The 143,398-nt window shown below is 41.0% G+C and overlaps 6 protein-coding genes across 13 annotated transcripts; 2 read left to right on the top strand and 4 right to left on the bottom strand.

The window, feature by feature from the left end:
* The first annotated feature begins 27,273 nt into the window (after window positions 1-27,273).
* dzip1 (DAZ interacting zinc finger protein 1) lies at window positions 27,274-40,371 on the top strand. 8 transcript variants are annotated; one of them, XM_036127987.1, is made up of 19 exons: window positions 27,274-27,394; window positions 27,897-28,048; window positions 28,216-28,803; window positions 34,099-34,183; window positions 34,373-34,488; window positions 34,604-34,762; window positions 34,875-35,012; window positions 35,091-35,153; window positions 35,255-35,383; window positions 36,224-36,272; window positions 37,385-37,435; window positions 37,514-37,654; window positions 37,963-38,135; window positions 38,222-38,426; window positions 38,537-38,711; window positions 38,816-39,162; window positions 39,265-39,383; window positions 39,459-39,624; window positions 39,751-40,371. In XM_036127987.1, exons 2-19 carry the CDS (start codon window positions 28,046-28,048, stop codon window positions 39,840-39,842), a joined length of 2,799 nt encoding a protein of 932 aa, XP_035983880.1. In that variant the 5' UTR covers window positions 27,274-27,394; window positions 27,897-28,045; the 3' UTR covers window positions 39,843-40,371. The 8 variants fall into 8 exon arrangements, 7 of the variants coding, with proteins under 7 accessions (XP_035983880.1, XP_035983879.1, XP_035983885.1 ...); XM_036127986.1 differs by having other exon boundaries at window positions 27,851-28,048; XM_036127988.1 differs by lacking the exon at window positions 27,274-27,394 and adding an exon at window positions 27,422-27,780.
* A 2,053-nt stretch (window positions 40,372-42,424) lies between these two features.
* Window positions 42,425-44,682, bottom strand: si:ch211-181l5.2 (claudin-10). The gene is made up of 5 exons (XM_012875871.3): window positions 44,422-44,682; window positions 43,231-43,392; window positions 43,054-43,135; window positions 42,842-42,949; window positions 42,425-42,754 (listed from the first exon to the last, which is right to left on the bottom strand). Exons 1-5 carry the CDS (start codon window positions 44,651-44,653, stop codon window positions 42,568-42,570), a joined length of 771 nt encoding a protein of 256 aa, XP_012731325.2. The 5' UTR covers window positions 44,654-44,682; the 3' UTR covers window positions 42,425-42,567.
* A 5,157-nt stretch (window positions 44,683-49,839) lies between these two features.
* On the bottom strand, window positions 49,840-54,793 carry si:busm1-52i16.2 (claudin-10). Its single transcript, XM_021323244.2, has 6 exons — window positions 54,252-54,793; window positions 53,981-54,142; window positions 52,924-53,005; window positions 52,664-52,780; window positions 51,038-51,283; window positions 49,840-50,947 (listed from the first exon to the last, which is right to left on the bottom strand). Exons 1-6 carry the CDS (start codon window positions 54,481-54,483, stop codon window positions 50,800-50,802), a joined length of 987 nt encoding a protein of 328 aa, XP_021178919.2. The 5' UTR covers window positions 54,484-54,793; the 3' UTR covers window positions 49,840-50,799.
* A 3,399-nt stretch (window positions 54,794-58,192) lies between these two features.
* LOC105935446 (claudin-10-like) lies at window positions 58,193-61,739 on the bottom strand. The gene is given in 5 exon segments (XM_012875828.2): window positions 58,193-58,301; window positions 58,403-58,448; window positions 58,450-58,484; window positions 58,564-58,725; window positions 61,520-61,739. Coding segments are annotated over 5 exon segments (522 nt in total). The 3' UTR covers window positions 58,193-58,242.
* Window positions 61,740-76,288: 14,549 nt separating this feature from the next.
* Window positions 76,289-103,863, top strand: abcc4 (ATP-binding cassette, sub-family C (CFTR/MRP), member 4). The gene is made up of 31 exons (XM_012875858.3): window positions 76,289-76,554; window positions 78,080-78,190; window positions 79,816-79,936; window positions 80,389-80,613; window positions 80,776-80,865; window positions 82,106-82,269; window positions 83,222-83,347; window positions 84,154-84,403; window positions 85,746-85,856; window positions 85,946-86,035; window positions 88,630-88,821; window positions 91,340-91,434; window positions 92,815-92,901; window positions 93,364-93,460; window positions 95,152-95,352; window positions 96,049-96,186; window positions 96,264-96,301; window positions 96,412-96,518; window positions 96,612-96,758; window positions 96,874-96,953; window positions 98,586-98,736; window positions 98,815-98,934; window positions 99,021-99,131; window positions 99,263-99,363; window positions 100,067-100,258; window positions 100,330-100,485; window positions 101,425-101,514; window positions 101,958-102,130; window positions 102,383-102,488; window positions 103,162-103,296; window positions 103,368-103,863. The coding sequence occupies exons 1-31, from the start codon at window positions 76,481-76,483 to the stop codon at window positions 103,455-103,457; spliced, it is 3,969 nt and encodes a 1,322-aa protein (XP_012731312.2). The 5' UTR covers window positions 76,289-76,480; the 3' UTR covers window positions 103,458-103,863.
* Window positions 103,864-104,109: 246 nt separating this feature from the next.
* Window positions 104,110-142,752, bottom strand: LOC105935473 (multidrug resistance-associated protein 4). The gene is made up of 31 exons (XM_012875865.3): window positions 142,427-142,752; window positions 140,950-141,060; window positions 136,899-137,019; window positions 132,189-132,413; window positions 131,980-132,069; window positions 131,740-131,903; window positions 131,404-131,529; window positions 124,331-124,580; window positions 120,786-120,893; window positions 120,580-120,669; window positions 120,322-120,513; window positions 118,266-118,360; window positions 117,867-117,953; window positions 117,195-117,291; window positions 116,854-117,063; window positions 116,540-116,677; window positions 114,929-114,966; window positions 114,714-114,829; window positions 114,481-114,627; window positions 114,317-114,396; window positions 111,518-111,668; window positions 110,405-110,524; window positions 110,202-110,312; window positions 110,002-110,102; window positions 107,034-107,225; window positions 106,758-106,913; window positions 106,209-106,298; window positions 105,946-106,118; window positions 105,763-105,868; window positions 105,549-105,683; window positions 104,110-105,468 (listed from the first exon to the last, which is right to left on the bottom strand). The coding sequence occupies exons 1-31, from the start codon at window positions 142,498-142,500 to the stop codon at window positions 105,442-105,444; spliced, it is 3,921 nt and encodes a 1,306-aa protein (XP_012731319.2). The 5' UTR covers window positions 142,501-142,752; the 3' UTR covers window positions 104,110-105,441.
* Window positions 142,753-143,398: the final 646 nt, after the last annotated feature.

The following is a 143,398-nucleotide window of genomic DNA, read 5'->3' as shown; positions in this document are numbered from 1 at the left end:
TTAAGAATCTTCTGTTGTATATAGTTCCATCTGCTCTTTAAAATGTGAATTTACAGAAAATAAAATGTCATAAATGCAAACTCACGACGAATAATTTACAGGCCTGCGATTCTTCAATTTAGTTTTAAATGCTTCTGTTTAAGTAAGAAATACCATCTAGTTGGGCATCCATTGCCCCCCGTAGCCCCTGGATTTCATTGTTATTTTATTTTGAAGAGCCACTTGTAGCGTTCCTGGTTTGGATTTGGCTGGCTTGCCTTAACATCTGCGCTAGTCATCTGTCCCGGCTGCCGAGCCCATGACGCAAGGGCTCCTCTAATCACACACAAATGCACTGGGTGAAGTGTCTGGGGGAAAAAAAATGCTGGGAAGATTGGGAGATTTTCTTTAATCCACGACTTGTTTGGGATGCAAAAGCAGGCTTCTGTAAATGATATGCACTTCAATGGAACTTTTATTCACGTGCACATCACTGTAAATTCAGAATTAAGTAAAAACCTTTCAGTGGCGTTTTTAATGCCCTTTGTTTTTAGCATCATTTTAATTCCGTTTGTTGCACATCCGCGGGAAATTAACGTCTTAGATTTAAATGAGAACAAGTGAGGATATTATAAGTAGGTCTCCAGAGAGATCTCTTCGTCATTTAGTTTCCCATGCAATCCTACTCCGAAGCCTCAGGGTGAGGGCCAGTCAATTCATTTCAGCACCATGGACAGATCCCAACATGTCACGTCAATAATTGGCACAGTGTGTGAGGGAAATGTGTAAGCCCGCGCTCCGTCGCCATCCCTCACAGGTTTTCCTTTACAGCTGATACAGATTGACTAAAGCCTCTAATGGAGATCGAGTGAAATTTACAGTAGGCCTATTCTGAGACCAGCATTGGCCAGAACTAAAGGCCTTTCATTCATCTGTGATGGCTTTTCTTTAAGCCTGCGCTGATCAAAAGCTTTTGTTATTTTGCCTAAGATGCCCTCCATCAAGGGATTTGGCCAGACGGCACTCTGGTGTGCATTGTATTCAATCCTCTTTTATCACTGAGTGCACTTTGCCCCCTCTTGCTGACATTGACTTAATCTGTATGGGAGTCTAGTCTGTGCCTTAATTTGTTTGTGTTATCCTCTCGCATCCTGAGAGAAGCTGGGGTTGGCATGAGAGGAATCGGTTATGAAAACCGTCACAACAAGAGACATTTTCAAAAGGTCAAGTTGAAACAAACCGTTGGACTTTGCCGAGGTGACGATAACATCCCGTGTCACCGTGCTCTTTACCTGTAAGACCTCATTCAACAATGATGCAGAGCTCACTTTGCAAAAAAAAGAACCCCTTTTTTTCTGCAAATGGCATGCCTATTAAAGTCAGAGCCCTGATGTGAAAGCGCCTCCATTAATGTTTCGAGCAGCGAGGCGAGACTTGTGTTGTTCTGGCTGTGCAATAGGGGTATTTACAAGGTCCCCGATGCTCGCTGCATACCCGCGCCCTCTATGAGAAATAACCCTCGGGAAGTGCTGACTCCGCTGGCTGCAGCAGTGCGCGGCGCTCCGAGAAATGAGACTGGAAATTTCGCAGAAAATGATGATTGGATTGGTTTGGAGTTTCTGTTAATGCGTTTCAGTCCTTTTCCAATTTCAGCAGCAGAGCATGGCTGATTCAACAGCAGATATGTATGTATTTTATATTAACTGGAATTGGTATTGATCTGAAAACAGTGTCTGCAAGCCTCGAGAAAGTTTTTGGCAGAGCAAGCTCTGATAGGCTGTTTGATTAACAACATGGGAAAGCTCAGGCTCTGTTGTTCAGGAAGGCTAAAATAAATACAACAATCACTATTGTGCAAAACATATACAATACTCAAGATAATGTACTGAACAGAACAACTTAGATTGGACCTTTTTGGTCTCGTCTAACTGCTTTTGTCCAATCAAAATATCCTTGCTGGACTTTTTGATTTAGCCACAAGCTTTTGTCCTACGGGTTGTTTCCTATAGTATCTTCTAAATATCAACATGAAAAATAAGAGGGTTGTTTGATCTTAAGGGGGTTTCTGTCAAAATTGGTCTTCTGATTTTGACCCAAATGTTTCAGATCATCAATCGAATTAAAATATTTGGCAAAGATAATCCGTGTTAATACAAGAAACTACTTCCAAATATTGGTTGCATTTATTCTGGGGTAAAAGCTATCTGAACCAACATCATCCTTCATTAAAAAAGTGAGCGTCCCCTAATCATACTAACCGGTGGAGTCATCCTTAGTGGCAACAACTGCTACAAGAAAGAATTGTTTTAATTCAGCTATATTAAAGGGTTTTTAAGCATTAACTGCCCGTTTATGCCGTAAGATTACAATGGGATGTAACACTATATATTTTTATTTTGTTAGAGACTAGAGTTCATTGATTCTCCAAGGAAGTTGTTCAGGTCCTAAAGCAATAGAGTAGTCCAACTACCCTGTTTGACTAGTGGTGTGAGATTTTTTTTTTTTTTTTTCTGAAATGTTTCTTCAGTATGGTAAGCTTTCCTTTCCATACTGAAGAAAAGTATGCCCACAGCATGACGCTTCCATTACCAATTTACGATGTTGGGATGGTGGATTTTTCCTTTCACCTCACATTAATGGACTGCTTTGTGTTGGTATCTCACATAAAATCTCAAATTAACACCTCTAAATTAATTTTACATTTGGTTATAAATAGATTTAATATAATAATATATGTTTAAATATCACTGCTAAGGGAGCCGTTGCTCTGTTGAAAAACTGCACTGTTTAGAACCATGTTTAATTTCCCGCATGGTCCTAAACTTTTCATGTGAATCTATTATCCTAAATTGACCTCACAAAAAGGTGTGTGTGAACACACATGTTTTAGTGTTGAACCAGTGAGAAACAGGCACACTTAACAGTACTGTGCCATTACCCTGACCAGCAGTCCTATACAGGACTAAAAAAGAGACAGTTAATGACTAGTTAAACAATCAAGTACTTACAAATCTTGATGTGGAGTTGAAGCAGGAGGATAAAAGTTGTCAGAATGATGCACAGTGGTTGGGATAGGCTTGAGCAGCCTTTTTTAATAATTAGATTAACCTGAACACAGTCATGGACAAAGTTGTTGGCACTCCTCTGTTAAAGAAAATCCTAAAATAGTCACTGAAATAACTTGAAACCAACAAAAGTAATAATACAAATTTACAGAATATTAAACAATGAAAATCAGGCATTGCCTTTGAATTGTGGTTCAACAGAAACATTTAAACAAACACAACTGGTGAAACAGAACTGGACAAAAATGACGGTACCCCTTGAAAAGATTGAAAATAATTTCATAAACTGAGATGCATCCTCTTATTAGCATTATAGATGTCTTCAAGGTTGTAAGCAGTTAGTCTGTCTATTTAAAGGGTTACAGGTAGTCACTGTGCTGTTTGGTGACATGCTGTTTACCCCACTGAACATGGATCACAGGAAGCAACGGAGAGAGTTGTCTCAGAAGAAGAAAACTTATAGACAAGCAGGTTAAAGGTAAAGGCTACAGATCATCTCCAAGCAGCTTCATATTCCTGTGACTACAGCACAAGACAATTGTTCAGAAGTTTAAGGTCTACAGGACTGTAGCCAACCTCCCTGGATTTGGCCACAGGAGGAAAATTTAGGACAAATTAAAAGCAAAGATAATGCAAATAATTCAATTCAATATACTTATTTATAAAGCACAATTCACAACACATGTCATCTCAAGGCACTTTACAAAGTCAAATTCAATCAAACCAGACAGACAGTAGTAACCTAAGAGCCCAGAACAAACTCCAAATAAATGAAAGGCCATCTCCAAGGTCAAGGTACATCAGTGTCAGATGGCAACATCCATCATTGTTTAAGCCAAAGTGGACTTCATGGGAGACACCACAGTTGAAAGCAAATCATAAAAAAATACCACAAAGCTTCTGGGAGAATGTCTTTTGGACAGACGAGACAAACCCAGAGCTTTATGGCCAGGTACATCAGTTCTATGTCCACTGATAAAGCAAAAATAAAGCAGACCCAGAACAGAACACAGTTCCTACTGTGGAACATGGATGGAGGCTCAGTTACGTTCTGGGGATGCTTTGCTGCATCTGACCCTTGGTGTCTCAGAAATCACAAGACCATGAAGGCCTTCTGGAGTGAAATGTCCTGCCTAGTTTCAGAACGCACGGTCTTAGTTGTAGGTCATAGTTCTTCCAACAGCATAAATACCCGAAACAAACAGCTAGAACCACCCAAAACAACTTTACGACTATTCTGAAGTGGCTTCCTTCAGAATAGTCAGTCCTATTGAACATCTATAGAAGGACCTGAAACACGATACCCAGAGAAGGCAGCCTTCAAACCTGTGACAACTGGAGCAGTTTGATCACGGGGAGTGGGCCAGAATACCTGTCGACAGGTGCAGACGCCTCACTGACAGTTCCAGAAACTGTTTGACTGCAGTGATCGCCTCAAAAGCTCCCACAACAAAACATGAAGTCACAGGGGCCGTCATTTTTGTTCAGGCCTGTTTCATTTGTTTATTTTTTAAATGATTCTGTTGAACCACAATTCAAAAACAATGTCTGATTTTTATTAGTTAATTTCAGTAATTTTATATTATTGCTTATTAGTTTTAAATTACTTAAGTGACTATTTTCTGAGATTAACACAGGGGTACTAACAATTTTGTCAGTGACTGCATGTGTGCTTTCTAAGCGTTCACCATCCCATAAGGTGGTAAAAAATGATATCACTATAGTATAAGAATTTATTAGATTTAATGTTTTAGTTAAGAACACAGTACAGGAATACCTATCCCTTCCTATAATGGAAGTATAAATTCTAATAAAAATTGTGCAGGTCCCCATTTTGTCTCCAAATGCTCTCTGACTAGATCTCTGATGGGTTCTGATGGTATCAGTCAGTGGTACTGGAAGCTGCGAGGTGTCAATGTTTAGGTTGGTGGTACATCTCAAAGTAGAACATCACACTGCCTCCACAAGCCCATCTGCAGCTCCACAGACCCATATGCTACAAGCTGCCATGTACCGTGTGTTCAGGCACCTTTCCATCATGGCAAGCACAAAGATCTTCGGTAATGTAGGTCTTTAATGTCGCCGCTGACTTGTGGAAACAGCGCATTACTGCCCCCTTTTCTTTTGCTTTATGGTTATCCATCATTCTGCTCACACATGCACACTCACTTAAGCGATGTGTGTGTAGCAGCGACAAACAAATCAATCTGAATCCTCATTTCTTCCAGCCTGCTTCCGTTTGGTACCTACAGATGTAACCAGATATTTACATATGATGAGTAAGAAGCCCAGTGCCATTTTTATACTCTCTGTTGGGAAATCAGACTTTACCTATCCTGCTTTAGGTTTATGGAGGGCCAAGTCTTCCATATTTAAAAATAAATACATAAATAAATAAATGTTCAATAAATGAATATGCATACAATTAATTGCCACCAAAAATACAATAAACAAATAAATGTAGGTAGAAATGAAATTATACAGTGAGACATAAATGTATATATCTCTTTTAATTAGCTACTTTATTTATTCATTACTTACTTTTTAAAGTGCTTATTTATGTGCGTGTTGTAATATTTTTGTCTGTTTTATTCTTTCTTTGTATGTTTTTGCCCTATTTATTTCTCCGATGCTATTTATTTCTGTCTGTCCTTTTTTCATTTCTGTCTGTCCTTTTTACATTTCTGTCTCTCGTTTTTACATTTCTGTATGCATTTCTGCCTCATTATGCAAATGAGGAGGGGCTGGGTCTTAAGGGGTCAACTTCTGCCCATTGGTTGGTTAGCATTTTACTGCATCCGTCAAATTTACATGGCACCGGTGGTATGCCGAAAAGTACACGCCTGCCGAGATATGCATCCCCTGTCGCGGTATACTGCATATCGACAAGGAAAACGGATTCAAATATGACCAACGGAGCTACTTGTTCTTATATTAAGGATATAAAAATGTTTAAATATACCTCTCATGGGGAAAGAAAACTGTGGTTATTTGGCAGATTCATTCACAAAAGTACGGGTGTTATGAACAACATTAAATCCAAAAATTTTGTCCGAGGTATGGCTGATTTATTTGTTGTGGTCTCTTCTCATTGGTAAATGAATCTGCCAACTTGAGTTAATTTATACAATATGTACGGTATAAATGTGTCTGTCTAGTAGAATATTATATTAATCACTCTCTGGCTCTGCACAATTGATTAGAATATATTCCCGGCGTTGAATCTGAATCACAAACCATGTTATGAGCTGCCTTTCAACACGTTAGGTTTCGCTGGATCAACAAATGGGGCCATTTGCTTCGGCTGCATGTGGCACAAGAAGCCCAAGATGCACGAGCACTCCACCAGCGGGCCCACAGACCTGCAGTGCAGCGACGGCACCACGCCAGCCATTTCCAGGCTTCCAGCGCAAGTACATCCAAAACGTTTAATCAAAACGGACACTCTCTCCGCTTGGTACCGCATGAAAAGGGAGCTGCTGGCCCACGCTGTGCACTTTGGCCGCCTGACAAGGAATTGCCGGCACCAGGCAACTATCCACTCCACTGTGAGGATATTAGAGAGGAGAGCCATGAAATGATCAGCATGTTCTCGTAGGTGATTGAGGCCTTGGTGAAGTAGCAGATAGTAACGTGTCCTGCTGCGGGCTAATCGTCCCTTCTGTCCTTAACGTATGCACTGATGGATGCTTATCGCCTCCTCGAACAGCGCCCATGCCACTTTAAGCACGGGAGTTGATCAGAGCTGCTGAGTGGATGTCAGAGGGGAAATGCGGTAATTTCACACATCAGAATTTTTTTTTTTTTTTTTTTTGCACCCGAACATTCAGGTCACCTTCTACTGGTATATTTGTCCCGTCACATTCGACCATGGAATTTCAGTGTCAGGCGCACCGTGTGTATGGCCCGAAATCAGTTTTACGTTTACGAGATACAGCGCTTGTCCTCCTGCTGCAACAACTCTGCCATCAGCTCAAAGCGATAAAAGAAATGATGGGGGAAAAAAAAATGGAACGGCATTTTTGAAAACACATAGACCATTGTAATGGAGTATATGAAGTATAGTTATTGAAAAAGAGAGACGGGTGTTGCTTCAAAGCTCCTGGAGCAAACCGTTGACGTTAGGAGAACAGTGCTTAGAAGATACATGACAAACTGGAATGACCTTAGTTTTGCTTACCTGTATTTCTGTAAATATTCATTGGGTAGCATTTATTACTTTTGGTGTTGGGTTTGTCTGAATTTTATTTCTTTACCCTTCCTTTTCACTATAACATGGTTTCTTGCAGTGAATGCCTCAGAATAGGCTACGTGTAAAAAGGAGCTAGCCACTCTGTGTGATGTGCTGGTGTACACATCACCTGCAGATCAACCTTTATTAACCTGGAGTGCGCATCCGTACCTTGTTGTAAGAAGGTTGTTGTTGTTTTTTTACTCTTTTAATCTTCCTTTACGGGCCCCGTCACTAAGCAGAGCTATGTTGTATCAAATCATGATGGTGCTAACCTTGGTTTGTAATATTTTGAGTCAAGCGGCTGTTGTGAGGAGTTGCTGGAGGTGAATCCAGCTGTTTAGAGATGAACCTCGCTGTAATTACTGCTCCTTCCCGGACTGAACTCAGAGGGAGGCGGGGAGGACCTGACAGCTGACAAAGTCAGCTTTTACGGGTTTCATCACTGATATGTAATGTTTTAAATTTGACTTCTTTTTTTCGTTTTGTTTGTGGCACCTTGAGATTCTGATTCAGATGATAACAACTACCCTCTGGTGATGTGTGTGTGTTTTTGAGTGGCAAATTGTATAAATGCCTTTTGGACATGGCATTTCATCCATGTTTACCAGTTATTCAGTATACTGTATGCAGTACTGATAAGGTTCCATCTATACATTTCACAATATTGTACTTTTGCCGATACAAAGTCTTTGTGAGTACAAAATGCATCATCAATCTGTAATTTAAGAGAAATAGATAAAAAGGCTGCTCAGAGGACTACCCTCTGAACTCCTTTATGCAACAGTGTGCAATCCACTCAGTGCAGTTGAGCGGTGTTGATCACTGGGCAGCTGGCATTCCCTTGTCATGGGTAGGAACCAAAGGAGCACCTTGGCCAGGGCCTCCTTCATGCTGGATTTACCGCTGTTTGGAAGGCTTACATCAGACATCCTGAATGCTCTCGTCAGGAAAAGGAACAGTTCAAATCTGTTGTTAAAACGGCAGATTCATTTTATATTCATTTTGAAGAGATGACGTTATGTAAACATTTGACTGCGTATTTGTTTGCAGGCACAAAAAGTGCTCCATTTTATCCAAGCTGATTATGGGCGTGTCTGGGGACCGTCTGGGCCACAAGCCCAATCACAGTTCGCTCTTTTACAGCCACTTCACGGCAGCATTTCTTCAGCCCGCTTATAGCCTCACTGCTCAAGTCCCACATTTGTTGGAATGTGTCGGTTGTGAAACAATAGCTACTAATAAGTTTCAAAGGCTATTAACAAAATAACTTATTACTATTATCAAATTAACAAGTGAGGCTGCCTCCTGATTATCAGAACAGCTCTCAGTCTCTATCAGTCATGGTTTGATGAAAACCTGTCTGGTGAGGTGTGACGTTATAGAACAATAGATGCTGTACTAAATCAGACTGAGTTAAAAGCCACATCAGACGTTTACAGGCACCCAGGGACTGCCTCTCACAGCAGGGGGCTCACTGTCTATTGGGGAGAACGCTCATCTTCCTCTGCGGCACGGAGGATCCGACTGGAGTTCGGAGAACCGCGGGCTGGATCGAAGCAAAGTCTGCAGCCTATCTTCTGCTTAACTAGACGCTGGACTAAAGAATCCATCTATACCAAAACCAGCCATGTGATTTTTCTCAGCTGTTGCAGGAAAGCTGAGTAGGGTCCAGAATCCAGAGAACGAACAGAGGCACACCAGGACAGGCCATGGGGAGGTTTGACGCTGGAAAAGCCGGGCTCTGAAGGCCCATTTTTACCCTGATTTAATATTTGACAATAAATGAGGACTCATTGTAATATGCATTTTTAATTCATTAGGAATTCCTAATGGAGACAAAAAGTTTACATTACCATTTTGTTGTATTCATTACAAGCTGACATCCTGACGATGCAAAAGATTTCTGTCTGACTTTCCCTAGTCTGAATACATCTTTTAAAGGCTGCGTCCCTCCCATGCTTGGGAGGAGGGTGATCTGTTCTTAAAACAAAGAGGCTGTTCTTCTCTGCCATGGGTCAAACCAAATGACCTACCCCCCTGCCATAAAACCCATGTATGTTATCTTACCCTCAAAGAGAGGAGACAGTCAACAACCTTACATTCCTGAGTTCTTCCATATGAATACAACTAAGATATTTATTTTCCTCAACAGAAATAAACAGGGAAAGTTTAGAATGGTTTGCTTAATTAGTTTTCACTGTGTTTTTTTAAAAACACCTGGAGCTAACAGGCATAGCTCCCGCTAGCTTCTTTGAAACCGAGCTTTTCTGATGTGGTTTGAGCATCTTTTTACGGTTATAACGAGCTTTATTTCTATAAGGGTTTTATACACTGATGGCATATTAATGTCCGGTCCTATCATTACCACAAACTATGGCTTAAAAGTCTTTTAAAATTAGCCGCAAATGTCCGCTACCATAGCGCTATTAGGTTCGCAGATAACTTTAGTGCTACCACCGAGTCAACGCAACTAAGGTTAGTTTTAAACATGTTTGTTTTCGTTTAGCTCCACCATCATTGGGTAGAGCTATGAGCGTTAGTACATCATTAATAGGAAATATTAATGTCGAGTTAATGCCGTTTTGTATAATTTTAGGATTAACCATAGAAGCGACCGATCGCTACAGCGCCTCCCAGCTTCCCGGACGAATAATTGCATTAATAAAAGTGTCCTAAAGGCATTGATTCTACCGAGCAAATCGTTCTTTAACATGTTATTTTCTCAAATGTTTTGTTTAGCTCAGGATTTGCATTGAAACACATACCAATTGTTGTCGTAAACGAGTTAACCTAAGTTGATCTCATTCCACATTCTTTAAGAACCAAGTTTAACTGCAGTGGACCAGGATTCATGAATCGTTCTGACAACAGTTTTGAACTATCTTATTTTTGTCCTCTTTGTTTCTTTTGTGTACATAGTTCCTTAGCTTTTGCTTAGTAGTTTAGTTAAGTTTCACTAGCCTATTATAGAGGATTCATTGATTAAATTATAGTGTTAATTCAGATAAACAGCATTCTATAGTGATGTTCTCTGCATGTTTTATTTCTGTTAATAAATTCTTGAACTTGAAGAGAAGTTGTCACTCCTTTTATGTGTGCAGAGTTTGCTGTTAAAAGAACATCAGCGCTCGAATAATTCTTTTCAACTATTGTCCTCATATCAGCTGTGTGGGCTGATATTCACCAGACTATACCTAACAGACTGAGAGTTATTTATTAAATAGAACCGTGCAGAAGAAATGCTGCTGTGCTCCAAGTTTTTTTTAGCTTTATGAGGTCACAGGGATTCCAGTCGTGACTCCTCCTTCCTCGGTGCTGTCAAAAATCATATAATACTGGGCCTTTTTGATTCAAAGATTTCACCAGTCTCTTTTGTTCTCTATGCGGTTGAGTATTTGTTTCATCCCCTAGCTGGGTCAAGTAGTATCCATATGCTTTTTGGTGTTTCTTCTAGATCACATTTATGCCATCCATTGTGACTAGGGATGCACCAAAATGAAAATGTGGGACCGAAAACTATGCTAACCGAATTTGTGAATATGGGTTATTTTTAAGCTGCATGCCGATATACAACATTTATTTACATATGTTTTTTTTCTTTTCATCAAGTAATTATAAAAAAGCATCTCTGAATCAAAGTTTTATCCCAAAACGTCTCACAGGCAAAAAAAATTTAAACAAACAGCTGTAGATAAATATGGGAAACAGCAGAAAAATAACCTACTGGAACACATTTAACTATAATTACAATGCAATATAGACCAAGTCTCCATAAATGATATGGATCCCTGTTATCTCTCAATTTTAAAATCCCGATATGTTTTAAATCTCTATACATTAACACAGCCCTACTGTGGGTGTTTGTGCAAATAGTGTTATGATTAAATACAAGTCATCACATTTGCAGGTAGTCCTTTAGTAAGGGGAAATTAAAGTAAAAAAAAAAAATATTCATGTTGCTTTCTCGGGGTGAGGTACAATTTGAAACAAGTCATTATCTACAGAAAACACCTTTCCGAGACGCAGGAGGAGACCCTTTAAAAGGATACTTTGTCACAATCCAGACACATTTAGGGGAGAGACGTATAAAGAGAATCTCTGGGAGGCCGGTCATGGCAGCCTGCTTAGGTAACGGTATTAGACATCCAAACATCAAAGCCTTAAAAGTTCACAGAGCCCAGAGATGGCACGAAGTAAACAAATGGATTATTTCTCCTTGAGTAAACACAGTCCGAGACGAAGCACCTGCTAAAACGAGGAGGAAAAAGTCGTCTTCGGGGGGGAGCGTTTGGAAAACTCCAACAATTTCAAGACGACAGAAAATGATGATAGCAATAAAAAAAAAAAAGCAACCCGTCTCCAAGTCATCACAGCAGATGCACATAAATCAGACACTTTTCTCTGTGGTTTTCACCAATAAATCAATTCGGCTTCCCACAATATCCTGTTGTCACCGCTGACAGTATTATTGTGCCGCCGCCGTTGTGTTTGGTGGCCTCGCCGTGCAAACTGTTCAACAGGGGCGACTGAAAGAGAGAACCCCGGCGCCTACAGGAACGAGTCAAAAATATCAGAGACGAATGGACTGAAATGAGTCTGTGGAAGTCCTGTGGATCCATGGGGTGTGATGCCTTGTGATGAATAGCTAACCTTGTTTCCTCGATTCTGCTCCGGCGCAGCAGATTCATCACTATGCAGCTCTATCTTCATATATCTAACTCCCAGCCTGATATATTGGAGGGCAAGGCACAGTCTCCAGACCTTGCACCAGAACACTCAGATACTTGGCACAAAAGTTCAAATGCTAACACGTGCTGCAATTGCATAGATTTGGCATGAAGGATGAATTGGGCAAATCTGTTTTCTTTTGGAAAGGTTTGACAATGCCTTGCAAAAATATTCAAATTATTTTTGACTGGAAACAGCCCAAACCTATATTCAGATTAATTGGGGAGATTTTCAAGCTTTGCCACACATTCTCAGTTGGATTTGGCTTTGGACCATCGTAACGTTGATCAGCTTTTATCTGAACCATTCCCAGCTGTGTGTTTAAGGAGCGTTACCTCAGCTCTATTGTAGCCTTTTATCAGGTTTTCTTCTTTGGTGAGCCATGCGGAACAAACGCAACCCCGCAGCATGATGCCGCCACTATTGTGGATGATTACAGGAACGATACATTCAAGGAGATGTAATGTCAGCTTTCCCCCGGTCGTATAATTTTGCATGTAAAGGAGCAGTGGCGGCTGGTGAAAAAAATCTTGATAGATTTCCCTACCTAACCCAGTACATGCATTTAAATTAAAAATTGGAAAATTACTACGATTTCACAATAAGCATTTAATTAATAAAAAAAAACATTGTTCACAAAGGATTATTTTGGTGTTTTTGTCTTATTAATCCTTTTCACAGACTCATACCAGAGGGTTTGCATACATTGTACATGTACGTATATTATTACGAAACGAACGTCTACGTCTTGACTTAAATATATATCCTAATTTTTTATTTATATAATGATTTAAGTAGAACAATGACTAGTGCAAAATTAAGTTGTATTTACTGGAGATGAAGTGTAGACTGCAAATTCTGTCGTGGTATAATGGCTCCCACAGTCGATTGAGATTGTCTGCCTGCATCCTTTTCACTGAAATTATCCATTTCTTTCTTCTTTCTTCGTCCTTCGGTAAACGACAGAAACGTACATCCGACGATTTGGAATGCCTCTGTGTGCAACCGGGAGCCCAACAAGTTGTAGGCATTGTTTAGATTCCAAAAATAAACTAAAAGTATGCTCTAATTCATCGGTTTTGTCACGGTGGTAAGCGAAAACAGTACTGTGTTTGTGTACCACCGTGACCCGGATGTAGCACGGATGTAGCTCGTGACGTCACGCGTGAAGTGCACCTATCACTGTGCAGCTAGGGCTACTACTCCAGGAGCCCCAAAGCCATTCATTTTGGTGATGCTGATTGGCCAAATATTTATAAATTTTCCCTAGCAACAGTATACGATTGGTTATTTCGCTACACTTGTGGGGCGCCTTGAGTCACAGCCCCACAAGTGTAGAAGAGAAATTATACGTTCTGTTGGTGGAAATGCACTGTTAAACGAGAGTCAATTGATAGAGTCAATTAGTAGAAGTGTTTTAATAATTCTCATTACACGTAGCCACATACCATTAAGTAAAAACTGACATTGATAATACTTTTAAAATCTCTATATATTTTGACTTTTCCCCTCCACATCTAGGGAGGGCCGCGCCCGAGCGCCCCCTATGGGCCAGCCGCCACTGCAAAGGAGAGCAAAACATAAAATGATGGCTCCATTTAATCAGAACACCTTCCATGCGTTTGCTTCTTCCCCTACGTCAAAGGTCTTTCACCCTGCGTGGGTTAAAACCAGACCCCTGCGACGCTTGATGACATGCTGAGGAGGTGATGCAATCATCTGAGTCAGCTGTGGAGATCCGACACACCTGAAACATCAAAGGACGGTGGGCCTTGAAACCACTGCCTTAGACTACTTGTGGTGAACTGTTAAATTCTCTTTAACTTTTTCAAGGACTATCAGTTGAAACTTTAAAGGGTTCTCCCACTTTAGAACTTAAAATCATTTAAATTTAAGATTGTATTCTGACGTTTGTTTTTTTCCGAGTATTCCATCTAGGAAGCAAAGAGCGCCTTACGACTGGCCACATTTAAATTGGAGGAGGTTTCACGCAGAAATGATGATTGATTAGTCTGGTCTCTGAAGCCACGCCAGAGGACTGACCTTTCATCGCCTGTTAAATATTCATGCTGTCTTTACGTGGACGTCCCTTTGGGATAAACCTAGATCAGTGCGAGGTATTTAGTGTAGCATAAGCGAAAAGCAGATTATGCCATTATGCCAAGGAAGCAGTCTTTAAAAAAAAAATGACTGTGATCTTCTGTTGGGATGTGTATTACTGCCATCTGGCTAAGATTTCCAGTCGCCTACTCACCGAGCTAACCGTTCTATTCTAAGGCTCACTGTTTAAAATGCCCAACGCACGTGCGTATTTCTTGTAAGGATAACAGCAGCGCTAATGTACAATCTAAGAAGATTGTCCATAAGCCTTAAAAGATCATATGTGATAGAAAAGAGATGAAGCCATTTCAGAGAAAGCTTAACGTGAGGCTCGAAAGCGGTGCAAAAGGTGCACGACCAGAGGCCGGGTTGTTCTCTTGGCTTTGTGGCCAAAGCTCTTTGGCAAAGCACCCCTCCTGGCATTTAAAACATGTGGTTCCTGATAACATCGTTGGCTCTTTTCTCCCTCCCTTTAGCCTCAGGAGAGAATCCCTGAGTATCTCTAAATGTCACATTAAGTGCTTCTCTTGTCCCGCGCTTACACGAAAATGAGACGCTCTCGGAATACAAAGGCGTTTTATATTGAAGTGCTGCCAGAGCTCGGAGAGAACGGCAGCACTCTTTCCTGCTTACTCTCATTTATTCAAGCTGTCAAAAGTAACATTTAGTCCCTAATAGGACTGCCCAAAAGTAAAAAACAAGACAAAAGACTTCCACTCCTGGCCGGGCCGTATCTAACATTCAGAGCAAAGACACTTTCGTAAAACAGAACCCATTGTTGCATGGAAAGGTGTCCGGTCGTCCTAATCAATAAGGCTGAAACTGAATATCTCTACTCTGCAAAGGTTGGGAATCTAACTGCAGTAGGTGCACAAAACTGTCCCCTAATTGCTCAAACAACTCAACACTGAGTGGAAAATAGCGTTAGACTCAAGAAAGAGAGGCTATTGAAACAACTGGCCTTTTTAAACCACAGTCTACGGCATGACTGCTGTTAAGAGTAATGGGAGATTTCCTATATTTGGGACTGGTTTTGGCTGAGAAAAAATGTTCGGTTTAGCTGTCCTCTGTCTGGTGCTCAAATGTCCTGCAGCAGCAAATGCACCACAGGCAAAAGGTGCAGAGTGCCTTGATTAAGCTGAGGGTTTTTTTTCCCATGAGTGTGCCAAGCCAAACAAGGACCGAATTGAGGAACAATTGCCCCCTGACCTCAGTTCAAGAATGATACCAACATGGCCTGACCGCACTGGTGCTCGAAGCAGATGGTTACTTTTTAAAACCCAAATTTTTACTGCAAATTGAAATTTACAATTTTAGTTTCGTTAAAAGTATTTTTGTTGTTTGCTGTCATTTTGATTTAATGATAAAATGACCCAAAACATTTGGTGAGATTTACCCAAAAGCAAGCTCAGACACGCCTGTTCATTAAACTTGGTTAAATTCAACATACATTTTTGAAGAAACAGTGACCCAAATTCTATTGTTCTTGCTGAGCCGCAACATTTTATTTATTTATTTTATTTTTTATTTGCAAAAAGTAGAAAACAATAAACCCCAAACAAAAGTATTAAACAATAAGCTTTTCTTTTTTGCTGCAGCAAAGGTGCGACACACTTTATTTTTCGGATCGATACGATCTAGAGATCTCATTGCTAAAAACTTGCTATAAATTACATCAGCATCAGTTTTATTTTTTTATCTAATGCGTGCGGCTCTCAACTACTTTAAATTCACAATTTTGGTCCACAATGCAAATGTTTGGACACCTCTTATCTAGAGAGAAGGTGCAAAGAGAAATGGTTAAAGTTGTCCGACTCTTTAGACCAAACTGAAAGCCACTCAGTTTTTGTTTTTTTTCAAACAGAACGTTTGTGCCACCTGTGTGAAACAGATCAATTAATGAATAAATGCTGACCCTTATTTCATGATATTGCCTTGATTCATTGAGGACACACACAAATACGTCTTGCATCAACAATTTGTTGTCCGGATATTTGACGCGTTTTCCCAGCAAACAATTATGCGTACCTCATTGCTGTCCCCTGAAGGAGCAGCAACAGGGAACGGTTGAAGCGAAATCGTTTCTCCTCGCCACAGTATCCTGCAGGAAAGGTACGAGCAGAGATGCAGCACAAACGCAGAGAGAGAGAGAGAGGCTACACAAAGTTAATGACATTCAGCGGTGGCATATAAATGCCAAGATTAAGAGAGATGGTGAGGGGTGGTGTTCGGCGCATCATAGGAAGTCTCTCAGCAGCATTGGCCTATAGCAACACAGGGCGAGCGAGCGCCAACTGGGATCCCAACATTGATTTCTAATTATAAAATGGGTGACTTGCAACGTGAACCTTTAGGACCTCTGTGTGGCCTTTTTCAATCTACGCCGTGAAATACAAACTAGCTTTATGGCATTCGACTGATGTAAAGAGAGGAATCTGCATGTCATCGTGCACATTCCTGACCACGTCAGGCTGGTGTTTCCACTATACTTAAATCGCACGGTGCAGCTGGTTTGATTGGAGGTCAGTCTGCTCACGAATGATGCTGCCAAGACATGAAGCATCTCATTTCAATTAGGATTCCGCTTGGATTTTATGTTTTAGAACATGGATATCCTGGCAGTAACAACCACGCGCTTTAAATTATTTCGATTTCATGTGGTCAGGGTGATGTGCAGTGTTATTTTCCACCCATCGCATTTTACAATTCATTCAGAACCCTAAACTTTAGTCTCATCTGAGCTTTTACCGTTACCTGAACACCTTCTACAGCAGGGGTGTCAAACTCATTTTGGTTTAGGGGCCGCATACAGCTTAATCTGATCTCAAGAGGGCCGCACGAGTAAACTCATTGCAAGATTAAATAGAACTAATAAAAGTGGACTTGTTGTTGATTTTTATATTAAATGAATTTCACTTTTACACAATATATTATGAATAACCTCAGCGTTTTAAAGAAAAGTATGTGCAATTTCAACAATACATTTACTCAGTTAAACATTAACTTAAGCGCATTTTGCATAAGAACTGATCACAGTGATTATACAATGTTGAAAAACATTTATTCAAATTTTTTGGAATTTAAAAACACTGTCCTGCATGACAAAATACATCAAACAAATAAAAATTGAGAAATGATTTAAAATTAATTTTCCACATCTGAAGCTATGTGCTACCATCTGCTGATTAAAACACAGCACCCCTCGTGGACAATATAGGAACTGCAGCTTTTCAATTAAACAAAGTTCAATAATTGTTTTCTTCCTTTTACCTCCTCTTTCTTTCGCCTTTTTTCTTGTTCTTCCTTTCCTCTCCTACTTTCTCATTGTAGTGTCCAAAAAATTATTATTATTTTTTTTGAATAATGATAATGCATTTAGCCACCGGGCCGGACTAAATTGTTCGGCGGGCTGGAACCGGCCTGCGGGCCGTATGTTTGACACCCCTACAGGATGCTTACTGTGTCCTCTACCTGACTGTAAACAAGACTTCTTCTTGCTGGTAAGGAAATGTGTCCATTTCCTTTACAGTACGTTTTTTGAAGTACCCTGCTAAGAGTTCTCCTGTCACCAGATTATTCCACCTGAGCCTTGGGACTATGCAGCTCCTCCAGAGTTACCATGGGCTTCTAGGCAGCTTACCTATCAGTCTGGTGGACAGCCATGATAAGATATTGAACAGTGCTCTGTGAGATGTAAAAAGCTTTTTTTTTTTCAATTTATTTATTTTTGAATGTGTAAGAACAAGAAGAAAAAATAGATGAGAAAAAATATGTGATTTTTAAAAAAAAAAAAAGTAAGATTGTGTACATATTGAAGAGGTGGGGGCTTGTGCAGAAATGTTGTGATTTGTTGCTTCCGAACGAAAGAGCGGCATCACCTTTTGGGAAAACGAAGAGCAGACGATTCTTGCCTCAAGTCAACCAAAGTGTTAAGTAGCACAAAGCTTACTTTTTTTAATAGGTCGGATTGGCCAACTTGCAACATGAAACTGTCTTTTTGGGGTAACCCCGACAACTATCCGCACTAACAATGTAGCTGGTTGAGCTAATATGTTAGGCTGACATTTTGAGGACAGCTGCAGTGTGTCCTAATAGAAAGAGCATGTTGAAAGCGATGCAACGGCACACAGAGCCTCCTTTTGCACACCCTGCTTGAATAATTATAACCCCTTTGCACTTTATGACACACCCAAAAATGGGAACTCCGAAACGTAGAACTCACAAATACGTTTTTGTCTTATGATGTGGACAAAATGTGCAGGCTATAGCGTCGGAGTTTCGTGTAATGCCCATGAGCATACTCACCGTGTGTGTTCACATATGCTCCAGCAGTGTTACCTGTGTTGAAAAAAAATCCCCAGCCGCTATGGCTGATTTCTCCCTATAGAACGAAACCTCCTCATTTGGTGGGAGGATAAACGGAAAAAAAGGTGCAAACTTCGTCATTTCTCTCTTATATATATATATATATATATATATATATATATATATATATATATATATTTGTATAAAATTCTTTTGCGCCACGGTCTTTTATGACCTGAGCAAAATGCACAAGGGACAAAGAAAGCAAACAGTGGGATGCTTCTCCCGTTCCCCCCCCCCCCTCACTGCAGAGCTCTTTCATCTCTCCTTCCCACAAAGCTGATTCACCACTGGTGACCCCTGCTGCTGCTGCTGCTGCTGCTTCGTAGAAAATAGACAACAAAGTAGCTGAGTGGTAAACCGGTGGGCAGTGGCAGGCTGTGTTGCCACTCGGCTCCAAGTTGCCTGCAGTGGTGAGATCTCTTGCTGAGCTAAGCTGACACTTGTTCCCGTCCGGATGGTGGTCGCGTAAAAAGGGGCCGAGCGGCTACTAAAAAGGTACACATGTGTAGGTATTACCAAAGACAAAAAGCCAGGTTGCTTGGCGGCATGATGGGAGCATGGTCATAATACTAGAACTCTACCTCTGACTGATATCTGGGCCTCTTTACACTATTTATCCATCTTTAATGTTGTATTGTTTCATTCCTTGTTTTACTTTTTAACCACCTGCTGTTCAGCACTTTGAAAGTGCTTTATAAATAGTTATTAAATAGACACAAAGAAATCTAGATCCAAAATCTAGGTTGACAGAAATCAATACCTTTATAAAAAAAAAAAAGTAAAACAGTATTTCAATCTGGAGAGACTCACACAGACAAAAAGAGCCAATTATAGAGATTTATTGACATAAATTAGAAACGTTATTTGGCGCTCGGACCCTGGCAGAAAACGTGAAAGCTGTGAATGTCTGAGCTTGGATGTTCATATTAGGATTAGTGAAGTCTTCCCCCACGGGGTCTGGACACCGGTGGTGGAGGCTGTAGAGAAGGAGTCGGGTGAAGCTTGAGAGCGTGAAGGAGAAAATGGGTTGGAGGAGAGTCGAAGCTCAGCTGAAGAGCTGGAGACTCCATGGGTGGAGAGCACCTTAGAAGCAGTCTTGAGGGACGGTAGGAGGATGACTGGACGCAGACTGGCTGGCGCACGGATGCTTGACGAGGCAGTCAGTGAATGCGCGGGGGGGGGGGGGGGGGGGTATTCCAGCTTGAATTTTTGTTTAAACTTCATTTCTCTTAGTCTTCCCCTCGGTATTTTGCGTTTCCTCCTAAAGGTCATAGCTACGACTTTTTCATTAAAACAATACATTTTTCAAAAATAATACATCCACAGAACCTCTTGAGTAGTGTAGAATAAAATCATTAATTTAGCCGAGAAATAAATGTATAGTACATGAATAATTGTTTGCTAAATTTTGACGGGTCCAAAATATATAAATATTCTGGTTACGATGCTAACATCAACGCGAAGGATTCTGCACCAATAGGAATAGTAGGTTGAAGTCATGTGAGATGGAGCTCAAGTTCTTCTCAGCGTTACATTTCTCAGATTCCATTGGACCACAAAAAGAAACAAAAGGGTAAACATCGGTCTAGCTTTTAAGTGTTAGTGCCGACTTAAGGAAGCAATGAGGCTCAGAAGCCACACAGAGGTTTCTGCTTTCTTGCTGGACAACTACATATAATGTTGCTAATGCTAACTAAAGGACCTGGCAACCGGCTGGGAAACAGTACAACTGAAGTTTGGAACAAGAGCAGGCGAGTGTGCCCCCTATTGGCAGGGAGGAGTTAAATTTGTTGCTATCTCCTTTAAAGGTGCAATGACATCACTGTATAATTTATTTTATGTAGTTGATATTGCTCCATATGTAAATTCTCCAACGAATTTCATTGAAAATAACGTCAGCTTGTTATTTTGTCAAACCAAATGTCCCTCTTCAGTAAAAGGGTTGAATACAAACTTTAAATTAATCCACATTTGCAAACTGCACAGCTATGTCCAAACATTTTCAGTTTCTCATTCTTTTCCAATATTTTCCTGATAATGAGTCAGCCTGTATTGAGATTTTTAAATCAGCCTTAAGCAAACGGTTCCTAGGCTTCCTAATGCAGGTTTTCAGGCGTTAGCTGCTCTCTAAACATTTTTAGGGGTAGAGTTTGTGTTAAAGCTTTTCCACATTGCCGTATATAAGAAGGTGAGTGCAGCCAACCTGATTATGTCTTGATTACCTCTCTCCATCTTTCTCCCTGACCTTTCTGCTCTGTTCCTAGGTTTTCATGATGTGGTTTGTTTCCTGATGTTTTTTATTTGGGGGCGTAAGAGTAAAGGGCCAGGACATAAACACAATCCACACCTTTTAGGGTTATATTTGTAATATGTTTCAGAAATTATGCATCATTTTTTCCTTCACTTGTTTAAACACATTTTCATTCTTCGTTTAACGGATTCACAAAATACGGCAACGCCGTCCATTTCCACATTTTCTTCTTCATTGTTAATCTTTTTGCCTCAAAAGCCAAGCGCTCTCCTGTAAAACAATCTTCTACTTTTTTGATTATACACACGAAGAGGGGAAAGTGTATTATAATCCCTTTCTTTGAAAGTTTTAATTCTTACATGTTAAATCCTCCAAATATTCTTTTCACAAAAGCACTCAGATATTTAAGCGAGGCTCATCTGTAGTCCTTTTGTTAAGCTGGATTTCCCTTTACCTTTTTAAAACAGCCCCTCAACTTAAAAGCATTCTCTTACTATCAAAGCATTAAAACTATCTGGATTATCCTCATTAGAGAGCGGATATACTGTATAGCCACACTGTACCCAGTGTCTCAGTATGCAGAGTGCTCCGCCGCATCGGAAGATAAGAAGCTTCTTCATGAATAAAGATGTTGGGCCGTCCTCTACATTCTGTGTTCAATGTGCACTTGTTACAGAAGCCATTATTTATAGTCCTGCTAAGGCCCGCAGTGGGGAGAGTGGCTCTCCTGGGGATTGGGAAGTGGAGCCACAGCTACCTATAGTGGGAAGATATACCACCTCACCCCCGCTGAGAACTTTCGTACAGGAAATGAACTCATAAATCAAGCAGTAAATTGAGTGTAGGGCTGTGCTTACTCATCTCCAGAGGTCTGCTCCTCTACCTCTGCACTGGCTTTGCTCCTTTTTACCGTGTGACTAATGCAACACCGCAACTCCTCTGCTGTGCGCGCGCGCGTCTCGCTTCGGAAAAACTTATCAAAAAAAAGTGTGGATTTTTATTCCTAACTTTGGCGTCACAGCTCTGACCTGAGGGCCGCGGTGAGTAAAAGGAGCATTAGAAAGGGGGCGGCAGGGGGGAACTAGAGAAAAAAATTGAGTTTGATAGGAAACGGAGACACGCCTGACATCTTGTCCTACAGCTCAACTTCACCTCTCTGTTGTGACGGCAGCGGTGAGAGGGGCCCGCCTCCGCCCAGTCTGCCCAGGAGATGGTTTCTACCAGCCTTGTGCTGACAGTCACAGGCCCTGTCCAGGGGAATTAAGATCTCTATTCATCAGAAGCGGACTGAAGCTGTCTGAGGAATGATGGCAGACGTGGCGCAGCCTCTCTCAGCACTGGGACTCTGATGAAGAGTTTAACACAATGCAACGTGCCTATGAAGGTTTTTTTTTTGGCATCACGGCACTGCCCCGTGTGTGACTCTTCTCTTCGTATCATGGCTAAATGAGACATTCAAAGAGCAAAACTGTGCAAGCAAAGCAGCCTACGTGCAAGTTCATCTGTTTTGTACATCCGTGTTGTAGTTCTTTTCCTCCCTTAAAGCAAAGGCTCAGTCTCTCTTTTTTTTTTACCATCAGTCTTTCACCATGAGATGCCAACTCATGAGAGAACTCAGATCAGACCTCTGCTGACCTCTATTGGTGGTTCTATGCATAGTTCAATTCAGTGTGGCTGCCATAGGTCTGTGATGTGAGTTTAAACTATATCCTGCCCAGATGTTTACCTATTTGTGCTTAAAAAAGGGGGCGTTTTTGGTCATATCCAGGCCCGTATTAAGACAATGTGGTGCCCCTGGGCACTATACCTCAAAGCCCCCCCCCCCCCCCTTACCTGTGCTGTCCTCCGGTCAAAAATATCAGACATAATCAAGGGGATTTCTGTAATGTAATTTACTATTTACTAACTTACACAACTACATGTAGGCATATGAGCAGTGAGCAATGTTCAAATATCTCATTTTAAAATGTTGAAATCAAAAAAATCTTGATTTATTTATCATTTATTATTATTGTGACATCAGTGTTCACAAAACGAATAATGCAATGGTCTTTCACCAATTTCAAGTAAAATAATATAACAATTTATGAAAAATATATTTTTAAAGCATGTGTCATGTGGTGACACCCCCCCCCCCTTCTCCCCCCATGGTTGTTGCCCCTGGGCACTGGCCCACTGGCCCTTATGGATAATCCGGCTCTGGTAATATCATTTATAAAACATGATGTGTTCATTTGTTTTGTTTGTTGCATCTTAGGGTTAGAATCTTTAGATTAGTCTGAGATAAACATGTCGTCATAAGCTCTGTTAATGTAAAAAAGAAAAAAAAGTAAAAATAAGTCTCACATTTAAATGAATCGACCTCGTATTTTTTCTAGGTGCTTGGTTTTATACATCTGTAACCAGGGAAAGTTACCCCCTAAAATAAATTTATGAATTCAAGGATTTAGAGGGGTTGTCTCAATACTTTAGCCAATACACAAGTACATCTAAAAAAGCTTGAAAGTTTATTTTTGTCACTCATTTCAGCAAATTTAACTCACATATAGGTTTAATACACATAGAGTGAAATGTTCCAAGCCTTTATTTTTTGTAATTTTGATAATTATGGCTGACAGATAATGAAAACACGAAATTCAGTGTCTCAGAAAATGGCAAAAAGTTAAATGTTGGAAACTCATTAGTTTCCATCCTATCCAGCCAATGAACTCAAAACACATGCAAAGGTTTCTCAGTCTGGGTCAGTAGTAGGCGACACAATCATAGGGAAGACTGCTGACTGGACAGAAACCCAGATAACAGTCTTGGATGCCCTTCACAAGGAGGGGAAGCCACACAAATCGTAGGGAGTTGAGTGTAAGGTGGGGAACGGGTGGTAGGAAAAGGTGCACCAGTGACCAGGATAACTGCAGCCACAAATGTAATGTCAAGCAAAAGTCAATTCAAGAAGTTGGGGGAGCGTCACAAGAAGTGGACTGGAGTCGGCACATCAAGAGCAACTACACAGACACATCCTAGACATGGGCTGCAAATGTTGCATTCCTCATGTCAAGCCACTCTGGAAAGAGAGACATTAGAAGTGTCTTACTTGGGCTAAGGAGAAGAAGTTTCTACTTCCATTGGAGATCGGGGTCCCAGAGTCTGGAGGGAGAGGTTTAGAATCCATGTCGCTTGATGAAAAGTTTTCACTGTTAGAGATGATTCGGGATGACATATAATCTGCTGGTTCTGAGTCCACTGGGTTTTCTGAAGTCCACAGTCAATGCAGCCTTCTACCAGAAAAGTTAAGAGCACTTCCTGCTTCCTTCTGCTGGGAAGCTATACAGAGGTGCTGATATCATTCTCCAGCAGGACCTGGCAGTGGGCCCAGGGGCAGTTCTAGACAGGGGCCAACAGGGGCCCATGCCCCTGTAGAAATGGTCCTGGCCCCTGTTATGGCCCCTGTACTAAAAACATTAAACATTAAACACACTTCTCATAATTATTTGCAATGGCAAAGAAACCATAACTGATTGGTTACTTTGACCAATTTTATTTTTTACCTATACAGTTTTACTCTTAGAAGGATTTAAAAATTAAGATGTTTCACGATTAGCTTTAGCCCTATTGAGCTGGGGGCAAGTTTTCAACTGCTAGATCAGGGGTCTGAAACCTGCAGTTCCAAAACCACAAGTGGCTCACTTAATATTATTACACAGTTAAATATTGCCATTTTTTTGTTTCATTTTTTTGTTCTGTGCCCCTGTGAAAAAACACTGGCCCCACCTTGGCCCCCTTGGTAAATTTGGTCTAGAACCGCCACTGAGTGGGCCACACTGCCAAATGTACCGAAAGCTGGTCCAGTGACTGCGGTGGTACTGTGCCTAATTGGCCAGAAGGCTGACCTGACCAGAACCCCATAGAGAATCTTTGGTTGATAGTCAAGAGGAAGATGAGAGACCAGACCCAACAATGCAGAAGAGCTGGAGGACACTGGCAACACAATCAGGACCTCCAGAACACCTCAGCAGAACCCCAGGTTGACGGCACATTGATTTAATAATTCATGGAAAAGGAGCCCAAACCAAGTATTGAAGGCATAGACGTTGACACACTTTCAGGAGCCTTGCACTTCTATTAAAATATAATTTTAATATTCGGATTCTACAACACTAAAGTTTTTGTTTTCAATATCTGCCAGCCGTAGTCATCAAAATTACAAGTAATGAATACGTCTAGTATAAGTCCTACTTTCTGAAACGAGTGGTTAAACATATTTAACTTTTCTATTTTTTCAAGATGTAAGCTACCTGTTGTGTATTTAACAGTGTATGAGTGATTTGTAACTTGACGTGGGACATCTGCATGCATTTTTTTTTTTTTAAGACTGGGGCCATAGCTCTGTCCTGGATCTGCCTCAGTTTGAGCCGTTCAAGTACACTTGTGACCAGATAGAACAAGATGTAGATGAATGGATCGGGATATTATGCATTAAGAGCTGGAAATGAGATGTCTTTTTTTTTTTTCATGCTTGTTACCTTGGCTACCTGGGCTAGGATGGATGGATGTGAATATTTTTTTTAAGACGGACTAATATGACGGATACTGTATTCGAGAAGCACAGCTCGTTTAATGTTCAAATTTACAGTTTCTTTAGCCACTTAAACTTTACAAACAAAAGACAGTAATAAAGGAAGTCGCCCACCCTTATGATCTAGGGTAGGTCCTTTCTCCCAACGCTTTAAAAACGTTTCCTCCTCCTGAATGTGGTGTCATGGACCCTCAAAGTCCCATTTTCAGACTCCCCCCCTCCCAAAAGCTCCTTCTCCCTTCCCCCCATCTCATTGGAAGACGCAACATAAAAGATAGCCCAATACCGGAAACGAGAAGCTCTACCTTCAAAATAAAAGCTGGCCCCTGAGCGCATCAGACTACTCTCACAATTTTAAATAGATGTAGTTTTATAGGTCCACCGCAGCCGTTTAGCCTATGGTTAAGTGGGTTGCCAGTTCCACTTCGCCCCGCATGCATTGTGCTAAGATCTGCTTTGTTTTACTTTTCAAACTATTTATTACCGTCTTAAAACTGAGCGGGAACCGTTGCAAGAGTAAACCTAGTTTGGAACTTTTCCAGAGCGACCATTGGGGAGTTTTTAGAGGATGTTTTGCTAACATTACACCATTTATTATAGGAAGGACAGTTTAAGTTTCAATAAAAATAAAAAAAAAAGAAAACATTCAGGGAACACTGTCTAAAGTACCTTTGAATTAGGAGTAGAGATTTATTTCAGTGTGCCATTCAGGGAATCTTTAAAGTACATTCCCTAAAGATGACTCATTTGAACCCTTTAGAGCAAGTTCTCTAAGCATTCTCTGTAAGGTAAAGTTTCAAAGTATCTTCTCAAGTGTCCCAGAGTGTTAGTTGTTGTGTTTCTGTTGTGACTTTCAGGCATTTTTCTCTAGTATGTGACTTTTGCGATCCAGGATGGAACATTTTATTTTGTAAACATGAAGGTTCCTTGAAAACTTTGATCTTGAAGGAGCATACATCACCATATGTCCTTAGAGAGTCTCTAAGAGTAACATTTTTAAAACTTAAAAAAAAAAAAAAACTATTCTGGGAAGATTGTCCAAGATCCCCAATTGTTAACCAGAACTCCCCATTGGAACTTTTAAAGGAACATAACTTTAAGAGAATAGTTTATAAAGGCTCAGTGGCTATAGTAGTTTTCATCTTATAAACTATCAAGAACATTCATGAAATATTCCAGAAAGATTCCCATGACGTTAGCTCCTCAGGGACTATTCAGGAAATGATCTTTAAAAATTGTCCAAAATGTTTTAATTTTCCATTAGTGTCTTTCAGGGAAACCCTAGAGAGCATTCCCCTTAAAATTACTTGCAGAATACCTTTTTGAGAAAGTTCCCTTCACATTCTTATTTGGCTACATGTTTTTATATATATTTTTTTAAAAAAAGTTAATCTTTAAAGTTTCACTGAAGGTTAGTTGTCATTTTTAAAGGGTGACCATCAGGAAACATTCTTTGAGAAAATGTGACCTGAAAGCTTTCTGAAGTTACTCTCATAGTGTTCAGTTTAGCAAACCTTCAGTGAATCTTCTCTAGAACGTGTAGAGAGAATGTTCTCTAAGCATTTTCTAAGGGTTATGTTTCTAATAAGGTTTAAACTGCCTTCAAAGAGAAGATTACACATAATATACTCTTTAGATAAAGTCCCCACCCTAACGTTTTCTGGATTTTGTAACCCTCAAAGATCCTTCAGTGGGGCATTCTGGGGTTCCCAAACTTTGGCAGGTTGAATTTGTTTTTCCATTTATTCCTTCTTCTTTTTTTTAGTAGCGACTTCAGAATGACCTCTAAAAAGTTTGTTGACGGCTAAAATGAATTCAAATGGTCGACGTTTTTTTTTTTTACTTTTTTTTTGGAACGTACAAGACAAATAGGGCATTTAAATGCGCTGGGTATACTATGATGAGTAGTCTTTTACTTTGGAGGTACTGACCGGAAGTAACGTACCTAACAGGTAACTTTATGGCGGCCCCTTTTTTTCCTAAGAGCAGGGATTTAGGAATGTGGAGACCAGCTGCTACGTCACCCACAAAACTGCCTGGGGTGTCGTCGATGAAAAACTTTTTTCAAAAGGCTTTTGAGCAACAATACGACTACTATCGTGAGTTTTGTGTTTAAAAAGTCGAATTTAAATCTTGATATTTAACCCCTATAGCTTTAAGTGATGGTTACGTTTGTTTTAAACGTTGTTCTTAAGCGGTGTGTGTGTCGCGTGCCCATTAGCTAGGTAACGGTTTCTGCGCGCAGCTGATTGTTGAGAGGAAAGGGGTAAAACTGCGAGTTTTGTGGGATATTTTTTTATGTTTGGACGTAAGAACTGCGGATAAGGCAGGTTCGGGCTTGTTTAGCATTGTTTAGGTTGCGGTCCAAGCTGGAGTGGGGTAGGTGGGTGGGGGTGAGCCTGTCCCGACGTGAGATTCAGAAACATGATGCCGACAGATTAGCTACTGCTAGCACAGAAAACCATTTCCCCTGACACACTCGAAGGTAAATTAAGCTCACTCTGTTTTTCCATCTTTCCCTCGTCATTTTTACTTTTTCGAACGTTCATTTAAAGTGTAGCAAAGCCGCTACGTCGTTCAGACGCCCGCGTTCCCCTGCAGGGACGAACATTTGCCGACTGCCTGCGGTGTTGCGACAACATTCGCCTCCCCCGGGACGCTGCTCTGTCTCCATGGTAACGCGCCGTTGACGCTCTGAGGGGGGAAGCGTCAGCGGCGGAACCGGGAGAGGAGACCTCGCCGAGCGAAGGATGGTAAGCAGGACAAGACTGGTGGGGGATCGGCTGCTGTTTTACCCCCTCAAAGATCTGTTGTCACCTTCTCTCCCTGTAGCCGCGTGCTGCGTGTAGGACGGGTGTGACGCTAACGTGAACCGATCAGAGTGTCTTCAGACGAGCTCTTTTTTTGGTCTTTGTTCCAGCCATTTCACGATGGATTCTACTACCCCTACAGCAGTGACACCCAGGGGACCCACTCGTCAGCGGGGATCACCTCCCTCCTGAACTCCCCGCTCAGCCAGCCCTCGGCCAACGCTGCGCCGGGCATGGCTCCCGCCGCCTTCCTGCCCTTCAAGTTCAGCCCGCGCAGGGAGAGCGTGGACTGGCGGCGCATCAGCGCCGTGGACGTGGACCTGGTGGTGAGCCAGCTGGACGTGGACGCCCTGCAGGAGCACATCGGCGCGGTGACCCTCTGCAGCTTGGACGGCGAGCGCTGCCAGCGGTGCCAGAGCCCCCTGGACCCGGCCCTGATCAAGCTGCTGCGGCTGGCTCAGCTCACCGTGGAGTGGCTCCTCCACTGCCAGGAGGTCCTCAGCCTCAGCCTGCGGGCTGCCGAGGAGCGGCTGGTGGCGGCGGGCAGGGAGCGCGAGCAGCTGCTGGAGCAGCACAAGAAGCAGGAGGAGAAGCGGGAGGAGAAGGCGAAGGCGCTGATGGCCGAGCTCAAGCAGCGGAAGAAGGTCATCAAGACCCAGCAATCGCTGCTGGCTCCACGGATCATCAGCTGTCATAAGGTACTGGAGACAGGTTACGCTCTGCCCCCACCCCCCTCTCCCCTCTCCCCTTCCTTTTGGGCCCCTCGCTGTCATTGTTGTTGAAATCTATTCACAGCTGCAGCTGAGAAATGGGGGGGCGCAGACTCTCTGTACGTTTTTCGCTGTAAAGTCTCTCATAGTTCTTGGTGAGATCAGAACAATGCTGTCAGACCCGCAGAAAGGATTTAGATTTAGAGTTGCTGAGCAGATGGCGTGTTTTTCGTGTGCCAAGTTAGTCTTTGTAAATCCACTTAGAAAAGGAAGGGAAAAAAAGGCAATAATCAGAGTGGCTGTCTCGCACCCTCCCCCCCACCCACCTCCCGTGTGTAGGTGTCGTCACTCGACTTGGCAAAGGGATTTACACGTCGGGTTCTTCAGATCCGCGGCTCCCTGCAAAATTATTCATACCCCTTGAACTTGTCACGTTACAGCTCCAGATCTTTTGGTATTTTATTGTGTTGTATAAAGAAAAAGTTGAAGTAGGACCTCCTGAACATTTTCTTTTGTTTTAACTGGATTACAGGGATGGATCAGGACACAATGGTGTATAATTGGGAGGTTGGAAGTATCACATTTCAAGTAGTATGTATTTACAGAGGAAATCTGAAAAGCACTGTTGGCGCACAAAAACCTGGGATGGATGTGGACCCCCTGCAGGGAGTCCTGGCAGACCCTAAAGGCTGCTTTCTGCTAGTCACGCACCTACGCTCTTTGTGGCTTTTCCACGTAGCATTATTCTCCTAGACTCTAGAGGGCAGCGATGTGCTCTTTCTTTCACGATTACCCAGTTTTTAGCTTCGTCAGGCTCCCAATCAACTCTGACCAGCTTCGCTGTTGCATAAGGGCATCCCTAGAACATGATGCTGCCAACACTTTGTCCCACCGTAGGAAGGTTGTGCTGTGGGAGGACGCACAGTGGAGAGCAAACCGAGGGTTTTGTATACGTGCTAAAAACGTACACTTTGGGGCTTATCTGACAGTTTTATTTAGGGATTTCAAAATAAAGGGGACTTAACTGACAAAAGGTTTTGTATATTTCTGACAACTGTGCATTTCTTTTTCACTTCCACTACTTTGAATTGGTCTATCACAAGAAACCCTAAGAAAAATACACTGACAGTGACGGTTGTAACCTTAGACCTAGACTTTAGACAACTTTATCTGTCATTTTGTATGCACAGAGTACGTACAGAACGAAATTTCGTTTTCATACAGCTTGAAAATTACAGTAAATTACAGGCTAAAGTGCAGCAGTGATTTAGCAGTAAACAATTGAAATGTAAACTATGCAGGAGAAAGAGACGGTGTGCGATCACAGTGTACAGGTGAGTATTTTTTTTAAAAACATTTGTATGTGCAGAAATGATTGTGCAAAAGGGCATTTGTGCAAGAATGCATTTTAGAAACGGAGAGTTCGGCAGCATTTGTAATGCTAGGTAAGGATGCAATGATGGATAAGGATGCAACCTATGGGAAAGCTCAAGGGCGACGCATGCGGTACTTTTGCAAGGCACCACATCTGGTTGTGGGTACTGCCTACATGCAGCCAAGCTCATACGCCGTCATGCCACCTGAGATCAGAAATCTCCCGGTGGTTCTTGGCTGAACGGTGGCCTTTGACCTGACCAGGAGGTTGCCGTGACGACCGCCATAGCGTTTGGTGGCAGCTCTGTCGTTGCTAGGTGTAAGCCATCAGCTCGGCTAACAGAGCCGGTTCAATAATTGATTAAAGGAGCCACGTGTCTGAGCCCTTCGTGGAATGTCTCTTTTGTCGCCGTCCGCGTTTCTAACAATCCACTCAGCCTGATCCGCTCTGCAAATGCAGTACTGTGAAGGCAGCGTCACAGCTGTCTGTCAGGGTATCAGCAGTGGTCGATTTAACGCTGAAATGAATCCCAATGTGCAGCGAACGGCAGCGTTAAATGCAGCGTGTGGACACACGGGTAGGATCTGCGCTCTTCTGCGTCTGAGAGAGCAGAGGCGTCACTAGCTCTGCCCTGGCTGCTTGGAAATGTACATGCTAGCTCAGTGGATGCTCCTGTTCAGAATGCTTATGGGTCCATTTGCATCAGGCTGTAATCGACTACCAGGCATGTGCTGGTAGGAGATGCTTACAGTCTGATAACCTTGAGGTAGAGAACGCCTTTTTGAGCCAACATTTTAATCAAAAATTTAATCGTTTTCATTTAAAGGGGAAATGGAACAGGTGATCCTTTTTATGCTAAAACAATATATCATTTGTAGATGTGGTCGTTTTCCACTTAGTTTTTTCAGGTATCTAATGGAGCCATCTGTTCTGGGGACATTTCGTACAAACCGTGCTGTCACAGCGAGATGCCTCGTAACTGCTTTGAAAATCCTATGATTTAAAGTCGTTTTTACCATCTGTTTGTAGTCCACTTTAAGGCAATCTGCATTTACGTCTCCAATAACTAGTAGTAACAGCAGGAGATTGCTCAGACTCATTTGAGTTTGATCATGGGTCTTAATCATTCATATTGTTTAATAGTCATTTGGCCCAAATAGCCATCAGATCTGAAATAAAAAGAATTATGGTGTAATTCAAAGTTTCAACAACAGCAAAAATAATGCAATCAAATAAAATACATAGGTGAATTTTCTTTTAGTTTACATAATAAGCTGATTACAGAGGATTGTAGTAATTTTTAGGACAATTTTATCCATATTTCATCAAAAGTACGAAGAGGAAAAAACTGATTAACAATAGTTTGTGAAATGGTTCCTAAAGAAGTCAAAAAACGGAAGCTGAGCATTGGCAGGTTTAGCGTCCGCTTCAGTGAACACCAACTGTATTCCCAGCGACGCTCCAGTCTTTTCCCTCTTGGAATCATATTTTTTTTTGCCCTTTTTTTTTTTTTTTCACTGGATCTTGGACCTTTCTATATTGTTTCGTCTGGAGATGCTAATAGCCGTTAGCCGCTTCCTTGTTTTATGCGCAGAACGTACTTCTGTTAAAATTGTAGATAAACACAAAAGGCTTTATTTGCTAAGAAATTGAGCAAAAACAAAGCATAAAACACCAAAATAACTAATACACCAGCAGGATGTGATAATCTTTCATACAAACTTTGTATGCAACCTAAGTAAGCTACTGAAGTATAAATTAAAAAGTCAAATAGTGTGCCTATGCATCTTTAAGCCTTTAAACTAGCTTTGGTCTTGTTTTCTCAGGATGACTACAGAAAGGGTAAAAACAAAAAAAGTTCATTATAATGCAATTTAATCAGCCTTTCCTGTTGCTGGAATATAATGTTAAAAAGTGAGTCATTTTAAACAGTTTCTGGGTCGGCTAGACCAGCCTATCTCAAGGTCAGTTCAAATGCGGACATCAGGCGAATTTGAGAAGTCTTCAACGTTCCTTCTTGTACCTCCCTTTAAATTATGTGAGGAGGAAACTCCTCTTTACTCAGAGGAAAACTGAAGCTTGCCAGAGATTACACACTTTCCATTAAAAACTGCCGTGCTTTCATACAAAGGAAAAGTCCACTTGGTTAAAACCGATCCTGCACACCCTTTCTTTGAGACATCTCAAGAAAGTCTTATTTTATTTTTTTTTTTGCTCTTGTTTCTTGTGTCTGAGTGATTGCTGTTTAATTGTTTGCTTATTACAGCGACCTATACAACAAAAATTGCTCTACGGGGGACAATAAAGACTCTTTGAACCTTGAAAGACGGCGTTGACCACATGAACCTGTGGAGCTCTATAAACATTGAGGGACACCATACAAACTTACAATCATTACATTTATTCTCAGTGAATTAGACAGATAATGTACTTGGTGACAGAAGTAATTAATCAGATTTACCAAAAATTGCACAGCTTCACTTGGGTAGCTGTAAATTTTCCAACACTATTGCAGGATTGGATTAACCTTTTACGTCGTAGCTCAGTTTTCTTATCGCGTTATTCCTGTTGTCATGTAGCATTCAGTACATGAAAACATTATTTACTTCTTCTAGTTCTGTTGCATCGTACGATTGGTTTCCATTTTGCCACCTCAGGATCTCAGGTAGCTTATAACTCATTGCTGAATATATTTACATGTTAGCGACTATTTTAAATATATTAGATATTTTCATTTGGAAAACCAAAATGCCACAGTTTTTTTTTTATTTTTTGCTAAAATCTAATGAAAGAACTCCCGCCACGCTTGAAGCTAATGCTCCCAGTACATTTCAACAGCTGGTTTTGCGTGTTCCTGCAGCTAGCTGTGCTGCAGCGCTAACGTTAGCTTGTGCGTCAGCAGTAACAAGTAGAGTATACGTTTTTTTAGATGTTTTTGCTTTTGATCCCCCAAGATGGAAGCTAAAAACTTTGTCTCAAACAAGAAATGGACGCAGGGTTTACGTGCGGTAGTAGAAGGTAGAATGAAATGAGCTAAAATTGAGGCCAGTAAAAGGTAACAAACCGAACCTGACTTGGTAGTAAATGTTTCATCACTTCATTATATTCTGTCTTCTTCTATTGATGCTGACTTTTTGTTTTAAGTTCATTTAACTATAAAGTCCGTGTAAAAAAAAAAAAAAAAAAAAAAAAAAAAAATTATAGCTACGCCAATGTTGTTACAGTACTTTGCGTCCGCTTCTGAAGCTAGCTGCTACGCCCTCTAGCTGCAGCCCCAGTAATTCACAAACGCCACACAACGGAACGGAAGATGTTCTGCTCCAGACTTCGTTCGGTGCTCCATCCTCCTCGCGTTCCTGCTGTTTGGTACATCTGGAGTTGATTTGATTTATGGCCCTTGTTCGAACTTTTCAGACTCGTAAAAGAAACACTTCAGGTTGCTTTGGGCTTTCACTACTTGTTCAACAAAAGAGAGTTTAGCTTGTTGATTAACAATTTTTTTTTTGCTCTTTCCTTATTCGATTCATCGGTTTCAATTCAATTCAGTTTTATTTATATAGCAGCAATTCATGAAACATGTCATCATGAGGCACTTTACAAGTCAAATCAATCATATTATACAGATTGGTCAAAAATTTCCTATATAAGGGAACCAGTTGATTGCATCAAAGTCCCGACAAGCAGCATTCACTGGAGAAGCATAGAGCCACAGGGAGAGTCGTCTGCATTACCCATGGCTTACCAGCAATCGCTCATACTGAGCAAGCATGAAGCGACAGTGGAAAGAAAAACCACCCATTAGCGGGAAGGAAAAACCTCCAGCAGAACCGGGCTGACAGAAAAAAGGCAAACGGGTCTCGCCATGGAGGGGGCTGTAAACAAAATGTTCTGTTTCTCTTCTCTTACAGTGTGTACACTGCGACAAATCCTTCCTCAACCCTTTCTTCCTCCAAAACCACATGCAGCGCCGGCATCCTGACGAGTATCAGACCCGTAAGTCCGTCGGTCCCTCAAGCGGGATCAGAAAGTATCCGTGCCGCTTGGGTTTTTCCAACAGTTTGTCACAATACCACCACAAACCTGAATGGAGCGTTAATACTTCATCAGATTTTAACTCTGTTCATTGGTGATGTGAGACGCCTCTATGCTGGATCATTTTAAACACTGTGTTCGTCCTTCCAGAGCTGCAGTCCGACGGTGAAAAGAAATCTCAGATTGATAGCCTCAAAATGGAGATTAGCAGTCTGAAGGAGCAAATAACTCAGCAGCAACAGGCTCTCCAAGTCAAAATTGCTCAGGTAGGATCTTTGCACTCCTTTTTTTTTTTACTCCTACGCTGAAAGCTCACGGTTTCAGATCAGTCAAAAATGGACGACTGGGTGATGTTGAGAGCGAGCGTGTTTTTTCGTGCAGGAAAAGGAGCAGCAGTTCATGCACAAAGAGCTGCTGAGAGAACTGGAACGTTTCAAGGCGGAGGAGACGGCGCGCACGGACAGGAAGATAGAAGACAGCAGGGTCGGCATACGCCGGGAGATCGAGTTCCTTTACAGCCGAAGCATTCAGCCTCTCACTGTACGAGAAGAAAAAGCCTCTTCTGCTTCTTTTTTTTATTCTGCTACATTGGTCTAGTTGGGAATTTTTAATATTAACGTGATCTCCCAATGTTTTTGTTTTTCCTTCCCAGGAAGTAAGTCAGAGTCAGCCGGCGAAGCAGGAGAAACCGGCCAGCCCCGTCAGCTCTCAGCCAGAGAGAGATCTGGACATTTACAAAGAGATGCAGCTGCAAGCCATCCACAAGCTGGAGCAGCAGATGAAGAAACAGGTCAGCGGCCAGAGAGAGACACGGTTGAGAAAAGGGTTCAGGAAGCAGTCTGACGGGTTTTAAACCCTTTTCTCCTAGGATAAAAAGTGGGAATCCAGGCTGCGAGAGATCAGATCCCAACACGAGTCTGAAAAGAATCAGGTACGCCATGCCTTAAAGCATCTCCATGAGCCAAAAGCTGTTATCTGTAGCGGAAACGGGTCGATTGTAACCCCCCCCACCACCACCCCATGGTCCTCCAGTTGCTGAACGAGCTGAGCCGTATGCGGTCTTCCGTGACGGAGCACCGGGAGATCAGCCAGCGGCTGCAGCAGGAGATGGACAGGTGGCAGCAGGAGAAGGAGGAGACCATGAGGGCTCAGAGGGAGCAGGTCAGCTCTGGTCCACACTCGTACCGTAATCAGCACACTGGGAGATTGTGTCAGGAGGGGAAGCATGGTGGAGCGGCGGCGCTTGTTCAGGATATCCTGTATTTGCTGCGGGGGCTGGCGTTGACGCATAATGATACTGTACACAGGAAGGGAATGGCGCTTTCCATGGACGAGCTCCAAATCCGAGCTAAATACTCTTCTGTGTGCGTACCTCTTAGAAGAGGTGGCTGGTTAATATATTTAACAGGTCAACATTTAACAACATAACTCAGAAATACAGACCATTTATGTGATTGTTAGGTTGAAATTCCATACTTTGGTGACAGTTTAACTTTGGGTAAGTGATTTACCACTAATTAAGAAATGATTTTAAGATTTCACAACAAACCAGGTTTACAGGGTTAAAGCTTTGTCCAATTGTCAACATATAATGCATTTAAAAAGTGTGCATACCCCTTTAAATGTTTCCACATTGAGATATATATATATATATATATATATATATATATATATATATATATATATATATATATATATATATATATATATATATATATATATATATATATATATATATATATAGTTTTCATTCCATTTTACCATTTGCTACATTTTGCAAGTAATGCAGATAATAATTTGCCTAAAATCTTAATTACATCTGTTTTTATTTTATTGCGATGCATCTGCAACAAAATAATTTTTTTATTTTATTGTCACATTTATTGCAGTGCGAAAAATTACACATTCTACTTAAATTTACATCTAAGTATTTACAAGAGCAAAAGTTGATAAAAGTAAAGGGTTTCTCTTTAAGCATGGTTCTGTGATGTCATTCCACAGATAAAGACCATTTCCTCCAACCCAGCATCCAAAGTGGTGGAAATACCAGGTAAGAACTCCTTCTCTTCTGACTCATTTCTGTCTGCTGCTCTTCCAGATAATCTCATGTTGGTTCACCGCGCTCAGACCTGAAACTGGTTTCCAGCATGAAATATGTCCCACTGATATTTCTCTCTCCAAGGTGCAGAGAAAATACGTAGTTTGTATTCCTCAAGAAGGTTTTAGGCCAGTTTCTATCTGGAAATTAACCACTTTCCTTGGCAGAAATCTGGTTGTTTTACTGCCACGGATCAGGTCTTTCCCAATATGGTTGAACCCTACTAGGTCATCCCATCTTAATAACCTCATTTATCAACTTCAGTACTCAGTTTGATGTGTTTGGGATCATTGCCCTTTAGTTGTCACCAAGTTCCTACTGCTGCATCCTCAGACGAAAGGAAAATGATCACGAGGTACCAAGAACCAGCGAGGCTTTAGTCTGCCACGAACTGGAAAATGTTCAGTTCATCGTAGACGGTGAAGCCAGTTCAACATTAACCTTGCTCAAAATAAACGCCTGTAGTGGGACTAAAATGAACAGTTGTCCACGTGAACAAACCAAATGCCTTCTAAATAAAATGTTTCTGGTCATACTGGCCATTTCTGGCCACGATAAAAAGACTCCGTGGAAGAGTCAAGGCTCTCAAACGTAAGAGCTGCCAAGCATGGCGGCGGCGACATCATGCTGAGGTTCTGTTGATGCTACTGACGCATTGTCCAAACCGGTCTTACGATGCATAAAGTATTAAAATATTAAGCTTTCACGGTGGTCCCGATCTCAACTGTATAGGGAAAGCATGACCTACGCTCAAAGGGATGTCATGTTCCTCTCGTTCGTGTTCGAGGTGAACGTGCTTTTAGACTAAGACCTTTAAATATATATTAGCAAGGCTTTATGTACATATTCTAGCCTGTATATGGCTATCATAAATCATAAGAGTTGCATCTTGTAAGAGCCTGGATTACATGGGTATCAAGTTGGATTTATGTTGGTTCAGATTTCTCCACCCAGCTATCGCCCATGTGTGTCCCACGTTAAAACGTCTATCAGCAGTTAACGAACGTGGAGCAATCACCCAAGCCTTCCTTCTAATAAATCTTCTAATGCATCTTGTTTTCCAGTCAAAGTCAGCAGCCCGGCGCCGGAGCCCAAACTAAAGAGGGTCGCACTCGGTGAGTCGGTCACGCCAAACAGAAAGCTGAGCACGTTTATCCGTCCACCAATCATGTAGCTTGATGGCTCTGAAGCAGCACAGCCTCCAACTGTCCTGTTCCCCTCTGTGACGCCACTCGTCCCGGCTTCCACCGCCCGCTTCCCTCCGCCCGCTTTAGAAGGGCCGGTCTCCGCTCTAAAGCTGGATCCTATACAGGAGTTGTCAGAGGAAGAGAGAGGTAAAAAAGCGGACCCGAGCGACGGAGCCGGCCGGCTGCATGACGCTGCATGAGCGCATCGGTGTCCTCTCAGCTTGACTGTTCAGACGGAGAACTGAAAGTGTAGAAATAAACCTGGAAAAGGAGATTTGTGCTCAATTCTTTTATTCTGTCCATCATCTTGTTGCCACATCCGTCTAGCTCATCCACGGCATGGCTTCCTGTGGATCTTGTTTTCATGCATGTTTAATTTTTAGCTTTTTTTTTTTTTATTTATCTTGGTTTATGATCGGTTGAGATTTCTTTTTTTCTTACACCCCCAACCCCAGATTCCAGCATCTCTGAGAGGAGACCGCTGGCGAGTAAACATGTGAGCGAACCGGCCAAGAAGCAGAAGGCGACCGCCACCGGCGAGAAAAAGAACCCCAGCATCAAGAAGGAGACGCGGGCCGAGCTGGAGCGCTCCGTTAGCCAGAGGCTGGAGAGCCTGGGGGTCAAGCCGGTACGCAAACGGGACCTTTCTGTAAATCTGTTGTTTTTTTTTTCTCCTCCACATTTTAACTTCTATTCCCATGTCCCGCTTCTCAGGCCCAGAGAGGTTTGACCAACAAGGAGCTCACCTCTTTCCTGGCCCGACTGCGATCGAAGCAGGAGGCCGCCGCGAAGATGGCGCCCGACTACTGGCGCCGCTGGGAGGAGATATCGGGCGTCGCGGAGCAGAAGACGGGCGGGAAGAGGAAAAGCGGCGACGCAGCCCCAGAGCCACAGGCCAGATCCAGACAGCCCGTTCAAGGTGCTTTCCAGTGTCATAAAAAAAAGCCTCCTAATACACAAGATTACCTGGAGCCTCTGCCTCCAACGCTCCTCTCTGCCCTTTTGCTTTTAACGGATATCCGCTCTCAGCCATGCAGGTGCGCCCCCGCACCAGCAGCCTCCCCTCCAGAGCCAGCCAGGCCACGCCTGCACCAGCCGTCAAACAGCCCAAGACTCCGCAGCCGGCCCCAAGGACCAAGGCCTTCGTCCAGCCCAAGACCTCCACCCCCAACATGAAGACTCCTCTGAGGATGTGCACAAACAAGTAGGATTATATCCATTTTTACCCCCTTTTATTTGCTATAATGTATAAATGAAGGATGTGTTCTTGCAACATGTAAGCCGATGCATCTTTTTTCTATTCCGAAGGACGCCCCCGTTTAGCTCAGACGAAGAGTCAGAAGAGGAAGACTCCGACATGGAGGAGGAGTCGGCACATGAGCAGAGAGACGGGTCTTCCGGTCCCCGATCAAAGCAGGCGACGGCAGCCGAGCTCAGAGCAGGCAAACCCACGCCGGTCCTGTCCAGGCAGACTGCAGTCAGCCGCTCCTCCTCCTCCAAGCCACAGAAGGCCGGGGCGTCCGTGGCAACGACGGAGAGCGAAGACGACCAGGACGACTGGTCGGACGTCAGCGAAATTTTGGAAATTGAGCCGAGACAGCTGCACGGTTTCAAAGACCAGAACGGCAATATTGATAAGGGAAACCACAATAAAGGTCGGTTGTACGCCAGGCCAGGGCATCAAGTAAATCAACTTTACTGCTTGAGTCAGAAGTGCTGTAACCGCAGCTGTTGTCTGTTTTTTTTCCCCTTTTTAGATAAAGTCGTTAATTTGGCCAGAAAAGTTGAAACGCAGTTGGCAGAGCGAGCAGCGAAGAAACCAGCAGGGGGCGTCAGCGTCCTCCCGGGGAGACAGGACGAGGTTCAGGAGCTCTCGGTAAGCAACGGGTTTTATATCGACTGCAATAAATGGTCCCCAGCCGACCGACCGGAGTAACGTCTGTGTTGACAGCTGACAGATTTAGAGGAGAGCAGTGACTGGGTGGTCTCCTCCTTAGAGGACAAACAGGAAGCGCCCAAGCCGGCGTCTCTCCCCGGCTCCGGACCTCTGAGGAAGAGCCTGAACTCATCCAGCACCAGCGTGTGGGGGAGTTCCACAGGAAAGGGCGCCAAGTCAGGTCAGTGTCCTTCCCTGTGCAGAAAAGAAGCTGTCCAGCAAGATGCCTGGGCATTTTTTTTTTTTTTTTATTCCTCACGTACGCACGTGTTGGTCTGTGAGTAAAGAGGGTTCTTGTGCCTGGCAGGTCTGACTGAAGCGGGGACAGGAAGCACGCTGAAGAGCAGCCTGTGCTCTCTCAGTGACATCAGCGACTCCGAGGACATGAGCAATAAGTAGCAGATCTGGCAACGCAGCACAGACACAAGGACCTCAGCCAACGCCAAAGAGCAGTTCCTCTCCATGGACTGCAATAAAAGGAGGACGAGAAACTGTTAGTCTGCGCCGGACAATAATCTGAGGTTGATTTTTAGAAAATCTTGTTATGATCTTGTTAATATTTCAGAGGCAGATTAGATGAGTTTTTTATTTTATTTTTTATTTTAAGGTACTCTTAATTCCTTGTGCCAATTTTTGTTTGCCTTAGATCTTTTCAGATTTACATGCATTCTATTTTGTATATTCTCATCTCCCAACCTAGCTACTTTGTGTTTTTTTTTTTTTTTTATTGTGCATTTTCTTCAGGTTTTGTACATCAAATTTTGTATTGATATACATGTGATATTTATTCAAGCAATAAAGAGGTCCGTTGCTGAGCATACACACACCCAGGTCATCCTTCACTGATTGGATAGCGACACAAATATTTGAAAGTGTCTTTTCTTGTTTATGCAATACTATGCTTTAATAAAGAATATTTAATTTTTAAGAAGTGCAATCGATTATTTCACCTTTTATTTATTAGATGGCGCCAAGCTGCAGGCACGTTATGAATCATTATTTTCCCCAATATAATAAAATGGGAGCAAAGTAGCTACATTAAAAAGCTGGAGAGTAAAATATTTTTTCAAAAAGAATGCAAAAAAATTGTCAGAATTCCATTATTTCATCTTGTCGTGATGTTTTTCTGTAGAGCTTTTCACAGTTTTATCGTCTACTGCAGCACAGGAACCATGAAATAGTTCTGTTTTATATGCATATTAAATACTAAAATAAATGGATATGCTTTACACTTCTGATAAGTAAAACAACTGGCATGTAATTATTTAACTTGATATTAAATGAGCACAAATAGCAGGTATGTGTCCAAACAATCGGTTACATTTTTCTTTTCCTTTTTTTTTTTTTTTGATGTGCCCATTTTGAGACTCCATTGCTTAGAGCTGGTCGTTTATCTTTTATCTTTGGCTCTCCAGAAATGTTTCTTTTAATTATTTAAAGAATGTAGTTTGCTGCACTCGTTTTTACTTAAGAAGCAAAGGGATTTACACAGAACTCATTCTTTTTTTTATGCCTAGCTGTTAAAATACTGTAGATAAATCAATCTTTCTTTGATTGATTTTTTTTAAATCAGTTCTGATTTACTATTTCAAATCAATTGTTTTTTTTTCTTTAAAGATAATACAACTAGAGGAACAGTAAACTGTATTTGGTTCACTACATAAGCACAACATATTTAAAAAAAAAAAAAAAAAGACAAAAGGGTACGAAAGTTGAGGTTTTATTTTTCCACAATAAGAAAACTTGACAGTACAGCACACCTCATGAAGAGAACACATATTATTTAAGACATTTAAATTCCTTCTCTCCACTAAATAGCCTAAAAATTCACATTAATTAAGGACTGATCCGATATAGCAAACACCGAAGTTCAAAATCAATCATTTTTGGTAGAAGTTGCTCAACTCAAAGCTACTGTAAGAACCATATGAGTGAAATTAGCAAATTCACATTGTTACAGGTATGGAGGGCGTACCTACTGGCCCGCTCTCTGTTGTATAGACGAGGAAAAGGGGAAGAGCCCTAGGATGTCATATTTCAAAAGTAGCCACCAAGTAACAAATATTTGATTGGCTGTCATTTTTTTTAAATAAATAAAATATTTAAAAGTAAAATCGGATGAAATGCCTAATGAATCAATCTTTGTGTTACAGTCATTTGTTTTCCTAAATGTGTAAATCACATATCTGTATAGCGCGTTTGTGTCAGAATTAAATTATTTCCTGGTTGGTGTGCTGCGGCGCAACAGGAAATAATTCAGACTGTAACTCATCAGCTACACTCCTAACGTCTGACCAGCAGGTCCAGATCAGCGGTGGCCCCTCCCCCTCTGATTAGTAAAGATACCAGATTAAATCAGATTAGGATTTAATCTGTTACTAAAGGTAACAGATTAAAAGATTTAATGCTAATCTAAAATGCTAAACCTCGGGCTCGTATGTGTTCAGAATAGGTGGCGGCTTTCTAGGAGCGTATCCTCAGGAGGAAACGGTTTGACATTTTGGGAAGTATTCGACGTGTTAACGGAAGCTGCCTTAGTTCTTAGTGTTCAGAAAACAAATGGACAAGATCGAACCAAGAATCTGTTACAGAGTAAGCAAAGCTGAACAGCTCAAAATCAGTCGAGTTTGATAAATGAGTCTTGGAAAAACTCCCACAATTCAATAGGAGGGGCTGAATGTATCGCCCTGACAACCTTGGGTCTGATGTTTTACTGTTAACTCAACAAGCAGCGTCATTAGATCCTGCCTCTCTGCTTTTATTCCTGCAAGAAACTGTTGGCCATCTTGAGCGTTGGATTTATCTCCGAGGTCAGGAGCTGGGGATGACATCACGGCCAACCTGGACTTGTCCAATTGCAAGTCCGAAAACCAGCTGGAGTTGCTCATTGTCGCGGCCCTTACTGCTTTTAGGCCTACATCCCAATAACAATTTGGTCATCTTCATTTTATGCCTTTAAAATGCAAAAAAAAACACTTCTTCTTCTTCTGCTGAAAGGGCAGTTTATCAATGCTGTATTTCTATTGGATACTGGACTCTAAAAACTTGACTTCTGAGTACAAACAGACAGCCAACGTTCCCCAGAAACCGCTCGGTAACTCCTGGGTTTAACGTTTTTTTAAGCTCATACAATGGTGTCCCGACTCTGGATGGGAGCGGTCCTCGTTGTCCCTCTGGTAGTTTGACTCCTCCTGTCCGAATAATACAGCGGCGGCACTAGAGTCACCCTGGACGACGACGGCGGCTGCATGTACGTCCGCCTGGTGCGGACAGTGGCGTAAGAAGCCGGCCTTCTTGGCCCTTTCGATGACCTGCGAAGGAAAACGGAGGCACAGGCATGACATTGTGTTCTCCCAGACTCCCACCACAATCACTTCGTGTCAGAAAGGCAGCCCTACCTAGGTAGTACGCCTTCTTTCCCAGAGAAGTAAGTGAGAACTGTTGCCCCACTAATGAGAAGGATGGAGCCTCCCCAGCCAATGAAAACAGCCGCGCCCAGTTCGAACCTGGACAGGGAGAGACGGCTCGTATTTATCGCCCCTTCTATTTAGAGCAAACATTTCTTTGAGTAATATTGGAATGCGGCCGTCTCCGCTTCGACAACACTCACTTTTGGGCCTTGAAGTTCGGATCCACAAATTCCGTTATGACTCTGTTAGCCCACCACGAGTATGTGATCATGCCACAAAATCCTGCCATGAAAAAAACATTCACTTGATTAGCTATTTCATATTTGAGGTTTTATTCTTATTATGCATCCTTTTATTTAAATTTTTATTTTTTTTACCTGAAACCAAGTAGGTTATACCAGCAGAAAACGTCACCCGTGCGTTGGTAATCTCCGTCCCACCAATTTTGGTGCATTTCATCCCGATGAGCGTGAGGACTCCTCCGAAGAAGCCGGTGATTACCGAGCAGACCGCAAGTGCTCTGAGGGCATGCAGGTACACTGCAGGGTACGGATGGAGAGGAAACAAAACGCTGAATGTTATATTTGTTTCAGGGGGGGGGAAAAAAAAAAAACTCTGGTTGGATGTGGATCCAATTTAAACATGAGCGAGATTGGCTGTTTTTAGAGCTGCTGAATCTAAAGAAACAAAAGATGGGTGAATAAGAGGACCAATTATGTTTAAAATTAATCTGAAAAATTAATTTGTAGTCAGCCCCCTTGACTCTTCTTTTTTTTTTTTTTTTTACAGTGTCCTGTCTGGCAATGTGGCAATAAGAATTGTTGTCTTAATGCCAAAAAAAGAGCCCAACAGATTTTACTTTCACAAGTGGAGCAGTACGCTCCGCTTGATTTATGCATTTAAATAGTTATATTACGATTCACGCAGGGAGTGTTTCATATTATATGGACACTACAATGAGAAAGTAGAAGAGGAATAGAAAAAAAAGGGAGAAAAGGTTAAAGAAAGAGGAGATAAGAGGGAGGGAATGATGAAACGTCTTCAGTTTGCTTCATCACCTGCAAAGAGAGATATAAAAAGAACAGCACAACCAACGAATATAGTATAACAGATACAACAAAGTAACACCTTGATACCATTGTTGAAGTATATATAGTATTATTTAATCCGACATGTACAGTATAATGTGGTAGCTGAAGATAAAAATACGGGCTTTCTGTAAGTACCTGGAACCCAGCCCCCTTGACTCTGATACCTTTTAATGAAATCCAGCGCACCTAATGAGTAGCAGATTCAAATTAATTCAAGTGCTGCAGAAGACTGGTCATCCCTGTGATAACGGCATCTCCACCGTGAAAAATGGTGTCAGCTGCATGCTTTTTTTTCACCCCAGCATATTTATATATTTATTAACATGTAATGTGCAGTACAGCATGCCTTTCACCCAGTCTCCTAATCAGACCAATAAAGCTAATAATACTTTTGCACTTCTTTGTTTTGAAAAATGAAAATTCAATTTTGACCTCTGGATATTTTTTTTTTCTTTCTTCTTCTTCAGAGTTTCTTACCAGGGAGGGCCAGCATGGAGGGGTAGTCCTTGCAGTCGGACACCCCCGTGGTGTCTGAGATGCAGTCTCTCCACAGGTTGGAGTAGTAGTTGGAGGTGGTCAGGACGATGCTGCCCACCTCGGAGAACGTCCAGTACTCTGTGGGAAGGGTGGAGCACACCAGGATCCAGCCGCACAGGCAGGACACAAAGCAGCCGATCTCCACGTACATGATCACCGTCCGGTACTCCATGGTCAGTGCCTGGTCCTCAACTCACTGAAACAAGGAGCTGATAATGTCTTACTGTGGCAACCGGGGACTGCAGGTTCCCTCTGAGTCGTTACCGCTGTGTGGTAACAGACCCGTTGAAAGTTTGGCCGGTGTCTTATCTTTGAGATAGTTTTGCCAAGTAAGCATCCCTCATGTTCCCAGCCGGGTGAAGGGCTTATATTACATCACCTCTCTAGATGTGTCCTTCCACGTCGATTTACTTTACATCACCAAGGCGATAGACTTTACGTTTTTAGATCAATTTAGGTTATTATTCTAGTAGATTAAAATCCTTCGCGGTTCAGAATCCCCTTTGCAAACACCAAAGAGGAACCTGTGTGGTTGTGTTAAAACAGGAAATTAGCTTTTAAAGGTCTTAAACTAACTATAAAGAATTTGTAAAAAGTTATTCTTAAATAGTTATGGTTATATTGTAAAGTTACAGTATGATGACCATAATGACATAATTAATGTTGTGATAAAAGCACATGTTTTCATTTAGAATGGTGGTGTAGATTCAATTTGATCTCGTTTACAGTAAATATCGAATCAGTCTGTTTGTTTGAAACAACTTTCTATTAATTGATTTTACGTAGTTTATTGAAATAATTTATTGAAGTCATTTTTTTAATTTACATGGCTTTGTCCTATTAACAACAGTTGCAAGGCAAGTTCATTTATAAAGCATGTTTTCAGTAACAAGACAATTCAAAGTGCTGTACATGAAACAGAAGGCATATAATATTGGAATAGTAGCAGCAGGTCAGGACAAGTTGGACTACAAACTTAATCTAATGAAGTTTCAGTGAACTATAACAGTTTGAACTGACCATTAACATTTAAAGGCAACTGAAAACAAATGCGTTTTTAACCGTTATTTAAAGGAACTCAGGGTTTCAGCACTTTTACAGTCTTCTGGGAGTTTGTTTCTGATAAGTGGAACATGAGATGTTCTGCACCCAACCTTTTTGGAGAGGAGCCATCTCTGTTGAAAAAAACTTTCTCCCATAAAATATTGATGTTGTCAATATAGTTCACAGATTCTGAAACACATTCTTGTTTCAGCCATTTATTTATTAAGCCTCAGAAGCCTAAAAAATCTCATCTCCACAATAAATGCACAAAAATAGTTTAACAAATCCAGTTGAAAACAGACCAAAGAAATAAAAATATTGTTTCAAATCACACACATTTTAATATCTGACAAACATAACCTGTATATATACAATATGGAGTTTTAAAAGATTTTAATTTACTTAAGAATAAAAGCTATCTAAACTAACAGATTTTAACCATACTGGAGGACAGTGGCCCATTAACTACCCATTTAAAGTCATACCAGAGTACCTTAATGGGATTTGACTAGGCCACTCCAAAATACTTGCTTTATTTTAAGCTTCTCAAAGGTGGACTTGATGGAAGTGCTTTATGTCATTGTCTTGCTGTATAAACCAATAATAATGATTCTATCAGTTAGATAGGGATCCAAGATATATCCATATTAACATTGACATCAGCTGATGTTAGTCATTTTATATATATAGTATCAGCCCAGTAAGTAAAATTGGGCTGATATTGGTAACAGATGTTTATTTTTTATGTATAAATAAGGTAAAAAAAAAAAAAAAAAAAAAAAAAAAACTGATCATTCCATCCTCACACCTGAGACCAGAGTGGAGGTTCTTCAGCTTTGATTCTGCAATAAATGATGCATGGACAACACTGGTGCAATTTGGCTACACAATGACAACAGTTGCCAGCTTGTAAGACGAAATCCTCCGTTTGTGTTTGTGCGTTTCCCCTGGGAGCCCCTCCCTTTCTTCACCGTGTCCAATGGAAAAAAAATGTGGCAGGTCTGCAACAGAGAGTATCCAGGTAAAAGCACAGAACAAATTGAACTTTTTATAGGTAATTTTAATTTTAATTTTGGAATCAACAAACCTTTCTGGGTGGATAACTCTTCATGCAGTTGCACGGTGAACTATGCAGCCGAGTGAAGCGAGAAGACTCCCCACCCAACCCAGATCCAGGGGTGTCCCCCATCTCATAGCTGAGGCGACGTGGTTGAAAATAATGCTTTTATTTATACTTTTTGGTCTTGCGTAACAGGTTGACCAAGCATGTTGCCTCACCTTAGTGCTGATGGGTCCGCTTTGCCGTTCGAAAAAGCTGACGTCATTTTGTTTATGTATAAACAGTAACCAGCCACATCTGAGATGCCTGATGGAGGACAGGTAGATGACACAGGAAGAGAAAAACCAGACGAACCAGTGAGTGGACGTTCCGAGAAGCTGCTTTCACTAAAGCTCAGGGTTTTCTAGAACACATCCCACTTAGAGCCCAGCAGCTGGAAAGCTGATGCCGCCGTCAACGCCCTGTCCTTGTTGCCTTGCCGTCCACCGATCCACGTGCACTCCATCCCAAAAAACGACAGTACGATCCCAGAAAAAAGAGGCAGAGCCCTGTCAGCAGCAGACCCCTGACTACATGGATGTACTCTGGCAAACTGCAAAGAAAAACAGCATAATACCTTAACTGAATGAAGCTGGTTATCATTTTTATGTGCAGTTTGTTACTTCGTTGGAGCCCTCGTAGCAGTGTTTCCACAGGTCAGACCAGTGCCATGCTGTCTCCACCACCGAGGAGCCCCCCTGACCGCCTTCCTGGGCCACTCTCAAGTGGGAAATGAAAGAAAAATCGAGATTTCGTTTCTTTCATTTCCCGGTCCTTAGAAAGCTTCAGATATAAAACTGTGGATACTGCAGGTAGCTCGCCCCTGTAACCACTCAGATGAAAATATTCAAGCGACCCAGAACCTTTTAGGTGCTTAAAAGTATTCATACTTCATTTGACGTTTACACATTTTGTGACGTTACAACCCACAAACTCAACGCAAAGTAGGACACGACTGAGAAATGGGAAAAGAATCCATGGTTTAAACTATTTATTTCCAAATACTGGATCTGAAAAGTGAGACCTTCGATTTTGTATTTAACTCCCCTCAATCAAACCTTTTTAGGACCACTTTCACTGGAATTATAGCTGCAAGTCGCTTTGGAGTTGGAAATGCCATTCAGTCTCACTTAGACAAGGCTGGCAGCACTGTCAGCATCATGTTCTTTGACTTCTCCTGGGCATTTAACACGATTCAACCTGATTTGCTTTGCCAGAAACTCCAGACGATTCAGGTGGAGGCCTCACAGGTCTACCTGAAGAGCAGACCAATGGGTGGTGAGACTGAAGAGCTGTATGTCTAACCAGGTGTTAGACATGATTTTTACTTTATGAGGCTGTATGCGTCTTAGCCTGAATCCCCGAATAACAGTGAAGATAGCTTTGTTTACTGTCAACAAAACCTGGCGGTGGCGCTCTCTTTGACGTCCAAACGGGTCTTTCAGGAATAAAGTTTAAATGAAAGAACTAAAGTACAAGAAGTGTTGAACTCAATTACAGTCAGCAAAACTTTTAATCACTGCATTTTATTATTACAAGACATCCACTGGTAAAGCTTTTCACACTTTTATGAAATCAGAAATGAAACGACTGAATTTGTCCTCACTGTATTTTATTCAAAGGAAAAGGTGTCTGTTTGTTTATTAGGTGGGGTTGTGTGGAATAGTTATGAACAGTCAGTATACAATCAAAAACTGAACAGCATTCGAACATGAAATGTACTGTACATTTCCAGCATAAGCAAACTATATTGAGTTGGTAGCATCTTAGGAAAGTTGAAGACATATGCAGACTTTGAACAGACTTTTGTTTGGCATTATTAACAGCCCAATGTTAAGCTTGTTGAACAATTTTTTTCATTTGTTTTTATTATTATTATTCCTTTATTTAACCAGGAAAAGTCCCATTGAGATTAACAATCTCTTTTTCAAGGGAGTCCAGGCCAAGATAGCGGCAAAAGATTACATTACAAATTATTTGTAAATTTGTATACTTAAGATGCATTTCTGTCTAGAAAGTTGGTGCATGAATCTTTGCATAGTGTTATACCAAAAAGCATACCAGCAACTTCCATTTGATTTTGGACCGCAGGAAGAATACTGATAACATGGCTGGGCTAGTAGGGATCCTATCGATTTAAAAAAAAAAAAATCAGTGAGTGTGGCAGCCATATTGGAAACTGAATGCGAGGTTCCTTTGACTCACCCAGTTGGATTTGAAACATTAATGGTCATTTTCTTTTGTTGTAGGCCATACCGGACTGGAAAAATGAGCAAATTTCAAAAGGTTCAGAAAAGTAAGGCCAAACATTTTAGCTAATTTCCCTTTAACTCTTGGTGTTAGCCTTTTATTTCATTATTCTTTATGTTAGCTAGCAGGTGTTTCAGAGTTAAGGGGAATAATTATTACACCAAAATAAAACTCATGTAGGCAAAGACAATAACACATGCTAAACATAAAACAGCTAACATTCATAGGCTAAAGATTTAGCCTCTGTCAGCTACTTTAAAGCTTTTTTTAATGCTTTTTTTGTGGCACAAGCAGCCCTTTTATTGAAAGTAAGCCGGCAGGAAGGGTAGTGAGAGGGAAGACAAGTAGCAATGGACCACAGACTGGAATTGAATCTGGATCAGCTGGGTCATGGACTAGCCCCCAGATCCCACATCCTATGTGACTGCTCCGTTCATGTACGTGCACATCCGACCAGTGGGGCAACATTTATTTTAATGAATGAGAACAGGTCCACATTCTCCGTGACTACTCCGAATGTCATTATCAGCGGACCCGCTCTCCGCTGTCCGTAATTGCAATCATGGCAAACAGGGAAAAGAACCTCAACTACTTCCAGTTAGTCAAATTTAAATGGTGTAAATAAAGATTGTTAGCCACAAATAAAAAATGTTTATATTCACAGTAAAATTAACAGTTTTATTTAAACTCCAAGAAACTTTGGAGCGGAGCTAGACGGAGTAACAATGGATGTAGTCGGCTTTGCTTTTCATGGACTCACGGAGCGGACACGTACATGAGCGGAGGATGTGAAGCGAGAAAGCACTTTGGAGCGGAGCTAGACGGAGTAACAATGGATGTAGTCGGCTTTGCTTTTCATGGACTCACGGAGCGGACACGTACATGAGCGGAGGATGTGAAATTAAGAGATAATAATTAGTTACTTTATCAAATTGTTTTGATAAAGTGGAAACATTTGCAGAATTCAATGTGGTTTAGAAATTTAACGACAAAAAGTGAGTTTTACTTTTTATTCTCAAGCTGCAGGAGACAGAAATGAGAAGGATCTCAGTTTGTGAAATCTTGTTAGATCTGTGTTGGGAAGTCAAGCTAACTATTCACACAGCCACGAAAGGGTTAATGAAAGTTTTTCATTATCAGCTAAGCAACATCTGTGTTGCTGTACATAACTGCAGCATAAGACGCTTCCCGCTTTATTCGGTGTCCAATCAGCTGTGTCATTCTTAGCAGCTGAAATTCACCTTACAGCAACATAAATGCTGTTTGCTGAAGAAACAGCGACAAAGTAAACAACTGTTTCATGTCAGTGTAACAGTGTTAAATACTTAAAACAGTGTTTTGGTTAAAACTGCCCAAAGTTTTCATTTTGATTTATTTCAGACAGTTGGAATTTGATTTTAACGGGCCACGCTCTCTGACTGGACTTTAACTAGGCCATTCTAACTAATAAATATGCTCTCATCTAAGCCTTCAATTGCCATAGCTTTAGCTGTACGCTTGCCATCATTGTCAACTCATACTCTACGCACTTTCCCTGCTGAAGAGAAGCATCCCCAGAGCATGACACTGCCACCACCGTGTTTTACTGTGCCCGATCATGGTGATGTGCATTGTCGGTTTTCTTCCACACAAAATGTTTCGTAGGTCTAAAAATTCAAACTTGGCCTCGTCTAATCAAACTATCTTATTCCACAGGAAATGCATCACCCACAGCATGATGCTGCCTTTACCATGTTTCTTGTTGGAGACCGGTCGCGTTCTGAGGAGCAGTTAGCTTGACTTCACCGAGGACAACTTCTCCCATATTCCCCAAACTGCATTTGGCTCAGACTGCCGTCTAATGCAGGCAATGTGTTCACCTTCTTACAAGTGCCTTGGGAAACAAAATCTGCTCCTTTTAATGTTTGATGCTTTAATGTATCGGTTCAAATGTAGGAGTTTCTGGCTAACGGCGTAGTTCCACTTCTCAGACTGCCGGACAGTGAGGAAACTGTGCGGCTGCTTCTGCTGCTGCTGCGGCTGCTTTGGCTGCTGCGGCTGCTGCGGCTGCTTCTGCTGCTGCGGCTGCTGGTCCTTGATTCTGACAAAGTAGATAGTCTGGACTCTAAAGACAGGCCTGACTGAAACTCTGATCCCGATCCTGATCTTGATCCTGAACCATACACAGAGCTTCCAGCTGATCTGGGGGTCCGCCCTGTTACGGACGACCGCCCCGACCTGGCCGTGCGTCCAGATTCTGACGAGCGTGCCGACTTGGAAGCTAAGGATGACACGTCTGAGCGCTCGGACCTGGACGACAGCTCGGAGATGGAGGAGAGTTTAGTTTTGGAGGTGGTCTCTGATGCGGCAAGAGAAGCTGTGGTGGGCTTATTTTTCTCCAGATCCGGCTGTGGTTTCTTCTCGATCACTCTAAACAAAAAAAAGAGAGAGAGGTTTTAAAGTAAATAGGCTATAGAAACCAGTATCTTATAACACAGGAAAGACAAATTGCAACCAAAAGAGCCAAAATACTATATATAGTTGTTTCTCTTACCCCCTGATTAAAAGCAATAAGTTATGTTATTGGTTTATTAAAACATTTTTAATAAATCAATAACATAATAAATCTGGATAGACCAACATAAAGTAGTGCAAGATAATGAAGTAGTAGACGTTTTCAGCATTAAAACTGAGCCCTAGACCTACGTTGTTCCACAGTCTCGCTCCACAGACAGAAATACAGGGTTTTGATGGATGTGGGAAATTCAGTTACTAAAATGCTACACCCCTATCCCTATTAAAGAACAATTGCAAATGTAAACCGATTAAACATTGTTTCTTTATATAGTATTTGTGCCACTTTGTAATTGACCAAATCAGCGAGTTTTAATGTTTTAGTATTTTTAAAATGTCCATACTGGGTATTATGAATGATCCTGATTGCTAGGTTTTTTTTACAGCATAAGCGAGTGTTCTAAAGCAAATAATTATTACACCTAACCTTTACACAGCAATCTAAATATAGAAAAACAAGTAGATGATAGAGAATGCGGAGAAATTGTGCTCTGGAACATGTTCAGCCGTACTCCGTATGGAAATACTTCACATTTTGTTCTATACATCATCTATTATCAAACCCAAAAACTTATTTTCATAAACTCTTTCAATGTTTTCCCCATCCACCTGTATATGCACAATGTCCTTTATACCTACCAAATAATATGATTTTAGTTTTACTTAGATATAACTCATGATTTTGGAGAAATAAACAATTACTATCTACAGTTTTATATGAAGCGACTTCTTTAGCCAATTTCATTTTATTTGGAAAATCACCGGGTTGAAACAATAGATTACAAATGTATGTGAGCGGCTCTAAAATCTCCTGAATTTGCTTTTTCACAACTGTCATACCACTGCTATGACAGCCAGTAAATGATTTGTATGTACATTTTTTTTTTACAATATTATTTCTGTTTTTAAACTTCAGCAAGAACCACCAAGCTGAGGTTTCTATCAGATTTTTGCTCCAATCGTCATTTGATGGTGGCTCTGGGGTTTTTTCTGCCACCTCAGGCACAGTATTTATGGAAAAAAAAATTTAACTATACACAACACTGTTATTTTATTTTGATGTTTGATGACCATTTAATGCATCCGGTATTCTCTTAATGTTGTTTCCATTATAGCATTCCTTCTTGCAAGACCTTAAAATTTTATTATTTCTATATTTGTAATATTTATCTTGTGCCCAATTCATTCCCAACCTAATCTAATGGATTCTCTGTAAAGTGTATTTTTCTATTTTACCTTTCTTCTCCTTCTCCGCAGAGCGGTCGGGCCACGGACCACAGATAGAAAAACCCACCAGCCATTTGAAAAGCCGAGCCCACCCAGCCAAGAAACAACGGTGTGCCAAGGTCAAATCTGAAAATGGGTAAACAGATATCATGCAAGGTTGATAATCCATAGGGTTTACTTTCACCAAAAACTTCCAGTGACATAATCTAAGAAATAATAGATTTACAGTGAACAGGGTCACTAGCTTTATACCACATTTGTTAACTTACCCGAGTCCAGTCAGGTCAGCAGAGAGGTTTTCAATTTTGACATACTCTGCATACACCGCATATCCACCTGTGGACAATGCACCTGAGAGAATATCATATTAAAACAAAATTATATACATATATATATATAGTTCTCAATAAACATTTCAGTTCATACATCTTGTACAATAAAAACACATCACTTGGATACCTTAATTTTATTTATTCATTTTATTTATTCATTTGATTCAAAATGGTCACTTCCATTCAACCTAGTTCAATTTGAATTTAGTAAAATTGTATACTGTCAAACACAACAAAGCTGGCGACCTTAGAAAGAAGTGGTTTATAATATAGTTTTTAGCCAGAAGAGACATAGCTTAAAGGACTAGCATAAATCATTTTAACTTTTATTTCTTCTTTTTATATCAAAGTCAAACTGTAATCATTAGCATTGGTAGCTGCTAGCTAGTGTCTGGTCATTCCAGCGCTCTTATTGTTAGCATAATGATAATAATGATTATTATTATTTTATTTTATTTTTTCATGTAGTATTTAAAGTAAAATGTTTCCCCGTTTTATGTTGGCCTGACACAATCTATGCTGAAAACTAAAGGTCCTATTTTTAAAAGATTTTGGTCATATTTTGAACAGTTTGAAAAGGCCTGATTTAAAGAGCTAATTAAAACAAAACATCAACATCTCTGAATAGATCCGAGCTTGTATCCTGGTGCTACTGGAATAACTACCACTGCCTCTTTGCTAGCACAGCTAAAACTCACATTCTTTTTATCACTCTTGCTTGGTAAGTTTTTAGTGATTTTAATAAGAATCCTTTGGTCTGTGCTCATATTAAGATATTGTCATCCCTATATAGAAGCACCTACTGTCAATAGAAATTAGGTATAAGTGGCTCAAGCTACTCAAGTCAGTGATTTGCCCACAGTTCTTAAAAAAGACGGGGGCAGGATTTTGAAACAAAATGGAAAACTTGTGAAGGGCTGGTATTCACTGTCAAGCCATATGTAAATTCTGAATACATCAAATAATTTTCCAACTAATAGCTTCAAACATTTACCGCTGATGATGTGGCACCACCCGCCCGTAAAGATCTTCTTGTACTTTGAAGGGTCTTTGCCCCCAATATAGGTGCACTCCATGCCCAACAGGCTGAGGACAAACCCCAGCATGCCCAGAGAGAGAGCTCCCATCAGTAGGCCTCGCACTATTTGAACGTACCCTTGAATCACAGACAAACAAAGCAGAAGGACATTTCTGTTCATTTCTCTCGGCAGAGCTACAAAAAAAACAGGTTTCAGTCTAAAGTACATTGGCATGTGTTCACTTACCATTCACAGACCAGAGCACAGGGAAATCATAGCAATTGAAGACAGCTGTGGAATCCGTGAAACATTTTTTCCACAAGCTGGACCAGTGCCAGGCCACTTTGATGATGGACGACCCGGCCTGGCCACCGACAGAAGCTATCTTCCAGCCCTCCATAGCCATGGAGCAAGCCACGAAGATCCAGCCTAACACTGTCATTAAAAATCCCCAGATCTGGACCACTCTTATCTTCATCTTCAGGCCTCTGCAAGTTAAATCCCCCTCTAGGCTCCTGGTCCGACAACTTTTCAGTCGCCGACGTCTGATTTTAGTCCTCAGATATGCAGAAATTGTCCAAAACCGAAACGGATGTTAGAATCGGTCTTCTTCCCAGCAGGTCTTCAAAGACGGCCGAGGAGAGTAGTTGGTTCGATGGACTGTTTAACAGTTCGGGCGTTTCTTAAAATGCGGGTGGGAGACAAAAGTCGGTCTGGTTCCCATGAGCCAATGCAAAGAGTAGCCAGATTTGAATCTAGACTGAAAATGCTTATCCAAGCAAGTATCGGATTACATGTGACTTGACGCATCTACTCAGATTTCTCTGAAAGACATGTTCAAAGTAAGACAAAATTTTCATTAATATAATATGCTATTGTGAGAGTGTTTTTAAATTGTACAGTCAATTTGACTTATAGTTTGGTGACAGTAGGTCTGACTTTAGATCATCAAATACAAACTACCTCAAATTTAAAAAATTTGCTTCATTCTTTGATGATCCGAAACATTTTAGTGAGACAAAATGCAAGCAAATTTGAATGTCAGACAGAGATAAGGTGAGTAAATACTGAATGTAGTTTTTAGATGATGTCATTTTTAAAGGCTATCCAAACCAACCTGGCTCTGTGTAAATTAAATACCCTCTTGTTGAATCATTAATCACCTTTGAGGAAGAAAACACACGAAGCAGTTGTAAACCTTCCAAGGAAGGGCAGGCCTACCAAAAATTCCCCAAGAGGGCATCAACAAGTCAGTGACCATGATTCAACAACAAGAAAAAGCCATACATGAGAAGACCAAACCATAAAAATCAAGAAAGGACTGCGTTATAATCCTGAGTGACGGTATCTGGCCATTAGTTTGTGAGCATTACCAAAATGGACATGGGTTACGCAGGAAGAAAGAATGAAGAAATCTGGAAGTGTTCAATACTTTGTCACAGCTCTAGATCCACTTCCACGTTTCTATTGAGTCTGGTTGCGAATGAACATTTCACTGGGGTTGAAATATAGTCTCAGTATTAATATAAACTCTCAAAAACAATCATTATCTGCTTAACAAACAAAATGCTCATACTTTTTGGGAGGAAAATATCCGGGGGTGGTGTAATCGAAGGACACTATTTATACTACTGTCTGGTAATAATCCAAAGCACATCGGCAAATCCACCTTTGAATGCACAAAAGAAGGTTTGGGGCCGACCTTAATGCTGATATGACCTAAAACTGCACCTTCCTTCCTTTAAACCTCTTCATTGTGGGTGGATTAAAACACTTTAGCAATAAATACTGAAACTCTAATCTCCAATAACATATCCAGAGGGATGAGAATATCTTAATGTTGCCAAGTGAACAAGATCAGAAAATAAAGGGAGAGTTGTGGAGAAAACGTTATCAAAACCATAATAATTTTTGTTGACAATAATATTGCAAAGTAACAGCTTCCTAAAATTGTGCAGCGCTACACATGTGACTAAACATGTGACTTCCTGCCCTCATGGAGTCAGTAGGGAAGATTAAGTAAATAAAGACTCGGAGCAAGTTCCAAAATACAAAACAATCACACTTTAGATTACAATTTTAGATGTCCTCCTCTAATAGAGAGGCCAATCATCCATTTTTGAACACATTCATGGGCTTGATGGAAAACCACAAAAAAAATGGGATACGTAATATCCGTCAGTTTGTTTTAACGTTAATAGCAGAAAACCACCAGAACCTTAATATTTTATTCAATTTCTGTTTGTTTTGGTTGGTGGATTTCAGACTTCTGACACATAAAATACTGGAACGCCCCTTTAAAATTTAAAGCTCCCCAAACCTTACTGTTTTGGATCTCCAAGGTCTTCATCTTAGGATTCTTCGGCTGTTTTTCTTTTCTTGAATAGTGATTACGTCTGGTTTCATAAAACAATTCTGTATCTGGTACAACTATAAACAGCATGTTTCTAGCTCTGAGCTTTACACGAAGTGTGCAACAACACTACTGGTACGAGTCAAGCTGCTTGGCGCATCACTCTCGACTGTGACTGGGGGGCCATAAGCTGTTAGTTATTGGTTATTTCACCAGGAACTTTACCGTGCCATGGTTCTCAGAGGTACACCATAGGGTCTTTGTGTTGCTCTAATTAGAGCTAAACCCGAGGTAATTAGAGTTCCCGGGAGCAATGAATGTTCCAGTGGCAGAGATGAAAGAACTGTTCTTTGCTACTAAGTCCGTTTGGCCTTTCGCTTACTTATTGTAGAGATATATTAAAAATGATCAACCGCTGTGGACCTCAAATTTGTTTCATACTACTGGCTTAAATGTTATCTAATGGGCAAAATAAACAGAGCAGTTAACACACGTGAAGGTGACCACATGTATCTAGGCAGTATGTGTTATAAATATTTGTTTTTGCAAAAGTTACTGACAGTTTACTGAGATTAAAAAATAAAAAAATTGGTTTTTAGAGGTTTTACTCAGCCTACTGAAATATTTTTACATTTACTGGTCGTGTATGGTGAAGTTGTTTGTGATCCTGACTGTTCTGATTACACACCAGGTACAATCTCTCTGTCATGTAATTGACTAGAACATATATAGTGTTGTAAAAATGTATTAACTCCATAGATTTCTTTTAAACATAAGTAGTTCTGCCACCTTTGGCAGCAACCCTCAGCCATGAAGCGTCAGCAGCAACTAGTGATGAGTATGGCGCTAAAACAGTGACGGCTTGCAGCGACACTGAAAAGAGATTTGGGTTTGTAAACTCAAACATTGAAAAATTACACACTGAAAAGTCAAACATTCTTAGTAAGTAAAAACTGATGATGATATTCTCATTTTATGCTCCAGCTTTTTCAATGAGAGTTCCTTCACCCACAATGTCATTCCAAGCTGGCACTGTTTTGCCGTCGGGGGCGGGGCTAAATTGAAGGCCCGTTCACGAACTTCCGTTTTTACATTCTAATAATGTTTGACTTTTCAATGTCTATTTTTTGAATGCCAAATCTCTTTTTCGATGTCATTGCAAGTGTTTTTTTCAATGTTTAATTTTTCAATGTTTGATTTTACAATCCCAAATCTCTTTTCAATGTTGCTACAAGCTGTCACTGTTTTAGCTCCATAGATGAGTCGTTTGCGTCGCAAATGAGGTAATCTTTGGCCAGTTTTCTTTGCAGAATTGTTTTGATAGCGAGTTTGGATAGCTTTTTTTCTCTTAATATTGGAAATCGTCATTTGAGGATTGCTTTTAGTACTTACTCAGAGTATCTTTATCTGATATTTAAATTTGTTAGCTGATTTGACACATTTAACTCTAACAGGAAAAAAAGCCACCGCGGAAGACATTTTTAAAGGAGGAATATTTTTCATAGCACTGTTTATCATTTTTGCTTCTATTATTGAGATGTTATCTGCGAAAAATCTGAAAATCTATGCCGTGAACATAAGAAACTAAATGAAAGTCCGGTTCGTTTCACACATAAGCATTTCTTCCAAACTGTCTCATCGGCTCCCGTCGTTCCTCTTGCGGGCCGCTGGCTGTCTTGTTGCATGGGCTGCGTGTTGTCCCAAATGGCGGCGCTCCAGCGTAACGGTACTTGCCTCTGCAAAAAATCAGACGCAAGAATTGCGCCACAAAAAGTGCCATTAACGCAAAAAGTGGTTGCACACAGTATGTGGCGTTTGCGAAACTTGACAATGCTGACCACAGACTGGAGCTTTCGGAAAGAGAGAGACAGAAAACAAGTCCACCTAAAATGCAGAGCACGGATCCAGCCCAGCCAATGAAGAGAGCCGCTCCCAGTTCAAACCTAGGGAACAAACAAACATCCCGAATGGTCTGACTTTCACTTAAATCTACCTTTAGTTGACAGAAATGTTTATTTTATTTTTTTTAATCCTGAGTACATACTTCTGTGCGACAAAGAGCGGGTCGAAGAAGTCTGTTGTGATCCTGCGTGCATATACGGAACATGCCGTCATGCAGCAGATGCCTGTGTAGACAACGTGAACGAATTTCCCAAACACACCTGGATATGCTGACTGAAAGAAAACTCACGTGTGAAAACTCACCGCTGATAATGTAGTGGAGGCCTGACAGGACAGTCAGACGAGCCTTGGTGGTCTCCGAGCCCCCTATTTTTGTGCACTTCATTCCCAGTAAAGCCAAAGCGGCGCCGAAGAAACCCAGGCAAACGGCGGCAATCATCAAACCCCGACACACCTGAATATAAGCTTTAAGATGAAAACGAAAGATTGTTCCCAGATGTTTGCACATGTGGGCGCTAACGGAACAATGTTTCAATGTCTTTAACAAATCTGTTCTGTATGATTATTTACCGCTTAGTCCAATGGAAAAAAAAACAAACAAACAAAAAAACAAAAACAAAAAAAAAAAAAACAAAAAAAAAAAAATATATATATATATATATATATATATATATATATATATATATATATATATTACTAAGCTTTAATAGTTCATAGAAAAGTGAGCCAGACTTTCTAGCCCTATGCTGTGCTACCAGAAAGTAACCACACCCTGTCACTCTTTCGGCATCATGACTAAAAACAATTATTTTTCTGACATTTTTATATACTTATGCAAACAATGGTAAAATTAGACCCTCAGAATTGGGCTCGGGTTGCGTCTGATACTCAATGATTGTTCGTGAGATGCTCTACAATGTCACTGGAGTCCAACTGTGGTAATAACTTCATTGAACATGACTTGAACATGATCATGTTCGGGCAAGAAAGGTTTGGATAAGAAGGAGGAGCTCCAGATCTGAGAACCACTCAGATGTTCAAAGATTGATAATGTGCTCCTACCCATCAGGCCTTTCTGGCACAGTGGCCAGATGGAAACCACTCCTCAAAGGGATGTGGCTGCCGACTTGAATTTTGCCAAAAGGCCCCTTAGAGACGGTCCGAACACGAGATACTAAATCTTCTGCTCTGATTAGGTCTAAATAGGCCTTTTTAACCTGAATTCAGCGCATCATGTCAGGAGCAAACAGTCGCTGCTCGTTACCTGGATAACACCATCTTTACTGTGAAGCATGGTGGTGGCAGTATCCTGATGCGGGGGGTGTTTTGTTTTCTGCTGCGGGACTTGGGTGACTACTCCAAGATAAAGCTGTGATGTCCACAAGTCTCCTGCATGTTTTACACCTTCCTCTGGTTCAACACCCCTGAAGATATTCCAAATAGCTTATTCAGCATTGTTTTTTGGGGGCGGGGCTAATCTAAAACGTGCAGGAGAACAGCCCGTAAGGACAGTACACTGGCCCATAGGATGAGATAACACATGGCCAAATGAACAGATCTTTGATGAAAACCTGCTCCCAGTCCACAGTGCTCTGGAACTAAGGCAACAACTCATCTTCCAGCACAACAAAGGCCACGGAGCTGTTTCTAAATTTCCTTGTGTGACCCAACCAGAGTCGGGACTTAATACACGTTTCAGACTGGTGCTGCTCGTCACACCTAAGTGAACATGAGAGCACCTGGAAAGAAGAATGGTTGGAAAATAACCAAGACGCATCCCCAAGATGACAAACTAACCTCTGAAATCTGTTTCAGGTCGAGATTGGGATGTAAGAGATGGACAGAGGTGCCACTGTATCACATTTAGAATACGGTCATGAAGTTGGTGTTGATGATTGTACCTTTTCAAAGACACATTTCACCTTAGGGTTGGCAGTAAGATTAACCATTTTTACATTTCTTTAGCATCCATGACTGAGCTAAACTCTACTGTCAGCAGATCCACAGGAGGAAAACTTTTCCAAGGTGTTTCTGGGAAATGGTATCTCTACATATTTCAAGCTACCGTATATTTAATGTGTGTATATATATATATATATATATATATATATATATATATATATATATATAAAACTTTCTGTTAATCTTACACCAGTGTAGTCTAATTGCCAAGGTGGCTGGTGTTGCTACCAGACCTGAGGCATGTTAGCTAAGCTAGTTACAGCTAATGTTTTGCATGAAAGGCATGAGGGTGAAATCAATTGCTTTATATATTTACGTTTTACACATTAGAATGAAAAGTACTAATTTTTCTATGTTTCCGTAGCACCAAACTATAGGTAAAGTTCCACTATAGACACGTCCTCTTGACCCTTTTACTGATGTTTTGGTAAATCTAGCTACATAATTGCTGTTTATTAAAAGCTTCATGATTTTATACTATTGTAATTTTGAGGTAGTTTACAACCGTCTTGAAGTAGTCCAAGATAAACAAAACAGATGTTTGGTACCCACATTGATAACCAACAATTTAATGTTATTGCCTTTGTTTTAGGGTTTGAAAATGGGGATCTTTTACTTCAGTTGTTAATATCTACCAGTAGCAGGTGGCTTAGAGGGATTTTGGTTCATAATTCACGAGTCACATCGGAAACCAAGGACATCTTTAGAAAAAGTTATACTATAAAATATGATTACATTTGAGACGAGTTTTTTATGACTATGATAAAAAAAAAAACTGGTCTGTTGTGATGCAAGTACACAAAGTGGTTTGTTTAGAGGAACAAAGTGGAAGCAGGAATTGGCAAAAAGGGCGAACTGACCCACTGCAGCAGATGGGTGTGCAAACATCAGTACATGTCTGCGATACTAATTATATATATTGGATGAAGGACCTATGCACAAACTTGGAGACTGCAACCTTACCAACTAATATGTGTTTCCAGGCCCCTCCAGCTTCAGATGGATAGGAGATGGTGCTGTCTCAACCTTTTTATCTTCTGCTAGGTCCCTACTGACTCTGTATGCATCTAGGATTTTATCGCACTGCTTCATTAGGACACAATGGTGTAGCACAGCTACTTCCCTGACGCGTGCTCCAGGTGGCCTTCTGCTGTAAAAATGTGGTGATTGAGCTCCAGATACATACCCATTTTTGATTATTTATTTATTTTATAATCTAAAATGGACATCATCCAGATAGATGTTCACAAAATACACAATCGAACTGATCAATATAAACAAACAGGCGCTAACTCACCATCCAGAGCCAGCATCGACGGAAACTCTTTGCAGTTGGACACTCCCGTGGAATCCGTCACACATGTTTTCCACAGATTGGACCAGAAGGTTGCCGTGGTGATGACCGTCCCGTCCACAGACGACACCTTCCAGTAGTCTGTTGGCACGGTGGACGAGACCAAGATCCACCCGGAGATGGTTAGAAGAAAGGCGGCGAACTCTGTTGCCATGTTGCCCATTTTCCCCCCCTGACTCTAGATTGGAGGTCTGGATGTGGCTCAGAAAGAGATCGTTCCCACAGGAGAGACGGGGAGAAAGTGGGTTGGTCAGACCAGGAAAGGTATGTTGGCAGTTTTTACAGAACTTTGCTTCTCCTTCACCTGCTCAGTCTTTTTCTAATCACCCCAGTCAGTCTCAGAGGCTTTGGGGAACCACCAGTGGCAGTGTGTTGCATTTAGGAAGGTTTGCAGGTGGATCTGCCATGACTGGAATCCAAGTCATTACTTCAGATTCATAATCTGTTATGGGGATGTGATGGCAGCACTTAATTAAAAGGAACTAAAATGTTTTTGATTGTCAGGGGAATTTCAGGGAGGACAAAATAGGAAACATGAATGACTGAGAGAAAGAAGACATCTTTATTTACAAAGTTTAGGCTCACACTACCCCTTTAAGCTGCTGTTTATGACGTTTATCACCACTAATCAATGTCTGAATCTGTGTTTGTGCAACCTTTAACTAAACAACTGTACTATAAGTTTACTGTCTTATAGCTCCATCATGTGGCAGAAAGAAGAGACAATCATTGTAATTTCTGGAGAAATATCTATGTATGCTAATGGAGTACACAGTCCAGTTTATAGCAGAGGAAGTTTTATATATATATATATATATATATATATATATATATATATATATATATATATATATATATATATATATAAAAATAAAAAAGAGGTGGAAAAACTGTATTTGAGCTACTTGATCATTTTTTGATCATATATTTATATATATATATATATATATATATATATATATATATATATATATATATATATATATATATATATATATAGATAGATAGATAGATAGATAGATAGATAGATAGATAGATAGATAGATAGATAGATATAAAGATATAGATAGTGTATTCTCATTGTTTAATAAATATATATACATATATAAATATATATATACATATATATAAATACACACACACACACACACATTTATATATATATATATATATATATATATATATATATATATATATATATATATATATATATATATATATATATATATATATATATATATATATATATATATATATATATATATATATATATAAACAATCAGTCCCCTGGAGATAGGTACCAGCCCTACCCCTGTGTGGATAAGCAGGGAAAGTCCCCTTTTGTGAAAAAGTTGAAAAATTATGGCCCTGTGCTGCCTGTTTTTATTTTTTTATTTTTTTATTTTGACAACTGTTTATTTAATTTGATCATTTGAGTTTAAAAGTTAATAATAATAATATTCTGTTTATATTGTATGTATATATTTGGTAATGGGCGCCCTCTTTTGGCTTGAGCACCTGCCGCCAAAATTGTCTGTCACCGTGCCCGATCGTCACCAAGTCCAGTTTTAGGAGAGCAGCGAAGAAAGGCAGACTCAACAGCTGTGTAATGAATTTGCACAATTAAATAGGATTATACGAACTACGGGAGGATCTGTTGTAGGCTTGTTCTGCACTTGCACACATACGATCTCTGTTACTGTGGCACCAGCAGAACCCCATACATCCACTCATTTAGTTCAGTTCTCCTCTCAGTTGGACATCCCTGGGAAAATCTCAAGGCAACCTGATCTGCATGTGTTAACTGAGGCGGTTCAGACATTTGAAGAGAAGCAGCTCTACCCTGAGCCCCCACCAGATGGCGGAGCTCCTCTCCTAATCTGTAAAGGTGATGTTCATCATTACTGCCAACAAGGCCCCAATCCCTCTATTTCCTCCTCCATCACACCAGCACTCATGAACAAGACCCCAGGATACATTAACTGCTCTGCTTGAGGCAGAGACCAATACCACCCCACCCACACCGCTACACAGCACCAGCAAAAAGGTCCTCGGCTTAAATCCCACCAGGGGACCTTTTTCCATGGGCTTTGCATGGTCTCCTTGTGCATTCTTGGGTCATCTCCAGGATACTATTGCTTCCCCCCAAAGAACCCATCTTCTTTTGCTGCTGAAGATGGGTAATAATGATAATAAACACATCTAAAAGTTAACGATGAACAGTTGAATGTAATTTTATGACCCCCCCCAAGAGTCTTAAACATGATTCCAGACCTCTGTTTAGACCTCAAACATGCAGGAGATTCAAAATGTTCAAAGAATCCTCAAGATCTGCAGCTCTGCAAGAAAAATCTCATCAAAACAGGACGAGATACGGGCACACGGCATCCACGTTGCTGATGGTTGTTGAACCAGGTTGCTCAAATATTTTAGGATATAAGAACCCCAAAATACCCCAGTATTGTCCGCCTAGGTTTGATTAATAATTGTTGAAACAAAAGAACATCTACCAGTTCAAGATCCTGATGATTGCCAATAAAAAGGCCAACACAAGTAAGAGGTTGAAGATTGACAGCCCCCAAGCCCAGCACAGTATAATAATAAAGAGATTTTATACAGTATATGGAAAAACATGAGAGCGCTTGTTTTTTTTTTTTGCAACATTGCAGAGAAAATTTACTGATTGTGTAAGAAGAAAATATCCTGACCACAACTGACTAAAAATTGTAAAAGCTGAGCTTCCTCTCACTTTTACTGTCTCGTGTGGGTAAATCCTCTTAGCTTAACTGTCGTAAAAATGTAACTTTCTTTTGGTTACAAATACACCAGTGTTAATTCGACAGATGGTTGCTTCTCATTCGTCTTTTGTCGGTCCTGTTGAATTTTAACAACAGGATTGGACTTTGAGGTGTGGTGGAAGGGGGGGGGGGATAAAGGGGGAGCGGGGGTTAGGGATAGTGTCAAGAGCAGCATGAAAATTGTAACCAAGAGGCGAGCACGTTGGTACAAGTCCAAACACAATCAGGCTGAAGTGACTCAGCGTTTCAGGAGCCTTAATCCGACACTAGAAAAAACATCACTAACGCCGCATTTGTGTGTTGACCTGATTTGGACTTTAATCTGTGTTTGTTGCAGGAAAAGGAACATTTACATTCCAAGAAACCTTAAGATGCTCCCGGCTACCCTTTAGGCGACCTCTTTTATAAGCGACCATTGGACGGTGTCCGGGGGCCGTAAACTGGGAACAGGTACACCCTACACAGGGGGTGAATTCCAGGAAATCCAAGCTCAGCTGTTTTTACTGTCAGTAAATGGCACACAGGCAGGTGCCGAGGGCGTCTTTATGAAATCTCTGGACACTTAAAGCCTCAGAAGTATGTTACCATGGTGGCTGTTGCTGGGATGTCTCACAAGGTCCCCCTTCTTAATCCTGTAAAGCAGCCAATTCAAAGGGAGGCAGCTGGTACAAGGTTGTTATCCAGGCTCCCGGCGTACACTGATGATCGTGATCATCTGATATCAGCGGGCAGGAAAATCACAAAGAGGCGATGGCCGCATCGCTTTTGTAACTCGGGTGTTTAGGTTTCGAAATGCTTGGAAGTCTTCTTGAGTGTTTTTAGAATTTTAGTTTTCCCGATAGGTCAAAAGCAGAGCCAGATGCGGTATTTAGCCCGAGGGAAATTCAAGAATAAAATTAAAAATTAAACTAACACAGCAGCTACCGTAAACAGTGAAAAGTTATTGCTCCTTGTACTTATTGCAACTGTTTTCAAAACATTAAAATTGAGAAGTTATTTTGGCAATAAAGAGAACTATTATTATTATTATTATTATTATTATTATTATTATTATTATTATTATTATTATTATTATTATTATTATTATTATTATTTATTTATTTATTTTATTTATTTTTTCCCAGTGTCCTGTCTAGCAATGTGGCAATAAGAATCGATATCTTAATGCCAAATAGAGCTCGACAGATTTTACTTTCACAAGTGGACAGCTTTCGCCATAATGCTCCGCTTGATTTGTGCGTGTAAATAGCTTTATTGTGATTCCTGCAGGGAGAATTTCAAATTATATGGACACTACAATGGGAAAGTAGGAGAGTAAAAGAAAAACAAGAAGAGAAAAAAAAAAGAAAGAAAAGGTGAAAGAAAGAAGAGATAAAAGGAAGAGGATGATAAAACGTCCTCTGTCTGCTCCATCACCTGGAAAGAGACACAAAAAGAACAGCACAACTAACAGACATAAAGCAACAGATACAATCGTGTAACACCTTGATACCATTGCTAAATTATTATTATTATTATAATACCCCAGACCCATCAGAAACAGTACCAAGACAGAGTCCTTGAATAGGTTCGTGAATGCCTCAGCATAGCCTGATCAGTTGTTTTGATCTCCAGGTGGACCTAAACAGCAGAAGCACAGTAACCGCAGAGAGACGTGCTTTCTACTGTGTGCCCATGCCTGGAGAAAATTAGTGGGCCAAGGACACATCCTCCTGCATGGATCTGATAAATCGGACTTTTCCTTTTAGGTTCGGTGTTTTAAAGCTTTCCTGAAAGAGTGTCTGAAATCATGCCCTGGATGTTGTCTTAATTAATCCTACCTCATGGGTTTGCCAGGACAACTAGTAACCAGAGGAGGGCAGCCCCTACTCCATGTCGTACATGCCCAGCAGACATAGGAGGACGAAGAAATGGAAGTTCAACCACAGAAGAAGACATGCAGGTAGGTGCATTCAGGGCTCCACGCCTACTGTCACAATAATAATTTACAGAGAAGGTGTGTAAAAAAAATTTAAATTAAGAAAATTAAACAAATTCACATTTTATTGGTGTAATATTCTCTTACACTGAGAAACAGGGACAGTTAGGGCCTGTAAATCAAAAACATTTAGTCAGTGTTGACAAAATCACACATAGATAAATGCCCATAACCCTAATTATTCCCTCAAGTAATTCAGAATAAACAATTTGTTCTATTTATACTTTTATGAAGTAGAGAAGTGTTACTAAGAATGTTTCTAATATCAGAGGACTTTCTGTTTAAGTCTAAATTGGTCTATTTCTTTTAGTTTTAGCAAAAAGTCTCACTGTCTAACAAGTAAATCATTTGTAAGATAAATGTTTGTTTTTGTTAAGGTTTCAAAAACCGAATCTGTAATAAATACATTAAGTAAATGCAAATGTTTAGGGCTGAAACCACCAATTAATTGTGATTAATCAATTATTGAAATAATTGTCGATTCATTCAGTAATGGATAATAGTTTACTCGATTATACAGACATTAAAATAGGCTATTAGCTGAAAGAACAACCCACTCAGAGTAGTAATTAAGCCAAAACTGTACAAAAATACATACATACATTTTGGATTTACAATTGCAAAACCTTCAATATCTGTAAAAATGCTACTCTTCAGGTAGCAGCTTTAGCTTCAACTGGTCCAAACTCTGTACAATAATCTTCTTTGTTTATAAAGATATATTAATGTACCAATAGGCTCTCTTTTTAGCTTAATCGATTACTAACATTATTGATTGCTTCACCTGTAATTAAAAGTGTAAATCTTTAATTAAAACATGAATTTCCAACACATTGAAATCAGAAATAGGTATGTTAGTGTTTAATTTTCTCATTGCCTCAAAACTGTATTTCTATTTTACTGAGGCCATGTTTATTGGACATTAACATTAGTCTGATAGTTTGAAGAAGAAAAAAATTAAGATGCAGGTGTTTAACTGAGGTCAGCTCAGGACACTGACTGTTGAAGCTTATAGCGATTATTAGTTGACAGGATTTTACCGCTTCAAACACAAAATACTATTCAAATTTCATTTTATTAATAAAACAAACAAATATGTTCAAATGGGATAAGAGAAAATGTTGTCTATTCTTTTAGGTAAAATTAGATATATTTATTTTTTAAAGGTCTTTTTTGATGTTCTCATCAACCTTGACAACTCAGATTAGAGATGCACCGATCCAGATTTTTCCGATCCAGTCCGATACGATACCTGGGCTGAGTGTATTGGCCGATACCCGATACCGATCCGATACTACCTTTGAATGAGCCGTATACCTTGCCATGTGAGTGAAAGCATCAGGCTTGACATAAACATTACCACCACTGCTCACAGTTTACACGTTGGAGATATTGCATGTTGCAGTCGGACTTGTTGGCATATGGAGTTTGAAATGTTTCCAAATAGCAGACTCGGCTCTGTCCAGCGCTGGCTCCATGTTGCTCTGTGTTTGCTCATCGCTAGCTGCTGTGCGTGCTCTGCGTGATGATGTAACCAGCATCGCAAACGTGGAATTGAAGTGGTCGCTGTATTGTTGTGTATGATATTAATAAAGAAAGAAATTACTGGATTGAAATCCTGAATCGGCATCATTAATTTGATATCTAATCCAGCTAATTAGTCAATATCGGAGCCAATATCCGATCCCGGTATTGGATCGGTGCATCTCAACCTCAGATTAGTTTATTTAGGTAGAGCTTTCTGAAAGAGCTGCAAGTTTATTGATGAAAGCAGAACGTTTTTTTAAGTAGATATGTAAAGACTTGTGTCAGTTTAACCCCATGAGGGATTAAGCGGTTTGGAAAATGGATGGATGGATGGATGGTGTCAGTTTAAACAGTCGTTGCATCAAAAATGTGCAGACATGGTTTCTCTGGATCATTTCTGACACAGTGAACACCAGTTATTGTCTCTTTATGCTTTAGATTCAGCTGAACATCTTGATGCTTTCATTATTAGAGATCACACAAAAAATTGATTCAAGAAGATCGATTCTAACTTTACAACCAATAGTGAAGCGACATGGCGGCTTTATTCTCAAGTTTATTCTCAAGAGTCAATATCTGTCGTGTCATGCGTGTCTGGACTCAACAAAACGGGTTCAAACCAGAACCCGACCAAAGAACTGGTTCCACTGTTTCCAACATCATCATTTGATATTTTATGAGTTTACAGTTTTTGCTGCTAAAGGTTACAAGGAGGGGAAAAGAGCAAATATTCTGGTGCTGATCAGCGGTTTTTGACAAAAATGTTGAGAAATGAACAACTTCAACTGAACCAGAACATCAGATATGAAGAAAAAAAAAGTTCTGACAATCTCTGACTAATGATGTCTGTGCCATTTAGACACAAAACAACGACCAAGAAAAAAAAACATCTGGTGGATATTTAAAAATCAGAATCAAACTCACTGAACCTTCAGTGGACCCTGTCTATTTGGGTTTACAGTACTTAGCAGAACCTACAACCAAAACTCCAGCATGTAGTGGCTGAGTGAAGACGGTCTGGACTCTGTGGAGGAGAGTCATGGTTTCGGAGACGCTGTAGAAGGACAGAATGCCCGCTCTGTGATCCAGGTACACTCCTACTCTGGAGCAACCAGGACCTGAGACGGAGGTCCAGACGTCGTCGTGAACAACGTTATAACCGTTTTGGTAGCAACCCAACGCCCAAGATTTCTCGTTCCATCCAAACCTACATCCATTCCCAGTTCCTGCTCTGCCGATGTCCTTGTATGCGACTGCTACGTGAACTCCGTCTCTCTGCTCCACCTCCCAGTAACACCGTCCGGTCAGACTCTCGCTTAAACAGATAATACAGGCACAGGTCTGATCGGTACGGCAGAACATCTTCATCACCTCACCGTGGCGAGAGCAGATGTTCTCCTGGAGGTTCTTGAAGGGCTCCGCCAGCTTGTGTTTCCCGAATGCCGCTGAATCATAATGAGGCTGAAGGTATTTCTCGCAGTAAGAGGGCCAGACAGACTAAACAGGACTTGATGGCTTTCAGTTTTCTTCCAGTGCAGGAATCGCAGGCCGCATCTTCAGGTCCAGCATAGCTGTGTTCAGCAGGAGCAGCTTGGAGTCCGGTCTTCTTCAGCTGCTCCACTAAAGCTGCCAGGATGGTGTTCTTACCCAGGACGGGCCTCGGTATAAACCTTTTTCCTGCACTGATCCACGAAAGGCAGAGGCTGCGGCCAATCGGCTTTTACCTTCAGCAGATGTCGGCTCCGCTCAGCTTCCAGCTGCGTTTGAGAGCAGGAAGGAGAAGGGAGGGTTATCAAGTGTTTACAGCCTGCAGATTAGGAAGCGGGGGTGTCGTTTATTAAACATTGCGAAGGATCTATACTAAATGTCTGCGTACGTCCAAAAGCTGAAAAAGGCGTATGGCTGAAATAAATCCTTATCTATAAAACCATGTGCATGCACACCAGCAAGCAGTTTCGATTTAAATGACAACCGCGCCCTGAGTGCACATCCATAACTTGTGGCAAAAGGGATTTTTTCCCGTCTCCGGGACTGTATAAACCAAAAGTATTTGAGAACTTTGTTCAGAAATGTCTGCCAGAGCCCAGGAGCTACCATCCAGCACCAGGCACAGGAGCTGATCTGCTGCTAATACTGCTGCTGTGGAGCTGGTGAGGCCCTGTGTTGTTGCCACTGCGACTGCCTAATGCCACCTGAAAAGAACACTGGATTAGAGGAGGAAGTGGAAGAAATAAAGAAATCACTAAGCTTAATGTCTGGTGAGATCACTAAAGCAGCAACACGACAAGAAAACGACTGAATGTGACGGAAAAAGTCAGTAAACAAGAGAACATGGTCAAAGACAAAAAAAAGAATATTTAGAAAAAAAGATTGATGATCAATCAATGAGCAAATTATATAATTGCACAAGGACTGTAAACAAAACACAGAACACATGCTAGTGCTGTATTAACCGATAGGGAGGAGGGAGAGGATGCACCAGATGAAGAACTAGAATCACTAGAGCAGAAAATCATAAAGTTCTGCGAATGGGAACATGGCCATCCAGGGTAGTCAAACTGAAATCCTTCACATCCCTTCCTAAAAAGGAAGCAAAAATTGCAATAATTGCCTGGTTTTGGAACAGAGAGCATGAACTTAAATTACTTAAACAGGCAAAAAAATAAAAAAATAATAGTAGTTGGGTATACTTTAAAAAGCAGTGCTAGCTCCAAAAAAATGCAGAAATTGTCAAACATGCACATATTCTTAAAAAACAAAACAAAAGCAAAAGACGGACCAGAAATTGTACAAAAGTGATGATAAGACCCAATGACGAAACCAAAGTTATAGTTGTTAAAGAACTCAAAGACTTGGACAAATACAGACAAAGATTTGATTGTAAGTTCAGGCCTAAAATGGAAAACCATCAGGGCCACTGGATGATCCTCACCACCTGTCTTGATAATTTAACATTTACGGTAGTTTTTCAAATACATATAACAACTGGAGTTACAACAATCTACTGCTAGAAGAAATCACTGGACTAAGAGCATTAAAGATACAGTACTAGCCGCTGCGGTGATATGTCCGTATACGTCACATGTACGGACAGTATTCAGGAGAATGCACTTGACGGATTCTGTTTTCCCCATATACGGACCGCAATGGATCCTGAAAAATGTATGTCTTTTGACAATTTTCGTAAAAAAAAAAATGTAGTTTAGGCTATAACCGCTTTTATCACTTAAAGAACATTACTAAGTTAAGATCCTTTGTGTCAGAGGTTGAATCTGAGATGGTTGTTCACGCTTATATTTCCATTGAGACTACTGTAATAGCCCTTTTTTTACTCCTTGGCTTACCTGCAGTCTGTGCAGAATACTCCAGTAAAGCTGTTGACAAAAACTAATAGAAGGGCATGCATTACTCCTGCTCTGGCCTCCCTGCACCAGCTTCCTGTGCTTTTCAGGATTAATCCTAAGATTTTGTTTTTAATCTTTAGTGCACTCCAGGCCCTTCGATACATTCTGGATCTTTTGGATCCTCTATCTCCATCTAGGACTCTGAGGTCTTCAGATCAAATGTTGTTAGTGGTACCACAAACCCGTTTTAAAAACCTTTTCAAACAGTTGCTCCTCAGCTTTGGAACGCTCTCCCTCTGTCCCTACACTATCTCCATAGACTTTTTTAAGAAACTAAATACTTTTCTATTCTGACAGGCCTTTGTTTAATGTGCTTTGTGTTTTGTTTTGCCCTTGTGAAGCACTTTGTAATGATATGTATGTGAAAGGAGAAGTAAAAAAATTCACCTACTTAGTTACTTAAATAGGCCTTTGTGTTCTTTGGGGTCAGTGATGGTTCTTGCCTTAGAAACTTGTCCATGAACTCCACTTTCTGCCCAGTCTCTTTTGAAATGTTGAATCATGAACATTGAACTTAACTCAGGTATGTCAGGTATGCACTGCTGTCAGTGTCTTCTGGGTTCTTTTGTGACCTCCTGGATTAGTTGTCAACGCACTCTTGGATGGATCTCGGTAGGATTAGATTCACTGCTGATCCATTGTTTCTCTGTTTGTGGACAATGGCTCCAATTGTAGTTCTTTGGAAAACCAAAGACACCTTTATTTTTTGGTTTGGATAGATTTTTTTTTTTTTTGTATTTACTGCATTTTGTATTTACTTAGGTGATGTTTGATATTTAACTTTATTTGATGATCTGGACCACTTAAAAGTGACAAAGAGCAAAACAAACAGAAGAAATCTGTCATGGGTAAACCCTCATATACACCACAGTACATAAGAAACCCTTGGTTGGCCATTAATTTGACTAATTCCTGTTTTTCCTCTCCTTTCTCATACGGTAGCGTTTGAACACCTGACAAGACCTGCAATCTGCTCAGAACCACATGTATTATTTTGCTCCCAGAACATCCCCTCCATGGCAACTTTACGTATACGGCACTGTTTACATACCCAAAGGGATCTACATCCAAACAACTCAGCAATGTATTTTGGATCAAAAGATTTAGTGCTTTATAGACAAGCAGCAGCATTTTTAACACGTTATTCTTTGACAAACATGGAACCGGTGCAGTAATTTAAAAACTGCTGTGATATGATCCATTTTGTTACTGTTAGTTGGGACTTGGCGGCTGAATTTTGAATGAGCTGCATCTGCCTTGTTGATTTTTAAAGACCCGTAAAAACACAGTTACATTAATATAAAGTCCTGAAACTAAAGGCATGTACCAGTTTTTCTGGTTCCTATTTTGGCATTATTATTTATTCTGGCAATGTCCCAACCTACACTCCGGTTCCTTGGATGCTCTGCAGTTTTAAGCCCCGTTGATTCTAGTTGTGCACTGATGTTGATCCTCACATTTTTGGGACCAAAATCAATAGTTTCTGTCTTAGTTGCTTTAAACTGAAGTGCATTCTGACGCACTGGACACACTGGTCCAGTGAATAAAGAGGATTAGGGTCATGTGGCGACAAAGAGATATAGAGTTGTGTGTTGTCACCATACATATGGTGGGAGATGATGTAGTACTCTTAAATATATTCTGTAACAAACTGAGCTATTGGGATCAGGAAAATGCTAAATAAAAGAGGCACGGGAATGCACCCTTGAGGAACTCCACAATAGTGTCACAGTCCAGCTCAATGGCCGTGACAAATCGCCCCCTGAAACATAGATTTTAAGAAAATAATGGACATAATTTATTAAGAAAATTAACAACTTTTGTTGTATGAGCCAGCAGAAACCAGGGTTGCTCAGCCTCCCTCTATCTGTGTTGGAGAGAGACAGATCTGTGGTAGTCTTCAGTCTGCTTTAAGGTCCTGGTTGGAGTGGTCGGGTGCTCCCTGACAGGCTGGCTGCCACAGCCAGTCTCAACCTGAGAAGACAAGCAGCAGGCGCAGAGCAACAAAAACAGGTCCTTCCAAATAAGAGGCTGTCACGTGACCAAATGACACAAAGCAAGCCCTGCCTGTCATGTTGATCTGAACCAGTTTAGCACAGTCAGTGGCGGTTCTAGACCAAATTTACCAGGGGGGCCAAGGTGGGGCCAGTGTTTTTTCACAGGGGCACAAAAAAAATTAAAAAAAACAATAAAATGGCAATATTTAACTGTGTAATAATATTAAGTGAGCCACTTGTGGCTCTGGAACTGCAGGTTTTAGACCCCTGATCTAGCAGTTGAAAACTTTTCCCCGAGATCAATACAGCTAAAGCTAAAAGTGAAACATCTTAAGTTTTAAATTCTTTTTGGAGTTAAACTGTATAGGTAAAAAATAATAATAATATTTTTCAACGTGACCAATCAGTTATGGTTTCTTTGCCATTGCAAATAATTATGAGAAGTGTATTTAATATCATGTCTTTAGTACAGGGGCCATAACAGGGGCCAGGACTATTTCTACAGGGGCATGGGCCCCTGTTGGCCCCTGTCTAGAACCGCCCCTGAGCACAGTACCAGACAACCCCCTTCCGTTTTTTTCTAGGCTATAAGTCTTTAAAAGAGGTTGTATCACTGCAGTCTTTAAAAAAAAAAAAGCTTTGAAAAATCTGGCGAACAATAAAATAAGAGGCCGAGTGTTTTTGTCAACGTTACTTAATTCAGGTTTTTAAACTCATTAAGATGATTCTGAGGGGACAGATGACATCAGTGGGACATCAGAGGTGGACTCACATACTGCTTGTCTTATTGTCTGAAAGTGTTTTTAGAAAAAAAAAAAAATCTGCTGGACTTGATGGCGAAAATTTCATGAGGGATAGGTGGTGAGGTTTGCCATTCTGTCAACAACAGTAAATTAAAGTCAGGCATTTTTGGTGTTTTTATCAATAATATCAGGGCTATATACCTGCCTTGCTCTTTTTAACTTTTGGATATAGATATGAAGAGTTTCTTTATAAATTGTGGAGTGAACCTTGACATTCTGGCACAAATTTTACCTTTTTTTTTTAATGGTTGATTGGTGAATTAAGAACAAAGCAGATGTTTCAACAGTGTGGGAAAGCAACGTTTATCCCCTGGATCTTATTCTTACCAGCTTTACTTCATCTTTTTTGAATAATCTCCCACTGTCTCCTGTGGCCTTTCTCCCAGTCAATGCTAGCTAAACATCAACAGAGGAGAAAAACCTGAGTCATCCAGCCATAGCCTTTCTGCTCTGTTATCATTAGACTGACAGAGGCAGTAAAATAGTTTGCCTAAGTTACACGTGAGTGAGTTGCTTCAGAAGATTCCTTGAGCAATACCGGTAACAGGAGGCTGAAGGGAATGCCGTGCTGGGGGAAAAAAAAAAAAAAAAAAAAAGATGTTCCTGCAGGAAACCTCTGTAGAGAGTCAGGGGCCATCTCTCATGCGCAGGAACACTGTTTATGCAGGATATCCTTACCGTGTGTACAGCGTGCCTCGTGTCTTTCTGTAACAAACCAAACACAGAGAGAGAAAACAAAAGGCAGTTCCTCCATCGTGGAAAGTTGAAGGGAAAACGCCTGACTACCTTGATTCAGTTCTCTCATATGACACTTTGAGCAATATCTGGCTTTTCAGACCGTTTTACTGTGTCATCGTGATCGAGACAGTGACAATGCATGACTGTTCCACATCACATCTGTGTGACAGAAATGAAGGAACTTCCCGTTGTGCTGAGTAATAACAATGGAAATGTACTTGGATATCTTTGATCTGCTGCCAATCTGGAGCACAGTACCTAGCATGCATATTATTGTGTTTATTATTATTATTATTATTATTATTATTATCATCATCATCATCATCATCATCATCATCATCATCATCATCATCATCATCATCATTATTATTATTATTATTATTATTAATATACTAGGAATGCATTTATATAATAGGTTGCTTTTACTCTGATTCTCCTGAATACTTATTTGCAAAAGAAGCACGCTGAAGGTTGTGGTTGTAATGTCAAAAAAGACAAATGCTAAAGTATGAATGCTTTAGCAGGACAAAGCATGTGTAAAACTGTTAGTAAACTATAAACAATAGTTTACTATTGTTAGTAAACAACAGTAAACTATTGGTGCGTTGATTTAATCTCTTTTTTACCTGCATAACGCATTTCATAATGTATACTAAAACTATTTAGTGTTATTTCAATATATATAAACGTAAAATGCCTTATATGTACCTTTTTAGTTACTTGTTCAGGTAATGACGTCACATCACCCGAATCAACAGCCTGGGAACACCGTGGACCACTGAGCTATATAATACACTGGAGTGCTAATCACCGTCTGTTTGAACGAGTCGCTTTGAAGCCACCAGCCGCCATATTGGTACTCCCTATTTCCCCCCAGTAACTAGGGAATATGTGCGCTACAGCATCGAATAACGAGGATTTTCTCATGTTCAGGGGGGGCTTAAGACTTTTAAAATGTCAAATGCCATATACTTTTATGTTATGTTCTAAAAATATCAAGTACTGAGAAAGTCATGTGCTGAAATATTTTGCATTTTATTCATTTAAATAATATGTTTAACATTTATAAATATATAAATAACAATGTACAAAAACATATATTTACATATGTGTATACATATATATACATATATACATATACACATACTTATATATACATATATATATTTAATATGAATAACATGTAAAATATTTCAGCACCTAATTTCCTAGTAGTTGATAGTGTTAGTACATCCACTGACTGTAGAATTACCTGTGAAATATTTTCACTCAGCCAGAAAACTGCTTGTTGTTGCAACCAAATCCTATGGGATTCTGTGAGAGTAGGGAGTAGCAAGATGGCGGCCAGTGACTTCAGTTTTTCAGCAAAATCAGCACTCCACTGTATTATATAGCTCAGTGCCGTGGACGCATAGCCAATAGCGTGGCAGATTTCCTGGCCAATCAGGTGTGTTGTGGGCGGGACGAATGGGAGCTCTTTCGTTTTTTTTTCATGCCGCGTTTCACCTTAACTCAAGGGTTACCTAACACGATATCGGGGGGAGCCTACTACTCCCCTCATGTAACATGTGTGCCCTACAAAGTTACGAGACATAACCGGGCGGGAGCAGCAGTTTCTTCAGGAGGGGGAGAAGAAGCGGCGTAACCTCCCGGTTCGCCATGGAAAAAGTCCGCAAAGATGCCAAGAAGAACCCCGCGGCGACGGCCAACATCATGTCCAAGATATTTTTCTGGTGAGTGGAGATAAAAGGTTCCCCGCGGTGAGAGGGTTTCTCAACAGAGATTAAAAACTTCGCGGGGAGTTTTGAAAAAAACGGACTCGGTGCGGGGAGGAAGTGTGGCTTTCTGTTCTTTCTCTGTGCGGGGCTGCTTTACATTTAACGTAAAGTTACTCTGGGAGAACAAAGTTACCGACGAGAGGAAGTTCCGCTCAGGTTCGGGCGGCGAGAGCATCAAACGGGCACGTGGCGTAAACGTCCTTTACGTTACGTAGCGCAGGTGTTTTACATTAGGCAGCTGGAGGAACCATAACGTACAGTTTCACTTTGGAAACCTAACTTCCTGTTTATTAGCCAACAACTCTGTAGCGAGGTTTTGAATCTTTATGCGAACTTTAATAGTTCATATATATATATATATATATATATATATATATATATATATATATATATATATATATAAGGCTTATATAGCGACGCTGAACGGAGCCATCTGGATTGCCTCAAGAAAAATCCAAATTTTTGTTTTTATTGCCTTTGGTTGTTAGTGTTGTCCATGAACCAATTCGCAGGCAAATTGGGTTTAAAACCTTGCCAAGGACGGAAACTGGAATTAAACCCTCAACTTTGTAATTAAGAGACTGTTACAGCACCCAGCTCAGCCATAGTGGCCCATCAGGGCAAAGATCAATCTTATATGTATAATAGTATTTAAAAAAATAAATAAATACATTTCCTGTCTGGCTTTGCTTTGTATCAGAATATTACACAAATGCCGGAAAATCTTTCTTGGAACTATTAAAAAAAAAAAAAGTCATATTTGAAATATGTTGGAACGGAGCGAAAGCCAAAAACCCAGATCGCTCTTACAGCTCACCGTTGGTCGTAGCAGCTTCTTTTCCTTCAATTCAAGTGGAGAACATCTCCCGGACGACTCCTGATCACTTCTACCTGGGTTATGTATCCGCTCACCCTTCTGGAATGGCCCCAGTGTGAGGCGCAGTCAAGGTCAGGATTTGCACCGGCAATCTGAGGCACTCAGAGAGGCGGTTGGGACGTTTTAAACACTTCTTTCGATGCTTTGTGTCTGGGAACAAATAGTTTCAAAAGCAGTTGAATCGTCTTTTTTTTTTATTGGTGTCTTTCATCATTTTTACATGTGGAGATCTAATGGACGCTGCAGGTTTATTTAGCAGATTTGCTCTGTAAAATAACCCGTACTGATGCATCTCTGTGGCCAAATACTCACAAAATAAACACACAAACCTTTCCTTTAGTAGCCTATTTTTTAAATATAGATAATGGTGTGAGTCAGATTCCCTGTATGCTCTGAGGTCCGCTATAATACAACGCTAAATCGCATCATCACATCAGCAAGTACTGATTGACCAAGATTTACAATCAGTTGTTATGCCTGCAGGTCTGTTTTTGCATAATTGTACTAGTTTATTTTTGTACAGACACAATGGAAGTGTGATCGTTTGACTAAAATCGTGAAATAATCCTCTGTTCCATGCTTCTCTCCACATCCGATCGTCAGGTGGCTGAACCCTCTGTTCTGCATCGGCTACAAACGCAGGCTGGAGGAAGAGGACATGTACGAAGTGCTCCATGAGGACAGGTCAGAGGTGCTGGGCCAGGAGCTGCAAAGGTACAGCAATCCGATTCAGGTTCTCTCTCTAGTGCTCAATGGAGAAAGTTTGTTTTAATATTCTCACCGCTTTAGTTAGTTTTTAAGGGGACTTGGTGTTAGTTGGCTCCTTCATGAATTAGATGAAAGTCAATGTTAATCAAAATAAACTTAGAAACAGCTTCTTCCCAAGAGCTGTGAGGGCAATCGCCCCCTGATAGGAGACTGAAGTCCAATGCTTTAAAATCACCCCCACCCAATGTGAACCGGGGGGAGCCAAAGAGAAATTTTGCCATGGTGATAAATAAAATATTCTGATATTATTTAGCTCCCCGTGGCTCCTTTTAATACTCAAAATTCAGAAATTCAGTTAGCATGGTTTTCAGTTGGAACAACATTGTACAAAACTTGATCATCACAGAAATGTAAATATCGGTTATAACAGCAATACTAATTATATTGGATAACGATATTGGTCTAAATGTTCTTATCGGTGCATCCCTGTTGCAAAGAAACCTATCAGAAAAGATTTCATTGGGAGCTTCCGTCTGGCTGGTTAAAGTGTAAACAGGCCGATTCCATTTCTTGTATAAATCATTAAATCATGCTCAAGTTTCTGAACCCATAAACTCTCAACTAGGTTGCAGTGTAGCAATTTACACTGCAACCTAGTTAAGTTTTTATTTATTACTTTGTTTTCTTGGGCTTAATTAGATTAAAGCTCAATTTCAAAATGAGTAGCCGTTGGAGCTACTATTTCACTTCTGAAAAGTTTATCATTGGCTAAATGAGTGTAAAGTCTTGCCCTTAAAAGCTGGTTTCTCAGATGTCAAACATTTTTAAAGGAGACCCAGCCAAATGACTATCAGTACGCTGTCTTTGTGGTTCTCATGCATGAACAGGGAAAATCTGCCGTGTAATTATGATGTTGTGGGAACAGTTTGTCAGCGTTTAGCTTGCTGATCGGCCAACAGAAGTCTGGTGTCTTGCCTAAAGAACCATAAAGTCATGATAAGTTATCTGATTATCTGTTTTATTTGGACCAAGACATTCAGGTTTCATGCATATTTTCTAGTCCCAGTCAGTTTTAGCACAAAACCTGCAGGTGGCTGCTAAAAGGTCAACGTTGGAGGGAGATGTTGGTCTTCAACATCACACTGAGTCCAAGAAGGCTGATCAGATGAGGGAGAAAAGTTGGAGTTGGAGATATTTTGATAGACACAGAGCTCCTTGAAGGGACTATATGACCCGTCTGGTCTGGGAACACCTTGGGATCCACCAGAATGAGCTGGAGGAGGATGTCTGGGTTTCCCTCCTGGAGCTGTTCTCCCTGTGAGATAATGGATGGATTTACCTGATGACCCGTTTCAATAACAGAACCAATGAACCGTTTTTCACTTTTCACAAGAATCAGCAATCTTTTCAGTTAATGTTTAGTTATTCAAATTTGCACCCAAGTTAAGAGTTACTGCAGGCACCATAGACCTGATGGCTGTGTTTAAACCTGGTCTAACTTACTGCAAGCTCCGTCTCCAGATAAAAGGAATCCTTTTTACTACAGTAACGTCACTACCGTTTCAGAGCCAAGGCTCAACTAAACAATACACCCGAGTTAAGTAATAATTTTTGGTACTTCTCTGTTCCAGATACTGGGAGCGGGAGGTGCTAAAAGCTACCAAAGAGATGCGGACACCCGGGCTGACTAAAGTCATCATTCAGTGCTACTGGAAGTCCTACGGACTGCTGGGCCTCTTTACACTTTTTGAGGTCAGAGGCTTGTCTTTGTGAAATGTTCAGGGTTCTGACTCAGACTGGGGAAATTCATGACTATTGGTCAGGAAAAACAAAACCAGGCATAGAAAAGATGAACATTTCCTGCCTTTATTCCTGTTGTCTGTAATCCAGTCATCTAGGTCTACTCTCTGGAAAGAAATGAATGAAATGGAAACGAATGTCTGTGGTTTGCGTGGCAAACCTTAAAAACCAGCTGAAAATTGTTTAAATACTTTGAAGAATTTGTGTAGGACTGACATTTTGACATCAAAAATGTGGAGGAATATTGAACTTTTTAAAGAAACCATGATTCTACCATTTATTTTATGTATTTGATTTTATAAGAAAGAAATGCTGCATAAGTTAGACTTCTAAGTTTTCCTATGTTTTTGTTTGGTTGGTTGGGCATTTATTTTACTAGTGTATTTGTTTTTCTTGGCAATTAGGAGACCATTAAAGTGATCCAGCCAGTTTTTCTAGGGCAAGTGATTCGGTACTTTGAGACTTACGACCAGAACGATACGACGGCTTTATACGAGACTCTGGGCTACGCAGCCGGACTGTCCATCTGCACCATCTGCCTGGCCGTGGTCCATCACCTCTACTTCTACTACGTCCAGAGGGCAGGCATGAAGATCAGAGTGGCCATGTGTCACATGATCTACAGGAAGGTAAGGATTAGGGCAAATTATTCTGCCACTACTTAACGTGTGAAGAATAGCAGGCAACGAATTTAATATCAGTCTGCCAGCTCACAGCAAGTATTTAATGTGAGCACTTTTCTTTTTTTTTGCCTGATCTTTTAATGTTTTTGTACCACTGTTTTTTCTCAGGCTCTCTCCCTGAGCAGTTCAGCCATGGGAAAGACCACCACAGGCCAGATAGTCAACCTCCTGTCCAATGACGTCAACAAGTTCGATGAGGTATGTGGCGTTTTAGTCCTTGGGGAAGCGGGAATAAAAAGGTGCAGCGCTTTGCAAACAGAACTTTCCTGATTTTTGTCCCAAATTGCAATGTGTTTTGTTTGGATTTTATGCTGAACATCAACACAAAGCAGCACTTTAATTGTGAAGAAGGACAATGATGAGTTTGCAACCAAATTTCTTACAAAAACAAATCTGGGAAGGGTAAACGTGAATATCTTTGGACTAGACTATTGCATTGTAGCTTTGGGTTTACGGTCGTTGTCAATCGATCTGTCTATGGAATCTTGCCAGCTCTCTGTCCCCGCTGAATTAAATCACCCCCACAGAATGATGCTTCACTGTAAGGAAAAATTAGATTTTAGCAGAACAGCTACATTTAAAGTAAGGTTAGATTTCATAATAAACAATACATCATAAAAGGGCTTGAAATATTTCCCTTTGTGTAATGACTCTATATGATTTTCATTTTCTGAAATGAATGGGGGTCTTTTTTTTTTAAAGGTAGATCCCAGTAATTTCAGTTTGAAATGTGTTTTATCTCTTTACATTCTGGGCTGAACAGGTGACCCACCATGATTGATCAGACATGATCTCTGCTTTTGATCTTTACAGATCTGTATTAGTATATCTTTTGGTGTTAAGACGATAAAGAATTTAACAAAAACATTTCAGAAAAGTTGTCTAACTCTTTATGAAATCAAAAGAATGCCATTGGTTAAAACTAAAACATAAATGGTAAATATTTCCTACAGTTCTACAGGGAAACTGCCAAAGATGAAAAACTTTTTGTTTTAGTTGAACCTAATTATACTGAGCTTGTTCATAATATTCCTCGGTGCTTCTAACAATGGGAGGGGAGGCTGATCACCAGCTCACACCTTGTGGTGTCAGACCTGTGGTGATTGTGTTCATAGGAAGCTGTGGTCCGTCTCTTTTTAAGCCTGAGGTTAATTCATTCAGTCATTACCCTCTGAGCACCAAATCCTGTTTGTCTCTCAGGAATGTTGAGTTTCGTTTTAATCTGCGGGGCAGAACACGCTGCGAAAGCCCCGGTTCCTGGCAGTGGGTGGGATGGTAATCGCACCATCTCACGCTTTCATCCGTTATTTGATCTGAGCCTGTTGGACAGTGGGGTCACGGTTTAATAGCTGAAGGAGACGCGCTCCCCTCATGGGACAACCTTTGGATGGCTTTCCGTGTTGCAGTTTTATACAAAACCCTGAATCCTTGTGCCTAGGTGACTATATTCCTGCACTTCCTGTGGGTGGGACCCCTCCAGGCAGCCGCCGTTGTGGGGCTGCTGTGGGAGGAAATCGGCCCCTCCTGCTTGGCAGGAATGGTGGTCCTCTTGTTCCTGATGCCCACCCAGACCATGTTTGGAAAACTCTTCTCTAAGTTCAGGTAAAGCACACACGGCATCCAGATGAGACCCTCTGTCATTAGGACGCAGCTATTCGCTAGCTGGGGCTGTTTAACCTGTTTATACACCACACAAAATTCAGTGTTATTATTCATAGCTATGAAGCAGTGTTGTTTAATTACATTTATTATTCTAACTGGTAAAAAGTTTCTATCTGAGGGTAGAGGAGAAGCAGCTAAGATCCCTGTGGTAACTCTGGAGGAGCTACAGAGACTCCCAGCTCACTTCAGAGAGTTTGTCACCAAGACAACTAATAGTTATACGCAACAACAAGCCGGCTTCTATGTAAGAATGGCAGGCTGTAGACAAATGACACAAAGATTGAGCTTTTGCTAATTTGGCCCGTATGCATATAAAAAGCCAACAAAACACATGACCTTGAACACACCATCCCCACAGTGAAACACGGTGGTGACGGGATCATGCTGTGGGGATGCTTTCCTTTAGCAGGGCCAGAGTAGCTAGCCACAATGGCTCAGTCCTGATCCGATCGAGAAACTGTAGCAAGATTTAAAGTCACGCTCCTGGATATTCCTGGTCCAGTCTGAGGTTGGAGTATTTTGCAAAGAAAAAAGGACAAAGATGTAAGTCTGTAGATGAGACAAGCAGGTAGAGACTTGCTACTGTAGTTGGAGCTAAAGGTGATTCCACACACTGATGCTGGGGCTTGATTCCAAAGGCACACCACACGTTTCAGTTTATCTGTAAGAACGGGAGGAAAATCCTGTATCCTTTTCTTTCTGTTTATCCTAGATACTCTATTACATGAAATCTAAAGAAAAGACACCGAAGTTTGATTGCAAAGCTTTTATTACAGGGCTGTCAGTAATTTAGCATTGTGCATTAAGATTCACACAGATGACGTTTTGATGTTTAAGTGCTCCTTTAAACATTTTCACAGCATCGTCTCAGTGTCTTACTCTCCGTTTATAGGAGTAAAACCGCCGTTCTGACAGACAGCCGGATCCGAACCATGAACGAGGTGGTTTCTGGGATGAGGATAATAAAGATGTACGCCTGGGAGAAACCCTTTGCTGCTCTGGTCTCTGAGGTCAGAAGGTAAAAAAAAAAAACTAAATCTATGGAACTTAAGTTATGAAACCTCCAGATAACGCTACATTACTGATTGTGGACCCTCCCTGTATTACTACTTTACTGCTTGTATATTTACAACAGACCTTATAATCTATGTTAGATGACGCTCGTCAGGGATTGGAGGAGAGATTCCAGTTTAGGTCGTTGACGTGAACGTTAACTGTTGCTGCTACCTGTAGTCTGATGTAAGCGAGGAGACGCTTTACGACCACGACTTATCTAAAATGTGATAAATGTGAAACACGTGCTGAAAAGTTCCTGTAAAAAGATGTCTTTGACAAAGATGGAGGTTATTTTATAATGTGAAGATCTGTTCTTATCAGGCAAATGTCATGAGTGGACCCTGCTGATGTTGCTTTTGTGGGAGTTTTTTATTGTTTTATGGTTGGGAGATTTTTTGGTTACCGTACCTACCTTTGTCATAGCGCTATCGTTGAAATATGCTTATTTCATCACATGTCCACGTTTTTGTTTGTAGGATTCTCTTTAGAAATGCTAAGAATAAACTCCGTTTAAAGTTTGAATCAGAACATTTGGGCATAACGTGTTACCGGCAGACTCGTATAATAGAAGGAAAGACATATTTGATGAGAAAGGGGGAATTAAAATGTGGTTGGATATTATCTCCCTACACGGTTACAGTGAAGAGCAGATGTGTCCCAGTGTGTTGTGGGTAATGATCCACAGCGTTGCTTATATTTGACCAGACAATCATCCGATTGCAGTAATTTCTGGCTGCTGCTGATTCTTTGAACTCTTTGTCGTCCCAGGAAGGAAATCTCCAAGATCATGAAGAGCTCCTACCTACGCGGTCTCAACATGGCGTCTTTTTTCTGCGCCAGCAAGATCATCATTTTCATCACGTTCACCCTCTACGTGCTGCTGGGAAACACCATCTCTGCCAGCCGCGTGTTCGTCACCGTGTCGCTGTACACGGCCGTGCGGCTCACCGTCACGCTCTTCTTCCCCAGCGCCATCGAAAAGCTCTTCGAGAGCCGCGTCAGCATTCGGAGGATTCAGGTACAGGTGCTATAAGTATACAAAAGTTTCTCTGAAAACTATTGACTGAAGTCGATCAGATGAAGAGACGGTGTTATTGGACTCGCTAGCGTTGGCACAGCTTAATTCATGGGGTATGGTCATTATATGGCTCCATTTAGCTTATGGATGGAGCAATATGGTCAAAGTAAAGGCGCTTCAGTGGAAATAAACTGTTGCAAATGTTGCCCTGTAACTCATTAACTGTTACTGAGCTTTAATGAATCTGTCTCGTTAAAATACTCCGCGTGGCTTTGCCTTTTGTTGACTGAAGTTATAAAGGTTGATAAAGCCTTTAGTGATCCATCCTGTTTCAGCGCTTATGTCACAGCTCCATTATCAGGGATTTCGCTCCGATCGATGTTCGGCTCTGTAAATGTTTCATCTCCCTCTCCAGATTTAATTATAGTTTTACTACAGCAGTCAGATGAACACGGGTTTATCAGGTAGAAAAGTCATCCATAAAAACGCCTGAGTGAGAGACGCTGTTTCACTGTTAAATAAGTCATTACAGAGTAAAGCGTTTTCACTTGCAACCCCCTGTAGAACTGTCTTTAGGCTGGTGTCTAAGGTTCATGTGTAATTGCAAAAACAACAAATTAGCTGAAGCAGTGAAAAAGAAAAATTAAAGCTTATTAGAAGCTAGTCCTATAGTACTGTTCAAAAGTATTACTACCCCATTGAAGTTTTTCAAGGATGTTATGCTGCCCGCAACATTAGCTACGTTTACATGGACAAAAGTAATCAGAATAAAAATGCCAAAAGTCAGTTGGAATATGATGATCGGATTAAGCTCAACCGGAATTAAATTGTATTCTGAAAGATCGAAGTGGTTTATGCTGATTGCATGTAAACGCTTGTCATGGTCGTTTTATTCTGAATGTGGCACAATGAGCCGAGGGCCAAGTGCGCCCGACTTGGTGACGTATTTCCACGTTGGTTAGTGGTGGAAATACGTTGGGAAGCAACACTGTCGGGGCCCCCCGATTAAAACCTTTCTGCTCGAAACATTAAAAGAGCTCAAAAGTATTTACTCATTAACGATTTTTATTTTATTTTTTTAGGTGAATTAGATAACGGCGCATGTCAGAGTGGTTCTATTCTGAATAAAAATGGGTGCATATACTCTCACATTATGATTGGATTAATTGTGTACCCATATAGATGGCCCCAGTGGGTCGATCATTTTCATCAAATGATGCAGCATCATGTTTGATTTTGAAACAATTATGTTTTAGTTATACTTTTCATTAGCTGCATTCAACCTTGTTTGTTTGAATGCGTTTTATTTTTATTTTACCTTCTGTTCTTTCTTGCGGTAAAGGAGTTCTTGCTGCTGGACGAGATAAAAAAAAACACCGCTCCGTCAGTCGAGGGGGAGAAGAAGGAGGACATCGGCGTGGAGATCAATGATCTTACCTGCTACTGGGATAAGGTTGGACTTCTAAAAATACTTATCTGAAGGTGGAGCTCAGTGAAAGTCTAGTTGGATAATAATGTTGCTTCTGTTTGTTTTTCCTCCAGAATTTAGACGCTCCGACTTTGCAGAGCATCTCCCTCTCTCTGGAGTCAAATCAGTTGCTGGCTGTTATCGGACCAGTAGGAGCTGGAAAGGTGAGGCGTATGCTCCTTTTAACATTCAGTGTTCTGAATATTTGCTTTTTCACAAATCTTTTTTTATTTGTGAGCGCCCAAATGAGTCTATTTTCTTCAAATGTGTTGCTTTTTGAGACCTTTTTAGCCTGCTGTCGTCAACAAGTTCTATTTAAGTGATTATTTGGTTCTGCCAGTCGGGCTGTAATCAGGCCTGGGTGTGGCTACTGAAAGTGAACTGGACTCCGTCCAAAAATGTAGTTAATTGCAGGGTTTAATAATAACTTGACAAGTGAAGTGATAAACTTCTCATGAAGTACCAGGTTGGTTTGGAAAGAATATTTTTTCCTCTTAATACAGAAAATTATGTGGAAAATGCTCAAGTCATCTTTGGCTCCATCCAAATACCCTTAAAGGAGAAGTCCGGTCAAAATCAGAATTCAAACTGCTGAAAGTACTTTAAATATAAAACTACTACATACTGTGCAAAAAAATATACGTTTTTTTAATTATGAATAATTTTCATTTAATCATGTTTATGTGGAGGAATCCATCTTGGTCAAGAATAGTACTGCCACCTCCTGTTTTTTTACGTCACTCGGCGGACCCGCAGTTGAGCAAGTTTCAACGCTTTGTTTGTCACGGCGCACTATTTTCCAACATGGCGACGACTGGTGCTCTGTACGAAGCAGAGAGTGATGAAGTACTTAGTGACAGTGATGAGAGTTCCGTGGAGCTATCATCATCTGACAGCGATATGGATTTTTTTAGAAGAGTTTCTTGACAGAAACCGGACTTTTGACGGAATCCAGCGTACTTATTTCCAGTGCAAACTCAGTCGGGTCCTACAATATATATGTATACACGCGTGTGTGTGTGTGTGTGTGCGCGCTCCGCCGCAGGACGGCTTTGCCGGCGCTGCAGCGGAGCGCGCGCACACACACAGCGGAGGAGAGATCGCTGAAGTGACTTAAGTTATATATTTTCCCTCTAGTAAATAGGGCAGGTGGTCATTATTGTATAAATATTAAAATATAAGAGCGTTCCAGCACATGCTGGGGCGGAGGGATACCACATCACATGTGGTATCCCTCCGCCCCTCTGCTCGGTGACCATCCCCGCAAATTCTAAATAAAAATTCTAAAATAAAAAATAACTTACCGAAAATCCTCGCTCTCATGTCATGTTCAAAACATTCTTCTTCAAAATGGTTGCTGCATATTACGTGTTTTCTCTCTGGCCAGAAGTTAAATGGCAAATCCGCTCTGTTCAAGTTGGCAATCCAGCAATGAGCCCGGTGGCTCATGAATCGGGAAGTTGAAATAAGCAATGTTTTTTCTACTTTTACCAGTTGTGTTGGAACATCCGATGGCCATGCACGTGAGCATTGTTGCTTCAGCAAAAGCTCTTGGGAATGTCAGTGGTGAAGTCTTCTGGAAATCCGAAAAAATTGTTGATGATCGCAGCTGTGTAGAACGGCTCCTATTGACTTTGCATGGAAAGCGGAGAGAAATGCTGTCGCCGCTTCCGCTTTTCCACGCCCCAGGATGTGATGTCAAACGCCCCTTACTGCCCAAATATGGGCAGTAATGTCAGCCCCCATACACAGTGATCCAGACGACAATTTATGTTTTTATTTTCTTATTGATTAAAGATAAGTTCATTAAATAACCACAAACGTATTAGTTTTAGTTATAGCTAATGATACCCTGATTTTTCCTTGTTGACCGGACTTCCCCTTTAATGGCTTCTAGCTCCTGTTCCTTGAGCTTTCATGGAGAGGAAAGACTTTCAGACTGATTAACGCCGCCATCATTACATGACGGAAACGCACATGGATGAGGAGAAGAGAGGCTGTAGTTAATTTCTGTGAGGTGGGCTGTGCTGATATGTCATGCTACGCAAAGGATTGTGGGATTCCTTATAGCTACTTACCGCAAGCTATGATAGGAAGCAGGGGCGGTTCTAGACAGGGGCCAACAGGGGCCCATGCCCCTGTAGAAATGTTATGGCCCCTGTACTAAAAGCATGATGTTAAATAAACTTCTCATAATTATTTGCAATGGCAAAGAAACCATAACTGATTGGTCACTTTGACCAATATTATTTTTTACCTATACAGCTTTACTCTAAAAAGAATTTAAAACTTAAGATGTTTTACGTTTAGCTTTAGCCGCATTGAGCAGGGGGCAAAGTTTTCTACTGCTAGATCAGGGGTCTGAAACCTGCAGTTCCAGAGCCACAAGTGGCTCACTTAATTTTATTACACAGTTAAATATTGCCATTTTATTGTTTTGAATTTTTTTTTGTTCTGTGCCCCTGTGAAAAAACACTGGCCCCCACTTTGGCCCCCCTGGTAAATTTGGTCTAGAACCGCCACTGATAGGAAGCATACAGTTTTCTTTTCTTACCTTACTGACCACTATTCAGACAGCACTTATCATGGTGACCGCTGACACACCTCTATGTTAAACTTTTCAAGATGACTATAAATGAAAACAAAAATCTTTTAAGAGAGCAAGTACGATTTCACAGCACTGTAGGTAGTGTAAGAATTTCTTCAGCGAGTCGTCGTTCAGCTCCTCACATGTTGTTCTGTTTGCATTCTCACTCAGTCGTCCCTGTTAAGCTCGATCCTGGGGGAGCTGCCTTACGAAAAAGGCGTCCTGAATGTCAGAGGTCAGCTGACCTACGCCGCTCAGCAGCCCTGGGTCTTTCCTGGAACCATTCGCAGCAACATCTTGTTTGGAAAAGATCTGGAACCTAAGAAGTATGAAAGAGTCATCAAGGCCTGTGCTTTAAAAAGGGTGAGATTTATATGTACAACTTATGCAGAGACAAGTTCCACAGAAAGAATGAATGTTGGTACAGACTACCGGGTTACTCTCAGAGCAGAGGAAAACTCAGGTGGAGATTACTACCTGCTCCAGAAGTCCTCGAAAAGCTGGTTTATGGTTGACACACATACATTCCCCGTGGAAATGAGACGTGTGAACACAATGTCTGCAGCATTTATGCTCCGTGTGGCTCTTCCTCTGCAGTAGCACTATTCTCCTAAACTCTAGAGGGCAGCGTTGTGCTCCTACGACAAGCGTACTACACCCCACTACACGTAGAAGTAGAAAAAAAGTAGTTTCCAAGATTTTAAAACTTAATTTCTTCTAAGAGTGACGGGGATTTCTGTCCAGTAATAGCTAACAACTTGTTGATCACTGTGATCTTTGTTGGACGAATCATAAAGATGTCTATATTTACGAACCTGTCCGCGTAGTTAGGAATTTTGTTACGTTCGTGGACGGAAACTTCTGGCCGCGTGGAGGGATGTGGTGGCCAGAATGAAGTAATATAGCCGTGCAGAGCTCGCGGATGCGTTAAGCATAACCCAGGCTCTAGACTATGAAATATAAAGTAATATAAATTAAACTCTTTGGCATGAATGCCAGGCATCATGTTTAAAGGAACCCAGGCACCACTCATTACATGGCCATTAACGTCCCTACAGTGAAGCATGTTTGTGGCAGCATTATGCTGCGGGATGTTTGTCAGCTGCAGGAACTGGGAGACTTGTCAGGAAAGATGAATGCAGAAACATACGAAGACAACCTGGATCAAATCCTTCTACTGAAGGCTGCTGACTTCAGACTGGGGCAATGGTTCATGTTTCAGTAGGACAACCCAGGTCTGGGGTTTTACTTCAGGACCTCTTTATAAATGTCCTTGAGTGGCACAGCTAGCACTCATACTTGAATGTAACTAAAAATCACAGGAAATCTTTGGACAGATCTGAAACCGGCCATCTAACCTGATGCACCTTGAAAAGTTCTGAAACTGCCCATAGATGGGTCTGATGAGGTCGTGGCATAATGTTCCAGAAGACTGGAGGCTGTAATATTAGCCAAAGGTGCATCAACAAGGTATTGAGGAGCAAAGGCTTTAAATGAGTTATCTATGTACCTGTAGTCGCGTTTTTTTTTTTTTTTTTTTTAAGTTTTCAAATATTTGTTGAAATAGAAAAGAAATGTTCACGTCACCATTCTGGTGTTTAGATTGCAGACTTTTGCTCTGTACCTATTTATCTCAGCATTGCAGCAGAAAGAAAACAAACAAATCAAAGGGAGGTTAATTAGGCCTTGACAGGATAAAGGTTCAGAGTAACTGCATGGAAACGAGCGTTAAAGCTGCAATTTCTGGTTTAATTTTCCTACATAAAAGTACAAAGCAAACCTGCACTGTGTGACTCTAATCCAGCTGTTATGTAAAAAGTGACATTTGTTGTAAACGTTGCCGTTGAGGGGCTCCTGCACACCGTGGGGCTAACTCTCCCCATGCGAGTGTTTGTGATGTTTACCAGCCCGTCTGGAGGAGAGGTCAGTGAAGAGGCGTCTAATTAATGAGTTACCGCGGGTGGCTGGGAATGTACCCAGTGAACTATCGTAACAGCTGCTAAACAACGCCCCTCATCAATATTCGGCTTTATCTGCTTCATAGGAAGTTTTCATACATCAGATTTGATGTTTGCTGATTTGTGGCATTTGGGTTGAAATCTTTTACTTTGAACCCCAGACTAATCTGGGCATCCTCTTTGCTTTACACTTTAAGGTAACCGGGGGAGATCTGCTGGAGACTGACAGATGAGAGAATAGGGCTGGGCGATAATTCAATAACAATATATATCGACTGATAGACGTGTGGCGCGATAGGAAAAAATAGGGTCGATTAAAAACTTGCTACAGTCGGCACGCCGTCACAAAGCGCCGCCCTCTCAAACCACCACACAGAGCACGTGAATATGTCGCAGCAAGGAGCGGCGGAGGAAACGGTCCCAAAACGGGGTTTTACTAGTTCGCCAGCCTGATAGAAATAAACCACAATGATTTGTAAAACTTGCAAGGAACCGGTAAAAACAAAGTCTGGTAACACACCAACTTGTTTCATCACGTAAGCCGCTCACACCCGCAGCAGCGCGAGCCGTGCAGCCCCGCCGCGGCTCCTCGTCGGAGGAATTTTAATGGAAGTTCTTCCATAACTCAGGTCTCTTAAGTTATTTTTCTTAAAAAAAATTCTGTTATGGTTAAAAAAAGTTGGTTAAATAAAGATTTAATTGGAATTCTGTGTTTGCGTTCTTTATTTAAATCAAATCATTTAGCAATATCATAAAATGTCCAGGCAGAGCTGCACATAAAATATGGTTTTAAATAATTCTCGATATCGATCAATATGCATTTTATTTTTTTTATCGATAAGCTTTTTTTCTATATCGCCCAGCCCTATGAGAGAAGTGATATTTACGTCCTCGATGTTTCTAAATGTTGCGTTTATGCGTAGGACCTGGAGCTGCTCCCAGACGGGGACCAGACTGTGATCGGGGACAGAGGGGCCACTCTCAGTGGGGGGCAGAAAGCGCGTGTCAACCTGGCCAGGTAAGAACACAGCTCTGCACAAAACGCAGACAAGTGGAAACAAATAAATGAATAACTTGGTGGATAACCGGCTCACTGACCAGAAACAAATCCATTTTTACCATTTAGTTAGCTTGTTTTATGTAGAGGGCCTCATATTTCACAGCCTCTGACCATTCCTGCGTTTTAATGTGTTTATTAGGATTTCATATGATGGATCAAAACAAAGTGGTGCATAATTGTGAAGTGGAAGGAAGAGGATACAAACTCAGAAACTAATTACAAACCTTAATAATGAGGCATGATTATGTATTCACTCCCTTTACTCTGGGCATCATAAATACAACCAGTTTAAACAGATGTTGCCACCTGAGCTTGGTATTCCTCCAGTTCCTCCAGAGTCGCCATGGGCTGCTGAAGTTTGATGAGTCACAGACTTCCTGTTGTGCCTTACTTGATATTTCAGATGATTGAGACGTCCTCTGAGAGATGTTTAAAGTTTGGGATTATTAGGATTTCACAATAGATCACAAGTTTATTATTACAAAATCAGTCAAGTAAAGAACTGCTTGGACTGTAAAAACAATTCTATAACGACTATACATTACGTTTTTACCATCTGCTGAAGTTTGTGGTTTTATGCTGAGGACTATATTTTAAAGTGGCCTTAAAATGTTTTCATGTTATCAGCTTCAAGCTTTTGAATAAATCCTTGTTACTGAGAAGCAAATGATGCGTTTTGCTTATTTTTCCCAGGAGATGGAAAGATTTCTCACTGTCTGGAGCTTGTTTGCAATAAACCCAAAACAGAAAGACATGAGCGCCATTTATTTATCCCAGTCATGTCATCGCTGCAGTGTTCTCCGGTATTACTGCATCATTTCCTGACATCCTGCAGGCCTTCCTGGGATATTGTTTTATTAATTAGCCGTGCCTGATATTCTACAACATTCTCCCTGACCTGCCTGCTTTGTTTCACCAGTGTTCTGCTGAAGCCTCCACAGATCTGCATTTATTCTGAGAGCATTATTTATCAAGTAGGAGATTTCTGAAGCAATCACTGGAATTTAGTTTGGGGCCATTAAAGTTAAGGGGCACTCTTTTCGGATTTTTTTAAAAATATGTTTGAAAAATAAAAAATTAAACCGCGTTTCTCTTTACTTCCACTGTAAAGTTGTGCGCTACTTTGTATTGGTCTGTCACAGAATGTGTCAATAAAGTGCATTAAAGTTTGAGGCTTCTCAGTAACAGAATATGCAGTAATCTGAGGTTAACGTTAGGTTGTGAAAGAACCTCTGGCTGTTCCAAAAAAAGAACCATTTTACTGTGATTCACCCTAAAATCTGACAACTTTCACCCATTTCCAGTGGGTCCAGGCTAAAATGCTGCGTTTCGTTTCAGGGCCGTTTATCAGGATGCGGACATTTACCTCCTGGACGACCCTCTAAGTGCTGTGGATGCTGAGGTCGGCAGACACCTCTTTGAACAGTGAGTCCCTCGCATGCTTTCACTCATCAGGACAATAGAGTCTGTGGATTTTCCACACAGGAAGTCGGGGCAGATCTGCGCTCCTGAGGAGCGGAAAGCGTCTGAGTCAGATCACAGCCAGAGGAAGTCCCCGTTAGGAGCAGGGTGGAGACCTGACAGCGTTCTTACTGAACATTATGTCACTGTAATTCTCTTTTTTTTTTTTTATGGCCTTTTGAAGGTCTTGGCCATTGTTTAATGAAAATACTAACAGTCCTCCCAAAGCAATACTTCTCATGTAATAAGGAAGGAAAAGAGGTGCGTAGTGAGAAAGAACACAATCACTCTAAATTCAGCAGCACACATTTTGCATGAACAAGTCCTGATAAACTTTGTGTAAAAGCTGCATTAAAGCAGGGGGTGTCCTCATTTCACATCTGAACCTACTCTTAATTAGCATGTCTTCCTGCTTGTTGTTATCAGGTGCATCTGTGGGCTGCTGAAGACCAAGCCTCGTATCCTGGTCACACACCAGCTGCAGTACCTGAAGGCAGTGGACCAAATTTTAGTGCTCAAGGAGGTTTGTCAGAATTGTTTTGCATATTTACAGCCAGCATGAAGCTTGCAGCCTGTCCTGGTTAACCTGTTTAACTCCTCTACTTAAGTGCTAACCCTGATGCTGGTGTTTGTCAGCTTAGAGGGAAGCTCTGCAGTTCTGAAAAGCAAGGAGTTACTGGAGTTAGACGTGTTTTTTAGATAGCGTAGCAGAGAGAATCAGGCAGCTATTAAATGAGCGGCTGAGACACAGCAGCCATCGGTGCATATCAGTTGGAGCTTATTGGCTAAAACCACTGGCAGTGGTAATTATGTTAATAGTTAAGTAATGTTCAAATGCAACAAAGGCCCCTTTACCAAAGTAAACCAAAGCCTGGGGCTTCTGGGTTTTCGTGTTTTCATCAACTAGGGGGCCATTTATGTAAAACAACCCGATGGCGAATGGGATAGTGGTCAAGCAGACAAATGCTGAGAAGCTGCTCCGGAGAAACAGGAGGCCAACACACAACTGGTGCCGTTACATCTCCTTAGAGTGGAGCGCCGTGGTGTAAAAGGGGCTGTTTACTGCTGTTGGAAGAAATTAATAAAAATAAAGCTTCTTCCTACCTGGGCGACACGGGGGCCGCGCGCGTGTGTAATGTAACAAGTGGAGGAGAGATGGGGCTGATGTTAAGAGCTTTGAGTCTCTTTTTTTTTTTTTCTCTACCACAGCGAGTTAAACGGAAACGTTTAAAGACAGTATCATGGATTTTGATCACAGCAAAAATATCTTTTTATACGGGGCAAAGGCTAAACACGCTGAGCAGGTCTCGTCTTTTTCTCTGCCACGGAAAGCGAGCATGCTCCACACACAGTGGCGAAACAGTTTATTATAATTAACTTAAAACACCCAGCCAAGATTTTCACATTTGATATCTGTTATGCAGAGATGTCCACCATTAACTTCATTAACTTATTAACCTTAGTAAAAGCTTTATAGGGACTTTTCAGTCGCAGCCAACAGATCCAGTCTGTGGGGAATCAGACGGTCTGGCCAACAACACGCAGCAGCAGGGCCCGTCTGCCAGCGGGTCTCTGCCGCTCCTGACAAGTCTGAGCAGAATTAAAACTGATGAACTGACTGCACAGATGAAATTTGGAGGCGTACTTTCTCATCTAAAATCCTCTTAAAACAACTTATCGTGATAAATTGAGCTTATAAAATTGCTAGGTTTGTAAACTCCTCATCTCCTTGAGGAGGAATGAACTTTTTACAAAATAATGAAAAAATGAAAATAATGAATTTTATACATTGCCTGAATCCACACGGCGTACATCAAACTTAACCAAAAAGACAGCTATCAATGGCACACAGTGAGTGAGGTGAATATGATTCTAGCTGTGTGTGAATCAAATTCAGGGAATTATTTTAGTAAAAAAACAAGAGACTAGATTAAAGACTATATTTATAGCCTGCTTTGTCATAAGCGGCAGCGTTACACATTTGCAACATGAAAACAGAGTGAAGTGGGTCTTCTTTGCTCTGACTGCATGCAGGATGAGGCAGCTGCAGTGTGTCTGTGCCTGTGAGAGTCAATAGTTATCTGCAGAAAAATTGGTGCTTTCACGTGAAGTCGCTAAAGTCGGCAAAAACAGAGAAAGTTGCTAGTTTAGTTGTAGGCAGCAGGACACCAGCGCAGTGAGAGAGGTGGAAATGATTCTGTCTGTGTTTATCAGGGTCACATGGTGGCAAAAGGAACATACGCAGAGCTGCAGCGCTCCGGAGTGGACTTCACTTCGTTGCTGGAGAAAGAAGAGGAGGAAGAGCAGCTGCAGCCTCTCCAGGACGCTCCTCCCAGGACCAGAACTCTGTCTGAGATCTCTGTTCTCTCCAAGGCCTCCTCAGTCCACTCAGTCAAAGACGGAGACCATTTACCGGTTGGTAGCCATCGAACCCATGTTGGCCGTCACTGCTCTGTTACGCCCTCTAGTGGTCCACAATTAGTTTCCACAGGGAAGAGCGGCCTGTCCACAGGGGTTTTTTATGCTGCCTTTTAGTTACACAGACCTCTTTAATGAAAGCACAAGATTTATTAACATCCTTCTTGGAGGGAGAATTTAAAACTGACCTTTATTCTCTGTACTGGGAGAGGGAAACGGTGCTTTTAAACGCCCATCATGAACACAGCAGCTGATTGTGCTGGTTTTGACATGGGTCTGCTCTTTCTTTCTCTAATTTCAGATCCTCTTTTTGTTTGTTTGGGATGATGACTAATCATGTTTGGTCAGATGTGTTGGGAGTCATAAATGCTGCTTCATTCTCACATGCATGTTGTGAAACATGCATGTGATTTGTGTCTCATAATCGAGTTTCCCCCTGAATGTGCTCACTTAGGGATGTACTCTAAAATAACATTTAATAACATTAATGATGACAGGTAAGATTATCTCAAATTTACCCACTGTCACCACAACCTTTCAGTCCGCCCACCCAGCTTTAACATCGCTCCTACTGATCTCTAAATTAAGGGGGGACATAGTGGGAATAGTCCATCCAATAAACAAACTGGGTTTTGTTAGTAGAAATGACCCTTTAGCTTCCTGCTAACTGTGCTTCTTGATGTTCCCTCGCAGGCAGAGCAGGTACACATGGTACCAGAGGAGAGTCGAGCTCAGGGAACCATCGGACTGAAACTGTACCTAAAATACCTTCAAGCTGGAGCCAGCATTTTTATTCTGCTGTTTGTTGTACTGATTAACCTTCTGGCTCAGGTACATAAAGGATACTTTGCCATATTTTATTAGAAAATGTTCAAATAAGTAAAGTAATGGCACATTTTCTATTGTAGGTATCGTATGTCATGCACGACTGGTGGCTGGCCCACTGGTGAGGATGTTTCTGAGTACACTTTTAGATGCTGGCTTTCTAAATCGTGTATTTCCCCGTCTTATCGCACATCTTTTTTTTATTTTTTTATTTTTATTGTGACCGATCAGGGCAAAACAGCAAGACAGCCTGACCAACAGGACTAATGGCAACATCACTGTAAACGGACCCAATGTGACAGAGTTGGATTTAAGCTTCTACCTTGGGATTTATGGAGGTAACCTGACTGTACCTCCTCTGCTTCACATGCAGCCTGCTTGGATTAAGTGTCCCCTCGCTCCCACTGATCAGTCCTGCTTGCTTTTTCCAGGATTAACTGCAACCACCATCCTCTTTGGGTTCATGAGAAATATCGTCTTGTTCACGGTGCTGGTGAAATCTGCTCAGAGCCTCCATAACAGCATGTTCAACGCCATCCTCAGAGCCCCTGTGCGCTTCTTTGATGTCAACCCCATCGGTGAGGAAGAAGACAGTCATCCATCATTTCACGACTATTAGGGGTGGTTTCCAAAGACCACTTAATGTCGCAAAATAAACTAAACACTCATGTTTTGTCTGCTGCGTCTCTTCAGGAAGAGTGTTGAACAGGTTTTCTAAGGACATCGGTCAGGTGGACTCCATGCTGCCTTGGACCTTTACCGACTTCATTCAGGTGAGGACCCATCTAACAGCTTTGAGGAGGCAGCAGACATATAAACTACTGATAAAGATAAGCTCTGATCAAGTTTACTGCATCTTATTCTGCCATTGTTAAGGGAGCACAGTTTCTAAATATGTGACCAAATCCTGTGTGAAAATGATGCTAAACAGCTTTGACATATATTAGGAAGTATTCACATCACTTGAAGTTCTTCAGTTTTTGTGTTTTACTGGGATGGTATGCGAAAGTTACTTGTGTAACTACGGTTCTGAGTCCCAGGTGACCAACAGAGGCGGTGCTGGAAGCACTGAATGTTCCCCTTTGTGCGCATGCGTCATTCAAGTAATGATACCAATGTAGTCACATCTGTGAGAGAGCAGGTGACCAATCAGAACCTATAAAGTCTTTGTATGTATGTCCAGGAGTTGGACCTACATACATTTATTTATTTTGAGGACTCTGGTCCAAAGGCGACAACTTGTGTTTTGTCAGAATTTCAAAGCAGAAAATTTAAAGGCATCCAGGTTTTGACTACACGCCTGTAGTCAAAGTAATTTATTGGATTCACCAGGATTTGTGGATAAATATAGCTGAGCATCATCAGCATAAAGAGAACCAGTCCAAGGACTGAACCCTGTGGTACTCCACAAGTGAGCCTAGTGTTTGACAGATTCCTGTTTGTTCATGTTAATAATAAATCTTCTTCAGACAGATAAGATTTAAACCGGCCTAACGTTTTCCCCTTAATCCCTACAGTATGTTCAAGTCTTTCTAGGAGAATATTGTGATCAAATGTATCAAATGCAGCACTGCGATCTAACAGGACAAGTATAGACACGAGTCCATTATCTGGGGCAATGAGAATATCATTAGTGACCTTCACCAGAGCTGTTTCAGTGCTATGATGAACTCTGAAGCCTGACTGAAACTCTTCAAATAGGTCATAATTTTGTAAATGTTCACATAGTTGATTAGCAACTACTTTCTCAAGAATGTTAGATTGGAAAAGAATATTAGATATGGGCCTGTATTTTATTAAGTCAGCTTTCTTAAGTAAAATGGGTTTCTTAAGTAAAGGTTTAATAACAGCGACTTTAAAAGCCTGTGGTACATATCCATTTACTAAGGATAGATTAATCATGTATTAAATAATGCCACTGATCAAAGGGAATACCTCCTTAAGTAACTTGGTCAGGATTGGGTCTAACATACAGGTAGAAGGTTTAGATGAAGCTAGAATTTTAGATAGCTGGGGCGCGCCCATGGAGGAGCGGTTATCGCAAACCATATTAGGAGGCCTTTAGTCCTCGACGCGGTCGGCCCGGGATCGACTCCAACCTGGGGCGCTTTGCCGCCTGTCTTCCACCCTCTTCCACCCTCTTCCTGTCAGCTCACTGTCAATGAAACCTGTGCCACTAGAGCCGCAAAAAAAAAAGAATTTTAGATAGCTCAGAAAGCTCTACTGCGTTTAAACAGGATCAGGTTCTAAAGATTCCTCCAACACTGCCTCACTTACTGAAGACGAGCTAATCATGTTTGGGATGATGCCAATGATTGCCAAGAATACTCCTAGAAACAAAAGTTTCATGACCTTTAGAAGTGGATCATTGTCCTGTCTTTTTTTTTTTTTCTTTGTCTGAGTAGGTGTTCCTCCAGATTCTAGGAGTGATCGCTGTAGCAGCGTCGGTGATCCCATGGATCCTCCTCCTTGTTGCTCCTCTGCTTGGATTGTTCATCTTTCTGCGCCGTTACTTCCTGCGAACATCCAGAGACGTCAAACGTCTGGAATCCACCAGTGAGTGTCTCACGCTGCATGAAGGGCTTAATTAAAACGTTGTTTGCTGCTTCCCTGACATGTCTGTGCGTCCTGCAGCTCGCAGCCCCGTCTTCTCCCACCTGTCGTCGTCTCTTCAGGGTCTCTGGACGATCCGGGCGTTCGGAGCAGAGGAGAGGTTCCAAAAAGATTTTGATGCTCATCAGAATCTGCACTCAGGTTTCCCCTCTCTGCATATTTACATCCAGTCTTTTAAACGTTAAGCTTCTCAGTGAGTACTGACACCGTGTCATCATCATCAACAGGGGCGTTCTTCCTGTTCCTGACCACCTCTCGCTGGTTTGCCGTCCGTCTTGACGGGATGTGCTCCATCTTCGTCACCATCACCACATTCAGCTGCCTGCTTCTCCGAGACCGTAAGGAGGAGTTAATTCTGTCAGAAGTCCATCTGTAGATAATCCCACTCCATGCCACTAGAGGGGGCCAGAGGTTAACCTTTTAAACAGTGTTGGCAGTGCGGTGATGTTCTCTCCTGGTTATTTTTCAGAGCTGGATGCTGGTTCTGTTGGGTTGGCTCTGTCCTACGCAGTCACTCTGATGGGGATGTTCCAGTGGGGCGTCCGGCAGAGCGCAGAGGTGGAGAACATGGTGAGACTAGGACTGAGTAGATAAATGTAAAGTAAATGTCCAAAACCAATTGTCGTTTTATTGCTTCTTATATTCAGAAATGCCGTCTCACATTCCCAACTCAACAAAACAACTGAATATGTCCACACAGCAGTACCTTTAAACTGTTTGTGCCTACAGGATATCCAATTCTAGCTTTTATCCAGCTTTCTTTACACAGACCACACAGTCTAATCTCCTGGCACGTACATCTGTGGCACATTTCCCATAATGCAGCAGAATCTAGCCCACCAGCTCCCTACATCATGTTTAGTACCTGGGTAGTACCTGACTTTTGCCATTCTTTCTAAAATAAACAAAATGGTTTTTAACATTTCCCATGCAGCTGTCAAAATTTGCATCTCACAAAAAATGTAACTGCTATGTCTGCACTCTGTTGCGTTTCTGGGCACAATTTGAATATTTTGATCCATCCATTGGAAACCTCACACTGCTTTTTATTGGTCCATAATCTGCCCTCTGACGTAGGCCACAGCAGGGACTTGATTCAGACTTTGTTTTATTACATCCCATTAAGGCTCTATGAACAGAGGTAGGGATGAAAATGCTGGAAAATATAGATTTGACAGATCAGAGCATCGCCTTCCCTGTGAGGGTTAACTATGAACAGACCGCCATGTTTGTTGGACAAACCCAGCAAAGGTAACTTCGTCTGTATCCCCAGATGACCTCAGTGGAGAGAGTGGTGGAGTACAATGAACTAGAGAGTGAAGCCCCCTGGGAAACCCAGAAGCGCCCTCCTCCTGATTGGCCGAGCAAAGGCCTGGTGACCTTTGACCGTGTGAGCTTCTCCTACAGCGATGACAGCCCGAAGGTGCTGCATAGCCTGCAGGCGATGTTCAGACCCAAAGAGAAGGTGAGGGTGGTTCCTTAAAGCTGGGCGTCATGTCAGATGCAGAGAAACTGATGTTCCTCCTCGGGTTCTAGGTGGGGATCGTTGGGAGAACGGGAGCCGGGAAAAGCTCTCTGATCTCAGCTCTGTTCCGCCTGGCAGAACCTCAGGGAAAGATCTACATCGATGGCGTTTTAACCTCCGAGATTGGCCTCCATGACCTGCGCCAGAAGATGTCCATCATTCCTCAGGTGGGCAGGAACTGGAGCTGAGAAGCTTCACTGCTGCTCATTTATTATCGGTGTTTAAATGAGATCTGTGACTTCAGTCCCCCCAGCACCGCCCACTTATGTTTCAGCCACAGATCTCCATGCAACTACTGTATTTCTATTTTATGACACAAAGTAGAACATAATGTGGAAGGAACAGGCTACTTTTTTTTTTTTATACAAGTAGAAAATTTGCCAAATACTCAGACTGTCTTCAGGTTTCCTGATTATCTGGTTGTGTGATCATTTAATTTATAAATGATTAATATTTAACTGCTGCTGGTCTTTTTGCAGAGAAACAGACCGGTTTAAGCTCAGTTTGATTTAGAGTTTCAAATATTCTCACTCAGGTGTGAACTTTGACTAGGCCATTCCTAGCACACAGGTGTAAAGCATTTCAGTCCGGCTCTGTTTATTGTTGCTGTCCCGTAATGAGCTCTACTCTCTAGCCATGTTTCACTGAAACCTTCTGAAGCAGTTTAAGTTTTAAATAATCATGTGTACTCTTCAATAATTCAGTGACTTCTGAATTATGAATTATGACTTTTGAATTAAGAACAGATTTGTGTCGAAATTATGAAATTAAAGGCGGCAGTACAAATCTATTTTACTTCTGCTTGACAGTCATGCAGTTTGTGTTGGTCTATCACATAAATTCCCAATAAAAGACAGTTTGTGGATCTAAGATGACAAAATTGGAAACAAACTCAAGGGTTCTAAATGTTCTTCCAAAGCGTTGTATGTTTACAGTGAAAATAAGTTTCTCTCAAATTCAGCAACAGTTACAGACCTGGAGCTTTGTGTATAAAGGCTTTATTTTAGAAGTGGTGCTTCATCCTGCGCTTTAGCATCCAGAGTAGACGTAACGTTAGTGAGCCGCCTGCAGGAATAAACTTGTCCTGTCTCTTGCTTGGTTTACAGGACCCAGTCCTGTTCACAGGCTCCATGAGGAAGAACCTGGACCCTTTTAACCAACACTCAGACGAAGAACTGTGGAACGCCCTGCAGGAGGTCGGTACCCGCTCTGCTGTGAAGCTTTCAAACACGACGAGTAACGCCGCGCTCACACTGCCGAACGGGCGAAACATGAGCGATGAGGAGCAGCTTCACGCTAATAACAGCTAGCGTTGTATTTACATCTGCTTTTCTCCCAGACAGGAACTTTACTGACTGTTTTATGCCGTTCTCAAACATTAAGACATTTAAAATAAACAAATAGCCTGGCTTTAAGGGGAAAGCCCGCCATGTGTAGTATTTAGTTTTACTAAACCTTTAATACTGAATAAAACCAAACTAAAAGATGTTTGAATGAAAGTACATCAGCTCAGCATAAGTCAACCTAAAGCCAGATTTGTGAACTGAGGGGCTTGTTGTTGTAGAGCGAGCCTCTGGAGACGGGCTGCAGAGGGCCGGTTGGATTCTGCATCCATTTCATCTTTCATCGTTTCCTTCAGGTGCAGCTGAAGCCTGTGGTGGAGGATTTACCGGGGAAGCTGGAGACGGTCCTGGCAGAGTCCGGCTCCAACTTCAGCGTGGGTCAGAGGCAGCTGGTGTGCCTCGCCAGAGCCATCCTGAGGAGGAACCGCATCCTCATCATCGACGAGGCCACAGCCAACGTGGACCCCAGGTAAACAAAGTCAGACTTTACACAGGTTTTGTGACGGACGAAGCTTCTCAGTTAGTGCGCCCCAATAAATCATTCAATTTAAAAACCTAACTATAACGGTATTAAAACTATGGTAGGCCTATTATTTTCTGTTTTTTAATTGGCTGTGAACCATGATGAACATAAATGGTTAAAATGGGTTATTTACTAATGTTTTCAGTGATGGTGCTTCCGTCCAGGAACTGTTACGTTAAGATGTTCTGGTTGTTGCAGGACAGACGAGCTGATCCAGAAAACCATACGGGACAAGTTCAGAGAATGCACCGTCCTCACCATCGCTCACCGCCTCAACACCATCATAGACAGCGACCGCATACTGGTGAGTCCATAGAAACGGCTCAAATGATAAACGTGCCTTAAACCACGTTTTACTCAGGCGGCTTTAGTGCATGTTTTCTATTAACCAGCAATATTTGCATTGCTGTAAAAATCCAGCATTTAAAATTAAAGTGTCTGAACGTTGCCGTGCTCCATTGTCCAGGAAATAAACTCTTTAAGAGACAAGATGCTGTGTCAAAAGTAGTTAAAACTTTATTTTGATAACATAATGGCAGCTAAAGATCGGTTGTAACAGTTTGCCGCTCTTCTAATGAGATGTGGAGAAAGTGCTGATGTGATAAAAAGCTTAAAAGGAAACTTTAGGTTGACGGTTAAATACCGCTTCAGTCACTAAAATCAGCCATCAGTCTGCTCTGCCCAGTCAATAAAAGGCTGGGACTAAACTTTCTCCATGTTCAGTTCCTGTAGAAGAAACATGTTTGTTCTCATGATCTCAACCATCTTCATTCCTCCCTGAACAGCTTCACGTCAGAAAAACGAGCAATACGGATTTCTGAGCTTTCCTAAATCTACATATTTGTCCATTGTGTTTCCTTCAACCTTTTGTATTTTATCACATTTTAAACCACAAACTTGATGAAGCGGTGTATAAATTGTCTGGGAGTAATCGTTGGCGCACAAACGGCTAAATGCTGCGGCTGGTTTGTTTGCAGGTTCTGGACGCAGGGCAGATCCATGCGTATGACGAGCCTTACATCCTGCTGCAGGACACTCAGGGCATCTTCTATAAAATGGTGCAGCAGACTGGAAAACAGGAGGCAGCGGCTCTACTGGAACTAGCCAAGCAGGTGAGTCTGACTCAGAGAAACGACGGCGGTCACAAAGGAGCAAAACAAACTGACTTGAAATGCGCCTGCAGGTCTACAACAGCAGAAGCCGTCCCCGCATACCCAACGGACACGCAGAAACGCCAGACGGCAACTTGGTCATCTTTGAAACGGCTCTGTGAGCTCAGAGGAGAAGCCGCTTCTCTGCCAGAGAGTACAGAGAGGATGCGGGCCGGCGCCGGTCCGTTCTCCGCCGAAAGCACTGATCCGCTGCAGCGAGGAGGCCGGGATCTTCAGCGAGGCGCGGCGTTACACCGCTCCGCTAAACATTTGCACACGATGCTGCTGCTTGCAGTCGGTCAGACTGACTGCTTTAAAACTGTTCAGGTGGAGCACTACAGGTTTTTTATTTATATTCAGAGTGGGCTCCATGTTCTGGTGCCTTTTTAGTCTTTCAATGTGCCTTATTTCTGGTTCACAGCAGTTTTTATTCAAAGTTGTAAATGTGTCGATTGTTGCACAGAATAAGCATCCAAGTTCAACGATTGTAACTGGAGATGTTTCAGTAAACATTTGTTTTAAAACTCGTTTTCTGTCCATATTTAAAGAGGAAAAAGTAGCACAGCTCCTTGCAGTTTGTCACGTGACACTACAAACTAATAAACAGTGTTTATTATTTTATGCAGAGACCAAAAATGATACACTGTTCCCTTTGTTTTGATTATTGGAAGACGACTGGGTTTCAAGGTTTAGCAGATGTGAACACCTAACCCGAGTCTTTTTAATGTGACATTTCTCAGCACATTTTCACAAAACACAAAATCAGGGTTGTTGTTTTTTTTTAAGAATTTTATGAGAAAACATACAAAATCGTACAGCTTACTTTTCTTTCCTTGTAGGAAAGAAATGGAGTGTAAATAAACACATGACCCCCTTTAAATAGGCATTGACGTCCACATACTGTACATGACAATTATGACAACTAAAAGGCAACAGATAAGATTAGCACTGTTACACTGGCAATTTGGTAATTCTAGACTATTTACACTGGTCAGCTTTTAAAAAGCACATTTAGATTAAAACTTGTGAAACACAAGGAGAAATTAAGGCTGAATGTGACGGGAAGGTTCTGGTCAGTGTGTGGTACCGTGCACACACACACAGTTCTGTCCAGTGAGTAAGATTAAGTGACAGCTAGCGGTGAGGTCGTAGGCTGCATCCAATGACATTTGACTAAATCTCCATGAAAAGTTCAGATGAATCTGTTCCTGAGGTCTGGATATGGATACTGCAGGGATATCCACTGAGTCAGCAAATGATCCTTCTTTGGTACATTTATGTCTCATGTTTTCCTATTCTTTTCTCTATAGGTGCATCTTAATAAATTAGAATACATTTATTTTTATTAAAATGTAGGAGAGTGGAGCTGCACAATATCAAATTGCTAATCATTGTATCACTGAAAAGTTACAATCCCAAACGACTGCCTGGATACTGCATGTGGTAGAATGTGAATTAGAGGATGAAACTAATTTGTCAGTTAATAACCTGAACTTTTCATTAAGCTCACATTTCTAGATTAGTATTGGTCTGATGAAATATTCTAACCTCAAAGGTTTTCATTTAGTGAACTTTTCAATAATATTCTAATTAATTAAATATGACTATTTTAAGTGGTATATATGCAAACTCTACATGGGACTGACTCGGATAAGTGGATCATTGCAATATTCAGCAAGTGTCTAAATTTTACTTGCAGCTCCAACTCATGCATCTAATTTGTTTCTAAATGAATTACATAATTCAGAAATGTTCCACTAAGGGATGGTAGAGCAGACAGCCCACGGATGCACCGTGTTCGTCCTCAGTGCCTTTCCTTCATACCCATCATTGTCTATTATGGGGACGGCTGCTGGAGACGAGCACCAGCCCTGTCACCCTACCAGGAATTAGCAGGTAGAGATGATGGATGGAAGTCATTGATACCAAACCAAAAAAAATAAACAATACTCTGTGTCTCCTGAATTAGTTCCAAACATATTCTAATAAATAGAGATGCACCTGCATTTCCACATTACCTGTAGCTACTTATAGCCCCACTGAGGTATTACGATTCTAATTTGTGCGATGATGACAGCTTCAGCTGCAGGAATGCGCTCCAGGTTGTCAGAGCCTTTCAGTTTCATGGGCAGCCTGGAAAGAGGAAAACGTTTGTTAGAGAACATCTCATCTACTCAGAGGCACGGTTCAAAATAAACCCGTTCCCGGCGCACCTGTCTCGCTGATTCTAGCAGAGCTGCTGCCTCCGCCGCGCCCGTCTGTTGCACCAACTTGTAGAGCGCACCGTCTTGGTTCTGGAGCAGAGTAAAGGGTCGGTCCAACTCCTGGATGCTGCCACTGTCAAGGACCTTCAGGCGGAATAAAAGCCGTGAGCTGGGGTTAAAGGTCAAACCGGCCGTCTCAGTGAAGCTTTCTCAGAGGACTCACCAGTATGCGGTCGCTGTCTATGATGGTGTTGAGGCGGTGAGCGATGGTGAGGACGGTGCATTCTCTGAACTTGTCCCGTATGGTTTTCTGGATCAGCTCGTCTGTCCTGCAACCACAAAGAGGGGCGGTCACAAACTGCTGACCGTCCGACCAGGGCTCTGAGTGGGTTTCCCTCTGGAGGACCTGGGGTCCACGTTGGCTGTGGCCTCGTCGATGATGAGGATGCGGTTCCTCCTCAGGATGGCTCTGGCGAGGCACACCAGCTGCCTCTGACCCACGCTGAAGTTGGAGCCGGACTCTGCCAGGACCGTCTCCAGCTTCCCCGGTAAATCCTCCACCACAGGCTTCAGCTGCACCTGAAGGAAATGTGCAGCAACGGTGAGGAAGAACCGCTTTCCGTCCTAATTGAGGTCTGAACGCTTGAGTGGAGAGCTGTAAAAACTAACCTCTTCCAGGGCTTCCCACAGTTCTTCGTCAGTGTGCTGGTTGAAGGGATCCAGGTTCTTCCTCACCGTTTCTGTAAACAACACTGGGTCCTTGAGAACAAACGGAGACCAGGTCAGAGGTCAAAGTTCAGACGAACCCTTTCACTCCTTTCTACCAGGCGACACCGCTTTCAACCCTACCCGAGGCAAAACACCACGGCGACAAATACTAAAACCACACAGAAACCCAGAAAAACGCTAAATTAAAGTTTGATTTTAAATGTCCTAATCCTACTTTAGAAAGTTGTTTATAAACCAGACTGAAATCAACTTGGAGTTTAACGGTGCGTTCCAGTTGTCCTCGGTAGTCGCAATTCTCCAGGTCGGAAATTTTAGCTGGAATTTCCAACTTTTAGTGTGAAACGTTTCTACATGAGGCCCCGGGTCAGGAAGCAGCGGCCCGCACCATTTACAGTCAGAGTTTAATGAATATGATTGAAAAGCAATAAAAAAAAAAAAAAAACAGGTACTCGTCAGAACAATTGGGTCTGGTTGTCCGTTTCTGCCCACCTGAGGAATGATGGACATCTTCTGGCGCAGGTCATGGAGGCCAATCTCAGAGGTTAAAACGCCATCGATGTAGATCTTTCCCTGAGGTTCTGCCAGGCGGAACAGAGCTGAGATCAGAGAGCTTTTCCCAGCTCCCGTTCTCCCAACGATCCCCACCTAGAACCCAAGACGGACAACATTTATCTGAAACAAGTATTCACACCTCTTGGAACATTTCACACATTTTCTTTTTACTACCACAGGCTTTAATATTTACAGTGAACAGAGGTGTCTCACCTTTTCACTCGGCTGAATGGTAGCACTGATGTCTTTCAGGACCAGTGGTCCGTCTCCCGTGTACGAGAAGTTCACGCTGTCAAAGATCACCGTCCCTCGGCTCGGCCAGTCAGGAGGAGGGCGATTCTCCGTTTCCCAGGCGGCTTCGCTCTCCAGCTCCGTGTACTCCACCACTCTCTCAACCGAAGTCATCTGGAAATACGGCACATTTGTTCTCCTTTCCGTTAATTTCCCATTAATAAGTCTCAATTCTGCTTCAATGGGTTTTAACATCTGTTGAGAATCGGATAGGATGAAATCTTGAAAGTGTTCAGAACCAAAAGCGGATTCTGAAATCGGATGAGATCACGTAATCCGATCCTGGCTTTAATCTGGATCGAAGCTCAGTTTGTGTTGTAGGATTAGGACAGCTTTGATCCAGGAAATCTGGATTATTCTGGCCCCAGCATTTCAGGAACAAAATGTGACTGAAGCTAAATCAAAACGTGTCAAATCAACAACATTCATCAGGTAGTAGATACATATTTAACCTTTTTAACCTGATTTTCAAACCATACGGTTGAAATTATTAGACACTACTTCACACCAGGCAGACATAAATGAATCCCTGCAATAGTCTTGGCTTTAAGTGGATTCTATTGAAAGTCCAAAGATCATTGTTCATAGTTTCTGACGGTGTCATCTGGTGCTGAAAGTCCAGTCACACTCTCATTCTGAGAGGAAGTCAGCGGTACATCTTCATTTACAGCTCAGGCGCGTCGCTAACACCAAATTGGGAGAACCGTGGACTAAAAAGCTGCTTTAAGGCAGAATGGAAATGCCACAGGGTCTAAAGGCCAAAGCAACAAAGAACCATGCACAGGTAAAACATCCTCTCACAGGCAACACGCCATTTAAAAGAGGTGATGTGGCTCTGACGTTACTGGAGGGGAGCATTCACACGCTTTACATGGGATTGTTGCCTATGGGGCGTTTTTAAGGTGAGGAACTGACAGGCAGATTCACCTGGAGGAGGAACGGCTTATTTTCACCAAACCGAAGCCAAACTTGAGATGAGCACAGCTTCAACCCTTTGGTCATTCCACAGATTAAGAACCCTGCATGTCTGTTTTTTGTTTCAAAGTTGACATTTTAGGTTGAAAATTATATTATAATTTTGCTATTTTAAATGATAAACTGGTAAACAAAATGTTCTCCTTGTTTCTTCACGTACGTACGTGCACCCCATGGTGGGTGTTGTACCTGTTTTGTTCTACATACTCTAGTAGCCTTCAGTGTGATATGCAGCCTAATTCCTCATTATTCAGATTTGGTCATCTTTGAAAAGCTGGATCTAGGTAAGATTGGCTATCGTAATGCATTACATTGGTTATTGTAATGTGACAAGATCTGAAAAAAGTCCAAGGGTGGTTGAATTATTTTGTGAGTTAGGGTAACATTTCCTAAGATTCATGATCTGCTGTAGTGTCTGCGGCCAGGCGGCTCCGTTTCTCAACACTGAGACCCCAGGGAGAGATGAACTGGTAAAAACTGAGATGGAAACAGAGAAAGGCTTCAGCTTTAACTCAGCAGGAGTTCCCACTTCTACAGTGCCTTGCTAAAGTATTAACTCCTTCACTTTTACCCATTTTGTTGCATTCCAACCTTTAATCGTTTTTTATGCAATGGACCTATTCTGCATGAAATAGTCAAAGTTTAAGTGACATGAGTAAAAAAAAAAAAAAAAGAAATGAGAAGATTGGTGTGTGCATATGATCCAGCCTCTTTGCTCTGATGCCCCTAAAAAGGTCTGGTGCAACCAGTTACATTTAAACGTCTCATACTTAGTAAAAATGAAGTAGTGTCACATGACCTGCCAGTATAAACAGAGCTTTTCTGAAAGGCCCCAGAGGCTGCAGCACCACTAAGCAAGATTCACCACACCATGAAGACCAAGGAGCTCTTCTAACAAGTCAGGGACAAAGTTATTGAGAAGTACAAGTCAGGGTGTGGTTACAAAAATATATGCAGATATTTGATGTTCTCTCAGAGTATCATAGAATCCATCAACTTCAAATGGAAAGCCAGTGGTACCACAACACACCTTCCAGAAGAAGGCCGCCCAGCAGAACCCAGACCGAAACCAGGAGGGCATTAATCAGAGAGGAGCTGCTGTCCATAGGACCACAATAAGCTGTACTCTCCATGGAGCTGGAAGAGTGGCCAGAAAAAAAAGCCATCACTTAGTGTTAAAATTAAGGAGGCACATTGATGACTCCCAAGATGTATGGAGCTCTGGTGAGATAAGACTAAAATAGAATTTAGTAACACCTCAACAACACCATCCCCACAGTGAGACATGGCGGTGGCAGCGTCATCCTGTGGGAATGCTTTTTCGCAGCAAGGACTGGGAAGCTGGTCCAAGTGGACATTTAAATGTGTCTGAATGGCCTAGTCAAAGTCCAGACCTCAATCCAACTAAGAACCAGTGGTTGGACTTGAAAATCGCTGTTCAGAAGTGAACACCATCCTACATGAAGGAGCTGGAGCAGTTTAGCCTTGGGCTCATAGAGACTGAACCAAAGACACTTGCTGCTTGAATTGCAACAAAAGGTGGCTCTACAAGGACCGACTATATGAGGGGATGGACAGTTATGCATGTTGAAGTTTTCTGTAATTTTGTCCCATCTGTTGTTTGCTTCACAATGAAAAATAAAACAGCTTCAAAGTTGTAGGGTTTGCTCTGTAAACAATCACACAATCAACTTTAATTCTAGGCTGTGAGACATGGAAAGTCAGAGGGGTGACTACTTTTTCCAGGCACTGTACATAAAAATCTTGGTTTTAGGTATTCCAGAGCTTTGCAAAGGGAATTGGCAGTTTTTGTTTAGAAAAAAAGTTTTGACAGAATGAATGTTTCATTTTTAGCCTGACGAACAGCCGTCTCTCTCAGGTCTGTGGCGTCGTTAAAGAAGCACGCCTTACGTACCATATTCTCCACCTCGGCACTTTGTCTCACAGTCCACTGGAAGTTTCCCACCAGTGTCACGGCATAGGTCAGCACCAGGCCCACCTGCCCAGCCTCCAGACCTATGAACCACATAAGATATAGTTACAGCTGGAGGTCGGGGTTCTCCTTTAAATGTTCTGTTAATGTTCTGTTACAACCAGGTACCCGGAGTTCCTCACCATCTCTGAATATGATGCAGCCGAATGCCGTGAAGGTGATGAATGTGGAACAAATGCTATCGAGGCGCAGGGCAAACCACCGAGAGGTCATCAGAAATAGAAACCAGGCCTCTGAAAACAGAAAAAGAGGGGAACACTGTACAGGTTTACGGCTCTAAAACGCAGGAGCTCTGCCTCCAGCTGGGAATGTTAGGGCGGTAAACCTGTATGCCTGTCCTGGCAGGAATCAAAGGTTCTCTTTAACTTCTCCTCGGCCCTGAAGGCTCGGATCGTCCACAGACCCTGGAGAGACGACGACAGGAGGGAGAAGACGGGACTGCGAGCTGCGGGAGAACACCACGAGGAAATGAAACGAAGCAGGACGACTGGCCTTACGCAACTTTTCATAACTTCTAAATCTTTTCCCTTTTGAACAAAAGACTTCAACATATTTTATTGGGATTTTATGCGAGAGGCAATCGGACAACTATGAGTTGCAGCTTTAGATGGTGGATCTACAGCTAGATTCGGTACATATCCAGCTGTAAATTTATTTCACAATACTAGTTATCTATATATACATATCTGTACATATCTGTAAAACTCTATTCATAGTAATATCCACCTGTATATTATATTCAGTTCATATCTAGCTGTAAATTTAGTTCACAATACTAGTTACCCATATATTATATTCATAGGACAAATCTATCAGTAAAATTCTGTTTATAATAGTATTCTTCTCTATATTTATTCAGTACATATCCATGTCCTGTACTTACGGAACCATTGTTTATTCTGCACTTGCTGCTATTGCACTTCTGGTTAGACCTAAACTGCATTTCGTTGCCTTGTACCTGTACCTGTGTAATGACAATAAAGTTGAATCTAATCTAATCTAATCTACAGAACTCATGTTTATTTCTTTCTAAATTATAAACAGGCATCATTTTCCCAGCGTTTCACAATATGCAACAATGTCTCTTCTCCATCACCACAAATCTTTCATAAACATGACATTTTGTTAGTATAATGCGGCAAAACTGGATACGGACGCTTTTGCAAGCAACTTCATAAAATATTCTCTGTAAATCAGCATTTCAAAGGCCGTAATATTTCACTAAATCTATAACGTTGAGTGCCTGCATGGTCCAACAATAAGCTTTTTTTTTTTATACTCTAGGAAAGTAAATCCCCCCTTAATGAGGCTTGTCAGTATCAGAGCTCCGTTTATATGGACACGCAGGCATCCCGCTCTGGGTCACGTTATCATATTTGCCAACAGGCAAATATGATAATGTAACTCGGCCTCACATCACCGTCATTAGCAGACGTACTTGTTGACTCGAGCCGCTTGATGTCCCGAGACGTGTGGAGGTAGTAGCGCCTCAGGTACAAGAAGAACAGCAGCAGGGGGACCACTGGGATGAGGATGAGGGGGATGACGGAGGCGGCCACTGCCACGACTCCCACGTTCTGTAAAAATAACTGGGATAAAAAGATGATATGGTGAGGAGACTGATGGAGTTAACTAAACACCCCGCATCTGACCCTTTATGTGGATTTCCACTGCATTTCACAGTGCGGTCGTGTTGGACAATGGCTGCAGAAATGGCTTCTTATTTAGCTTCTTAGGTTTCCTGAATGTGAATGTTTTTATGAGCCTAAAGATGTATTGACTAAAGGTCTGTCTAATCACGTCAAAGGGCTTCAGTGGAAAGGTTTCCATGTTTTCCAGGTTACACCTGTATAGTGCTGTTGAAGTTTAAAAAGAAATCACGTACTGTGCTTTCAGCCAAGCGGAATATAAAATCATATTGTACATTGTAAACCACAAGTTACCAATTTGAACCATAATCATTTCCCAGAGAAATATTTGCATTAATAAAATCAAGTGTCCTAAAAGTATTGATTGTACTGGACAAATCATTCCTTAAAATGTTATTTTATCAACTAAACTCAGGGTTCGCATTGTGAATGGGTTGAAACGCATATCAAATGTTGTTCTGAGTTAGTTAAGCTAAATTAACCTAATGTTTTAAGATGAACTTTGGTTCTTTAACTTGGATCTGCAGTGAACCAGGATTCAATGAATCATTCTGATGATGGTTTTCAAACTATTTTATTTGTCCCTTTGTTTCTTTTGTGTGTACAAAGTTCATTAGCTTAGCTTCTTTTTATCTTCATTTTGCTTATTAGTTTAGTTAAGCCTCACCAGCCTAGTAGAGAGGATTTGTTGATCAAATTATAGTGTTAATTCAGATAAACAGCATTATATAGTGATGGTCTCTGGATGTTCATTTTATTTCTGTTAATAAATTCTTGAACTTGAAGAGAAGTTGTAACTCATTTATTCCATATGTATGCAGAGTTCCTTTCAACTATTGTCCTGTCTGGGCTGATATTCACCGGACAATAGCTAACAGACCGAGAGTTATTTATTAAACATTAAATAACTTAAAACTGTGCGTAATGGCACAACACATGTCGGCAGGCGTCTTATATCAGATAGTCCTGTCGTGTTTGAAACTTAAACTACTCACAGGGGCCCACGGACACCGGACCATATTTAAAATGGATGGACCCTTTAGATCCTGATGCACGGTGTGGATCAGATTCCCTTCAAGGCCCATTTCTTCACCAGCTGTGCTTCTGCACAGTTTTACAGCCTTTTTAACTCTATGGTGCATTCTAGTCAAATCGTACACTAGCTGCACTGAAACTCAAAATTACTGAATGGATATATTTTACTATCAAATGTCATTAAAGTCTATTCCCACTTTCTAAATGACTGTCAAATTATTTAACTTTCCCATATTGGACCTTTAGAATCATAAAGACTGACCAAAACTGAAACACAATAAAATAAAAATAAAATCAATTTATGATTAGTTAAGTTTAAGTATTCATCAATGTATTACAATCTGAATGTTAGATCTTTTTATTCAATAATCAAAACCTTGAGTGGGAATTTTGTGACCATCTAGACACAGAATGTGGCATGAAAACAGAAAATTATTTATTTTATTATGGGATGTCAGATTTCTTGTATTACCCAAAGTCCACCTCTGACTGAATGATCAGCTGCTCCTGACAGTTCCCTCCCTGGAAGCAGACAGCTCTGGAGGCAGCAGCTTTTGGGGAAGGAGTCGCCAGGAGCAGCTGATCGGCCAATCACAGGTGGATTTAGGTTCTGAGACTAAGCTACATGAAAGCAATGGATTTAGCAACTACTGCCCCACTGGGTCACCCTAAGAAAGTCAGAGCCAGGACCCTGCATGTGATTTTAGAGGGAAGCCAGTAGCACAAATGCAGGTTAGTTGTGGAAAAAGCTCATTGGACCAAAAAGGCAGTGTTCCCACTTCCTACTATTCAGGTATAAGGAGTAGATGGCTCAAAAGTTAGAGGGTCCCAGTTGCAGTACCCAGACCAGTGCCGAATCATATGTCTGATTCCACCCTCAAACTGTTTTGATTGGTTAGTTCTCCAGTTTTAGTCCTATTGGACAGAAGTTGTCTTTGTGGTTCACATGGCCTCCATGACTTGCTCTCAGAGATGGTTAGCTAGACTTCGTATCAGGGAGTTACCGCCATAAGTTGTTAACTTGGCAGTAGATTCCTCATCCGGTTTCCTTTCTCCAAACCCTTCCTGCTGATGAATGCTTGGTGTTAGAACTCTGATCTAGGCTCAAAGCTCTTTCTTTCAGTCATGAGAGACTAGAAAACAGTACAAATTTTAATCCGCTTTGATAAAATTATCAATTTACTATTTTTTAGTCATAACTTCCCCTCTTAATGAAGTCTATATAATGATTTATATAAAAGAAAAAAAACTTAAAACAAAAACACCAACATTTATTCTACTTTAGAAAACTACGGCTATACCTGTGATTAATAAAACAATGATTGTGTAATTGTTTTAGGCAGATATTAAATCTAATATGAGAAATATTTCAAACTTTGTTGCTTTAGAAGTTGAAAATAATGAATTTACTTGGACATTAAGAATGTAGCCTTTAGAGCCAGTTTTCAACAGATTCTGATGTTGGTCCAAATTTTATTTACGTACACTAATGTAAGTTTATTGACTGGGAAGAAATTACACCTCCTCAGGAGAATTCACCATCAGATTGTCACCTGGTAGAAGTCCACAAACGTTATAGGCAGCATGGAGTCCATCTGGCCGATGTCTTTAGAAAATCTATTGAGAATTCTTCCTAAAGGAAAAAAAGGCCGATTAGATCTAATTTTATCCTAATATTTCTGCACGTAAACTCAAACCCATCCCTGGAAGCGCTCACCAATGGGATTGACGTCAAAGAAGTGAACGTGGGTGCGGAGGACAGCATTGAACATGTTGTTGTGAAGAGTCTGGGCTGATTTCACCAAGCCGTGGAAGATCAGTAAGCTCCGGACAAAACCAAAGATCACCGCCGCCACCGTGAGACCTGCAGAGAGAGCAGCAGGTCTCACGTCAGGCATCGGCATGAGTCCGCGGTGTATACGTACGCGGACGGCGGACGGAAAGGCTCGCCTGAATAAATGCTGAGGTAAAAGCTGAGATCAAACTCTCCATCGGTGGGGGTGGCGTTGATGCCATTCTTGATGTTGACGACAGCAGCTGTGCTGTTGGAAACCTCGGCTCTTGCCCTGGCAGGTGACACGACAACGGCACGCACGGGATGGAAAAGATTATATACTGACTGCACGGTGAAAACATTAAACATTAAATCGACATGAAGGGCTCACCAGTAAACCAGCCACCAGTCCTGCAGGATATATGCCACCTGCAGAAGTGAACACCAACATGTTAATGAGTCGGCGTTGTTCGAAGATTAAACCAGATTTGTAGAGATTTGTCAAATTTTAACGCATTTGGAGCTCATTTGCTTCTTTAATGTTGTCATAAAGAACCAAACTCCTTCAGCACTCACTCCAAATATCCAGGTTTCCCGCATGTTTGAGGTCAAAACTCTGAGTTCCCAATCCATGATTAAATATGTGGGAAAATTAAACTATGAGTTTATGTTAGATATTTCTACAGGGATCAGGGTTTAAAGACAGAACCTAGAAGAATCAGAGATGGGAAGAAAGAAGGCAGGCACTGACGAATGCATGGATGCACGGAGAGGGGCAGAGGGATGGACAAAGGATGGGAACATGGGTAGAAGAATGGGCAGATATATAATAAGGTTGTACGGAAACATAGATTGATGGACAGACAAAAGTGAACTCGATGGACAGAGGAGCAAACCTATGATGACTAAGCTATAATAAATAGATTAATGGACAGACAGGTTGGAAAAGAACGCTTATATAATATGAAAAAAAAAATCTAGAAATACAAATACTTTTTAGGCCCGTTTACACTACACCTAAAAACCGAGCCATGCCGAGACCAGTCCGAGCTTGGATCAGTTACCCAAGACAAGCCGACCCGTTTACGCACCAAGCTTATCTCGGTTCCTTGGTCGCTCCTCGCCTCCTAGTGGCGATCTGCGGTACTACCGCTCTGAGATTGAAGGCGGAACCAGCAAAACAAAACAGCGGCGCCCGTAACATTCAGGAAGTTATGCTTGATATTGTGATATTTCGGTGTTTGCGGAGAGTCAGGGGAAGAAGGCAACCATTGGTGCATTTATTTGAGAAAGTTGGCTTTTTGGGAAGTGGATGAGACAAACGAACGTCTAATAAGGATTTACAGACGCTGGAAACAACGACAGACGCTGAGGTTCATCACACTGCTAAGCAGAATCATCACTGGAAACCGTGTGGCATGGTAAGGAAGCTAGTATTATTATGAATGTCGGAAATTTGTCTGAATGGAGTGTGAATCGGGACGTGCAGCCAGGCACGACGGAAAACCCGCGGACAGTCTGCTGACTGTAAGGGAATGACGCGGTCTGCTCATGCGCTCTTTATCAGATAACCAGGCCAGAAAAAAAAACCCAGGCTCGGACTAGTCTCGGCTCTGTTAAAAAAGTGTAGTGTAAACGGGCCTTTTATTTTGTGGCACTAATGGCTTTTATTAGACAGTAGGCTGACAGGAAATGGGTGGAGAGAGAGGGGGCTGGTAACCGAACCCAGGACGGCCGCTCCGAGACCCCCGAACCTGCTCTGGGTCTAGCATACATGGATAACAAACCGGCTCTACCCCTGCACCTCCGGGTACATAAACACTAATACTCTCTTCTTACCCCTTGTTTTCCTTACATCTCTACGTTTTTTTTCCCCAGAGTGCACATGAACCCTGCATGTCACTGGCTTCCAGCAGCAGGACACGCTGATCCCATTTCACACGTGCATCAAATAAAGCTCGGGCTTCAACACTCAGGTCGGTATCAGCGTGACGGCACATACCTCTGCTACGATACTGATCAGGACAATGAGCAGCAGGACCAGGGCGTTGCTGCCTGCTGTGAAGTACTTCAGATAAATGTGGCTGTCGACGTTTCCTTCGGCTCGACTCTCTTCAGCGAGGGTGCAAGCTGCCTCGACCTGCAGAACGAGCATTTATCTAAGCGCGTGCGTAACGCTCTCCAGATGTTACCTGAGCAAAGCGGCTGTGATCACAAATCTCAAAAGGGAAATGTTTCAAAACCGAATGACAGGTGGAAGTCAAAAGCGGCCTTTCTCAGAATAACAGTGTTGTTTTTGTGTGAAAATATACCCACAGGAAGCTGATCTGAGCAGGTACTGTCAGATGGCAGGAGGCTGCTGTGAGAGCAGTGGGAACCATGGGAGAAATTGGTCCTTTGACTGTATAAAGACACTTTATCAGATTCTGCTGAGCGAGACGGCTCTACATCCTTGGTCAGCAGAGACACCACGTCCAGGTCAGAGGTTTGCAGCTCACTGTAGGTCCCCTGGCCCATGACGTGCCCCTGCAGACAAAGAACCACCGTAACCAAGACGCAACCGACCCATTTTAGTTCACCTCAACAACACTATGGCGTCATTTATAGAAATAAAGAGCAATAATATCAGGATTTCCATTCACAAAAAGGTTGCATACCTCCCTGAGGACCAAAATCTTGTCTGCTGCCTTCAGGTACTGCAGCTGGTGCGTAACCAGGACACGGCATTTGTTCTTCAGCAGCCCGCAGATGCACCTACTCACCAACACAGACAGCAAGGACATTTTAGGAGGGAAATTGAGAAATTACATAAAGTGTATCCATTTCAGCTGTTGGACATTAAAATAACAAAACACCCTAAGCGTGATGGGGGGGGGAGTGCAGGGGCAGGCCTCAGCAGGATATAAATCTCAACCACGCAAGCTATAGTCTGGTCTCCCCCACGGCCTTTTTTTTGTTACACTGTTCCATAAGGCTCTGGTGTAGCACGTCTTCAACATGAAACAGCTGACACAGTGAAACACTGTGACGGCATGCGTTCACATGCACTAAAAACTGCAGATTATAGGCGATCCACCTGTGGATCTGCTGAGTTGTGCAGGAAGCCCAGGTTGCTTTAATAGCTTCCTTCAGCTCATCTACTAATGTGGTGATCTGACATTTCGTTTTGGATGCCTTTAGGCGCCTTTCATGCATGGATACTGGATCCTCGTGTGGTACGTGATGTTCAGCATAGGGCTTCTTGCTGTACCAAACTTTGGCATGAAAACGACCTAGAAAGCGCTGAATGCATGTCCAGAGTGGCAATGAGAAAAGAAAGTTTCACTCACTGTTCGAAAAGATGCTTCCCAACTTCTGCATCCACAGCACTCAGAGGATCGTCTAGGAGATAAATGTCTGCATCCTGATACACAGCCCTGAAAACAACATGCAAGCTTTTAAATAACCAATAATCTCTGCCTAATTCTAGTGCACATTTCTATTACTAACACTTGGATGAGCTTTATTTACCAAAAATTAGCCACTACATGTCTTATTAATGTTATATTTTGTGGAAAATAGATCTGATGCCTTACAAAGCCTATTAGGACTAGCTGAGGACAGACTTCCACCTAGGCAAAAAGTTGAAGCAATAATTATGTGACTGTGGCTCCTATAGGAGTCTAAATGCCTTGAGGCATTTAGACTCTGCTGCATGATGTAAGCGTGTTAACTGTGAGCGCTCATACCTCGCCAGGTTTATACGAGCTTTCTGTCCTCCGCTCAGCGTTGCTCCTCTATCCCCAATCAGTGTCAGATCTCCATCAGGGAGAAGTTCCAGGTCCTAATTTGAGAAATAACACAAGCTTTAGGTGAATGCTCTACAAGGGTTAAGGAACCTTATTATAGAGTAAACAATGATGCATTCTGTTCAAAGAATTAGTTATAAAAGCTAAAGAGGAACAGCACCAAAAAATGTTTGACATAATTTCACTCAAGACTCCAAAAAATGGGGCGGACCCAATTCTTGGCATTTAACATTTGGCTGCACATTCCTGAGGGGAGGGGCTGAAATCAGTCGCTTCCCATAACCATAACAACAGGAGTGTTGGACCACCCTGCAAACTGCTCCAGGTCTCTCATACCTGAAGGCGACCGTCTCCCAGCAGCACTTCTAAGAGTTCTCCACAGGTGTTCAGTTACTTATGTACAGTAGGGTCCTCCTGGGTCTCTTGCCGTAGCATTTTCATTCATTCAAATATCTACAAACAGTGTTTTTTTTTTTTTAGATGGACTTATAAGACCATTGATATTTTCCCACAATTTTGGTTCTTAAGTCCTGAAAAGCTTTTTTCCTTCTTCTGTTTCTGTTCTCCGAGCTCAGGACGGCACACAGAGACACACAATGCAGAGACTGAGTCAACGTCTCTCCTTTTTACCTGGTTTCAGGTGTGATCTTCATCTGGCCCACACCTGTTACTAGCTACAGGTGAATTTAAACAAGGCAATTTAACCTCAATTTTAAAAAGGTGCCATGAATTTTATGTGGTCCATTTTTGGGGTTTTGCGTGACATTTTTTTTTTCCGTCTGCATTTCGTTCCAGTACGCACAAAGACAACAACCGTGTTTATACTGTGTGATGGCCAAACCCATGGCCACACCTTAAAAGTCGGTCCCACACATGCACTTTTCATTTACCAATCAGTATATGTGCACTTTAGTTTGCAATAAAACTTAGTTTAAGTACATGTGTTCCATTTGTAAGCGCGCACATTTAGTTCACTTTTTTAGCCATTTATCCATATTTTCTTTGTGTTTTGTTACTAATCTTTGTTTCTTACCTTCCATGGTGCCTGGGAGTTTGGCCAGACAAAAGATGACTGCCAGGGCTGAGATCAACTAAATACAGGGAGGGGAAATTGGATTGTTCCACCTGCTTTTGCTGGAAGGGGGGAATTTGTATTATTCTTTCTTTGTTCTGTATTTCACTTAGGGTTTATATTTAGAGGTTGGTGTGTTTTTCATTGTTCTTAGACTAGTTTATTGCCAAACTTAACTGTATTGCTTTGTTTTGTCATTTGTGAGTGTTTGTTTGGTTTTAATTACCCCTATTGTGTTATTGGTCTGATCAGCCAATGTATATATATATATATATATATATATATATATATACACACCCTTGTGTGTCATTTCTTTGGAGGTCAGTTATGTTTGGTTGTGCAGTCAGTTAGTTTGGGCACAGTTTGCTTCAGTTAAAGTTTGTTTTTATTTTTTTACCTCTTTTATGACTCTGGAACCCACCATTTTTGTAAGTTTGGCTTTTGGGTTAAAAAAAAAAAACAAAAAAAAACTTTTGAATAATTTCCTGTGGCTCCTCGTGCATTTTTACCTTGATCCACCACATACTGAAACTTGTTTGATTGCAGTAATTTACAGGGGGACGTGCTTCCCACTTTGGAAAAAGTTCAGAGGTGCCAATACCTTCGGCCATGAGTTTCACTTTGGGATATGAGGGACAAAATGATTGCACCTTTTTACGATATTTGGATTTTTGATCTACCCATACACGCAGCAAGCATAAATAATAATAATAAAAAAAATCTTCAGAGAGTTGTTAATCGCGTGCTGGTGACTTTTATGGATATCATATTGTCTGATGGCAGAGTGACTGCTTTTCTGTAAAGGTTAGGTGAATATGGACCGGGGTGAAACTTGCTTGCAACAACCCTTGCAGCACAGGAACAGAGCAGCTAGTATTGGTCCTTCTGTGATGGTACTGGCGGAGCGCTAGTGCTACAGCTCACCTTCTTCAGAGCACAGGCTCTGAGGACTCTCTCATACTTCTTACGATTCATCTCTCGCCCAAACAGGATGTTGCTGCGGATGGTTCCAGGGAACACCCAGGGCTGCTGGGATGCATAAGTCAGCTGCCCTTTGACGGACAGCTCGCCCGTGTCATGTGGCAGCTCTCCCAGGATGGCACTCAGCAGGGATGACTGTCGGGAACGTAGAGTTAGGGATAGGATACCGAACAAACTGTCGCAACCTGCTGGTTTACTCACCTTTCCAGCCCCAACAGGCCCAATTACAGCCAAAAGTTGATTTGCTTTTACAGCGACAGAAATATTCTGCAGAGACGGCGAGTCCAAACTCTGTTAAAGCAACAGCAAGAAGAAAAGATCAGATGGTTTCACCACAACAGATTCCATCAGTTACATAAAAAACATCAAACCCCTAATAAATATGTTCTAGCTTCTGAAATATTCACCTTATCCCAGTAGCAGGTCAGTTTCTCAATCTCTATAGACTTTTCCTTCATTTCCTCCAGCTGCAGTCCAAAGGTTTTCCTCTCAACTTCTTCTAACATGAGGAAATTCTAAGCGGAAATGAATAAAGAGGAAAGCCTTTTCAGCAATAACCAAACCCAGACATCATGTTCTCTTCCAGTCTAATACGATTTCAGACATTCTTAATCCAAATAATTTTTGAAGAACCTGGGAAAAAAAAAAAAATAAATAAATAAAAAAAAAAAATAAAAAAAAAAAATATATATATATATATATATATATATATATATATATATATATATATATATATATATATTAGGGCTGGGCAACGATTAAAATTTTTAATCATGATTAATCGCATTGTATGCGCAAACTCCAAGAATGAATTCAAAAGTAGTGTAAAGAGCACTTTTATTTTAATGTTCTGCTGCCATATGAACAAAAGTGTTGTAACATTTGTAGCACTTATTTTATACTGGATATTTTCAACCCATCTATTGAATTTAGTGCACTAGTTGATCTTTTCTTCATAAGAGAACAGCAAGCACTGCAGCCAAAATATGGCCTTTTTTGACCTGCTGTATATTAGCCAGTCCCTAAGCTTGATGTATCATGAAACTGTTGACCTTTTGGGTTTTGTGGTTTTTATTTTATTATTACAATTAAATAATAATAATAATAATAATAATAATAATAATAATAATAATGTTATGTTCAGTGTTTTTTCGCTAATCCACCTCTTATATATTTCAATCCTTATGTAATTTTGTCTGTGTTGTGTGCACCTGCCTGTTGCTTTAATCCTATAAATTTCCCAGGTCAGGTATATGGCATTTTTTTTAAATAATATTTTTATTCCCCTGTTTCCTAAGACGTTACATCAACAGTGTTATTCCAAAAAAAAAAAAAAAAAACACTGAACCAAAACCATTATATTTGATGACCTCAAGCATCACTGATTCCTAGAATTTCAACATCTTTTCATTTCCTGCCTCTCCTGCTTCACCTTTTCCTTCTTCCAGGCATCTCAGTCATTTCTGATCGCAGCGCTCATCACTACTTCCTGTCAGTCTCCTTTGCCAACCAAGGTTTAGTTGGTAAGCCATTAAGTCCATTCTTAACAATAATAGACACTGTGTGAAACTTTAACAGCTAGGCTTCCAGTCCTTACAGATAACAGTAGTTTCTGGACATAATGCCGTTCCATGAATACACTTTCCCTGCCACCATCATGCATCCAGCCATTATGTGCATTTGGCGTGGATTCAAAGAGGTGTTGCAGAATGCAGATTCATGATATACATCCCCTGTTCCCCCACAGCCAAAAGCTGCTTTACTAGACTGAGATTAGGTGAGTGCATAGGTCAATGAAATACAGTGATCTCATTGTCCCAGGATGGGGCCATCAGAAGATGTTTTCATACTGCGGCCATAAAGGGATGGACATGTCAGCAACAAAACCCAGCGTGGCTCATTCCATTTCAACAATACTCTATTGTTACGAAGGGAACATGCAGAAACCCTGAAAGGCAAGTGAAAAAAAAACAAATTTTCTAAGTCTGACCAAATTGTCTTTTTTCACAACTTTAGGAGTCATTTACATGTAAAACAAATTCTCAGTTAACACTTTTTTTTCCTCAACCAACGCATTGAACAAAAAAACTAATCTTGGTTTATTTTTATACGTTTTTTTAATAGACACGTTGGTTCAGGTAAATAAAACTCTTACTTATTTTTCCCCAATTATCTTTTATTAGGGTGGTGTATAAATCTAAAATGAAATAAATACATAAAATATGGATCCTTTAATTTTCTAATACTTGGCTGGTGATTTACTGTACGTCTTTCTAATTTGTTGTGACAAGTTATGATAAGGATGTATTGACAGCAAGTTTTAGGTCATTTGCAAGATACAGTCTAGGTCGCAAGAAAGGGCAGTCTGACAATTTAAAATTTATAAATGACTAAATATTCATTAAATAAATAACCATAAAATAATCACACAAATAATTAAATGTAAGCAGTAATTAAGTTATTGCCTTTTAAATGTAAATCTCTTTTAGCTTATTTATTTATTCCTCTTTTTAACAATCACCTTTTATATTTATTGAGCATATATTTATTTCTGCATTTATTTCTATATTTATTTTTGATGATGTCAGAGTTGCGCCTCCATAGTTATGGTGGGCAATTGTCCTTTGTCCTATAAATATCCTTGATCACAACTGTAGCTAATTCTACACCGTAGATGAATATACATGTTTAATATGATAAGATATCATGGCTAACAAATACTCAGTTTATGTGCCTTTAATGTATTTTATTTAACTTTAAAAACAATCTCACTTAGGCCTAGTCCACACGTAGCCGGATATCTTGTAAAACGGATACATTTCCATGCGGTTATGCCTTTCATTCACACGTAAACGCCGTTTTACATCCCTAAAACGTGTGAAGAGGAGATTTCTAAAAACTCAGTTTTTGAGCCTGTGTGTGTACATGACAAGACTGAGTTTTAAGGTCTGGCGCATAATGGCGTTGACGTCACAAGTGCGGCCACTGCTATAGACTTGGCCATACAGTAGAGTAACGAATTGATGCTATCAAAAGACTGATTTCTACGTTGTTGTTGTTGTTGTGACTGGCTGTTAAAATAAATCTAATCAATGTTAAACTAGACAAATTCACTAACCTACAGCGTGTTTCGTCGTTTATTACCAACTGACATTACAATCTTGTGTGTATGATGTTATTTTTAAAAACAATGTGGGGTAGATATTCGTTTTTTTAAATACCTGGCTACATGTGTACAAGGCCTTAGAACATAGGACATTGGAAACCAGGCCTTTATCAATTTAAACTCAGTAGTTAGTGAGGGCCTGAGATTTTAATCCTGTGCCTCTAGGGGCAGCACGAAGTAATTACAAGAGCACTGGAAAAACAAGCCTCTCCGTTTTTTTCACTTGTCTTTTAGAATAGAACAAAAAAAAGGCATTTTTCTGAAGAAAAAACTAAATTAGAAATATTTTAAAAAATATAATTTATTGTTACTTGCAGACAACTTCTAAAGTTGTAACAAAAACAATTTGGTCAGACTTGACCAAATGAGTCTATAAATAACTTTTTTTTTCACTGCCTTTCAGGACCTCTATAGACACCAGAGTATGCAAGTATAACATCAGCAGCAGCCTGAACGGATAGTACGAGGCCAGATGGATGCCTGGTATCATGCTGCCGATGCCAAAAATTTGACCTGACCATCTGATCGTTGACTTATTGGACCAGCTATTGTTGTTTTTAAATCGCTCAGTTTTGACAAAACTACGTGTATGTAGACATTTCCTACTTCAAGTTTTGAAGTGTTGTCTGTTTATAGAAGGCATTATTCACTTTTTAGTTTCAACCATTGAATATAAAAGCTAGCCGTCCGAGTTTTTTTTTCCTGAGTTTGAAATGTGACCATCACATGAACCAATATCTCAACCTTTAATCCACTTTAATCCATTTCGTAGGTGTTTAAAATTACCTTAATCCTATGAATGCTGACAACTGTCTCCGACAACTTTTCAATGGCGAGAGGGAAGAACAGAGTGACCGTGAGCTTAATAGTACCATAAAGGGACACGGTGACAAACACACTGCTGGCTGTGATAGTGTTTCCCAGCAGAGCGTAGACAGTGAAGGTGACAAAAACAGTGATCTTGCTGCTGGCGAAGAAGGAAGCCATGTTGAGACCTCGTAGGTAGGAGCTCTTCATTATCTGGTGGATTTCTTTCCTGGAAGTAATGGACAACATTGTGTGAGAGCGTCTGAAGCGAAGGCTACAAAAAGCTGGCAGAAAAGCAACACAAATAATGATACTGCTAAACATTAAGTCACAAATTGGGATGGTATAAACCGGCATGCAAGAAGCACAAGTGGAAAAAAGCCATTTTAAATTTTTATTTTAAACACGGATCTCCCATTTATGGTCTGTTGATTTAAGAGGGGGGAAAGGGCAAAAAGTACACCAATAGTTCAATATTCAGCTATTTTATGTTTCCCAAGAAGTCACATCAGATCATTTGAGATGTTGAAGCAGAAAATTGCTCAACACGAAACTGTCTAATCATCCGTCCAACCTTCGAGCTAGGGTAGCCCACCACAGGCCTGGTTATTGGAGTTTAAAACATCCCATAATGGTCTGGGAAATGCTACAATTTTCCATCTTCTATTAAGGCTAGATGTCACAATCAAAAGCCAGCCATGAGATCAGGACAAAAAGTCTGCACATTTCAAAGATAGGTTTGTAGCAAAGCACAGATCCAAGTAAAGATGACCCGCCCCCCCTTCTCTAGAGCATTACAAGGTCCAAAGAGGACTGTGGCCTCCAATCTCACAAACAGAACAAACAGATTACATCTAGTCAATACGCTGTACTTTGTTGTTGAGTACAAAGCAACTATAGAGTTCATTTTCCAGGAGATTAATTAATCTGATAGCATTAACCTGAAAATTTGCAGCGATGGACACTGAAGACATAGCAGAGGGTTATATAGCAGAGTGCTTGGAGGTGTTTTTCCTTTACCTTGAGTTTTTTTCTCAAGTTACAACCATTGACTTAATTATTATGTGCTTTTTTTGTTTTTCAAACACTTTTACTTCTCTTCCTCTCTTTTTCTGTTGAATTTCTCCCAATATGTTCAATGTAAGGCATTAGCATAGACAAAAATCAACATGAAATAACTGCCTTTTACATGCCATAAACATAAGAAAAAACAAAAGGTGAAAAGGGAGCTAACAGGATAACACACCCAACCCACCCCTCTGTCTATCCTATCACAGTAGGTGCTGTTTAGTTATGGTAAAACTAAACTTCATATAATATACTAACTGCCCTCTCTGTCATAAAAGAGATCAAAGTCCACCAATATGTTATCAAGCATGTAACAAAGAGGTATACGGAGGATGAAGGATACATGTAATATACGGTAGGGAGATATTCAATTCAATTTCATTCATATAGCGCCTATTCACAGCACATGTCATCTCAAGGCCCTTTACAAAGTCAAATTCAATCAGATTATACAGATTGGTCAAAAAGTTTCCTATCTAAGGAAACCCAGTAGATTGCGTCGAGTCTTGATAAGCAGCATTCACTCCTCATGAAAGAGCGTAGAGCCACATATGGAGTATCATAAGACGATCCGGGTATCTGTATTGCTCAAAATAGTGTTTCCTTTTATGCAGTCCAGTCTGTATATTATTACAGAGGCAGTACATAGAAAAACCGAATAAAGGGGTGGGAATATAAAAAAGTGTAAACTTCTTTCGTCTCCTTTTTTCAAACATGTAGCTAAAACGACTTGATTTAATCATACCTTTGCTAAGACATTTTATTTTTTTATTCTTTTGTTTGTTTTTTGACATCCCTTTGTGATAAATATGAAGAATAAAAATAAATCCTCTCCAAATGGAGGATATCAGTCAGTATTGTGATCAAAAGCTGGTACTTCCTTATCCCAGGGCAACAGGATGAGTTTCTTGGACAGAGGTCAGAGGACAGTATGTAGAGTTTGCTGTGAACTCGTCAGGGTGACACAATGTCCCCCAAACATCTACTATAACCAGAGGGGCATCTGGACCGAGTTCAAGTATGAGAACCTTTGAAAAGAATGAAAATATTACATCCCTAAATCCCTGCTGCCTGGAGCACAGAACATACATCACATAGCGCCGACACATCTGGAAATATTTTATGTGAATCTACGTTTGAATGATGTTCCTAAAGAAAATATTTTAGCTGGATCAGATGGTGTCTAGCATTAAGGGAACACAAATCAACACATTTCAGAATTTATTCCCCAAATGTCACCGTTTATTCCCATTCCCAATCCTTCATTGCGCTATCCATGTTTACATTGCACGTTTTCGTAATACATCACAGATAAATGAGATTGCAAGGCTTTTTGTGATAGAGTCTGTGAGACAGGGGGTGCATAGTATGGTTGCGGTTTCAGAGTTGTCAAGGTGAGACTTGTCTAACCCGAAGGTATATAAAGAAAAATGCGTTAGTCCAGATTTCTCCTGGAGCTGCTGGAACGACACAAACACACAAACTAGATGTATAACATATAATACAATCCCAATTCTTTCCATCCGTAAAAGGCCATATCCACTGCATACTAAGGCTAGAGTTCTGAGTTTGAAATGTTAATTTCCAGACCTGAATAGTATCATATTTACCCGGACTGTAACTGTAAAATCATTTCCAGAGACCAACACGGTAAATGAAAGTAGCCTCGGTTGAATAAGGGAGACAGTAGAAGTCTTGTCTAACCAACAATAAAAACAATCTATGTATAAATGGTGTCTCATCCAAGCTTTCCCTATTTATCCTAAGAAGGTGCTAAATATCCGCAAGAACAACTACCAGTCTTTACACATCAAGAGATTGACGTTTTTGTCCATTCTTATTTGTAAAATAATACTGAGCTCAATCAGGCTGGATGGATGCAGAGCCTCCATCAGCATCTTTTTGACAGGTTCTCCACCAATTTAATGTAGGTGTGGATTATGAACACTTCAAACAGCAGAATATGATTCATCTAAGCATCTACGGTAGCTCTCGATGTACGCTTTTAGTCAATATTGCTGGAAGATGAACTTCCACCACCAGTCTTTTGCAGCCTCCAACTGTGCTCTATCTTTCCATTAAGAAATGAATTCCCACAGCATGACACCGTTACCACTATGTTTCTCCATGGGTTTTGCATTTTATGCAGATGGCCAGTTTTTTGTTGTTGTTTTCTGTGTCATGCTTACCAATTTGGGATGTAAGACAAAAAGTAAGATTATCTGACCAGGGCTTCATCTTCTACATGTCTGCAGCTCCTCCAGAGTCGCCATAGGGATCTGGGCTGCATCGCAGATTAATGTCGTCATTGCGAGGTACTAAGAAGCTTGGAATATTGTTTTAGAAATTGGACTTATTCTAAGCGTCTTCACAACTTTGTCCAGACGTGTCGGCTGTGCTTCTTGGCCTTCATAATGCTGTTTTTCACTGATGTTCTCTCTCTTTACTTATACCTATGCTTATTTTATGTTACTATAGTTTGACATCTTACTCTTTGTAGTTTGAAATGTGCTCCATAAATAAAAATGTTTCTAAACTATGCACCTTTTTCTTCCAGGTCACAATTGTTCATTATATTTTTTCCACATTACATTGAACCCCCATGAAATACATTAAAACATGGCTGGACAATAAAACTATTTAAGCTAATTAAAGATTAAAGGATCTAGACCACAAAAATATTGACAAGGTACACACTATGCTCTTTCAGATACATACATTTAGTTGTTTTTCACCTTTTTCTGCCACTAATAAAAATTACTATAAACTAAGTTAAAACTATGCTGGTGAAGATTCTCAGTCATCCAGGTCATGATCATTCCAAAAAAAGTTAAAAAAACAAAACAACTGGACTTTTTTCCGAAGTTTGAAGACGTTTTACATCCCATCCAGAAAGCTTTCTCAACTCAAATGCATGTAATGGATGTCATTTGAATTGAGAAAGCTTTCTGGATGGGAAGCAAAACGTCTTAAAACTTCGGAAAAAAGTCCAGTTTTTTTGGTTTTTAACTTTTTTTGGAATGAGTTAAAACTAATTTAGCCAGGATGAAATAATTACCATGTTAGTGGTACAGTATATGAATCAAATCAGAATTTGAGTTTGGTTTCACATGCTAACAGTGTGCAGAAATGAAGTAGAAATGTAAATTTTTGAATAAAAACAAAGGATTAAAAGGAACAGTATGTGAATTTACGATATGTGTCTGCACAGCCATTTTTAATACAAGTAAAAGAAAAAATAAGTGTCGGGTTGTGGTCGGGCAAATATGCAGCAGACCAGTCAGGCTGTGAGGAGTTCATTGTGTTCCTCAGAGAGACAGCCTGGGGGAACAAGCCGTCTCTGCTGCAGACTGTTTTAGAAAACAGCGCTCTGTATATTTATCCATAGGAGACTTTAGCTCTCAACTTTGCAATATATTAAATGTCAAGTTTGCTTGACACGAGTTTGCAAAATAGTGCCAAGTCATTACGACATAATTAGAAACTCTTTGCCCTGAGTTATGAAATGTGTTTTTCTTTCTTAAAGAGCTAGGTTGTTAAGGAGAAGAATCATGATAAATCGTGACGGTGAATTATTTTAGAGAGGTTTGATCATTTTATCCACCCCGATAAGGGAGTGTGGGGTTTTAGCGTGAGAAAATGTCCCAGTGACTAAAAAATTAGTTGAATTTTTTTAAATACCATTTTCAACATATTTCCCAGGTAAATGTTCATAATATTCTACCCTGCTGAGGACTGCACTGGATTCAACATATGAAACTAACATAAGTACATAAGTAAGCCAAGAAGTGAACCTACAATAAGTCAGCTGCTGTAGCCTCACAACAAAACCATAAAAAAAATCATGGTGTCACACGCTACTCAGCTAATTAACTCAAAACATCAGCAAAGGTTTAGTGAGCCTCTAAACGGTCTCAGTCTGGGTCAGTTAGCGACACAATCATGAGGAAGAGTGCTGACTGGACAGATGTCCAGAAGACAGTCATGGACGTCCTTCACAAGGAGGGGAAGCCACAAAAGGACATTGCTAAAGAAGCTGGTTGTTCATAGTATACTGTGTAGAAAGTTGAGTGGAAGGAAAAAATGTGTTTGCAAAGGATGACTCCTACACATGGGCTACAAATGTTGCATTCCTCATGTCAAGCCAGTCTTGAACAAGAGACAACATTGGAAGTGCCTTATCTAGGTTAAGGACAAAAGGAACTGCTCAATGGTCCAAAGTCCTGTTTTCAGACGAAAGTAAATTCTGCATTTCATTTGGAAATCAAGGTCCTAGAGTCTGGAGGAAGCGTGGAGAGGCACGGAGTCCATGTTGCTTGAGTCCAGTGTGAAGTTTCCACAGTCAGGGATGGTTTGGAGTGCCATGTTATCTGCTGGTTCTGGTCCACTGGGTTTTCTTCCACAGTCAATGCAGCCATCTACCAGGAAATTTAAGAGCACTTCATGCTTCCGTCTGCAGACAAGCCATGTGGAGATGGTGATTTTATTTTTCAGCAGGATTTGGTACCGGGCCACACTGCCAAAGGTACCAAAAGCTGGTTTAATGATCAAGGTGTTCCAGTGTTTGATTGGCCAGCAAAATAGCCTGACCTGAACCTCTTAGAGAATCTAGGGATGACAGTCAAGAGAGACACCAGACCCAACAAAGCAGATGAATTGAAGGCAGCTATCAAAGCATCCTGGGCTTCCTGAACACCTCAGCAGAACCACTGGCACCAGCCTCCATGCCACGCTGAATTGATGCAGAAATGCATGCAAGAGGAGGGCCGAGCAAGTACTGAGTGCATAGAAATTAACATACGTTTCAGGTGCCTGACATTTCAACAAATTACATCCCAAAATCACAAATTTCAAGAATCGCTTCGATTCCGATTCTCAAAATTTAGAATTGATCCTTTTCTATCCGATCCGATCTCAAATTGGATTACTGGTACTAAAAATAATTTTTTAGCTGTTCCCTGAATTACTTGACTGTGGGGTTATGCAGCATATTGATACTAGTACTATATTAACATTAAAAATTCACCACAAGGAGTGGAGTGTGAGCCAGAAATGCAAGCTCACACATTTAAATTAATAGTGGAAAATGCAATCAAAAATTATTCGATCTATAGAAATTAAAATCAATTCAGAACTTTAACACAGCCCTTATGGGAAAGATGGTCAGACATACATAATCTAAATCCATACCTAAATCCAAAAGACAATACAGGGGGAAAAAGACTTTAAAATAGATGTTAACAGAGCTCTACATCAAGTCTAATAGAGGCTGAGATGTGTTGCAAGGAAGGTTGGACAAATATTTCAGTGTCTGAAAGTCCAAAGCTGGTAGAAACACTTAGTAGCAAACTATCCTTTTACTTTATAATTATGCATTTACATTAATTGAGCCGGTTTAAAGCATACAATTCTAATAAAATCAACTGAAGCTTGTGCTTGTTTATAAACTGAAGCCATTTCAACCTAGCTTAAACCACTCTGAACCACAACACCCAGATGAGGCGTTCATGCAACATCTTCACAAGACTGCAGACATTTTGGGACCAAAACAAATCCCGTACTTCTTAAAGCTGATGACTGATTTTAATCTGAGTCTACAGCTCATATAACACGTAAAAGTTTTTAACTCAGGCTGTTCATCTAGATGGATGCAGAGCCTCCATCTAGAACCTTCAAATACATATTACACTCAACGGTGAAAAACAACAAAATATGTTATTCTTCCTGGACTAAGAAATCATTTCCCAGTAATAAAGTTCATTTTGTTCCACTATTGTCTAATTTGGATTATGTGTTGTCATTAGAAAGTTTAAATAAAGGGATTTCAAATCATTTAGGCGAACTTTTGCGTGGAGGGATTGGAGACACTGAGGTAAAAAGGAGGAAAAGCCTTTTTAACTCCTCTGTGGAAAAGCTGAACCATAACCTCTATGAAAAGTGCCAAAGCTGGTCCGTTCACTGCAAACTATGAAGTTGATCCTTACCCACGGACCTCGGTGATCAGGGCTGAAAGTGGTTTCTCCCAGGCGTACATCTTGATTATCCTGATGCCAGACACCACTTCGCTCATGATACGGATTCTGCTGTCAGTCAGGACAGCCGTTTTGCTCCTGCAAAGAGCACGCTCTTTAGGTTCCTAACAATAGGGGGCCTTTTTCATTGCTAACTTCAACAGCAACAAAAAAATATTTTTTAATAACCTTGCATAGGAAACTTGATTATGTTGTATGCGTCTTGTAATGTGACATAAGAGTAAGAATAATTTGGCAAAGGACTATAAACCACACTTCATAGCCAGGAAGGACGCTTTCGTTTCTCACCTGAAGATGCCAAACAGTTTTCCAAACCACGTCTGCACGGGCATCATGAGGGCAATAACAGCCACACCAGTCAGACACGAAGGGCCGATTTCCTTCCAGAGGAAAACGATGATGACCAAAGCTTGCAGCGGTCCGACCCACAGGTAGTGCAGATTCAGTATGATCTACAGAGACGGAAAAAAATACTCATAACCTCGCACCAAATTTATTTAGGAATACTTTGGGCTCTCCTTACCGTACCTCATCGAAACGATTTACATCATTCGACAGAAGGTTCACTATTTGCCCGGTGGTCGTTTGTCCCATAGCCTCACTGCTGAGACGTAGAGCCTGGTGAGAGAAATGTTCCCTTCTGGTGACGGCAACTGGAACACTTTAACACCCCAATAATAACCGAGACGTCTGAAACTCTGTATTTCTGTTCTAAATCTCCCAAATAGCCGACTGACCTTCTTGTAGATCATATGACACATGGCCACCCGGATCCTCATGCCAATTCTGATCACTTGATAGTAGTAAAGATGTTGGAGGATCGTCAGGCCAAAGGTGGAGACGGACATGGCGGCAGCATAACCGTACGCCATGTAAAGACTAGCAGTGTCTTCCTGCCGGTAGTTCTCAAAGAACTCGATTATTTTGCCCAAAAGAAGAGGCTGGACAACTTTGATGGCTTCCTTTAAGACAAAGACAGTGAGGATTAGTTCTGAGTAAAACAGGCAACCATTTGAAAATACATTCCCAACCGACAGGGCAAAACATTAGCTTGGTATTGTTTTGAAGAATTAATATATTCAGGAAAGATTAACAGAATCTTATTACCATCATCATCAACAACAATAATAGTATTTTTCCAACTTACTGGACAGAAAGTTACAGAGCTGCAGGTTTTCCTATTTTATTTGTTTTTTTGTCACGCTTCAATGTTTCAGATTAAACAAATTTAAATAGCAGACAACGCTAAGCACCAAGACAAAATATGGTTTTCAAATTGTGATTTATTTCAAGACGAAAACTACAGTTAGGCCCAGAAATATTTGGACAGTGACAAGTTTTGTTAATGAAAACATATTAAGGATACAATTATATAATCAAGATGGACTTAAAGTCCAGACTCTCAGTTGTAATTTGAGAGTATTCATATCAAAGTTGGAGCAAGGGTTTAGGAATTACAGCTCTTTAATACGTAGCTGCCTGTTTTTCAAGGGACCAAAAGTAATTGGACAATTGACTCAGAAGACTGCAAAATAAATAACAAGGCTGGATGAGCTCTTCCCTCGTTAACCTGTAATCAATTAAGCAATTAAAAGGTCCGGAGGTGAGGCATTTGCGTTTGGAAGCTGTTGCTGGGAACACAACATGCAGTCAAAGGAGCTCTCAGTGAAGGTGAAACAGACCATCCTGAGGCTGAAAATAGAAAAAATCCATCAGAGATATAGCAGAAATGTTAGGAAGGGCCAGAACAACAGTTTGGTATATAATGAGGAAAAAAGACAGCACTGGTGAGCTTGTGAACTCTGAGGCCTGGACGTCCATGGAGGACAACAGCGGTGGATGTTCACAGAATCCTTTCCATGGTGAAGAAAAACCCTTCATAACATCCACTCAAGTGAACAAGACTCTCCAGGAAGTAGTATCTGTATCTAAGTCTACCATAAGAAGACTTCATGAGAGTAAATATGAAGGATTCATCACAAGGTGCAAATCATTAACCAGCCTCAACAATAGAAAGGCCAGAATTGACTTTGCCAAAAAACACCTGAAGAAGTCGGCCCAGTTCTGGAACAGCGTTCTTTGGACAGATGAGACAAAGATGAGCCTGTACCAGAATGACGGGAAGAAGAAAGTTTGAAGAATTGGAACAGCTCATGATCCAAAGCACAGCACATCTTATGTAAAACATGGTGGAGGCAGTGTGATGGCATGGGCATGCATGGCTTCCAGTGGGTCACTTGTGTTTATTAATGATGTGACGAAAGACAGAAGCAGCCAGATGAATTCTGAAGTGTATAGGGATAAACTGCTCAGATTCAGCCAAATGCACCAAAGTTGATTGGACGGAGCTTCAAAGTACAGATGGAAAGTAATACTGCAAAAGCAAGTATTACTGTCCAGTATTACAGATGGACAGTAATACTGTGGTGGCAAGAGTTTTTATAAAACAAAGAAATTGAATATTCTGCAATGGCCGAGTCAATCACCAGACCTCAGCCCAATCAAGCATGCAGTTAATTTGCTCAAGACAAAACTTAAGGCAGAAAGACCCACAAACAGCAGCAGTAAAGACTTGGCAAAGCATCACTAAGGAGGAAACCCAATGTTTGGTGATGTCCATGGGATTCAGACATCGGGCAGCCATTGCCTGCAAAGGATTCTCAACAAAATATTGAAAAGTAACATTTTACTAAAGGTTATGTTTATTTATTCAATTACTTTTGAACCCCTGAAATGAGGAGTGCTTGTATAAAAATAGCTACAATTGCAACAGATGTTTAATTATATATTTTTGTCAAGTCTGCAGTTTTTTTTGTTTTGTTTTTTCAAATCCAATGTGCTGGCATGCAGAGCCCAAATCATTAAGATTGTGTCGCTGTCCAAAGATTTATGGGCCTAACTGTAAACTAATGATCTCCAATAGGCAGTGCAGGGATATTCCTGCAGGCAGGGAAGCTAATCTCCCTTTTATTTCTCTTTAAACTTGATGCTCTTTTCTTTTACCATACATGTCTTAAAACGCAATCTGCCCCGTTCTTAAAATTGTTTGAGGTATTTTGACTGGAAGGCATTGAAAATAATAGAGCATACAGCAAAGAAAGTTTATTTTGATTGACTCTTACACCGAGCTCAAAGTCAAAAAAGGGAACTACTTTCCTTTCTTTGAAGATCCGACCTTATGCTGGAGATTAGGCGCCCATAATTAGTCAAATAATAACTAATCCTGATGCGAGGTAATCCCCAGCTATATAATGGACTCATTATCCCACTTCCACTTATATTTATCTTTTAGCTGTTTTGATGGATTAAAGTTGAATGATAGCACTAGAGTTTTATTAATAATATTGTTTCTAACCAGAATAAAAGCCTCTTTCTTTGAACATAGTCATCAGTATTGGAACCGTTTGATTAGGTTGAGTTAAAACCATCAAAAGATCATGAGCGAACAGGGACAGTTTTTGCTCTCCTCTAATGGTTTTTACTCCTTTTATGTCATGCCTCTGTCGAATCCACTGGCTTCAAAGAATAATATTGATAGATATTATGATAGATAGAACACCACCTTGTCTAAAGATACACAGCCTTATAGTATTACTGAGAATGGGACAATGAGTACCTCTTCCAAGTTTTTAATAATTTCTCTCTCATTCTATTTTCCTCATCTATGTCTCCGAAGAGCTTAGGAAAAGCACCATCAAGCACAATCAAGTGCTGCAGAAACTTCTTAGTCATCCATTTATTTAAGTCAGGAGTGTGGCAGCAAAGAGTAGCTAAAACGTGCAGAACAGGGGTGCCTGAGGACCAGGGTTGGGAACCACAGTTTTATTACAATTACAGCCTGACTGGAAGTATCTCTGTTTTTGTTCATTGTTAATCAGATTCCATAAAACGACACTAAATCTTGCAGACAAGACACGTCTATGAAAGATTATTTTTATTAAGGTAATTAACAACTGAATAGTATAATTAATTTGCTTTTTCTCATTCAAACTGAGTTGCATCGGCTGGCTAGTAGTGTATAGAGATGCCAAACATATCAGCCATATGTTAAAGGATTAGAAATCATTTTTAAGGCTTTGGAATCCAGCAAACCACAATGGAAGCCATTATCCAAAAATGAAAAAAAATATATATAAGAGTTGTGAACCTTCCCAGAAGAGGCAGACCAACCAAATTACTACAACAGCACGACTCCTCCAGGAAGTCACCAAAGAACCCAGAGCAATATCTGTAGCTTTGCAGACCGCACTTGCCTCAGTTAAGGTCAGGCTTCATGTTTAAAAAATAAGAGAGACTGGGAGAAAATGCATGGATGGGAGGGATCCATGGCTAAATCCTATCCCCAACACTTTTGGGGGAGTATTTTGTGGGCTGACAAGACAAAAGCAGACTTTTTGGAAGGTGTCTGCTCAGTTACATCTGGTGTAAAACTGACAATACCACCTCAAACATTTAAGTGTGATTGTTGTCCGCCTGCTTAATAAGCTATAACTCAACAATACATAAAGAACACATGACAATAAACAGCAGAACTGACGATACTTGTACGCATGTGAATAGTTCAAATTCCTATCACCGTGCACCATAATTTGGCCACCTTAAGTCAACCTGAGAAAATAGAGAGAGCTGTTTTAAAGTCCTGGTTCTGCAGCATAACCAGACGGAGCTTGAGCTTAAGGTTACTAAATAAGGGGCAGATGTTCTACTTCTAGATAATGTGTTGGAGATGAGAATTCATGGGTCCATTAGTCACTTCAGGTCATCCATTTCTTAAAGCAGCTAAGTAAACCCAGATCATCATACTACCACCACCAAGTTTGACTTTTGTTCTGAAATGTAAAATAAATCAATCAAACTTGTCCTGATAACACTCAAGTCAATCTTTGATTTAGACTAGGGATGCACGATATATCGGCATTAACATTGGTATCGGTATTTTTTAACATAACGGTATCGGTCCGATGAGTAAAACGGGGCCGATATTAACAACCGATGTGGATTTCCATCTAGTTTCCCTTTGTGTCTCTGTTTCAGGAGAGGGAGGGGAGGGGGTTGGTCGTGTGTTTTTTGTTAGGTCATGTAAAAGTGACAGTGATGCATGGCAGCCAGGATTGTGGGGGTTTTAAATGAAACAGGAATGCAACGTCAGCAATGTGGTCGTTTTTCACAGTGTCGAAAGAAGACAAACGACCAGGCTATAACTCAAATTCAAAAATACAGTTAGCATAGTCTTCAGTCGGTGCACAACCATCACAGAAACGTAGATGTGTGTGTACACACATTGGTGAATGTCCGTTATCGGAATAATAACATCGGATATCGATATCAGCCCAAACTGTCAAATCAGTGCATCCCTGATCTAGCCATATAAAATACATGTCCAACCTTAACCAAAGCCCAGAACTGAATAATTTATTAGGAAAAAACAAAGAACCCTCAGAACATACCAGGGAAAATACATACACCCCAGCCAGTGCATAGGATTTTCCATACGCCTTTATGAGAACCCTGGACAGTTTTGGATCCCGCAGTTCCTTTGCAGCTCTTCTTTCTTCATGGGCCCAAACTCTAAAAGAAAAGACATGGATTTGTTGTTTATTAAAACAAAAATGCCACCAACAACCTCAGCGTGTTGATGTGGTTTTTTTTTGGAAAGTAAATGATGGTGGAAATAAATCCCAGTTGCAACCAAACAGTCGCTTAGCTCCCAGTTCTAAGTCCCAATGAAGATGCAGCAACAGTAAACCTGGTAAATGTTTAGTTGAAGCAGACGTGCCTTCAGCTCACATACCAACATACAGTATCACGTCTACTTAAAACTGGGGAACGAGAAAATGTCAACATTCAGACTCCATAAACTAATTAGACCCTTATGATGACAATGCTTAATATAACTGTAGAATCTGTCTAGAGACAGGTCTCTTGAGCTCCTGTGACAACAGATTAATGATCTTGAGGTCTGGACTTTGACTGGACCATTGCAAAATCTGATTTTCCAGGCACCCTGCTGTTGAGTTGCTGTTGTCTATGGGGTCTTTGTGCTGATGAGTGACCCAGTTTCCGCTAAGCTTAAGCAGTCAGTCAGATGGCGTCCTATCCAGCTCTAGAATAATGTATCAAATACCAGAGCAGTTGACTCAAAAACAAATCTGACACATCAGCTGAGGCTTCTCAGCACAAAATATAGAAAGTCACATGACACTGGCTCTGTTTTAAGTCATTCACACAAGCACTGTATCCAGATGCACTGATACCCACAGGCTTATAAGGTTAAAAGCAGCTGAGCTGCTGTATGCATATTTAGCCCAAACACTTGCTTAAAAAAAAGCCCATATTACCAGCCTCAGAAGATGATTTTTGATAAAGTGACACTCTTTTATTACTTAGATCAAATGCATTGGGTCCACTTGTTGCCATTTCCTCCTGAGGTTTTTTCATTTGGTCTCCATGTGTGTACACTTCCACTTACCATTTCCTTGTGGTAAACATATTATTGAAAAGCCGTTCATTTCTCCTGATAAAGTATTTTTATGAGTTACGGAGATGATTCTAAGGGCTCACCTGTCCTCATATGAACAAAGCAAGAGCTGTTTCTACATTGGCAAAAGGTTTAACTTGTTCCCAGTGTTATTTGGACCTAGTATGGACTTGGAAGTACGATAAATCCACACTAGCCTGGGAAAGCCTAGGGGTGCCCAGGAATGAGCTAGGGAGTGTTTCAAGCACCAGGATTGCCAGGCACTCTGTCCTAGACCTGTTCCCAGGGGAACAGGTCTAGCAAAACATAATGGATGGACCCAAATTTCACAATGGCTTCAATGCCTTTTTAACCAGTTGACTTAAGAAATTAGAGCTTAGTCTATGAGCAACTTGTAGTAGACTATTCTCAATCATTGGCAGACGTTGTACAAACAACTGTGGCAGACAAGAAATACTCAAATGCATGAAGTAGCAAAGGAATGTAAATAAACCAACAAAAGCCAAGCATATCTGGCCTGATGTTTCTTAATGATAATGTTCCAAACGCCTTGTGGTGTGTTCAGACTTTGCAAAATTACATCATGCTGCCATGCTCCTCTCATTCTCATGGCCTCTCCTATAAACAAATAACAATTGTTCCGTTCTTTTTAATTGTTTTGCAAAGGACTATAACATGCCAAGTGAGGTCTGCAGACTTTGATGTGCACAGTAATTGCTGAGGTTTCCCTGAGCAGTGCACAGTCTCACCTCAGGGTGAACTCATGGCTATAGCCAATCCTGACAATACTTTCTCTGCTTAATTAGTGCATTAAGCCCTAGCCCTACCTTTCAGCTCGGCTCAGAGTACAAAGTCTTACTGACCAAAGATGTAGGTCAAAATGGAAGTACGAGAAATTCGACTCACTTTTGCCTACAAGCATCTCAAAATGTGTTTGTCAGAGACTTGGCCAGCTCTACAAAAATCCAGCGGTAGTATTACTCGCTAATGGCAGCGAGGAGGATTTAGAATATGGAGAGAAGTTGTTGCCAACATGCAAGTTTTTTAAGGAACTGTAAACCACATTTATAACTGATCTTTGCCTCAAGGCAAACAAGAAAATAAAAGTTTAAGTAAGACTCTTGACCAAACCCCAGACTAGAAAAGTAGGTAATGAAGCTCTCTTTCAACATTTACATTTTGTAACTTTACACGCAGTTCATTAGGACTTTAAGAGACAGGTCAACACAAAACTTAGGGGTAACTTAGGGTTATCGGAGAGAAGGGGCTGAATACAAATGTGTCTATAACTGGAGAAACCGTGACCCTGTACACTGTAGGTGAGACCTCTTCTTCACTGCAGAGTGAAACGCTCTGGTCGTGATATGTAAATAATTCAGTAGTAGACATCTGGAGAACACAAAACATTACAACCAATACAACAAAATGAGATCCAGGAGAATATAATCTCCAAATTTCCAGGTGTGGAAAAAAGTTTTGACACCCCCACATTTATCTGATTGCGCTTTGTTTACCCCGGCAGGGGCTTCAGTCAGATAAGTCCACTGATTTCCTATATTTAGGACAGATTTAAAATAAGCAAAGACAAAGAGGCGTTCCCATTTTAAAATCTGCTGCAGTGATGGTGTTTTAATTTAAACCAGTACAATGAGCTGCTTCTTATTTAACTATGTCACATGGCAGAAGAGGGCTTCATCTCACAGGGCATGACAACAGTAGTGTTTAACAGACTCCTATTATAAAAGAGTGCTTCAGGAAGCATGACATTTCTTTCAAAAGCACCACAGAGCTCAGCCCTTTGGCCTACTGAGAATCCGGTGCCGGCATCCGACTCATCTCTTCAACATGCGGGAAAAATGCTTTCGTAATTTCTGACTGGAAAAGAGTGCTGTTGCAAGCTTACTAACACGATTCCAGGGAAAAGGGATGCCGTAATCAAAGCTTTGCAGCTACAATGAAACACGGCAACATGCTTGTGGGTGGACGCTGTCTCGTTCAATTGTTGGGCTCTGTTCAGACTTGGGATTGACATGCTTTCTGACTGATACAGATACAACAGCTGTAAGCCACACAGCAGGCATGAAAATCCATCCTGACTGAAAAGATCTTAGAAGTTATTATAAGTTATCACTGCATAGGAAAACAATTATGTCACTTCAACAACGGGTCTATAGATGTCAACAGCAGAGATAGTCATTTAAGAGTGAAGAAAATATGGGAAGCTGGTCAAAAATAAATAAAAATGGAAGGAAACCAGTTAATGAGTTTTCCAAGATGCCAGTGGCAACATTAAAGAGGCTGCAGGATATTCTGCCAGGGAATGGTTGTGTACATGCGACAATAACCTCCGCTGTGCTCAATTTACTGTGAATTAGTAGAGTTGTTAGACAAAAACATTTTCCTCCAAAAAAAAAAAAAGCCAGGCTTAAAATCTCCCAAGACGGCCAAAACACATTAGAAGTAGGTTGATGATACGGGACTGTTTGGCACATGTGCCAATAATGTGTCTGAAACGCTTTCTGAAAAAGAGCGTAAAAAACTCCTTAGTCAAGACGTGGCCATGTTAAGGGACTGCTAAGGAATTGGAGTGACTCAACAGATACAATAGGTGCGCCCAGGAAGCATATTGGTTTAAGGGTTGCACACTTATGTAACTAGGTCGTTGCAATGTTTTATTTAGATTTTCCCTTCTGATCTCCAGGAACAAGTAGTGCCAGTTCTGGCAGGTTGCAGTCTTTATGGTTACGGGGTGCCAAGAAAGGCTGGAATTCACTTTCCACAATGAACCCATCTGAACCGCTCCAACCCACCTGTCTGTGTCCAACAGCAAAGTGAAAGCAGAGCAGTGACCTCAGCTGCTGTTTCAAAGTCCTTATATCAGCCATAAAACTATCCAAACGAATGGACTCATTTTCTATCAACGCCAGTCTGTCTGAAATCCCATATCTAGGATCATGTGAAATGCCTGAAACCAAACTACTAAGAAGCCTAATCGCCTCGAAGTCACTGCATTAGCTTACCTTTGCAGCTCCTCTCCGAGGCGTTCTGAGCGATCCTCTGGAAGAACGCTGTACATGTCATTCTGGTTGAGTCGCTGTTTGTGGCCCACGTGCAGCAGCGGGGTCAACCAGCTGAAACAGAACCACGATCGCAGGTGAGACATCCACGTCAATCCAGCAGATTAAAGGCAACACTGAAATCAATCTAGCCTTTTTTTTTTTTTTTTAGTAAACGGATCTAGATGAGATATGTCATGTCAGGCAAACTGCATATTATTAATGTGCATGTATGAGGGAAATACAATGTGTGCCCATCAGCTTGCATTGCAGATCATGAGGTTTTTTCCTACATATTTATCATTTGTTTTATAAAAACTCCAGCCACAAAGCCTAATCTTTGGTTTGCTCTCTCTCTTTTCTTTTTTAGGCATTCCTCCCAAACGACCAGTTGGCATGGAGATCTGTCTAATGATTGCTACAATTTTGTAATCCTAAAACGTTACTCTTTGCTGACGCTCTGCAACAGGCGACTCTGGAGAGTCGACTTCCAGCCCAGCGGCCCGTGACCAGCTCGTGGAAACCACAAGGCACAGATCACTTATTATACGTTTTCTAACCTCTGATCAAATTAAAAGGCCATCAGTTCATGACCTTAAGCTCAACCCAACTCGGGTTATGCAGCAAGACAATGATCCAAAGCACATGTGTGAGCCTGCTTTCGAGGGATAAAAAAAAAAAAAAAAAAAGGTTTTGGAGGGACATAGTTCAAGTCTGGAGTCCAATCAGATTAAATGCTGTGGCTTGGCTGTCAATCTAGACTTTACAGAATACTTTTCATACAATTAAATGCAATGCAAAGAGGTATTCCCAGAAATTAAAACAAGAAACCAGCAAGCATACTCGCCCCAATAAAACCTACATAAAAAGCTAAAGTAAATAAATGACTAATAATGAGACCACTATATTAAAATGTATGAATATGCTCAAAACCAACCAATGGAGTTGAACTATAAGGTATTCTGCAAAGCAGAACTTAATGTGGGTCATAAAGGCAAAGGGCGGCACAAGCTCTCTCTCTCTCTCTCTCTCTCTCTCTCTCTCTCTCTCTCTCTCTCTCTCTCTCTCTCTCTCTCTCTCTAATTTATCATCTTGCTTGACACTGAAACACTGAAAAATGAAATCCATAAGGAGGCACATGCTTTACCAGCACTGTTGTTAAACCTATATCTACCTAGACAAAATGTGCACAAACCCTAACAGCAATACATTTTTTAACTGTTTTAATAGAACTCTGATTCTATTAAGGGTTTTTTTAAACTTCTTTTTCTAAAAAATGCAGAAGCAGAAGTAATCTGCCCCTCTCCACGGCTCGTCCGCGAAAACAAACAAAAAAAACATGTGTTTTTGTTGATTTCCAGCGGTCGCTCTGTTACAGCTGATAATTGCAGGCGGTCCACTGACGGGATCGCTGCCCCCCTTTGGATCCATCAACACTCACCAGAGAAACAGCCTTGAAATGGGGTTGGCAGTCGCCAGCGGGTTACTCCTGCCTCCTTTCTCCGTGATCTCCATGGTCGGAATGGCATCAGTTCAGCCGGCCGCCGGCCTGTCAGTGAGGGCTGCGGTGACAGGACAGCCGGAGACTCAGCCAATAGGCAGCGCGGACGGCTCCAGCTGGTTTTTCTCGTTACAGAGTAGGGATCCGGTGTTCGTGTTTACACATTTCTGCTCATGTGACGCGGTTCCCACCAATGGCTGCGATCGCGAGGATCACATTCAGCAATGCTCGGTCGCAGTTGCGCCACGGCGTGGCTCAGAGTGCGAGAAGTTTCAGTCCGACCCGCGTTATTAGTCGTGCATTGACTGCGTTATAAACCACTCCGTGTGTTTACGGTAGCCTGTTCCCCCACAGCTGTGCTGCGTTTGAGGACCAAAATAGCTCGTGGAGTTTTCTCATCTATGTTATAACCTACACCTGCTTCACATATTAAAATATTATTAGTAGCCTGTTAGTTGCAGCTATTAGCAACAACTCATATTTCTGTGATGCATAGAACCTGACCTTGATAAATTTTAAATTAAATTGAAAAGTTAGCATAAACCAACACACTAGAAATGCCATTTTATAAGCTAAATGTAATTTAATTAGTATATATAAAATTGCAAATAAAGGCTCACTCATAATGTTAATTCATTGAACAGAAAATATTCACACCAATCCTTTAATAAGATAGCAAGGACAACCTACACTAGATTGTCGCACACTATCCGGAAGAGCATAAACGTAACGTGCGCATTCCCAGTATTTTGATTGGACAATCCGAGCTTGGGGCCAGAGGATTTGTGCTCCATGGCCATCTACTGAGAGCTTGTTGAGTATGCGCACTGCGATTTCAGATGTCTATTTTAACAAACGTTGGTGGGCTGGCCCCAATATGAAGACGCCTAGAGAGGATTTAGCCTACTAACC

This window comes from Fundulus heteroclitus, chromosome 24, assembly GCF_011125445.2.
Source record: "Fundulus heteroclitus isolate FHET01 chromosome 24, MU-UCD_Fhet_4.1, whole genome shotgun sequence".
NCBI lineage: Eukaryota > Metazoa > Chordata > Actinopteri > Cyprinodontiformes > Fundulidae > Fundulus > Fundulus heteroclitus.
Note: the sequence above shows the minus strand (reverse complement) of the source record. Positions and strands in the feature narration are given on the sequence as shown.

Coding starts and splice junctions, on each gene's coding strand:
- si:busm1-52i16.2 (XM_021323244.2), bottom strand. CDS start 54,483: ATGAAGATAAGAGTGGTCCAGATCTGGGGATTTTTAATGACAGTGTTA. Junction 54,143..54,251: donor TGTGCTCTGGTCTGTGAATG/GTAAGTGAACAC, acceptor CTGTGATTCAAG/GGTACGTTCAAATAGTGCGA. Junction 50,948..51,037: donor AGATCAGCTGGAAGCTCTGT/GTATGGTTCAGG, acceptor GTCAGAATCAAG/GACCAGCAGCCGCAGCAGCA.
- dzip1 (XM_036127987.1), top strand. Junction 35,384..36,223: donor TGAGGGCTCAGAGGGAGCAG/GTCAGCTCTGGT, acceptor GTCATTCCACAG/ATAAAGACCATTTCCTCCAA. Junction 38,712..38,815: donor CTGAGGATGTGCACAAACAA/GTAGGATTATAT, acceptor TCTATTCCGAAG/GACGCCCCCGTTTAGCTCAG.
- abcc4 (XM_012875858.3), top strand. CDS start 76,481: ATGGAAAAAGTCCGCAAAGATGCCAAGAAGAACCCCGCGGCGACGGCC. Junction 96,759..96,873: donor CTTTGATGTCAACCCCATCG/GTGAGGAAGAAG, acceptor GCGTCTCTTCAG/GAAGAGTGTTGAACAGGTTT. Junction 101,515..101,957: donor TGTGGAACGCCCTGCAGGAG/GTCGGTACCCGC, acceptor CGTTTCCTTCAG/GTGCAGCTGAAGCCTGTGGT.
- LOC105935473 (XM_012875865.3), bottom strand. CDS start 142,500: ATGGAGATCACGGAGAAAGGAGGCAGGAGTAACCCGCTGGCGACTGCC. Junction 117,064..117,194: donor AGATTTTGGTCCTCAGGGAG/GTATGCAACCTT, acceptor CTTTGTCTGCAG/GGGCACGTCATGGGCCAGGG. Junction 105,469..105,548: donor TGCTAGAATCAGCGAGACAG/GTGCGCCGGGAA, acceptor TCCTCTTTCCAG/GCTGCCCATGAAACTGAAAG.
- si:ch211-181l5.2 (XM_012875871.3), bottom strand. CDS start 44,653: ATGGAGTACCGGACGGTGATCATGTACGTGGAGATCGGCTGCTTTGTG. Junction 43,136..43,230: donor TATAACCTACTTGGTTTCAG/GTAAAAAAAATA, acceptor TTTTCATGGCAG/GATTTTGTGGCATGATCACA. Junction 42,755..42,841: donor AAAGAAGGCGTACTACCTAG/GTAGGGCTGCCT, acceptor TTTCCTTCGCAG/GTCATCGAAAGGGCCAAGAA.